The 144179-nt window shown below is 39.2% G+C and overlaps 1 protein-coding gene and 1 long non-coding RNA gene across 2 annotated transcripts; one reads left to right on the forward strand and one right to left on the reverse strand.

Annotated features, from left to right (window-relative positions):
* Positions 1-14533: 14533 nt before the first annotated feature.
* On the reverse strand, positions 14534-76586 carry slow (slowdown). Its single transcript, XM_065238183.1, has 7 exons — positions 75552-76586; positions 21902-22012; positions 21402-21502; positions 15209-15430; positions 15037-15128; positions 14787-14897; positions 14534-14708 (listed from the first exon to the last, which is right to left on the reverse strand). The coding sequence occupies exons 1-7, from the start codon at positions 76082-76084 to the stop codon at positions 14661-14663; spliced, it is 1218 nt and encodes a 405-aa protein (XP_065094255.1). The 5' UTR covers positions 76085-76586; the 3' UTR covers positions 14534-14660.
* A 6363-nt stretch (positions 76587-82949) lies between these two features.
* Positions 82950-83503, forward strand: LOC135714813 (uncharacterized). Its single transcript, XR_010518894.1, has 3 exons — positions 82950-83043; positions 83122-83232; positions 83296-83503. It is a non-coding gene; the product is annotated as an uncharacterized LOC135714813 (long non-coding RNA).
* Positions 83504-144179: the final 60676 nt, after the last annotated feature.

A 144179-nucleotide genomic window follows, 5' to 3' on the forward strand; every position in this document is an offset into this window, starting at 1 on the left:
GATCGACAATGTTTAGTTTGCCCGACAAAACGGTCCGGCTGTCCCCAACTTCACCCGCTCTAGTCTCATAGATCTCATCACACCCGAACGAAAAACATCTCAAAATCTACCCTAAGAATACGGCAAGGCAAGCAAAGTTCTCCTTCAAAGCTTTCAGTTATTATCACTGGAAGTTTCCGCTATTCACGCTAGAATACGACACCGTCACGAAAGGGGATTTTGCCTTCATACAGAAATGCACAAGACTATAGAAATCTTTCAGGGAACTAATAACCATGAATCATTATCAGTGAATAGGGAATCTAATAAGGGATATATTCAAAATACATATAGTTTTTCATTTACCTAAATTCATTTTTTATTATTTTGAATTCTATTTGGTTTTCCCTATCTACTGCGCGTGTCTAACTCTGTTCGGTCATTGTCAACAAAAAATAAAGCGCTTGCAAATGTTGCAAATGGCCCGCAGCACTATGGCCGAAAACGCGAAATTTCACGACAAAAATCTATATCTCGAAAACTATGCACTCTAGTGGTTTGATGTCTTCGGAAGAGTTTGTCTACAAGATAAGATCTTCCTTTTAGCATAGGTGGTTACTAGGGTGGTCCTCTTTTTTCAAAATAAAAAATCATAACTTTTTATTTATATGTTTTAGGAGAATACTTGCTTCCACAAAGTCAAAGATAATTTAATGTCAAGCAACTTTGCCAAGGACATCAAAATTCTATCTCATCAACACATAATTCTACGAACGTTTTTCTAAATTCAGATAGGGTGGTTCTGAAAAAAAAACAGTTTTTTTGCTCTAACTTTTTCTTTCTGTTTTATATTGAGAGCCACCTTCAAAGAACTTCAAGATCATGAGAAGACGCCTCTTTTGAGAAGAGGTGGGAATTGATAGTTGTTATTTTACGAAAGTTATTCCTGTTTTAGTGTAAAAAAAGTCAATTTTTCCTGGACACTTTCCTCCAAAAGGAGCAAATATGAGCCTGCCTACACAACCTATAGAATATTATCTGTACCCTTTTGTACCCTTGATGAGAAAAACATGATTGGAACTAGAGATAACATTGGTTAAAAAAAAAGCCAAAAGCAACCCTACCGGGCTAAATAATTACAAAAAAAAAAAAAACACTTTTAAATACTTAAATTCACAAAAAGAATTCACAATTATCTATAATCTCTTATTCTCTAATAAAGAATAAAAATCCAGAGTAAAGTTACAGTAATGCATACATTTAAATGTGAGAATTTATTAACATTTTACAGTTATATCACAGACAAACAGACATAACATATTGAATATTCCTCACTGTAAAACATCGTCGCTAAAACATTACCGCCATCTGTTGAGTACACTGTGGTGGGCACTACACTGAACAGATGGCGGTAGTGTGTAAACGTCAAACGCAAGGGAATTGACTATGCGCGCCACAGGGTGTGGTACTACCAACTACGATACTTTTAAATTGTCCGTTAAATGCTTGTTCGATGAACAACTTGCGAGTGTTATGTCTGTTTGTCTGTGGTTATATCATACAGTTATTGTGTGCATATATTTCAACTTAGTCGTACGTCTTGTCTTCGTTGTCCATATATCCTTCAAACCAATGAAACCCCAATTCTTGCAAGCAGTTAGATAAATCTTTCCTTGGGTTGTTCTTTCTTTTGTGAGCTGCTAGAATTGGGTCGGAAGAATCCATCGCCCGATAAAATACATCTGCCATATTGGCAGCTCTTGAGACTTTCCGTGCGTGAAATAGTCGATCGTTTCTATAATATTTGTTTCTTGCTTCAGAACCTTGTTCTCCCATAAATCCAGATGATAGGGGTAGAGTTGCCATGATGCTGGTGGAGTGCACTAAAATTTTGTGAAGTGTAGCTGGCATGGGATACCACTCGTACATTTCAATATACATCTGGTATGTTGCATTGCACAATTGGTCGAAGTCCTCCAGGTTTACCTTATCTAGACTGTTTATAATCAGCAAGATCGCGGATAGGTTCCTAATTAAGTTCTCGTCTAGACCGAGTGCCAATGCAAGTTTATGCCTCCGGCATAATCCTCCTGTTGTTGTCGATCCAGCTCCACCTTGCTTAGGAATATCAACGTGTGCTTTGAACTCTTGGAGTAGAATCTTTTGAACATCCGCTTTTCGTTGTTTAAAGTAATCCTTTTCATCAGGTTTCCTTACTTGCCAAACACGAATTCCTATTCTGTATGAAATGTGCAGCAAACAATTGAAAATATTAATTGTCGCGTGCAACGGCTGGCAACCAAAGTGGAGTGCCTTGTCGGATGTTGGAAAATCTAGCCTATTTTTCTTATTAAACTGGCTTGGTTTTGCATGGCAAATAGGACAAGATTGAGACGATTTCGTATCTGTCAGTATGTTCAATATCTTTCCGTCAATCATCGTTTCGTAAAATTTACATTCAATTTTAATGTTTTTATCGTTATTAGAGAACTCAAAGATCTCCAAATTGTCAATTTGTTCTTTCACATCTTTATCAATTCTTAGTACGTATTCCGCTTGTTCTTTTGCATACTCCAGCATAAGTGGTCTTACTGATCGCACCGATTGTGGTGCATCGTTTTCCCATAAGACCTTTCTACATATACTTTTCATTTGCAAAGGAGTCATGGTTACGGTAAACAAGGAATGATCGTCTACCATTTCTCCTTTGTCATCGGCTTGGTTATATACAGACTGTCCCGTGGTTCCGTCCATCCCGTAAGAAAAAATCATGATAGCTATAAACAAAAATGATGCTCAACTGTTGAAATGAGAGTAACCTATGTTTACCTTCATCTGCTAGCTCAATCAATGAATTGTGATGCACAATCCTACTGATCGTATGCTTAGCAAGTGCACTCATCGTTGTAGAAGCTTTGGTTGAAGTGATTTTCATCTCGTTGTTATCAGGACGACATTCATCCTTCGTTTTCATGACCTTAACGATAAAAAAGGAACTCCACAGCTTTTTCAAACATTTATAAGATTGAGTAATTTAAAGTTCAACTATACCTGATCATAGCTAGGGAAAATGTTCAAGTTCTTTTCCTTCGTGTCCCTCCTTAGTCTTATGTAAGTAGCTTTACTCATTGATTCGTCCAACAATAAACTCAAAGCTTGAATTGGTGTGAATGGTTTCGGAATATCTGTGTCAAGGCGTTCCAGAAGATTTTCAAGATTTTCGAAGTTAGCTATAATTTTCTTAATTATCTTGCACAAAAACGTGTTCCCATTTTTCCTTGCTGCGTTGCTGACCGATTCCAGAAGAATTAGCTCACAATTATCAAATTCTGTGGCTTGACGGCGAGAAATTTTACGCTTTCTCTCCAAGCAAAGCTCATTCAAACGCTTTTTCGGACGACCTGTGGATTAATGCATTATGCTATGTATTTACCAACTATAATTAAATAATTTAAAATTTGTGAACCTCGACTAGCCACATTTAAGGGCAATGCGGTATCGATTGTTGACAAAATCTGGCTTTGAGTTTGAGCATTGGGTGACAATGAAATGTTTCCTAAAATTTCCTTAGGAAGTTTGAACGGTTTATCAAAATATTTCTGATTAGATTTGAAAACTCGTGTTGCGTTTCGTTTGTGCTTAGTGTACAATTTCTTGAAATAATTGCATGTATCCTTCACCATTAGAGCAATTTTATCCCTCGTATCTTTCTCCACGATATTATGCATTTTGAAGACTTCTTGACATACAATATTACGTTTATCAATAGTGTTTCCGGACGCATTTTTCCACAGGTTAAATAATTTGCGCTTATCCATACTTTAAAATAAACCTCATTTGTAATTTTCAAAAATTAACGACAAACATACTTTATTTGACCAAGCGCTTACCTGGAATACTTCCGGAAATTTATCTTTTTAAAGTTTCAACTGATTTACGTATATACTTGCTGCCACAAACTTAAATCCCGTCTTGACGCGTATGGAAACAAATGCCATGACACAGTCAGCACTACGATGAAGTACAATGCTGCCAACATAAAAGGAAAAAAAAAAACACTCTGTCCAAGTTGGCTTTGAATAATAGTTGTCAGAGAGATAAAAACAGCAAGAGACCTTTTAGACGTTTAATCGTCTTTCTCTATCTAGCACACATCGATGAATGGGCGGTTTGTTTTTCCACTCATCTGTTTCCGTCTTGATCGCATTCGTTTGATTTAAATGGTGCAGTAGTGTGCACAGATTAAACATCAAAAAGCTCCATGAATGAGGCATTTATTACAATAATAGATTGTTTGGTTGATTTTGAATGATTATTGAATTCTAGCAATGAACGTTTACAGCGTGTTTACTGGTTTATATTTAACTGTACGTTTGATATTTACAACACTGTACGTTGTATATCCAAACGAAATGTCGAATATTTGAATTTATTAAACTATCAAGAGCAAATTTTCATTGGGTCGCAAGCAACAATGTAAACAAAAACGAGATTTCCATGCGATAGGATAGCTAGAGCGTTCATTAATGTGGGTTTAAATTTTCATAGCGATGTTTTGATAATAAACATTAAAATTTGCACATTGAAAAATCAACTTATGCCGCACAACCCTACAACAATACTACTTTGCAACATAGGGCGAGTTTGCCTGTTGTCGGTTTGAGACGTAAGCAACATTAGATTTTTTATGTTTAGCGAATCGACGAAACGAACATGACGTAAGCAACATGATAGCTTAAAAATTACCGAAACCCTCTCAACGTAAGTAACATGTCAGTTTATAATACAGCGTAATGCTTGGATGAAAGTAACGTGCAACCTATCATAATGACTTATGAAATGGTCGTATACACGTTTGATGAAGCAAAACGTCGAAAAAAAAAAGTTAGAGTAAAAAAACTGTTTTTTTCAGAACCACCCTATCTGAGTTTAGAAAAACGTTCCTAGAATTATGTATTGAAGAGATAGAATTTTGATGTCTTTGGCAAAGTTGCTTGACATTAAATTATCTTTGACTTTGTGCAAGCAAGTATTCTCCTAAAACATATAAATTAAAAGTTATGGTTTTTTATTTTGAAAAAAGAGGACCACCCTAGTCACCACCTACACCAAAAGAAAGATCTTATCTGGTAGATAAACTCTTCTGAAGACATCAAACCCCTAGAGTGCATATTTTTCGAGATATCGATTTTTGTCGTGGAATTTTGCGTTTTCGACGATAGTGCGCAGGCAAGTCGATGACACCAACGTAAATTGGGGCGATCATCGAGGACGACAATTCTCGCGTCACTTTTCAAATTGACCAATCTACATTGATCGATTGTCTTCATCGACTCTCTCTTTCGTTAATAACCCGGCTCCAAAAACATGTTCAGCTGTTCTTATCATCCAATACGCTTAACAATACATTTTTTTAACAGACTATGTAGAAAAATTAGCCCGAAATATGAATGCAGCCAAGCAAGCGCGTAGCCAGGTTTCGAGCTAGGGAAGGGCGAAAAAAAAAATTTACTATGGAAATTTGGCCAAATGCCATATCACCGAACGCCATTTCACCGAAAGCCTTTGTGTTGCTGAGTTTAGGGGAGGGCAGTTGCCCCACCCCCTCCCCCCTCTGGCTACGCCTATGCAGCTAATTTATTAACGAAAGAGAGAGTCGATGAAAAGAATTTATCAATGTGTAGTTGAAAGTCTAGTACTACACTATGTTTGTTTTGATTCGCTATGAAAGCTTCATAGATAAAATGAGGGGTTCGGGGATTTTCCAATGTTTCGAGGGGTGTATCGATTATCTTGGGACCGAAGATAGTACCAGCAGCATAGAGGTACCCGACCAACCATTTCGTTAATTTTCTTTAATTTTCTATACATCGATCTTCAAAGCCATTAATAAGAAAAATCGATAGCGATCGTCACCATTTCATGAATAATTGTAAAGATGCTAAAAGTCTAATCGTGAATCGTTTATAAAGATCTTTCTCAAAATATTGCTACCAATCGTTACCAATGTTAAAATATCGATTGTGTTGCCAGATCAAAATATCGATTTCTGTTGTAAAATCAAAATATCGATACACAACTGCTGATTTTATTTACGATTTTTTTTAATCTGCATAATTTCTAGTTTCGATCCCATGCCATCTGGGGTGTACTGATTTCGTTGTTGGTTGCTAATCCTCGGCTCCACGGCTGCTGTTGATGAGTGTCGGTTCCGATAGCTCTGCCGACATGAAATTGGGGTTTCACCAACCCTTATGGCTCCATAGGGATGACGCATTCATAATAAGGCTTCTCCTCTGCAGTTTGAGTATGGTCTCCTAATTATCCCGTTGGATAGGGTTCCGGGGCCTTTCTTGTTTATTGCACTAAGTACACGTGTCGTACGGTTAAATACACATTACGCGAAACACATTTATTTACGATTAGACCAACATTTATTTTACTACTACTTAACTCTAGTCATACACACTATTTTTATTTTGCTGGAAACCAGCAAAGTTTTGCTGGATTTTGCCGAGCTGTAAAATCAGCAATTCTTCCAGCAAAATATTGTTGCTGAACGACCAGCAAAATTACCCGACGTAAAAGTGACAGCTGTTTACTGAAACATCAGCAATATTTACTGGATATCCAGCAAACCCGAGAAGCAATGATTTTGCTGAAAGATCAGTAATTTGTTGTAATACGATTGAATTGGAATTGCATTTAAAAATTAAATAAAACACAATCTAATTTGGTATTATATTACGCACTTTAAATTTCGCATAAATATTACATTTAGACGATAACTATTGTTCATAATTTAAAAAAAGGTAAATATTTTCCTTCGATCCATCGTACACTGGACTATACTCATTGACTATCTATGTAATCCGGCAATTGTTGCAGCTACATTAAAGCAGAGAATAGAAATATTACAAACAAGATTTTAAATTAAATGTAGAGTTCACAATAAATTTGCAATTATTCTCATTGTTTTTACCTGTAATTAATGATAGCTGGCACAGTTGTAATTGCAAAACAGAATACGCGGGAAAGTGAAGGGTGATAGTTTGAAAGCTCACACACGTTACTGAGCATCCAGCAAAATATTGCAAATTACTGAACATACAGCAGAACATTGTTTTGCTGGAAGCTGTTCAGCAATTTGTTTTGCTGGAATTTGATTTCAAAATTGAGTGTGACACACTCAAATTCCAGAATTTCACTCGAATCTTTAAGCTGTCAGTATCATTTTAACTCAAAATTTTCCAATCTTTCCGAAAAAAATACTTTTGAAACTGGAAAACACGGAGTACATCCGAAAAGGGCCAAAACTTATTAAGTTATCAAAAAAAAAAACAATATTAAATCAGTAATATCTTCTAAACGGTGCATCTTAGAAAAATGTTACCGAAGTACTTTTTGTTTGCAAATTTAATGTACTTTCATAAAATTAGGGTGACAAACTTTTTTGACTTTTCTTAATAGCTTTTTTGAAAATTGTATTTTTTTAAAAAACAATTGTTTTCATCGTAACCTATTTTTCTCCAGAACAACCTACTGTGCACTAGATAGCATTTTCAGTCAGCTATAACATAAGGATAATAAAAAAATTATTGACATGTCACTTTAAAGGGAAAATTTATATTTTAGTTCAAAACACAAATACCAAACTTTTTTTTTTACCGTGCATATTTTTTCCATATAACACCAACAATTGTCTAAAACTTCGCCTAAGACACCAAACCAATCGGACAAACCGTTTCCGAGATACAATTTTTTGAAGATATCATGTGCATTTTTCATAGGCCCTTCTCATAAGTAAGGCTAGATTCAAAATGGTGAACCAAGTATGCAAAACGGCGTTTTTCTTCCCCAAAAACTTGTATGCAAGGTTTCATGCAAATCAAAAAAGATGAAAATTACTCGTTGCTTTAATGATATGGAACCGCTCATTTGTAAAGAATACTAAAGTCCAGGTGACATATTGAAATTAAAAGAAATTTAGTATGGCACCTTTAAAGATTACTATCATATAACCGATGAAGAAATAATCTTAAATGTAAGTATCGATCAATAAAGATTTTTAAATGTCTACATCGAAATCATAGAAAATTTAAAGTAAGAATTGCCGACATTAATCTTTATTTCTGTATAAAGAACTTTGAAGAAGTTTCACGAACGGTTGGTCGGGATCGATCAATTTTATGTGCCATCCATGGACCTTACTGACTACCATAACCATTGCCAATAAAGTTCTCAAACCATAAGTAAAAAGGTTCCAATATAGTTTTCTTTCCGAAAATGTATGGAGAAAACAAGAATTTTGAATGGTAATGGTTCCCCAAGCAACACAATTTGTCATAAACGGGTTTACATAACTTATTTATGACAAAATCAACGGTAAACATTTACGTCTAGTCACTTATATACAACTTATTTATACCGAAAAAAGCGCAAGAGGTGATATATATGGCTGAGTGTGCAATATGTAATTTGGGGATTTTGGTAAGTGATTTGCCGGTTATCTGTGTGGGTAAGTGTGCTCGTGTATTTCATTGCAAGTGCACTACACTCACGCGGACTCAGGCAAAACTTATCACAGATAATGCAAATGTTCTATTCAAGTGTAGTAATTGTCTGTCAGATCAGAGTTGTGACGAGCAGAATGTATCGGTTTCGGATACCAAAATGCTGGGGGAAGCAATGAAGCAATTGTCTTCTGTTGCTGACTCTATCACTGGTATACGAAACAACGTTGCTGCTCAGATAGACAACGCGTTGAGAATTGGCATGGAAAAAATGCAACAAAATATGAACGATTCTTTAAGTTGCTTTGAAAAATTAATTAGTGAGAAATGGAATACGATGACTAGTTCATGTTTTGAAATTAGTACGGAAAAAAATTTAGCTGCAACGAATGGTGCATCTAGGACGGTTCATTCTGAATCGGACCGAAATCCCAGACGCAAAAAACGTAAATTTCAAAATAGTGACGATTCGACTGATGATGTTTTTCAAGAAAATGCGAGTTTTGCGGATGTTGTAAAAAGATCTAGTCATGCAAGTAAAAGTAAAAATATTAGTAACAGTAATAGTAAAATTAACAGTAACAGTAACATTAACAGTAACAGTAACAAACAGAGTAATCGTAAGACTCGTCCGGTCATTGTGATCAAACCAAAAGAGTCCAAACAAGCTTGCGAAGATACTCGTAAGTTTTTGAAAACTCAGTTGGATCCAAAAACACACAAAATCAGTAATTTTAGGAATGGTAAAGATGGCTCTATTATTGTTGAGTGTGCAACAGGAGCTAATCTTAATGATGTAAAAACTGGTATTGAAAGCAATCTGGGTGAACAATATAGTGCTGTTGTTCCCACTTCGGTGCCAAGATTGAAAATAGTGGGCATGAGCGATCAGTTTTCCTCCGATGTCTTCATTGACTACTTAAAAAGTCAAAATGAAGACATCGCTATAAATGATGTTAAAGTAGTGAACATGTTTGAAAATCCACGCTTCACTTATAACAAGTTTAGTGTTGTAATTGAAGTCGATGTCGATACGTATAAATGTTTGTTATGTGCGAAAAAAGTAAATGTAGGGTTTGATCGGTGCTCGATAGTTCCCGCGATTAATGTGTTGAGATGCTTCAAATGTGGAGAATTTGGGCACAAGAGCATGGATTGCAAAAATTGCGATAGATGCTCTAGGTGCAGCCAACAAATTGAAATGTATTAATTGTTTGAAAACGAATAAAGAACGAAAAATGAACTTGGACGTCAACCATGCCGCATTTAGCTCGGAATGTTTGCTTTATAAAAGACTTTTTGATCAGAAGAAAAGCAGCTTGCGTTTCAATAAATAGCAGCCAAGTTCCAGGAATGTGAATCAATTCGATTTTTTATACTTGAATATTGCGGGGTTGTCAACAAACTACGTAGCATTACGTAAGATTGTTGAGGAAAAACGTCCTCTTTTAGTTTTCTTATCTGAAACTCATATTGTAGAAACTGAAGCTTTTGATCAGTATAGTATTCCGGGATATATTGTTGCTGCTTGTTTATCACATTCTAGACACACTGGCGGTGTTGCTATTTATGTCAAAGAATCAGTTCAATTCAACCTTCGTACCAACGAAGTTATTGATGGCAACTGGTTCTTGGGCATTACAGTTGTACGTGGCATGAAGATGGGTAATTATGGTGTTTTGTATCATTCTCCCAGTTCTAGTGACCAGCGTTTTGTTGAAGTTTTAGAGAACTGGTTTGAGACATTCCTTGATTCTAGTAAATTAAATATATTGGCTGGTGATTTTAATATTAATTGGCGTGATAACCATAATTCGAATCATTTGAAGCGTTTAGCTGAGTTTTTTTAATTTAAAGCAAACGGTAAATGAGTATACGCGTATTTCCAGGCACAGTAGAACTTTAATTGACCACGTTTATTCTAATTTTGATTCCATTTGTTCAGTTACGGATACTGATTTGAAAATAACCGCTCATGAGACTTTAGTGATTAATGTCTTAGACCATGTTAACGATAACGATAATTTTGTAAAATTGAAATGCTGGAGGAAATATTCGAAGCAAGCTGTTTCGAATCTTGTTGAGAGAAGCCTGGATTTTCCATTCGCGGCCGGTAACTTAGATGAATCTACAGCTGTTCTTAATAACGCTTTGAAAACGTGTACCAATCAACTAGTTGAGCAAAAGTTTGTTTCTTTGAAAAACTCGAACAGCTGGTACAATTTGGATCTTTTGCGTCTTAAACAGAAAAGGGGCAAATGGTACAAAAAGTTTTGTAGATCTAATAATGACAATCATTGGACTAGGTACACAATCGCGCGTAATAAGTATTCACAATCGATAAAGAAAACTCGTTGTGAATATGTTCAAAGGAAGATTGATCAGCATCAAAACAACAGCAAAGAGTTATGGAAAATTTTGAAATCTTTATTAAAACCTAGTAATTGCAAACCGCGGTCCATAACTTTTAATGGCACGTTCGAGCAGTCGGAACAAGTAATTGCAGCTAAGTTTAATTGTTATTTTGTAGACAGTGTTTCATTGATTAATCAATCCATTGAACTGACGAAAAAAAAAACAGCCAGTTAATAGTAGTTGTAGATTTGAAGTTTTTCACCCAATTACATTAGATGAACTTAGAGTCATTTGTTTTTCATTAGGAAAATCGGCTGGAGTAGATAATGTTAATGCTAGAGTTATTCAAGATTGCTTTCATGTCATTGGCCACATCTTGCTGGACCTTATTAATGAATCATTACAAACTGGACATGTGCCACAAATTTGGAAGGAATCCTTAGTGGTCCCTATTCAAAAAGTTGCTGGAACGATTAAAGCCGAAGAGTTTCGTCCCATCAACATGTTGCACACATTAGAGAAAATTTTAGAACTTGTTGTTAAAGGTCAGCTGTTGGAGTATTTAAATAGTAATAGTTTGTTGATACCAGAACAATCGGGATATCGGGAAGGTCATTCTTGTGAAACCGCGTTGAATTTGGTATTAGCGAAGTGGAAAAATAACTTGGAGTGTAAAGATACGATTGTTGCTGTTTTTTTGGATCTTAAACGCGCTTTTGAAACAATTTCTAGGCCCTTATTGTTAAGATCAATCAAGCGCTTTGGAATTACGAGTACTGCATATAAATGGTTTGAAAGCTATTTGTCTGACAGAACTCAACGGACTGTTTTTAATGATTCTGTTTCCAGTCCCGTGGGGAATAACCTTGGAGTGCCCCAGGGAAGTGTATTAGGGCCCCTGTTATTTATTATGTATATTAATGACTTGCGACGTGTTTTACGATTTTTCGACATTAATCTTTTTGCAGATGATACTGTGTTATTCATTGCAGCTAAGGATTTAGATGATGTCGTTTTACACTTGAATGAAGATTTGCGTTCTCTAAGTAGATGGTTGAAGAATAAGCAGTTAAAATTGAATACAAGTAAAACTAAATTTATGGTAATTTCGCGGAATCGAGTAAATGAGAACGTCTCTGTTGTAATTGATGATGAGACTATTGATCGCGTTCGGGAGATTAAATATCTTGGCGTGATTATTGATGACACACTTAAGTTCAACTCTCACATTGACAATGTCATCAAGAAAATTGCCAAGAAGTATGGAATTCTATGTCGACTGAAAAACGATTTAACTATTTTTGCTGTTTTATTATTGCCAGTAAAATACAGCTATACAAATCAATCATCTCTCCTCATCTTGACTTTTGCCTTTCCATTTTATTTCTGGCCAATGCAACACAAATATCGAGATTACAGCGCTTGCAGAATAAAATAATGCGTTTGATTTTGAGATGTAATAGATTCACTTCCTCAACTTTGATGTTAGACGCCTTACAATGGTTGTCGGTGAAGCAAAGAATTGTATATTTGACTATGGTGTTCATTTTTAAAGTAGTTAACGGTTTGCTGCCTCGATATTTGTGTGATCGAATTGAAAGAGGAAGTGACTTTCATAGATATAATACTAGAAACGCGGTTGAAATAAGAACACCACATTTCTTGACTTGTGCTTCACAAAATTCATTATATTATAAAGGAATAAATGTTTTCAATTCGATGCCTAGACATATCAAACGTTTAGCAACACTTACAGAATTTAAAAGACACTGCATTTCACACGTTAAAACTGTCTTTTGAACAGTTATCCAGTGATTTTTTTATGAATTGACAAATTATGTATCTTGACGAAGTTATCTCTAACGGATTATTTTATATCGATAGCTGTCATAACGACTTTTTAATAATTATTGTAGCACTGCACAAACTATTTCTTTTCGGCACGAGGGTGATGATGGATTTTCAATATTTGATTTTATAGTAGATTAATAAAAAAAAAAAAGTAGTCTACAAAGGTTTGAGCCTCGCGCGCGTATTACGGATATAGAGGACTGAATTTAACATTTGATAAAAAAAAATGCAATTTTGAAGCTTATTTGAAAGATACCTTGAGTTAGTATTAAGTTTTCTGGCAAATGTTAGGGGTTCGTGAGCATTCCTGACATTGCTGAAAATTATGACAGCATCAGATTGCGGGGTTGCTAGTGTAATAGGATGCTTTGTTGATTGTTCATTAACTCTTGATTGCTTGTAATACTTATGAATATTTTAGGTGGACAAAAAGGCGAACTAAGAGGTATGCTTTTCCACATTTATATCGCTGTGAAGCAACTGTAAACTTTAGAGGGAATCTATATCTGTAACTGAAACCAGTTCGATTTTGTTTGCCAACCTGGTTAAAATGTCATATTCAATTATCTTAAAGATAAATCGTCCAGCTCAAACCTTTGTAGGGGTAAGAGGTGGGACCATCATCATCATCATCAACATATGCTTGACTTGCGCATCTTATTTATGACTATAACGCAACCTACTGTTTTGGACATGTTGTAAATTAATTTCATCCTTCCTACGAATGGAATTTGTTTATCATCAATTTACACAACTTATTCTTCGGAGGAATTTTAACGTGGGAATAAACTGCCTAAACTGAGATTCCGTACTGCAAACATTTATGCGGTTGCAAATTTATGGTAAATCTATACATTCTACTTCTAAAAAACTCATTGGCTCTTAGAAAAAGCCTAATATAATAAATTGAATTGCATAAAATATACTGGATAAAATTCCCCAACTTTGCAAAAAAAAAAAACAGAAACAAATAGAATATCAACTTTTTTTTTAAATTATCTTGCTTTTCTCTTTCACAAAATGTACATGTGATGTTGAAAGTACAAATTAAATGTTTTTTTCATTCTATACATTGCTTTATTGGTCAGCCATATTGTAGTGCAGTTTGTAGTATGCATTGAGAAATTTCATAATTGTTATCAAAACACGAACAACAAGAACATAACTTGAATCGTATATTGAAGTTATAATTAGGTATGGCAACTCTCAATTGCCTATTTATAACACTTTTATAACTGATAGTTTTTGATGAAAACTTGCTAGCCTTATATACAACATGTTTTCACATGTCATTTTTGGAAACATGAGTACATCTGAAATATAAGTTATTAATAACATGTTATAAATAAGTTATATCTCAGATGGATTCATGTGTCTAATAATGACATATGAAAACATGTTGTAAATAAGTCTTGCCAGTTTTCACCAAATACAATCAGTTATAAATGTGTTATAAACTGGTATTTGACACATGCAATATCGAATTATAACTTCAAGATAACAAGTTCTGGTCAGAAAGGTTGAATACTACACAAACAACAATACAACGAGTCTAAAACAGGAGGTTTTAAAACAATTAATATATAACTTATTTACAACTGGTTTTTTTTTTATTTTTCATGCAAGATGCTGCAAGTGTTACTTGGGTCTTAACAACCCATTATTTGTAAGGTTCACTTCCAGCAAACCATAATACATACGGTTAAAACTTTATCACACAAAAGTTCATGTAAAGTTCCATAACCATTTCAGTAAAAAATTAGCAGGAATTATAAACAATTTTTAACCATGGTTCGCGTTTATGCTAGCAGTACTCTGTATATGTATATATATGCCTTACCTTATTTAAAAAAAAAACTGCCGGTAATTTACAATAAATACATCCTACGTCAAAGAGAGATTCGGACTCGCTTATCAATCTACGGGTGGTGTGGTGGCAACATCTCCACTTGTGCACTGTCCTCAGTTGATCCGGTTCCCATAGTCTACCGTAGGAAATAGCCTTTGTGTCTGTGGTGACAGAGCAAAACGAAAATCGCAATCAGATCAGATACCATCGCTTCGTGCGAAACTCTATTCAATACAAACCAATCGAGAAACTTGCGCCCTCAGCGACGAAACCGCATCCATAGCGTACTGGACCTTCTTGTTCAGCTCGTGGGTCTCCGATATCGATCGGCGATCCTCGTTGAAGATTATCTGCGGACGGAAAATGAAGACAGGAGAAAACCAGACCGTGGTTAGTGATAAAATTACACCGTTTGCGCTAATTTGCATGGTTGTAAAGCTGGATATCTCCGCATGATTAGGGCTTCATGGTTTCCAGATGCATACTAACCTTCTCCAGTTTGTTTAATCGCGTATCAAGGCTATCGTAATCGACGTCGTTTTCCATATCTCTGGCTTCGAATGCTACATCGTTCGTCGTCTCTGTGAGCGAGTGAGGGAGAGGCGATGAAATTGATTATTGATCGTTAAATTTTGTCGGGATTCCGGCGTTTAGATCGTACCAATTTTCTTGCAGCTGTGACGATCCGCCTGGAGTAGAAAACCATCTCGGCAGGTGCAGTAGTAGGACCCTTCCGTGTTGTAGCACGTTTGGTCACATGGTTTGTGTTGTTTGCACTCGTTGATGTCCAGCTCGCACTGCGGCCCGGTGAATCCGGTCGAACAGGTACAGGTGTCCGGGGCTGTGCAGCGGCCCCCGTTTCGGCATTGGACGCGGCAAATGGCTAAATTGTAAGGAGAGAAGAAGGATAGAAAGGGGATATTAGGGTAACTGATGATGGTTGGACCTATTTAGGCCGGTTTCACACGACGTCAACATTCATGTCGTATTTTTTTTATGAATTCAACATGTAATTATGAAAAATGCGTGATTAGGGGAAGGATCTACCTGTCTTGTTTCTAATATTAATATAAAAAGTTAACTATTATGAACAAATGATTTTATAAAACGTTTTTATTCAGCAAAGAATTATGATGTTGGTTGGACCTATACTGATCTTGGTTGGACCTAAAAAATGATGATGGTTGGACCTATTTTTGCACATGCTTTAGCCCATATTTGTTCAAAAAATTTGTTTGGAGCTTATTGGTATCATGAAAAAACCCTTTTTATACAGTTTTTTTTTATGAATTTGCTATTTAAAAAATAAACCAAAAAATTTGAGTTTAACTTCGTTTTTAAAAAAAGTTCACTTTCCACGCATTAGCTATTCATCATGGCTCATTTTCTCGGAAATCATTGACCCGATTTGGAAATTTTTTAACGTCAAACTATAGGTATTGTGGTCCCATTGAAAGCTATTAAATATTTTTGGAATCGGTGAACTGGTTTCGGATATATGGCCGGAAAAAGTTCCAGGGTATATGGAACATAGACCTAATTTTGACATGGAAGGAATAAAACTTATCATGCGACACTTCACATTACTTCCAAATTCGATAACAAGATCAATAACAAAATTTAGAGCCTTGGACCACATTGGCCACTTCCAGACATGTTCTGGGTGCCCCCGGGGAATTTAGGGGTTTAAAATGACAGAATATCAGAACTTGATTCCGGTTTTATAGTTTTTTTTTCTCCTAGGAGTTTTTTTTTTGAAAATAAGTTTCAGTTAGCAATTTTTAGTTTTTTTTAACTAGTTCGTTTATTTACTAGGCTCAGTCGTGTGTGACACTTTGCGGAGTCAAAATCAGTAATGTTTGATTTAAATTTTAAATAGCAGTATTTCTAGGTTAGTATTGGGTACCAATTACTCGTGGCGGGCTCGAGGTTAATGGGTAACAATTTCAATTGGAAGGATCTAGGTAGGAAACTGGTTTCTGAAGCTTCCTTAAGATACTACTCTCGGACGGTTGACCAAATCCTGGCTGGGCAGGGGCAAGTAGCACAGGAACTGGAGGATAATAAGACTGGGACACAATGGTTGGAAATTGTTTGGAAAGGAGGGGATGGTCACATCAAACTCTAACATCAGACAAACAAAGGAATTCGTAGATCGCTTGCATGTAGGGAAGATGACGTGTTCCCAATACATCTCTTACTTCATGGAAGGGTTGTCTACCTCGGGCCACTAGGGTATCCAATAGCCGTGCTCTGGAGGCGTTATTACCCGGGCAATACCAAACTGCGTGATCGATGTCATCATAACCGGTTCTGCACCTACACATATTGCTGTCAACGAGGTTTATTCTATAGAGATGTGCGTCTAGCGAGTAGTTGTTGGACATAAGTCTTGACATCACTCGAATGAATCCCCGACTTACATCCAGACCTTTGAACCACGCTCTCGAAGAAACATTTGGAATAATGGAATGTAACCACCGCCCAAGAGAATTATTTGTCCAATCGTTTTGCCAACTTAAAAGAGAACTCTGACGTACTAATGGGAAAAATTCATCATGTGAAATTCTTCTATCATAAATCTCGCCTTGTTGTGCAGCCACCTTTGCGAGAGAGTCTGCCTTCTCATTGCCTGGGATTGAGCAATGTGAGGGGACCCATACAAAGGTAATCATATGTGATCTTTCGACCAGCAAACTCATCTGCTCCCTTACCTTTGAAAGGAAATAAGATGAGTGCCTACCTTGTTTCATCGACCGAATAGCCTCAATCGAACTGAGACTATCCGAGAAGATGAAGTAATGGTCTATGGGCATATCGGAAATCATCCCCAATGCGAAGTTGATTGCTGCTAGCTCAGTAACATAAACGGAACAAGGTTCCTGAAGTTTCCGAAAGGCGGTTGAGTATTCATTGAAGACGCCGAAGCAAGTGGATCCATCAATACGCGATCCATCAGTGAAAAATCTTCTATTGCAATTGACTTGTTGGTACTTTTCAGCAAAAATGTGGGGAATTGAGATAGGTCGAAGTTGATCTGGAACTCCTTGAATAGCCTGTTTCATGGAGAGATCATAGTCCATGGGGGAACTGTAGTTAGTAAAGCATACACGAGAGGGGTTATAGCAAGGAAGGCTTATATCCGATGACATATAATTAAGATAGATTCGCACGAATCTAGACTGGATGCTCAATTCGAGCATTTCTTCGAAGTTTTCAATCACAAGGTTGTTACTGACACTACATTTAATCAATATTCTTAATGAGAGCTCCCAGAAACGGTTCTGCAGGGGTTTTACGCCCGCTAGGACCTCTAGGCTCATATTGTGTGTTGAATGCATACAGCCAAGGGCAATACGTAAACAACGATATTGAATACGTTCCAATTTGATTGGGTGGCTTTTTCTTGCCGAGAGGAAGAGGTCTTCCGGGTGAGCACCCCACCATTTCTCGGAAATTGATCGTAGAAAGTTGATCCTTTGTTGACACTTTTGTTTCAAATACGCAATGTGGGTACCCCAAGTGCATTTTGAATCAAACCAGACTCCAAGGTATTTGAAGATTAAAGATTGGGTAATGTCTCTGCCCAAAATATTTAGACGCAGTTGGGCTGGAAACCGCTTCCTTGTAAACACTACCAATTCAGTTTTGTGCGGTGAAAACTCGATCCCTAAATTTCTTGCCCAGAGAGACAGATTATTTAGGGAATTTTGCAATGGTCTTTGCAAGATTTCTGCACGTGGACCTCTCATGGAAACCACGGCATCATCTGCAAGCTGTCTAAGCGTGCATTGATTATCTAAGCAGTTATCAATATCTTTGACATAGAAATTATAAAGTAAGGGACTTAAACATAAACCTTGGGGTAAGCCCATGTAGCTAATTCTAGAAGTTGTCAGTTGACCTAGATTCAAGGTCATTTGTTTTTCTGACAGCAAATTATACAAAAAAATATTCAAAATACCGTGTAATCCACTACTGTGCAAATTGTCTGACAGTATGTCTATGGAAACCGAATCAAATGCGCCCTTAATATCCAAAAAGACTGAAGCCAATTGCTCCTAATTTTTAGTTTGTTAACATTTTATTTCAAGTTCATTCACACACAGAAGGTGCATGAGAAGTGCTTAATGTAAATTCATATTAACAGATTCTTTCGGCGCTTTCGTGGTAGTTCGGAAATCGATGGTTACCCTTTCAGCCAACCTGACGATGGAATTCCTCCTTTAAATTTAAGCCCAACTAGTGACGCAAGGTCTTTAGCAGCTTCCAAGATCTTTTGGGACTGCCAGAAGCAGCACACATACAAACCCAATCCCCTAGCTGGTTCTCCAAATCAACACTCAACACTATTTCCCTTCCATATTTCTTGCAGTGGCTTCACTTAATTTTTTGCGTGAAGTGTCGTTTTCGGAATATTGTACATTTTCTGTGCCTGATACGAGGTAAGTGTTTTATTTCTTACTAAAAGAACAGCCTCTTGAAGATTTTCGACCGTTTAACTCTTTTCTTTAGCCATTTTTTTCAATCGAAGAAACTGATCACTCGGCCAAAACGAAGTCGAATTTCAAATCAGCTGCGCATGAAGGATGCAGACAAACCGAAGCGCACCTAGCGGCCGTCTTAGGAAACACATAGGTCCAACCATCATCATGCGTAGGTTCAACCATGATCATATTTACCTATTCGAATTTCGTCAATTATTCAAACATTTTAGTGAAACCAATGGATAAATGTTTACACCTTAAGGGGGTATTCCCGATCTTTTTTTTTCAAAAATCAAATTTTTTTTTCACGTTTTTTTTTGTACTTTAGACTATATACTTTCATCCCCCCAAGCCGTTTTCCGATCAGCGAATTCGGTGTCCAGGCATAGCTGACTAATGGTAAGAACCCCCAAATGGTTTTAACTAAAGTCAAAACTTTAAACGCGTTTTTCTCGAAACCACATTTTTTTTATCGGGCGAAGATTTTTCTCAGAAACTATAAGAGATATTGACTTGAATCTTTGCGCATTTTGTTCCTTATTAAATTTTTTGGAGCTTCTCCCACTTTCAGCCAAAAATATTAACATTTAACATTGTTTGAAGCACCTTAAAGCTGCAAAAAATCGCCTGTTTTTTCATATGGCCGCCATTTTGTTAATTTGCAAGATTTTTTGCTGCCAACGGGAGAAGCTCCAGAGAATCTTATGCAGATTATTAATTTCATCACGAAACTGTTTCAGATGAAGCCGTTCCAGAGAAAAGTCTTCGCCCGTCCAGGCGTTTGCGGCGAACAGGGGTCTGTTTGCCGCCATTTTGTGACGTCAATAATGTCTTTTTTTATGTCGAAAAAAATTTATTTGTAAACTTTAATGTTCAATAAACAAGAATCCCAAAGAGTTAGGCGCATTACTATTCATTTTCCTTGAAAAAAAATTAATTGAAAAACAGGCTGAAAAAAGGCAAAAGATTGGGAATACCCCCTTAAAGCAGTGTTTTACTGCATGAAAATAAAAATAAATATAAAAAATATTCCTTTTTTGTATGTTTGAAAGTAAGGCATGATGACGAGCTAATGCGTGGAAAGTGAACTGTTTTGAAAACACATTGAAACTCAATTGTTTTGAAGTTTTTTCAATAAAACATCCATGCAAATTGAAGAAAGAGATTTTTATGACAGTAAAGTGATCTTTGAAAATAAAAAATTAGCGAAGATTGACTAAACTAGCGATTGAAAAAATAGGTCCAACCATCATCAGTTTTTGGATAGGTCCAACCAGAATCAATTACCCTACACGAAACCGTGAATGCCAAGGCGAATTATTGACAATAATATTGGTGGTTTAAAGTGATGAGCAAACCACAGACAAACAGACGTAACTCTTTGAAAAACTTGTTCTTGAAAACATAGTATCTCAAAACATATAACCTCAGTAACGACATCTCTCTGGCTTCTCGCGGAAAACAAGCTTGCTCGCTAACTCGTAAACAATATTGCATAAAAGTTCTATAAAATATATAGAAACGTCAAAGTGATCCGATGCTAGCGCTGCGGCGAGTAGTTCGCGGAACTGATAATATTCAAATCAACCGTTAAATGCATGAACGAAGATACACAATGAAGAGTTACGTCTGTTTGTCTGTGAGCAAACGTTACCCGAGTAGAATAAAATATCTAACCAATAGCACATTTTGAAATAAAAAATAGAAAATCTACAGATCTCTTTTTGCTATTGGTTTGATGAGGTAAAATATCAAAAATAATATCAGAAAATCTATGGGCAAATAACTGAGTAATAGCAAAGTAAGCTATTGGAATATCTCATGAATAACAGAGTTTTCGAGCTTCACAATAACCGACCAATATCATATTGAGCTATTACAGAAACATAAAAAACCTAAAAAAAACCCTACAGTACAAGGATTTGCGGAGTCCTGAATCTCAAAATCTCGCATACAACTCATGAAAAAAGTTCCAAGTCCCAGAAAGTTGATTTTTAACAACAACAAAAAAAGGTTTTTGATATAACACCAGATCTCGACGTTTCATGCATTTTAACAGCCATCGCATTTTCATGTACCCTCGGGGGATTTACGAGAGTGAAAAAGGTAAAACTGACCGCTTTGCGCCACGCCTAAATCAAGTCAGATTTAGCTCAAATTTTGCCTGGGGTCGTTTTTGGAGGCAATAAACATTTTGTAGGGGGGTATCTTTATGAAATATGACATTGTGATGACCATTTTCATTGGAAATTTCTAATTCTTCCGCCTTTTCTGGCAAAGTGAACGATTGGCAACATTAGTTATAAAACATCTTTGAATATTAGGTGTAATGATGTCTAACCAAGATTTAACCCTTCCATTACTTACGCTTATGGCACCCTTCGGTAATGGTGCTGGTAGTTTCCCAACCGGGACAGCATGCGTACATCTCCCGCTTGACCTGGTGGTAGGTCGGCTCGTAGTTGGTACTGCACAACCGCGTTGCGACATGAAGTGGACCATGAAAGAAATAAGGCAATAGAGTCTGCAATTAGCGTCGCCGATATCTCTCTAAATACCATTAGCAACGCCACCGCAAGTTGCTGTTAATCTTGATTGATTCCATCAACCGTTGACATGTGAAATATATATATCTAGCGTTCAGAATCATAAGGGCGTATTTACTGCTATGATCGATGTTTTCTTTTGTTTGCTGTTGCTTTTACTATAGCAATTGGTGCAACACAGTTTTGGAATAATTTTGAAAAGTAGTTCAAATTGAATCGATCATCACAGTTAGGCCCTTATGGTTCTGATTGCTAAACATAACTATCGCAAGCAAGGGTAGGGAAGGGAGATAATGCTGGAATTCGTGATTGATACCCTACCGTACGCCGGTGCACAGCTTCTGGTCCGGGCAGGGCTGGACAAAGTGTTTCACGGTCGCTTTTCTGTAGATTGGCACATGGACGGTTCGCTTCTCGGTGCACACGTTTTTGCTGCAATTTGAAAAATGAAGGAAGCAGATTAGTGATCTCGACCACACCGGGACTTACAATTATCATTCATGTGGAAAAATGGAAAAGACAAATGCCTCTGCGTTGCATTTCCGGGTAGCAGTTAATCATATTTGAAGGTCAAGATTTGCATCGGTTCAAGATGCATGTAAGTAGACTGGTTTGAAGTCTTCTAATATCACTTCAGAACTCATTAGATCTCTGGACCAGTCTACTTCGTACGTCTAGCTACTCGTCAATGACGGATCGTGTTTGACCAAATATGTCGCAAGTCATAATTCAACGCTGCGCTCGAATTTGAAACTACTACCGAGCCGTGAGATGCCTAATAAAACCAAATGCCTGCTCAGAAGCCAATAAATTACACCTCACGATCACGGTAAGGACTCATAAAGCTGCAATGTTCTGTGCACACAAACCTAGTGGCTTATTGTCTCAGTTTAGTTTAATGCAGCAAAGCGACAGAACTCACTATAGCTTCAGAAAGAATCGTGAATCGATCCTGAATGGAGAGAAGGCTAATTTGCATAAAGACCGCTCCGCAAACGTAAAGCGCCAATTGGGCTGGCATGATCGTAAACTAATAGCTTCAGGGTTGACGATTTCATTCCATTCAGTAGTCATACAATGCAATTGGCGTAACTATTAACTCTATATTTGCCAGACGTCTGCAGGGACGACGACGAATGCAACTCTGTTCCATACATGAGAGGTGCATGCCGGCAGTCCGATGTCATATTTGTCAGGAATTTACTACATATGTATTTAGATGCAAGTGGCAGAGCCAATGCTTAACAAGTCGGATTATTGTTTGAAGGCTGTTGAATTTCTTTATTTAAAATGAAGTCATTAATTGGAATTTGATTTCAGTCGGGTGATTATTGAGTACATTAAAAGTGATGAATATTATTCATTATTCATTAATCATTTCCTAGGGTATTGTTTGTCAATCGTGCTCTTTGTAGGATAGTTGAAATGCAATTTGTTCGAGTTGACAGTTGTGCTACGATTCGGCCATTGTTGGATAATCTATAGCAGGCAGTCAAATACTGTGTGTTATTCAAATTAAATAATATATTTACTGCCCATAAAAACAAATATATGGAGCGGCTCGAAAACTTTGGTGACGAAGCTGGTATTGCAATTTTCAGTGTACCACATGGCAACACTACTACCATAGAGGTAACTCTAAGACCAGAAGGTCCCGAAGAAACGTGCTCAACTTTTTGGCTCAGCTCTGGTACTCTCTTCGGTCCCAAGCTAATCGATGCACCCCTCGAAACATAGGAAAATCCACGAACCCCTCATTTTATCTGTCAAACTTTCATAGCGAATCAAAACAAACATAGTGTAGTACTAGAATTTTGACTAGAATGGGATACGTTAATCGATTTGCTTGCGACCAATAGGCTAGTCAAGTAGTTGGCGTGACTGAACCGAGATTTCCAGCCTCGGTCACGACTACACGAATCTCGGCTGATCTGCTTCCAATACTGCTGCTGTTAGTTACAAGAATGACTTCAACGAGCTTAGGTAGCTCCGTATTTTCCCCTCGTTTTCCCAGCACTCTTGCTGTGTCAGAATTTCCCCTCACTAAGCATGAGATTTTGATCGCATCTCTCTACACGCTAAATGAAAAGTATCCATTACATGAGTATCTTGTACTCATTTTTTGAAGTTATTCAAAATGTCAATATGTTAGAAAACCGGAAAGCGGGTACTTTTTTCCCATTTTTGAACATATCTACTGCAATTTTAATTGCAATGGGTAAAAATGTACAAGACACAGAGTGTTTTATGCATTGATTACGCTACGATACGACGGAGTTTGAAATTGTGTTCCAACCGAGCCGACCGATGTTGATTGACGTGAAAATGTTTATTTAACAACAATGCTGCGGCTGCGAGTTTTATTGTTTCCCTCACTTTCCATAACAAATCTGAAGAACAGCACAGCATTCCCGGACATGATCTGACACCAATTGTTACGAGGTAAGAATTGTATGTGCAATAACGATGAAAATTGTATGTGTTCTAAATATGTGTTCCGTTTCAGGTTAGCGATGATTTTCAAAGAGGAAGAAGTGCAGTTCACAGAAGGGTCCGAACCTGTCCGAACCATTTCAATGAGCAGCAAACCTCGTAGACCGATTCCCAGTGGATGCAATTGATTATTTTTGTGATATTGTGCTAATAGTTATGTCCAATAGAGAGTATGAATTGTTTTTTTTTTATAGGATTTCAGGTTTTCTCAAAAGAATACATTGGTTTGAAGACAGGTTTTCCCATGAAGCAAAAAGCGAATCAATAAAATGGGTACTTTCCATACATTTCGGAAATAGCAAGAAGGGTACAAAATACCCATTTTAGGCGTATTAGTTTATACTCATTAATGAGGAAAACCGGTTTTACTTATTTCATGAGTTAAGCCACTTTTCTTGAAAATGAGTAAAATTTTACTGATTAATGGGTACTTTGGAGATAGCGGGGCTACAAAATGGTGAGTTGACAACCTGGAAGGAGCGGAATACCTAGCCCTGGTTCTCACATGTTCCTACTTCACGCCTCCTCGAGTCATATGATAACAAAAGACTACCAGCTGAAACATGGACACAGCTGGGTGGCGTAGCCTGGGCAATGTTGCCAGTCCGGCAATAGCAAAGGGAAGAGGTGCGACGCGAACACTGGCGCGGTAACCATAGTACGGTGATAGAGGAAATGCTTCACCAAACCTGAGCGTCTGTTCACCATGCAGGTGCGGCTCAAAACGGCGTCTGTTCTCCATGTTGGGAGCGGCTGATCACCGTCCTAGTGCCAGTGTGGGACTCTAAACAGAGCTGTGCACGATGGTCCCCCGGCGAGACAGGGGGTTGGGGCAGGCCCAACAAGCCGCCCTGAAAAAAAAAACAAAGTTGCAAATACCGAAGAAAGAAATACGGATCGGAACAATCGGCACAGACCTACGCGACGAAATAAGGACTACGATTGGAAACTCGGAACATGGAACTGCAAATCGCTCGGCTTTCCGGGTTGCGATAGGTTAATCTATGACGAACCTGCGGACCCTTCGCAGACTACGAGGCTGGCGAACTGTGGCCATGGATCGAGTAGAGTGGAGACGACTTCTTCGGACAGCAGAGGACAACAAGGCCTTAGCCTAATTGGTAAGTAAGTTGGAGATAGCGTGTTTTATTACTTCTGTCACGCTCCACGCTCATTTAGTTTTACTCAAATTAAGTGTTTCATTACTTGACTCACCTCTCAAGTTTTTTTTTATTTATTTTATTATTATTATTCCATACAAACTCTATCTACCACAGTAGTGAGCCAATTTTAAATCGTTAGTTTCTACAGGATTGTACTAGCATTTTCACCAAATGTACTAGAATATTTTGGTTCTATCTCTTTCACTCTACTCAAAACTGAAATACATAAAAAATTACAAAATGATACACTCTTTGCACACTGTCAAAGATCATTGCACACAAAATCAACTTTGTTCAAATCAAAACAAAAATACTAACCCATCTGGTGGCTGATGGTACAAGCTTCTAAGAAAATTCAATTACAGCAAACCTCGCAGCAAACCACATTATTTTAATTGATTTCTTCGCCAGTTAGTCGTCTGTCACGTAGTCGTTTGTGCTAGTAGCGACTAGCAGTGATGCAGAGAAGGACAACGACTTCACAAATATGCACGACAATTGGACAGAAGGGTATCTTTATTTCACTCTATTTCTTCACCAAATCCAAATGCCCGGACTTTCTTCTTAATTCCACCCATAAGGCTTTGTACAACGGTTGAATCGACATTTTTTCTGCTTTTAACTATGATTTCAACATTTCCTGCTCCATAGTGACAGCTTTAGGTTGCTTCCGGAGTTCGTGCTTAATTATAGACCTGTATCTTTCGATCGGCAGCAACTCCGCTGTTTTTGGGGGATTGAGATCCTTCGGCACAAAATTGACCCCATTCGTCTTGTACCACTCCAGAACGTCCTTGGAGTAGTGACAAGAGGCCAAAAAATACTAGGAACGATCATGGTGGGGTTATACATGGTGATACAGCTTTGTCACTATATAGGCGAGGAGGTCGTGGGGGGGGGGGGGAAAAATGGCGGTTTTAGAGCAAATTGGGGTCGCTGTCCCATACAAAAATCCAACATGGCTGAATCATTCATGAACTTGACACATTAGAACACCTATATGCAGTCACCTTTGGAACGATGTGTGATTTGAGAAACGGAAGCAGTCATTTCTTCAGGCATTTACGGAAGTAGTTGTTACGAAAGGCTTGCTCCGTTTCCCACACAAAGAAATCTGCCAAATCATGAATTTCTTGGGGAACTTCGACACTTGCTGTATCCTGAGGGAATCTGAAACTCGTCTTTCGCAGTCACATACTGGTTTCGCGGAATTTGTTTGAAGTCCGCTTTTACGTATGCTTCATCGTCCATGAGACAACAGTGTGGTTTTGTCAACATTTGTGTGCAGTGATGCAAAATATCATGACACTCACGTGACACTCGTCTTCGCACCAGCCGACTATCGCTTACAGATCGTTTTGTCACGCAGTGAGAGTTAGAGCCATGGCAAACAACAATCACCAGTAATGGTTTCTGCTCAAAAGCAAAACGCTACACTCGCTGCTGATGATGAAAAGCACATCGAAAACAGTGATGACTTCTGCAGTACGATCATGAGAAAAAGCGAAACGACAGAAGAAAATGAAAACAATGCTTACGCATTCCAAGTTCGTCTCGGCAGGCACGACTGTGTGAGTTACAAACAAAGCAGGCAACATGAAACGGAAACTGTTGGGCTCACTCACCAACACACTTAAATAAGCAAACAAAGCAGCAACTGCTTCAAAACGAGCACAGACGAGTGTCATAATTGTCGGGAATGACCAGATCGATGATGGATCACAACAGAAGACGACATTCACCAGTTGCTTTTTACTTCTTTCGTCAACTTGATGGATGGTCATGGAGAGAGTTTCGACGAGCACATTGATAGGAATATATAAAGCGTTACTACCATCAGCTGTTTGGCGATCGTGATTGTGATAGGTCGCAACTCTGTTTGTGTGTACAGTAGGGTGCTTCATTCTGAAAAAAGTGATGAATTTCTGATGGGCCACCCTCCAGTTCGATTCATAGCCCCAAAATATGAACCTGTGCAAAAATTGGTAAAGATTGATGAAGGTTTAGAGGTCGCGCCAATGATTTGAAATTTGTATGGGAATTACTATGGAAGAATTTAAAAAATCGCTTATATCGCTATAACTTTGCTTCTACTTGTCCAAATGTCGAAAAATTTAGTATGTTATTGCTATGGCAATAAACAAAAAGCCTACAGTTGCTACGCTCAGTTTTGCAGCGTATCAAGAATTATAAAAATGTGAAAAAATGGCAAAATAGGGTAAATTGACAGATGAATATGTACAAGGCAACAACGCCAATTTCATCGCAACAACAACAGGCTTGTTGATCATTGTCATGACAACCACATATTTTTTTTTTTCAACGTTTGGACAACTACAACCAAAGTTAGAGCAATGTAAACGAAAATCAATAATTTCCCATACTAATTCACCAAAATCTCCATACAAAATCCAAATCATTGGCGCGACCTCTAAACCTTCATCAATCTTTACCATTTTTTGCACAGGTTCATATTTTGGGGCTATGAATCGAACTGGAGGGTGGCCTATCAAAAATTCATCACTTTTTTCAAAATGAAACACCCTAGTGTACAGCTTATGTGCCCGAGTTCGGTCCTATCATAGAGGTAACTCTAAGACCAGAAGGTCCCGAAGAAACGAGCTCAACTTTTTGGCTCAGCTCCGGTACTATCTTCGGTCCCAAGCTAATCGATGCACCCCTCAAAACATAGGGAAATCCACTAATCCCTCATTTTATCTGTCAAACTTTCATAGTGAATCAACACAAACATAGGGTAGTACTGGAATTTATACTATAATGGGGTACGTTAGTCGATTTGCTTGGGACCAGAGCTGGAAAGCACCTCAGAGCGTTAGCAAAGCAACTGTGTGCATGCATCTCACAACACTCGACAAAGAGTGTGTGGTTCTCCCATTTGCTTCGCACACTCTTTTCCAACTAACCTGTGAGAAAGCGATCCACACAATGAGCGGTACACTCCGTGCGGCGCAGGGAGCGAATATAATACAACAAGCGCTAATGTCTTCTTTGAGTTCTTTGCAGACTTTGCTTACCATGGCTGCATGCATAGGAGATGAAGAAGGGCATAACGAAGAATAATTTTGTCTTTTTGCTTGGTTTCCCATTTTCAACCCTTTGCGTCGGAGCCATCAGAGAGATGGCTACACATTGAGCTTTCGTTATTTCTGAGTGTGTGTCTCTTCTCCACTGCTTTACACTTGCGCAGGGTGAAAGACAAGCAAACTTTGTGTTTGCTTGATTCCCACTTTGTTTATTTCAGAAAATCAGTACATTGCGCGCATTGAGTGATCAGATGACAGCCCTGCTTGGGACCAATAGGGTAGTGAAGTAGTGAGCCAATTTAAAATCGTTAGTTTCCTATTGATTGTTGGTCCTATTCTGTCGTTCATTGCGGTTTGGTGCTTTCTGAACCTTGAATGAAGTCCTGCTCGTTTCTCGGCTTTCTGCACGAAACTTTTTGACTGGTGCAGTTTTTTCGTGACATCCCGAACGGAATAGTTGGGTTTGCGTTTGAAGGCAGCAACCACTCGCTTGTGATCTTCATCGTAGTACGGAACACTTTTTCTTGCACTAACTTGCTTCCGATCGACAGTTAATCGTTTTCCGAAACGTTTTATGACAAGAGAAACAGTAGATTTTCAACATCTTTCCCATGGCTCGGTGTGAAAGATGTGGATTGTTGATGTGAGTGTGCAAAATTTACTCGAACAAAATTTACACAATGAAACTCACGCAGTGTCAACAATAAACGCTGAGGCCTTCTCACGTAAAATTTAATTAAAATTATCTAAAAGCGTAAAATGTAACAGCTTTTTGAAAGTGATGCAATTTAACTGAGGACACCCTTTAGTACATTCATACTACAGAGTTATAACCACAAACGAAATGACGGTGTATAAGGACAATGCTACCCTATGCTACCGAAGGCTGTTTGACATTGTGGAAAACTCAGGTACGCGAATCAATTTTGGCCTTGTGTACACACAAAAAAAAAAAAGTCGACAAATTTCTAATCAAAAGTTGCCTGGTCACTGTTTTTAAAAGTTGAAACTTTCAAAATAAATTGTTCTGCTGTCAAAAGAAAAGATCGACTGGGTTGAAATTAAAAGTGGATTTTTTAAATTAAAATCATGCTTTTGGGCTTGAAAGTTTGGTATGAATGAAATAAGAGAGGTCATTTTTAGTTTAATATAATAAAAATTCAGTTAAAAAATAAGCAATTTTAATATTATAACACATAATTTTCATTTTAAATTCTATAAAATATTAGGATCATTTTTTTTTATTCCTAATGTTTTTATTATAATTTAATTAATATATATTTATTGATATCCCAGTTACTCGTAATCTTTATGGAAGTACTGCAGGTCCAAGAGAAGGTTTTATAAACTACGATATTTCTCGCAGGTTTTATATACTCCGATATTCCTTCGATGTACCGTTTCATGTTTGCCAAAAGCTGAGCGCCGGATACTTCTAATAACATTCCTTTGTCAGTTGTTGCAATTTTCGCTCAGGAGGATACATCGGATCGGCTAGAGGAATGCTTTCCCGGTGAAACCACCGTCAATGGCATCCGTAGTGGCTTCTGTGGTGTCAACATCGAAGATGATGCAAAGTGCTTCGTACTTTCCAGAAACGAGTCAAAATCTGCAACAAGATAAGACCACCTTTAAATAATTCACCTTTAAAACCTAACCCCAAAGTAACTTACCTAGTATTCAACTCCAGTTGCACATTCCGAAATAAGCTACCTACTCGTGGCCAAACCTGATTCCAGCACTTCCATATGCTCGCACTGCACTCCACTGAACATGCGAATACATATGTATTTTAATATTTTAAACTACATTTCAGTGCCAACATTTCAAAGGGGCGTAATTGCTTTTGTAAACAATGGCTTTAGCCGTCAATTTCTCGTGAATGAAATCTCACCTCTCCAAAATAACAATGCTAGGTGGTAGAGGAAACATTCTTCTACCTGTTGGTGTCATTATTTTTCATGAGTAAGCTTATATTCGCGAGAAATCGACGGCTAAAGCCATTGTTTACAAATGCAATTACGCCTCTTTGAAATGTTGGCACTGATTTAAGTAAATCAAACTGGTAGATTTTTTTTCCGGGTTTTTTGTTTTTTTTTTTTCACTTGTGATGACTGTGATGCACGAAAAAACGAAACAACCCAACATATTTAGTCAATGGTATTTTTGACAGTAACAATTTTAATTTTGAAAATATGTCTTATTAAAATGACAAGTATAAAGTGAAAGACAAACTTTTAAAATAACAATATTGCTTTCATGTTAAATATTGTCGTAGTTGAAACTACGAAAGTTGGGAGACTTTTAATTTGAAAATGCGTGCTAGCCTCGGGGCTAGCTGTTAGCTTGCAAAATCTACCGAGTATGGCCGGGTCCTGTTTGGCGTCCAACAACGATGTCTTCTCGGTCACGGATGACTGTGGCTTCGGTTAGAAGCACGGACTGATGAAATCTGTAGCAACAATTGCCGCCGATAAGCGTGAGTCATTGACAGCTCAACCATAGAGGTAACTCTAAGACCAGAAGGTCGCGAAGAAACGTGCTCAACTTTTTGGCTCAACTCTGGTACTATCTTCGGTCCCAAGCTAATCGATTCACCCCTCGAAACATAGGAAAATCCACTAACCCCTCATTTTATCTGTCAAACTTTCATAGCGAATCAAAACAAACATTGTGTAGTACTAGAATTTGACTAGAATTTAATCGATTTGCTTGGGACCAATAGGCTAGTCAAGTAGAGTGCCAATTCAAAACCGATAGTTTCGTATTGATTGTTGGCTCAACATCGTTTACTTGTAAGCAAATGTTAACCTGAAGTGTTCACCCCTAATCATTTTGGTCTATGGTCTTGGTCATTATACAAAAGAAGTGCAGATAACAACGAAAACAACATAATGATATCAACAATCAATACGAAGCTAACGATTTTAAATTGGCTCACCACTTTAGTAGCCTATTGGTCCCAAGCAAACGATTAACGTATACGTATATAACGTATATAACGTATACGTATACCCTATTCTAGTCGAAGTTCTAGTACTACGCAATGTTTGTTTTGATTCGCTATGAAAGTTTGACAGATAAAATGAGGGGTTATTGGTTTTTCCTATGTTTCGAGGGGTGAATCGATTAGCTTGGGACCGAAGAAAGTACCAGAGCTGAGCCAAAAAGTTGAGCACGTTATTTCGGGACTTACTGGTCTTAGAGTTACCTCTATGATGATATGCTGTTTGACAATAGGCTCTCCCTTTCAATTGTCGTTAGAGAAAAAGAGATAACAGGCGATAACCAATAGCATCAACTACTTTAAACTAGTACATATGAGTAGATAGTGTTGCCGTGAGGTACACTCGAAAATTTCAAATGTAAGTGCGTCAAATCAAATTTCGAGCCGCTCCGTCTGTCACTTCGTTTGTGGTTATAACAACCTGTGATTTTAAATTGGTTCACTACTTGACTAGCCTATTGGTCCCAAGTACATCTATAAGCGTACCCCTAGTCAAAATTCTAGTACTGCATTATGTTTGTTTTGATTCGCTATGAAAGTTTGACAGATAAAATGAGTGGTTCGTATATTTTCCTATGTTTCGAGGGGTGCATCGATTAGCTTGGGACCGTAGATAGTACCAGAACTGAGCAAAAAAGTTGAGCACATTTCTTCGGGTCCTTCTGGTCTTAGAGTTACCTCTATGTTATAACTCTGTAGTCTGAAAGTACAAAATATCATTACGAACAAAAAAAAATATAGCGGAGCGAGTGGAAGCAACTCTGCTCGTAGGTAGCTGAACCAAATTAACCTCTGGTTTCAAACCGGCCAGACGATCTCGCGTCCAAACTTCCTGTCTAGAAAAACACGTCTCCAATCAGACGTTCCGATCCGCTGTTCAATCCATCCAATTGGATCAGAATTCTTCCGGTCGAAATAGGTCTCTCGTTCCTCCATCCCTCAACCTCCACCATCAATTTGCCATAGGCAAATTTATAGCCATGTTTTTATCTTCATATTTTTCGCCCGTCAATCGATCAGAGTAGTTGAGCAAACACCTATTTATAGCTCGAATCAGTTTGGCGATTGTCACCTACGAATCTTGGCATTGAATCGGGACGGTTTTACGATTGCACCATAGGGAATTGATTTCTATAAATTTACCGAATCAAAAACTAATTATAGTTTGCGTGTCGAGCTACCGTTGGAAGTGGCACTTGTCTTTCATTGAGAGTGTAATTTTGGCGGTGATTTCGGTTTAGGATGCTTTAGCACTGATAGGTGAATCTATCGATTTAAACCGTTTCCCAATGGCTTTTCTCGTTCGCTTCCTCACATCAGAATGGGTGAAGAGGAAGAGTTTTGAATGAGGAAAACAGAGTTCGGAAAATTGAGCAGAAACTGAAAATGAAAGCCTTGTTTTACACGAGATGTTTCTGCCAGACCAGAATGATATTTCATTTATTTTTACGCGAGGATCGACATGTCTGACAGATATCTGTGACATTGAGATTATCTGTGACATTAACAATATGGCAAGGGTCTATAGAGTTCCCAATCGATCAATGGATATGGATAATTGTCTTATGACTTGAATCATATTCAATGATAACTGGTGAAGATCGTGGTAAAATTGAAAGTTTCAAACACAATCTTGTAAATATTTCGGCCGGGGAAAAACCGGCTCAGCACCCTATCAATCTAGTTTTCCGTCATCGTCGGAGGAAAAAAGCGAGTAGAAAAAAAATCACACAAGAGAGCGTCGCTCCCCAGATTTATCAAGTGCTTGATTTTTCGCGAAATCTGCTCTCGTGCACGCGTGGACCACGGGATGTGGCGAGTGTGTATGTTTTGGGACTCTAATTCAGTGTCGTGACACGGCGCGATTCGATTCGATCGATCCGGTTTTCCATTGCCCATTTCCGCTCCGGGTTTTCAGTCGTCAAATTTCGCGTGACTCAATTGTGCGGTCCAGCTCCACGAATGCATTCCGCTTGACGCTCTGTGGCAATGCTGAAGAAGTGCGCTGCTGCTCGGTCTATAGAATTAATTGGAAGATGACTTCTCGGTCGGGCGAGATGGTTATTTATAATTAGGATCAAAGTGGATAACAACAAAATTGAAACATTGTTCGTTGATGGGAGAGTGGCGATTCGAGGCGATGCGGCTTGGGTGAGATTTAAAAAGTAAATTATGTTGAACAAATGAGATGCGCGACCGGTCGTTGTCGTCTTCGTCATCGTCGTCGTCGGTGTTAATGAAAGTCGTTACGGATTATGGTTATGATCGCGAAACGTGATTAACGCCAGTCAATGCGGGAGATGAGAGAAGAGTATTATGGCAATTTGTGAATGCAACGAATGGGAAAAATCAAGTTTGAAAACAAGATCCCGATGATCCATCCTGGAGAGCGACCGTTGAGTGGTGCATTGCATTATTAAGATGAGAGTTAATTGATATCGTTAAAATAAAGTGCCAATGTGTGAATCATGATCATGCTTCGAATGTGTCTGGATAAAGGCAAAATGCCTTCCCGTATGAGTCACTACTGATAGGAGCGTAAATGTGTGGAGTAACAGCTTTATGGACGAATTGGATGCCAACACGGGAAAATGCCGCATCGTCCGTGTGACAAACAATAAATTAGATTGCTGACGAGCGACGAAAATATGTGCTATTTCAATCGGAGACGAATCTATATGGCTCTGCTGCTGCCCGGTGCCAATAATGATCATCATCCCGCCGAAATGTGAAAAGCGAGAATATGTGTGGCGGTGGGTGCTGCAAATGATGCAGTGAATTGGCGAACGGTAGTAGCCGTTATGTGTCTGTGCGAGTGTAATTAATTGTGATTGGTGATAGTTCGCGTTGATTTCATATGTCAATGGCATTCAACTCATCATAGGTTGGTTGTGCAGAAGAATTGTGACAGATTTTTATAATTGGTGTAGGTTGTTAATACTAATTTCACTAAAGATAGCATCAAGAGGCAGTGCTATTTGGTAAGTGACGTTTCGATATTTTGTCTACTTTTGATAGTTTACATAATTCACATACAGTAATTAATGATCATTACCAAAAAGTTTGGCGCCATTTGCACATTGCAATTGCATAATAAACCGTGTATAATTTATTTCGTTTACGACTCACTTTATAGCAGTGCCATTCTGGCATGTTGTTCTGTATAATTTTATGACAGATAAATTACATGCAACATGAAAAACACCTTCTTAATTCTGTGATGAACTAGCCACCGGCTAAAAATCGCATTAATAAAAATAAGTAAAACAAACTTCTACTACTACTAAAATGTTTGTTTATTTACTTATTGTCTTGTGATTTACAATTATTATACATTAATTTAATTGATTTAGCCCGAAAGCTCTTCATCTTTAGTGATTATGTCTGTAACAAGTTACTGTTTGATTTTAGTTTTACATTGTAATAGTTTACATTTTGCTTTTAATGAAGGCATATTTGTTGATTTTAATTAGAAAATTTGATATTCTACATACTTAACCTAGCTGCCTAACCTTACGTGACAGATCCCTAATGATATGTTGATCGGATCGCATGCAGCAATCTCTGAACCTTTTGATGGTAGCAGTTCTCCGTAACGCCAAGTTCTGAAGACCAGCCAGGCGGTGGACCTCAGAATTTCTAGTACGCAGTGGACTGTTGAGGATCATCATCAGGATCTTGTTCTAGAAATTTTGTAGTTTGAGGTGATGAGAATGTGCGCAACTCTCCCAGATTGGTAACCCGTACTCTATGACGGGAAGGATTACGTGCTTGTAGACAGCAAGCTTGTTTTTCAGGAATAGGAAGGATCTTCTATTGATTAGCGGGTACAACGACCTTATCAAGATGTTGCATTTTGTTTTTGTTTTGTCAACATGCTCCCTGAAAATCAGTTTACTGTCGAGTGTTAGTCCGAGGTAGACCACTTCACCAGGCAGATTTTGTTATTCTTAGACGGAAACAAGTCTGTGAGAATTTGAGTGTGGAAAAATTATGACCTGGGTCTTCGCCACGTTGATACGGATCTTCCAACTGCTGAAATACTCAGACAGGACATCCAAGCCTCTCTGGAGGTTGGTAGTCAGAGCTCCTATGACCCTACCCTTGTAGACGATGGATGTGTCGTCTGCGAACAGAGACAACGATCCACCATCAGGGAGAGCCGGAATATCAGAGCTGAATAGATTTAACAGGATGGGCCCAAGGATACTTCCTTGGGGCACACCTGCACCGATGTTAAAGGCATCCGAAGTGATGCCATTCAGAGAGACCTGGAAAGTCCTGTCCGATAGATAATTTTGTATGATCTTCGTGAGGAACATGGGAAGACCGTATCGATAAACAAGCTTCTTAATACCGTCAACTCTCCATATCAGGATATAGAACAGGAAAGGCCTACTAGACCTTCTGAAGGGACCAAGATAACCATCGAATTATAGAAAAACGTGGTCACATGTCGGCCAGCTGTGTTGATTTGAAGTTTTATGATTTGAGGGGCGTAAGGTAGCCTAGTCACGAAAGGCACTGTATTACCAAGCCGATTTCCGGTCCGATCGAGGAAATCATTCGGGTCGTAAATTATCACTGCTTCCCTGGGCATAGAGTATCATTGTGCTTGCCACATAATATATAAAGAAAGCTCTCAATTAATAACTGTGGAAGTGCTTCAAAGAACACAAAGTAAAAATCAACACACATTATAAGTGCGATTATCAGTGCGGAAGTGCTAATAAAAGTGCGCTTTTACGTTTCATCGTTTTGGTGTTTTCGGCAATATTACCACCGACAAACCGACATGAATGACCATAGCAAAAACAATAAGATAGATTTATTTAAATACATCAACCATGTTTTGGACAAAGCATCAAGAATTTGCGTCACGCTCACCGGAAAGATTCATAAAAATTCCATTGGTATCCAAAAGACAAATCCTGAGAACTTTCGGCGTATGGGCTTTGCTTTTGTAAACAAACACGTCAATCACCGATTGCTCGCGAAGAAACGCTCAATCTCGCAAACAAACTATACCAAATGATAGAGGAATCATTCCTCTACACACTTAAACTTACATTTTTATCTCGGTAAATCGTGGTACCGAAAACCTCTCGTAAAGCGTGATTTTTACCAAATTATCGTCAAAATAATTGTTTTTACTGATTTTTGTTAACAATTATTTTCATTATTTCGGTATTGTAAATAGTTTACTGACTTTCGGCGATTTAAATTGGTGAGAGAGACGAAAAAATAAGCAACTACCGATATCGGTTAAAGAATTCGCCGAACTTCAGCAATTGTACTTCCCTTTCCAGGAAAACAATTTAAAGTGGAGTTGGCTATTTTTCAGTTTTTCTAGTGACGTGCAAGCGTGCGTTTGCGTTGTGCTTGTGCTTATTAGGAAATAGTCACGGAATTTTGTGAAAATGGAAGATATTATGCTTCAAATCGAGGCTGAAGCAGAGCCTGTGAGGAGTAAACTTATACAAATTCTTCGTAAGTATTAACTTATTTCTTTTTTAGAGTTATATGGACTTGGCAGATGCGATACTCTGCCATTTTTGTAAGCAGCTTGTACGTCGATGGCTTACAACGCCATGTCAATGTGCACATGAAAGAAAACCAAAACCAACATTCAATTGCACTTTTTCAATGTGCAAAATGACATATGCTCATTTTACTTCTCTGAACCGGCATATTTTACATGAGCATCCACCATTATTTGGTGAAGTTAGAGCTACAATGGATGCAGGGTGTCTACTCAATCTAAGGAATCAAATTCCCTGAGTTTTCCAGGTTTTTCCAGGTCGGATGGAAAAAATTCCAAGTGCATAAAATTATACACATTATTATTTTATCTATTTATCCATCTAGAATCCCTTTTATGTACTTATTGATTTATGTTATTTTAGATTGTTCAAACTTGGGCGTTGGTACTTATAAGTCGGCACAGCAAAAAAGTTATTGAATACTACAGCAGAACAGATGCACATAGGTTGTTTAGTATTAATTTGTACAATTTATGTTTAGTAAATGCACCAAACGTGGAGGTACGTTAAATAGTACAATATACTTCTATCGCGGCTTAGGGAGACTCTATAAGCCACCATAGGACCACTTTGCACTAAAGTACCTCCACTATTGGTGCATTTATCCTACACATAATTTGCGAAAAGAAATTATATCCATGGGTGTAATATTGTATTTGGTTTTTGCAATCACATTAGTTATTCGTACAGTAGCATGCATTACGTCAATCAATATTACATTCTTTTTTGGTATTTGTGTAGTATTTTTTTAACTCAAGAATATAAATAAAAGTAAGAAACCTGTCTATACTATTCCGATAAAACGATATATCAAAATTTGATAACAATATGCTTTCAAAAACAAAATATCATTTTGATAATATGTTTGAGTTCAATTCTGTTTGGAAGATCAAGACAGAATAAATCATGGTTTCAAATGTCTAAAATCTCTTAAGCTCCGTTTAGACTATCTGATTTTGGTCTGATGGTCTGATTTTGACCGCTGCCATAATGAAAAATCTGCTCGAATTTACTTTCAACACACTTTGTCGAACCCCCCTGTTTGCTGGTGTTCACACTGCTTGCACATGTCAAAAGAACTGTCAATTTAGATTTTTTTTTTTTTTTTCGTAGTGATCCAGTGGCAGCACTTGCTTAAACTCTACACTGGACCCCTTTTATTGATAAATTTTGCTTCTATGAGCCTCTATTTTAAATCAACACACAGACGTTCCTAGGCTATGGTGCCCGTTTGGTCACTGTTGTTTTTGTGCTGATCCAAATATTTTTGATAATATAATTACGCATTTTTTTTTTAAGGTTGATTTTTGTCCCAGTCTTGTCTTCTGTCGTCACTTATTTTGTCATTTTGTCTTGTGTATTAACCCCGACTTGTCTTGTTTATTGTGTCAACTTGTGTCTATTGTCCTTCCCCATCTGTTACTCTGTCATGACTAATTTCATTGATATATAAAAATAGTAATATCAACTACAGGATAATATGGTTGTTTCTCGATTACTTTTTCAAAGGGAAGTATCAGCTCCTGCAAACAATGCATCCGATCGTCGATCCGGCGCAACCGGCAGCTCGCACACGCTTATCAACACCACCAGCAGGTAGAGGAAAATTTCCCCTATCTGATGATAGTGCCAGCCCGCGTGGGCGAGCCACCAGTTAAGCCAAATCAACGACCAAACGCACCGCCTACAAAAGCCAATACGCTCCCTTGAAAAAGTTATCGAGATTTCTACTAATTAATGAATTATTGACAATTACCTCTCATGATCCTTGGCTCTGATTTTAACTTACCACTTTTTGATTATTTATCAAATACCTCTCCCAGAATATATAACTCCCCGATGCCTTGTTGGTTTCTGGTCTCATTTGGATTGGTCCTGCATTTGTTTGACATCCTGTTCGAAGTAATTCTTTGAGTTCCAGCTTGTACGTGTCTCACGTCATATGATTCGCCATTCATAAAGATAATGGATTAAAAGGGAGTAAAACATACATAAAGGTAGATTAGTATTAGTTGTACTTGATCCAAACAATAGAAAGAAGCATAGATGACTTAGTAGAAAAATAAAACTAATATATAACTAAAAGTGCAATTGATAAGTGTTAGTTCCGGGATCATTTTAGTGTTAGTAGTTATGTTAGTTTTGATCCGTATTCAGCCCTGCCGGCCCCTCCAGCACTATTTACAGCAATTGTGATAAGATTATGCGACACTGCTACTACTACTATGTTAGATGTATGACTTGTCAATTTTTGCAACGCAATGTCTTTCAATAAATCACTCAATCAATTTGATGTTTGAAAATTTGCTCAAAAAGGCTTTGTTGACACATCATACCTTACCGAAAACTAAAACACAACAATCCTAATTCTTATTTCAAACCTAAAACCTATATTTAACACATCTTTCCTAAAACTTCACTTGTTCGTAATCGCCTGGTTGAAGATATGACTTTCGCTATTGACATTGTCTGTAATTAACAAATACACTAAATAGGAAGATTTATTATACAACTTCATAGGCTAGTCGCCTCCCTAAGCGGACCCCCCGAGATAGGACTCTTATGTTAATTAACTTTCTGAATTCTATAATTGAAGTTTATTTAATAAATAACTGAAATCTCTAATCTACCTACACAATCATAAACCATGCTTTTAAACTTCAATTTAACGTGTTTCAAGTACTTCTGACTTTTACATATATTAATTATATCTTTGTTCGTCCCAGATGACACCTTCAAGTGACTCAAATGCTTCACTTTGAAGTTAGTTTCCAAGCTAATTTTAAATTGTATATTGTATAGGGTAAATGTTCCAACTACGCTCTCACGCTTCCACTATGTGGCACCACAAAAATACATATGGGTATGTCACAATAGAAGCACACCACAGTGGAAATCCCGAGCCATAGTTCAAACACTTATCCCAAATCAAAATGAAGCACATATAAGATTAGTTACAATACCATGTACAAAAATGATGTTTAACATTGTTTCCTGAGTAATAATTCAATGAAACAACAATGAAAGCTTGTCACGCAAATAGAAGGAGCACTGTTGGGCACTTTCTGAAATATTTCAATAGTATAATTCCCTTGCAAACCCAAATAAATCTATCGTAAAAAATAAATTAAAATAAGAGTGATTTGCGGCAAAACCCGCCAGTATCACACCCAACGTCAGTGCCTATACGTAAGCGTACTACGAGGCGGCTCTCAATAAAAGGAGTAACAAGTGTGATACTATCACTGCTAGACTAGATCTTTGGTTCTCTCATGCAGTGGTTTATCAGAGAGGAGAAGCTCAGTAATCTCCATTGCCTGCCCATGACGCCATTCTATCGCGGCATGAGCCAGCAACGCCGACCATAAACCCACCGTCTCCAACATTCCACTAGCATGAAATTAAGCCCGCCCACCAACAGCAAGGTGCAAAAACTAGCCAAGGGGAGGGAAAGAACTGTCAATTTAGATTTCAAAACAAAACTGTGTCAGGAATCAAAAGTAAATACTTCCATCATGAATTACTGGAAAATTGCTCTAGTTTCGGCAGACGTATTTGCTTTTATTATTTTAAATAAAATGAGCAAGAGAAGGTGAACTTTGTGGAGTAGGAAATGGTTGATCAGGAGGAACACCGGCAGGGATCTGGCTCATCCATCAAGAGCTGCGATATGAAGATGAAAATGGTTTTCAAAACTTCGCCAGGATGTCGATACCAACTTTATACAAGCTAGTGGGAAAAGTACTCACTAGATATACATGATTCCTTGAGTTTTGAAAATGTCTGTTAATAAGTTAATTCTGCAAGGTCTTCAAACCTTCTGACGTCCCTGAAGTTTTGTTTCTGTTCTCCGGTAAAATTTCTTTAAAGATCAACAATCTTTCCTGACAATCTGCAAATGTCTCGGTAGTTCTACAGATTTCTTTGAAGTTCTGTGTGTTCTTCAGAAGTTCTGCAGATTTTCCTAAAAATCTACAAAGTTCCTGAATACCCAAAGATTTAAGATCCTTGAAGATCAACAATTATCTCTGATGTTCATAAAATTTCTAATAATCTACAAACTTTTCGAAAGTTCTTTAATTTTCTCTGCAGATTTTCATGATTCAATGAATATCTGCAAATATATCTGAACATCTATACCGTGCCGATTCAAATTTCGGACACTTAAACTCGAATTTCGGACACTTTTAAAAGTTGATTATCTCGGTCGAATATGATCCACATGTCTTGTAAATTTTAAATTTTTTTGACTAGTGCCCTCCACGATCATCTAACATTATTACTTTGTTTCTAACTGGATGTAATATTTAATTAAAAATGAAAGTGTCCGAAATTTGAATCGTCCGAAATTTGAATCGGAACGGTACAATTTTCTAAAGAATTAAAAGATTATCTAGAAATTTTTGAGTTTTCCGGAAGTTTTAGGAAGTATTCTGAAGTTTTTCTAATTTTTCTGAAGCTGTGCAAATATATCTAAAGATCAGCGAACTTACCTGAAGTTCTGTAAATGTCTTTAAAAATCCAAGAACCGCAGTAAAATTCTGGAAATTTATTTAAACATCTGCTAATTTTTGAGTAGATTTACGATCTACCCTCTGAACTTTTCTGAAGTTCCTAAAATTTATTTCAAATTCTGTAAAGTTGTCTGAAGTACTGTATTTCTGCTCTAAAGATCTATAAACTGCCCAAAAGTGCAATAAATTTCACAGTAGATCTCCGAACTTTTCTAAAGTTCTTTAAATTTCTTTGTGGATTCTTGATCTAAGGATCGGCGAACTTTCCCAAAGATCTGTGAGTTTTGCTGAAGTTTTGCAATTTTTTTCTTAAAACGCACGAACTTTCTGACGTTCTACAGACTTCTCTGAAGTTCTATTTCCGACTTCCATGGAGTTCTGTAAAATATTGTACTTTGGTACTTCGCTGCGATTTGTTTTTGGAATTGAGGTGCTTTTCTGACATTTAACGAATTTTTCTGAAGATCTCACATTTGTGTGAAACTGTGAAACTTTCTGTCAAATTCCTGCAAATATCTTTAAAGTTCTGTAAAGTTGTCTTAAGCTCCGTAGCTCTATTCCCAAGATCTATGAAAAAAAACCTGAGGCTCAATAAATTTCTCAGTAGATCTGCAAACTTCTCTGATGTTTTGTAAATTTCTCTCGGGTTACCCTGAAGATTTGAAAATTTCCTTGAAGATTACCTAAAGTTGTCAAAATTTATCTGAAAAAAATTGAGCTTCTTTGAAGTTTTAAATGTCTCTCTCAAGATCTACAAATTTTCCTGAAATCGTGTAAATATTTGTTTAAATCGCCGAACTTCCCTGAAGTTCTGCAATTTTTACTGAAGATCCATTAACATTTCTGAGATTCTTGTAATTTTTTCAGAAGTCCTTTAATTTTTTTCAAAGTTCTGTAGCTTTGTTGTTTAGAGGATCTCCAAACTTCTGTGAAATACTTTATATTTCACTGTAAATTCTTGGACTTGTCTGAAGTTATGCGAATTTCCCTGACAATTTACCAGAGACGAACCAGCCAACGGCTGAAAGTCTCTATAATAAAGAAATCAATCAATCAATCAACCTGACAATTTACAAAATTTCGCTTATAGTTTTACAAATTGATTTGAAATTATTTTTGCTTGCTTGAAGTTTTGAAAATTTCTTTGAACATTTATCTGAAGATCTACGACCTTTCTTGTGATGTTGTCTTTATGAATTTCTGTTAATAACTTTTGAATTGTTTGTAGTTCTGTTCTCAAGATCTACGAACTACCCTGAAGCTCAATAAATTTCGCAGTAGTCTCCGACCCTCTCTGAAGCTCAAAAAAAATTCTATGCAGGCTCTCAGACCTGCTGTCTCGCATGCTTATTCTTATACAATACATGCTTCGTATGCTTCCTTTTGACGGTTGCCAGTCTCTCTTTTTCGGCTGTTTCCTTTTTACGACGATTTTGATCCTGCACATACAAATCAGCGATGAGCGAGCGTGACAAGACTCTCCGAATGAACTTGTCTCGTTCGCTTACGTTGTCTTAGCTGTCAGATGCTTGTCAAGTTCAGTTTCCTTAAGAGGGGGTTAAACTTTGATTTTTCAAAAAAAAAAAATAATGCATTTTTTTTGGCCTAAAATGTTCCTTGGGATGTAAACTTTAATTTAGAAAAGACTCCAAGTCCGCCAGAATATTCCTTACCGCTTTACGAAGCGATTTCCTAAAACATGTACGGGCGCGCTGAGAGAGCATTTTTATCTTTAAACGCGTTTATCTCGAAACGGGGTTTTTCAAACTGGCGTGGGAAATAACTCTAACCAGTTATCATCAAATTTGGATATCGCCTAGGTTTTCTTGTTCAAAATTAAATTGTGCTTAGAAATACGTATCCACATTTCGATTTTGAATCCACGATTTTGTAAGCATTTTTAGGGTGAACAAAAAATGGACTTTTTTTTCTTAAGGCCACAACTTTTGAAAAAATTAATTTAAAAAAAATCGGAATACGTATTTCTAACCCAAATTTCATTACTAATCAGGATTTTTGTTCGATTTATGTTCCAGGATCATATGGAAAGGAGTATTTTCCCACGCCGTTTTCCGACTTCCGCGCGAGGATGCCCGCGCGACCTGGTGCACCGGCCACGGGGATACGCCAATCGAGTTCAAAAAAAATACAAATTGTAGTTCGAAGGATGACTAATAAATGGGTTATAACATATTTGCCCTTCCTGAGTGTTTTATTGCTTAAAAAATTAACGAAAATGCCTTACTTTTTGGACGTTCAAAGTGTACTACCTCCTTAAGAAACGTTTCGAGAAACTGAACGAAAAACTTCTTTTGAATTACGAATGAAGTGATAATTGGAAAATTCCCTGAGTGGAACCAAAATTCCCTGAAATATTCCAGGTTTTTCCAGAAAAAAATAAAATTCCCTGTATATTCCCGGTTTTCCAGGTTTTTCCAGGTAGTAGACACCCTGTGGATGTCACTCCATATTTTGAGATCCTTTCTAATATCCCTCCAATAAAAAAGTGAGGTTAAGTTCTCTTTCGGGAGCAACCTGACCGAAGTTCCTTGGCAGAGGAAGCGACTGCCGAATACGTTCCATTTAGACGAAACAGGAATCAAAACCTCAACCAAACACCTATTACTCTGGAGGAAATTAAGAAAGCCGCTGGAGTGGGGATTTGCCGATTTCTAGGAGACGTAGGGCTTCCACAATCCAAATCTGTAGAAATCATTGAGCTTTGTGACAACGGTATTGACATAATCAAAAAAAATGCGGTAGACTTTTTGAACGAGTTTTATTTTTCTGGTATTTTCTCAAAAGTCACGACGTTCCCCAAAAGAACTAAATTTTTGAAGAAAATTGCAGTTTCAGGTGATACTCTAAGGAAGCCTATCGCGAAGATGTCCGTCATGTGCAAGGAAAGCATCAAAAAATTCGAGTGGCTGAAACATTTGCCTACATTCCACTTATAGAAACGATCAAACTTATCTTTAGAAACCCGTCGAATCGAAAACTTCTGGAGGAATCTGAAAATGAACTGAAATCGATTGGCACAACGAGTGAATACAGCTCCTTTTGTACTGGATAAGCCTATCAAGACAGTTTTTTCACAAGCACCCCAACCCTGACCCCAACGTTATCCGATTGAGTATAACAGGCATAACCTTTGATAACGGCACAAATGCATTTGTAAACAAACTTTCTAAGGCCCTTTACACGCGAACCAAAGTATGCCCACGCAAACCAATACCACATACGGAAAGGTGATAGTTGCCCCTATCCGATGATGTTGTTGGTTTGCGTGGGCGTACTTTGGTTCTCGTGTAAAGGGCCTTAGTAAGTTTGTTTACAAATGCTTTTGCGCCGTTATCAAATGTTATGCCTGATATACCAGGATGATGTGGAACTAGGAAATGCGTTGAGCAGTAGAACCGGTATTTACAAAGTATCATGCTTTTCTTTCTAAATCCAGAACTTCCCTGACTAGTTTAACAGTTCTCCCCAGGGGTGCCTGCTTATATTATGTCACGCTCTAGGGGGGTGGGGGGGTCTAAGATTTTGTGACAAGCAATGCATTAGGTATAGGAAAAACGTCATTAATGGGGGGGGGGGGGTAAATTTCTACTAGATTTAGCGTGACTTAATTAATGCTTGGGCCCCAAGAGTATTTTCTCGTTAATATATTGTACCTCGGTAGATGCTAAAAAGCATGGTTACAATAAAATATTGCAACCACCAGCTTGAAACTGGTGTTACGGTGTTTGTTGGTGACACCTTAGCAGTACACAATGTGATCAATTTACTGGGACCAGGAGCCAATTTTGTCTGCTGGATTTGTACCATTTCAAGGCCAATGTTCAAGGAAGATACACATTCCCAACATTCGATTAGAACCAAAGCTTGGTATGCAACCAAGATGCAGCTGGTTCTGAATTTGTGAATAGGAAAAATAAACCATCGTCAATATTAATTAAAAATTCTGCGGATCAATTCTGCAAAATGGAAAGCGTTTTACCGAAATTCGGCTATGTTAATTCAGGATATATCGGTAATCGTGTATCGAAATTATCGTTAAAATTTGACAGTTGTTAGAATGTATGTGTTGCTAATTTCTCAGTAAACTGAACTTTTACCGACATTTTTAACGAAATCTCAGCTGTTAGATTCTCGGCAAAAAAATTGACGTCCTCGGTGAAATAAATTAACTGTGTACCTGTTTGTGCTGTTAATTTTTTACATTGAGCGGTAATTAGCGAAAAATCGGTGATTGACGTGTTTGTTTACAAAAGCACACCCAAATCTCCGGAAATATTGGATTTATTCCTGATTAAGGTAGGGTAGAGCGCTACTTCGTCGTAATCGCCCATTTCCGTTCTATCGATCAGAAAACATCAATCATATCAATGATTTCACCGTGCACAAATCAATAATAAGTGTGTTTCGATGCGGTAGTTCATTAGCTATAACATAAATCCTGTTAGAGCGCATTGTATGAATATTTACGTTCATTGTTCTCAAAACAAAAGAAGCGCTCCTAGCGAATCCCCTTTTTCTACGTTTATCCGTAGGACGAAGAAAATCTAATGGCGTTTCAATGCATTAGGACGGAATTGAAACTCGTAGAACGAATTTAGAATCAAGAAGCAGTATTAGATTATAGACAATATCTCAACAATTTGTGACTCTTTTTTGAATCTAGCGGTACGTATGGAAAGGTGAATAAAGTCTTCGTTCCTTTATTTAACGTCGGTCTCTGTTCCGCAATCTAGTGCCAATCACCGACGGACATCGATTGTCATCCATTTACGGCAATCGAATGTGCACAGGAAGGCAGCTTCCACACCTGCGTAGGATATCGCACCCATTCAAACACACATGGGCCGGGACCAACGGCTTTACTTCCCTTCCGAAGGAAGACGTGACCAGAGATTTTTATGCCTCAGAAAAATCGCACCGAACTCGGCTGGGATTGAACTCAGACCCATCGGGGTGTTAGAAAGCAGTCACGCTTACCACTACACCACCGGCGCTGGCTAATTTAGAAGTCATCTTTGACAGAAATGTTCCATTTTTTGTTTAAACTCGTTCAGAAAAGAGAGGATTGTGCTTAGTGCGACGGAAATTAGATCATAAGCCCTATTCAATCAGAGAGTCCTCCAACCTTCCTAAAGCCGACTTTGTACTACAATAATGACCCAATTTTGTCAGCTTCAGTTTTGAGCAGGTAAAAAGCGAATTTTTGAATCTAGAATCTCTGATTTGTATGAAACTTTGCGAAACTGTTTATTATGGGAAATGATTCACAATTTTTGATATAATTCGGCCATTTTTGATTTTGTAAAAAGTGGCGTCCTTGGAAGTTTTCTAAACTTTGTAGCATGGAAACGGCATTTCTGATAAAAATGACGTCTGAGAAAAAGTTGTAGAGAAACATAATCTTTTCCTATGGAGAATATAAAAAGAAATTAATTTGCTTTGTGCATCGGTCGAGAGAAGACGTATTGTGTCATAGCTGTGCGTTTTGTGTTATTTTTTTTCGCACTACGTGACCTTTATCATATGTTTATATGGTTTTTTGTTTGGTGCGCGTGGTGTGAACAATGGGATGCGCTGTGGCATATTTTCTTTTACAGTGCATCTTGCTGAGCTGTTGTGCACCTGGTGCAAAAGTGAAATTGAAAAGTTAGGACCGAGAATGTGTTGATTTATGTGAAAGAAGAGAGTGACAACAAGCGAAAGGCGCGGCGGGTAAAAGAAGCGCGATGGTGTAGTCTAATTGAATTAACTAGGGCTTAGATCTAATTTTGTGCCTACTAAAATGGAATGTTTTCGCTGCAGATAACTTCAAAATGTATTTAACTTTCCTTACGTACCGTAGAGATTTGATGAAGAGAACTAATTGTGAAATATTGTTAAAATTATATAACTGCTTCTAAACCCCAAAGTCGGCCTATGGATTATAAATTCGACCTAACGCATTAAAACGCCATTGAATCGCCATTGAATTCACTTCGGCCTATCGGAAGTAGATAAAATTTGATTCGTTCAGAGCGCTTCTTTTGATTTTGAGAATAACGGGTGTAAAAATTCATATCACACGTTTTTATTGACTTCGTTTGATAGGTTTTGAGCTAAAGAATCGTACCAAATGCATAATTGACTTGTTAACGCCGAAATCATGGATTTATCTGATGTTTTCTACTCGCTGTGCTGTGCTGTTTTCTCATTCCCTTTTTGCTTCCTGGTTTGACCTCGATCACGTATTATGTTTTGTTTAGAAATTACTAGAGGAAAATATGCGTGAACTGCGCTCACGGATGTATTGATTTAGTGAGCACGTTCCAGTTGAAGATTGTTCTTCACAATGGATAAGTTTTCAGGTTTTTTGATAGTAGGCCCATGCATTATCTGTCAAAAAACCCGGAAACTTATGCAGCCTTTAATCTAGCGTAGTTTAGCACCAAACGGTGCGGATGAAGGTGTTAGTTTGCGACAAATAGACGTTTGAATCATTGCTTAAAAGAGCAGATACGTCTTTTTGAAACTTCATACTTGAATATTTTCACATATTTCATAGACTTTTACATAGGTTCCTTTATCAACACTCACATAAGAAGTACAGCGTAATATTCCAATTTTGCAACTACAAACTTTTGGCATCACTTAAAGATAAAACATTTTTCACTGTGCACACCACTCAACAAGAATCCCACAGCCATTGATCTATCTTTCACCTCATGTCAAATCGTTCTATTTGCAGCGAAGCACTTGATGGGGTGTGGAGAATTTGCATGCATAATACGGCACAAATGTTTTACATACAGCACTACATGAACACCCGTTCGATTTTATACCATCCTCACCACATGTACGCCTCTATCTCCCTCCCCCTACAACACCGTTCATCAGTCAGTGTTGATATTCATAGCTTTATTGATGCATTATATGTATATCTTCCTCGCCCATCTAAAACCATTATACACCAGAAGAAAACGGCGTAGGTCAAGCTCACTCTGCACGCAAACAAATCATCCGTCATGATGTCCAAAGCTGGATCGTGTATCGACTATTAAGTGCCCTACCACAATGCTGCTGCTGCTGCTGCCTTTATTGAAGTACTCGCCAAGATCAAGTTCTTAAAATAATCCTTACGCGAACCGTACCAGCTCAAGTACTTCCTTCCACTTAGCTAAACTCCCCACACGCTGCACTGCACTCCAGCCAGACGTAAAGATCGGATTACACGTTGGCAGAATGATGTGATAACGTGCCAATGATGAATGGTTTGTTTTCAGTTTCATTTTTCTTCTTCCATAGCTGGCTAACGGAAGCTACCGACCGACCGGTTGCACCAACCATAAATCATGTTGCCTTTTTCGCTTTCGGTGTCGGAATCAACATAAACTCGAGCAGTAAAAATCCCGCAGAGTTTGCACAGCGTGTTTTCCGCGCAGCAGCTTTCTTTCTCTAATAACTTTAATTAAGATATCATATGATCCTAATGATGCCATCGGAGGTCGAATTTAAACGTGACCAAACCACGCGTGTTCGCTGGTCCGCGAAATTTGGTGCTGGTGGTGGGTCGCCGTTCCAAAATAAGAGACGATCCGGCGGAACGCGGCTTGCAGTTTTGCATCACAGACGTTTCAATTTGGCACATGTTTTCGGGAGACAGCTGGACAAGCGCGATTGCTTGTACATTGCTTGTATATGGGTTATAGGTATAGCTACTTAGACGAGACGTGGGAAGGCACACGATTTGACGAAAATGTTTTCGTGATTTACAGCGCACCTGATGGTCGTCGTCAACGGTTACATGCACTCCGGAAGAGTTTTCTGATGACGGTGTGTAGATCTCAATTAAAATATAGTTAGTTTTGGCATTGGTTCGTTGCAATGCTCATAATTCGTAAACTGGAATGCAAGAGCACGCTTCTTCATGCTGGATTATTACGGTCCAAATGGAACTTATACCTCGGTTTGAATGCGTCATTAGGCTGAATTGGGAAAAGTGCAGAGAGACTGAACATGTACATTGTTTTAGATACTTATCGTGAAGCTTAAGAGACCTGAGGGCAGTGGTAGCATGAGTACTGGTTTTTAACATTGTTTTTCCATAACATTTGATACTTTCGCAATTACCATAGCGAAGACACACAAAAGCAAGCGGAAAAAATGTCGTGACATTTATAAACTGTTTTATGCCAGCGACAGAATATTTTCGAACAAAGAAGCAGACAAGACCAGCGACATAAATTTATGTGCTAGCGGTGCCGGTGGTGTAGTGGTAAGCGTGATTGCCTCTCACCCCAAAAGGCCTGGGTTCAATCCCAGTCGACGCCGCCGCCGACGGGATTTACTTAAGGCATAAAATCTCTGAGGAAAGCAAATCCGTTGGTCCACGGTCCATGAGTTGATGGGTCGATAGGTAGGGTCCAGGTGTGGGTGATGCCTCAAAACAAGATTGACGGCAATCAAATAAAGAAAAGAAAAATGTGTAGAATGTTGCTGATTTCAGGCATTTATTTGATTTGTGTTGCATGGAATTAAAATATAGCCGGCGCCGGTGGTGTAGTGGTAAGCGTGACTGCTTTCTAACCCAATGGGTCTGGGTTCAATCCCAGCCGAGGTCGGTGGGATTTTTCTGAGGCATAAAAATCTCTGGTCACGTCTTCCTTCGGAAGGGAAGTAAAACCGTTGGTCTCGGCCCATTTGGTTTGAATGGGTGCGATATCCTACGCAGGTGTGGAAGCTGCCTTCCTGCACATTCGATTGCCGGCAATGGATGGCCATCGATGTCCGTCGGTGATTGGGACTAGCTTGCGGAACAGAGACCGACGTTAAATAAAGGAAATAAGAAGGAATTAAAATATATGAATAAATACTAATCACTCATAAGCATAGAAAAGCGGCGCCGGTGGTGTAGTGGTAAGCGTGGTTACCTCTCACCCCAGCAGGCCTGGGTTCTATCCCAGTCACTGGCGTGCACAGGATGGGGCAAGGTTTAAATAAGATTTTTATTTCCACATTTACAAAGTTATGATAAAAAATATCTAGATTTCTTGATAACTTGATTTGAAGGTAAAATTGAAACCCTTTCATTGCGTCAATTCCTTTGAGATGGTGCCTGAAAATTGCTCCACAAAGGTGCATGAAGGGAAAAAGTTCAATGAAATTTTTTGGTCAAAAAATTGCACCACATTGGTGAATACCAAAAAATTCTGGTGTAATTTTTTTTTTCAATGTTGATCATGGAGGGTTTAAAGAAAAGGGTAAATTTAAGGTTAAAAAAATTAGGCTTCGTGGTTGTAAATCGAAGAAAAAGCTTTTTATTGAATATTTCTGGTGTAACAATATCATCAAGGTGGTGCAAGGAGGGACTAATCAAAATGAATAACTCTGGTTCTAAAATTGAATCGCGCTAAAAATTTGGAGGTGCACAATTTAATTGAAAATTTCTGGTGGAAAGTTCCCAACACTGTGGCGAATGTAAAAGCAGGGTTTATTAATTTTTCTGGTGCATATTTTGCATCGTTCTGATGAATGCAAGCTTCATTGAAAATTTATGGTGGAAAATTTGCACCATTCTGCATGAAGAGGCAAAGCCTGAAAATTGCACCACAAAGGTGCATGGTGAAACAAAATTCACTGACAATTTTTGGTGCACCGTTCTGAATGGAGGAGCATGTTCTATTGAAAATCTCTGGCGCAAAATTTGCATCGCTCTGATAAATGAAATGAATAAAAAATTTCTGGTGGAAAACTTGCACTAGTCTGGTAAATAAAGGCACAAGCTTTATTCAAAATTAAGCTATATTGAAAATTTGTGGTGGACCGTTCTGGTAAACGAATGGGCAAGCTTTTCAAACAAATTTTGGTCTTAAATTTGGATCCTGCTGCTGAATAGAGAAACAAATTTTAATAATAATTTCTCGTGTAAAGTTACCATTTTGATGATTGGAGGGAAGCTACTTTACTAAAAATTTATGATGAAAAATCTAGAAATAGGGGTAAGCTTTATTTGGTGGAAAACCTGCAACATTTTGATAATAGAAGAAGTAATCTATATTGAAAATGTCTGGTAGAAAACGAAAAAAGGAAATCTGCACCAATCAGAACAATGCAATGTTTATTGAACATAAACGGTGGAAAATTTGCATCGTTCTGGTCAATTGAAATTGTCTGGTGTAAAATTACCTGGAGGCAAGTTTGTATTGAAAATTTCTGGTGTAAGATTTGCAACATTTTGCTGCATGGATGGGCAAGCTGAATTGAAAATTCCTGATCTAAAAATTGCACAGTTCTGGTGAAGCGTTATTGAACATTTCTGGTAGAAAAACTACAACGTTGTATGGTGTATGGTGTATGGATGGACAAATTAAACTTGATTTCCGAGAAGAACCTAAAGGGTATTGAATTCTGAGGACAATTCCAAAAGAAAAACATTCTGCGAATAATTTCTAGTGAATCCTGCAGATAGTTCCAAGATAATTTCGAAAAGAATACCGAGAGAATCAAATTTTGAATGAAATTCCAAAAGGATGTTGAGGAAAATTTCAAGAGAATTCCGAGGATAATTTCAAGCTAATTCTGGGAAGAATTTATGGAGAATACAGAGCAAATTCTTCTGAAACTTTAGGGGAATTTCAGTTCAGCACTGCTGCAGTACAAGCCAAGTGCAAGGACGAAAACAGCAATATACTTTTATGAAGAGCTTTGAGTGTGTTGGTTTATTTTCTTTTGACAGATACGCGTATTTCGTCTACTACTTGCAGACTTCATCAGTGCGAAGTACTTAACACCACTGATCAAGATTGGATTGATCAAGAGCAATATACTGCTTGTTCACTAACTAAATAAAATTAGCTAAATTGAACAGTAGGGTATCAGTGGTGGGTGGACATCACCATCTCCCACGCACTTTGGAGTACTCTCCATCCCAAGATTAAATGCACAATAGAAAAAAAAACAATTGCCCCTCCTTCACAAGATTCCTGTGCACGCTAGTGATCCCAGTCGGTGCCACCGGGATGTTCTGAGGCATAACATCTCTGATCACGAAGGGAAGTAAAGCCGTTGGTACCCGGTTCATGAGTTGATGGGTCGATGGGTAGGGTCCAGGTGTGGGAACTGCCTCCCTGGCGTCGGTAGCATTGGTGCTCAGCACGGAAAACAAGATCGACGGAAAACAAATCAAGGATAAAAAAATATAAGCATAGAGGTTATAATTATGCGTAAATAAGGGAGTTGATAATTTACTGTCATACGCAAGTTTGCAACCAAAATGTAATTGTTATAAACTTTTTGACAAATATTTTTTCTATTTTCTATCTACGGCGTTCTCTTGAAATGTAAATATACACGACCGCCCGTGTGCTGGCTGTTTTGTTTCGCTCTGGACGATGGTTTTGCTTATGAGTGGTTAGGTTAGTATTGATTATTATCTCTTAATTCCATACAATAAACGTCAAATAAATGTAGTAATTGGCCAGAAATCAGCAAAATTTTACAGACATTAATTTATGTCTTGTCTGTTTCTTTGTGTGAATATCTTCTGTCGCTGGAGCTTTAACAGTTCAGAAATGTCACACTCAAAAAATTCTACACGTCATCATCATGTGTCTCAGTTGCTATCCATCTCTCAAACCGATCAGTCGCTTTATCACCAGACACTATATTCGAGATTCTTTTGTGCGGCGTGCGAGCGTGTGCTTTTTACTTTACTATGAAAGAGTTACAAGAAAACTGTGTCATATTAGACACATCGATCCTTCCCAAGCGACCGTGTATTTCGGTCATAAAAACATTCTTGGACAATGAGCTGCAGCTCGATATGTCGCTTGTGACAAGTATCCAGCCTCACAACGTAAAGAACGTTGTGTACCTGGGTATGCGAGACAAGGACGCGGCCGACAACATTGCTTCAGCCCATCATTTGAAGCATTGTATTGAAAGTGAGGGGACAAAGTTTCCATTACCCATCTACGTCGAGAGCAGTGCTGTTGACGTACGGATTCACGATCTCCCGTCGGATATGGATAATGTGGTTATCGTTAACCATATGCGCCAGTATGGAGAGATAATTGCAATCAGAAGTGAAGTTTGGAAAAGCTACTTTCCAGGCTTCATTAATGGAGTTCGCGTCGTAAGGATGAAGCTTAATCATCCGATTCCCTCTTACATTACTGTGGACGACGAAGTGACTTTGGTGTCATATAAAAACCAAGTCAAAACTTGCCGTAACTGTGACCGAAAATCTCACCCGAAACAACGTTGCTCCGAAGTGGCAACAGCGGTAGCAGCAGCAAAAAAACAGAATTCACAATCGGAGATGGGGAAAAATAACACCAGCAGCGATAAACATCACAGCAACAGTAACATCAACAACAACATGAAGACCAACGGCAATAGCAAGCTTGCGGACGCAGCTAAAGATAAGCAGTGGCCTTCTCTTCCTAAACCGGCAACTGATGCAGATCTACACATAAACAATAGAGCAGTGATGAACAAGCGACAAAGGTCCGTTGAATCGGAAACAACAAGCAACCATACGAAAAAAGTTAACACGAACGAACCAACTTCCAGTGATAGTGATTGCAGCCTGACCACCGTGAGTTACATTTGTCCCTACACGCAGCGACCATACACGACCTTCGTTTGAGTGGATTGAAGATGAACAGCAGAAACGTGCTTTTATCGAGGATTACAAGCAGAAAGTGGATGCTTTGTACCTAGCGCAGCAAAATGAACGAGACAAAAATATTTGAATTGTTTTTTTTATGATACTTGGCTCCGTTGAGTCTTTTTAGACAAATGAGCCTTACAAATAAACAGATTGAAAAAAAAAAAAAAATCATCATGTGTCTCACACTTAATTTTGCGCTTATTGTGAAACACATCCATTTCATGTGTGAATCTTATGCTATGAATCATGCCTGAACGCTATGGATTTGAATTGTGACACACTTGGATTCTATGTGCCTCATATGGTGGTATCAATAGCTTTGCACATCATAGTTCAATACTCTATAATATTCTACTTTATCGACTTCTACTTTGCCGACTCTAACAATGAATCGTCAAATATATAAACAAAACTGCCAGAGGCCAGAGCTTTCACATATCTTTTTAATGGGTCTGATTTGGGATTCGATTATCTGTTGAGGTGTGCTGCTGCCGGAGTCTTCGTTCGATCCCACTATGCCAAGGTTGTTCTCATATATGGGGCGGGTTGATAGGATAAAGTCACAACTCTTGTTTTCGATGTTTACCTTTCTGAGCAAGCAATTCACATCGCATTGAAATGCAAAACACTTTAAATCCATCTGTTTTGAACAGTAGTATGATTCAATGTGCAATACACTTGAACTGATAGTGAAAGATTTTCAACATTTCCAAGTTTGAAACACTAGAAAATAACGTATATAACACATTGAACCAAGGTGAAATACACTTAAAGTAAATGTGATTGTGCATTTAAAAAATCAAGTGTTTAAACATTTCGATCAAACGTGTGGAATTTTTTGAGTGCACGACTTTTTGCCGCTTTCCAGTTTGTTTTTGTGTGTCTTCATCATGGTCACTACGAAAATTATCAAATGGTATGAAAAAACGTTTAAAACCAGTACTCGTCACCACTGGGTACAAAAGGTCGAATGATGAGAAGGAAGTCAAAAGGTCGAATGGGCAAAAGGTCGAATTATGCGAAGGTGGACAAAAGGTCTAATGATGAGAGGGGAGACAAAAGGTTGAATGGAAAAAGTTCGAATGGACAAAAGGTCGAATAGTTCAAAGAGAGACAACTTATTTTAATGCACACCGGGAATACATTATTATAATGCACACCGATATCACCGACAAACCGACATGAATAACCAAAGAAATTACCATGAAATTTCTGCTCAAAGCACACTACTGACACCTTTCTTCGTGTTCGCGGAAAACGTTTATCTAAGCCCCGAATACGCGTGCAAAATTTATGATTTGGTTCGTGTCTGATCTATTCTGGATAAATGAATATTTATCTAAATAAAAATTTATCGGTTTTGACAGATCGGATCGCTGCACATTTAAATCTGCCGTTAGAGATTTTTAAGCAAAAGTTATTTTCAAGTTTCATGTCGGTTTGTCGGTGCCGATATCTTAAGAAAATAGAAGAATATAATATTTCTTACAAACAAGCACAGTCCTTTCGAACAATAATGTTGTTATGGTCTATGACCCCTAATAAACGGGTACCATACACTAACAATATACTATATGGTATGACAATACCACATAAAGTTAGGATGATATCCCGAACTGGTGGTTAGGCGCTTCTTATGGTTATTGTCTATGCAGGTGGGTATTAAGCAGACTTGTCAAAACACCGCGCACCGTGCAAAAATATTGCTCACCGTTCGAAGCGATCACAGTTGGTTTCGGTACCTCTTCCCGGCTCGCCACCGATGCGAAGAATATACCGTACTGAAGATCCTTTCTGTTTTGATGCTGTTCTTAAATTGTTCAGTGCGCACCGTTTGGCAAATAACAGATACCGTGCCTCTCTACACTGTTGCAAATAGCCTTAAAACTTTCATAAGACATGACTTATGAACCTGGATAATGTTGATTTCATTTGACACTTATGACTTCCATAGGCACGGCTAATGAATGATTATCGTATAACATTAAGTGGTTCTTATACGCCTTTAGCCTATCCCATTTAACAAGCGATGATACACTGAGGTAAATAGACCTAAGAATTTCATTAGGCACGACTTATGAAGAACATATATGAATTTCATAAGCGTGACTTATAAATCATTTTCGGGTAACATGAGGTATCTCTTATAAACGCCTTTAACCATTTCATTTTCCTAAGCGTTGAAAGACGAGTGGCCAACACACGGACCCCTCACCCCAACGTCCATTTTCCGGTTCCAGTCTTCTCTGATTTATTATTTTTGTCGACTTTATTTTTGATAAGGCCAATCAATGAAATTTACACTCATTTCTTATGGCTAAAATTCATAAGTGTTTCTTATGGAATTCTTACGTTCTTTTACCTGCGTATAGACGTGAGCGCAAATTACGGACTCAATAATCTTAACACTAAAGGTTCGAATCCACCCAAGTTACCTTAAGCATTAGTACAAAGCCTTAAATCTGCTTTACTTCAGAATTACTAGTGCTTATAAGCCCATATACAGCATTGAAAATGCTACGAAGCCTTTAATCAACTATTCTAATGCTATTAATCTTTATTCAGTACTGCTTATGCTAAATGCACTTAATCAGCATTATAAGAGCATTAGCGGTGCTTGTTAATATTTTGACAGGAAAATCACGTGGTCAGTATTTGCAACCGGTGAACACTCGTGTTTATTTCAGTTACCATGGGGACGTAATTTGTGATTAGCCCCGGTCCCTTTCAAATCGTATCATTATTTGTGTACGGCCCTTATATTTGAAATGACATTTCACATTCATCTAGTGGTGGCCAATTTTCATTCGAATAATCGATTAATCGATTAACGAACCGAAAAGTAAAATATTTGTAATCGGTTATATCATGCCGATATAAGCATTAACATCTCCAGAGGATCATCACCGATCGTTTCAAACATGTGCTGCACTCTCATTGGTGGAAAAATGGCAGCACAGCGAACAAAAAAAAATCGATTAGTTGTTAATCGAGTAATTAAAAAATGGGACATCTCTGATTTTGGTGTGATTGTTTTGATAAAAATGAGCGCAAAATTTCATATCTACCGAGGGGGCAGCAAAACCACAAAATTACCTTGAAAGGGACCGTGAAAGAGGACACTAAAATAGAAAGTTTTTCTTCCGACAGTTTCATCTTATTATTCATCTTTGGTATTTGTGTGTTGTTGTTGATAGTGAGTCTCTTCACACGCGATTTATTTTACCACTTCGTATTTTCTCAGGCTCGTAACTCTCGAGCTACGTAATGTACGAAGTTTAAACTAATACTAAGTGGGAAGTGAGCATATCAGTATTTTTTTTAGAATTGGACAACTTCTGTATTGTAAGATTAGAGCCCCGGAAATCCTGAAGTGAATAACTTCCACCAATCGTGTGTTTAAATAAGCCAATTTTCAAAACAATTATTATCATCATCTACGGATACTAGGGGATACAGTAGGGGATAGGAGAGCTACAGTCAAGGGGATACAGGCACATAATTGTTATTCCAGAAGGTCCCGGTTCGAGTCTCACTACACGAAAAAAATTCAAATTTTGTGTAACGACCGCAGTATGACGTGATTCATCAATTACATTGGAAGAATCATATGGTGCCGTGACCAGGATACCGGTCATCTGGAACGAGATCTCCAATTACAACGTCGGAAGGACGAACCATCATCAGCCTAAAGCAGTGCTCGATCAAGACCTAGACGCAACCGTATCACCGTCATCGAAGTCAACAAGATGGTATTCCTAATTCCTCATCCTACAACACTTTACCCTGATTGAATCACAGCAGTTATGGCTCACTGGCAAAGTGATCATTTTTGGAGCTTTGTCCTCCAAGCTCGATTCAATCAGATCCTAATCCCGGGAACTCAGGCTTTGCACTTGGCATAGTCAGGCCAGGGTTGTCTAAAATGACACAACCGCCACAACGAGTCTCCCAGCGCCAGGATCAGCATATACGTTAGTCCCATGTCGACTATTCCTATTCCGAATATGTTCCCTTACCTGCGGTTAATCATATCGAACGAAGCACTAGGAGGATGCCATTGCGATCCAACATCAAACTCGATGAGAGCCAGCCACCACTATCAGAGAAGCTAAGGACAAGCGGCCATGGAACCGGCATACATTCAAACAAGCACCATATCTATCAAACCAAGAATAGAAGCAGCAGCATGAACGACCATTAGAACAGAATGAACAGAAGGACGCTCAACTCATCAGTCACCATCGCGCATGCAGTTGAGACACTATTGTTTTTAAAATCATGTAGCTATGGATTAGTTTTTCATACGTTCGACTTACTAGTCACTAGGAATATTTTCACAAAACTACAAATCGCAACAGGTTTAGCTTTAATCATTTCATTACGATTTAACTAAAAAAAAAAAATCTTTGTATTTTTTGGGGGCCGGGATATTGACGAGTGCACGGATGAATTTGAGTTCACTCACTCGACAAAAAGTGACACAACAGCGGGGCCCTGTTTACTAAAAATGAACATATCGACAGTGAGCATGCATAAGGGCCTATACGCGATGATCGATTCTCTTCATCGATTTTCTCTTTGCATTGCTACAGCTAAGCGAAACAATTTTGTAGAATTTATTCAATGTAGAGTTGTAACAGGTTGCATTGGCTATCAAAAGCAACAGCAAACGCACCGACAAACGTTAAATCTAGCGAGTTATTAACAAAAGAGAAAATCGATGAAGAGAATCGATCATCGCGTATACGCCCTTATGAATGCTCACTGTCGATATATGTGTTCATTTTTAGTAAACAGGGCCCCGCTGTTGTGTCACTTTTTGTCGAGTGAGTGAACTCAAATCCATCCGTGCACTCGTCAATTGTGATTCACAACACTTTTGTTGTCGATTCCATGGAAATGTCATATGAAGGGCAAATCCTATAAAGCATCAAAATAGCCATGACGAAATGTAGCAGTGAAATATTTTACCACTTTGTTCCACTGAAAAGAATTGAATCTGTATTTTGTTTCCACTTTGTTTCAAATCACAAATGACGATGGTTTAATTATTATCTATTATATGAAACTGTATAAAAGGCCAAAGATTTTAAATAAAATATTCAGTAAATCAAAATACTCCGAGTAGGCACGCTGCCTCTCGGAGGCAAGAAAAATCATTAGTTTTGATTGGATTCGCAATTCGAGTTCACTGTACCACCGCCGAGCAATTGGAGTCATCCTCGTTAACCGAAATAAACACAACGTAGGGCCTCATCATTGGAAGAATCATATGGTAATGTATTTAAATTTAATGTAATTGTTAAGAATTGACAGAATTTCCCCTACATAACTACCTTGGGTTGATCAATGTTGAGTTATTTTGCTGTGATCAATGTACACTAAATTTGACATCGACATCGACTACAATAGGAACTGACACTATTTCGTCACACATTTTTTGTTGATTTGCAGCTCAGTATAGTACACAAAAACGCCAGGCATGTTGTGGGATAAAACAATTGCCAAAAAAATACATTATTTTTTTTCAATAGCTCCATCATTGGTTTTAAATTAGGTTTTTGAAGCAGAGAAGAAAATGAAGATTGCATCAAATATATTATATTGACAATATAATCCACTCTTTCGCTTAGCTGGCGAACCGATTTTTTAGCGATGAAAGCGCCTCTGTGGCCAAAAAGGCTACTAATGTATTTGTTTATCTTTACGAGGGATAAACTAAATGAAATTTTTTATAATATTTTAAATGTATGGATTTTAGCAAATTATTTCATTTGATGACAACAGTGATACGTAGGACAATTTTTGATGTAATATGCTAAATGTAATTTATGAAAATAATTCGACTTTTATGTTTGTAATAAGTACTATATTCGCGCCCCTCTATTGTAATTGGATGATTACTGCTGACCTTTTTCAACGGTAGATGGTGCGTGAAGCAGTAATGTGTGGAAAAGGCATGAATGGATCATATTGTTAATATGATATATTTGATTGCATTTTATGATAACGTTGATAAAGTTGTTTTACCTGTCAGAAGACGGTACTTTAAATACTGAACAAAATGTTGGTTCATATGTCAACGAAGTAGGTAAGGAAGGGGTATAACGACCATAAGGGGTTGAAGCACCTCTTTGTTCTCCAATTTGGAGGACAACCCTACGTAAAATTACCATGCATCATCATTAAGTACTTTACAGCATGTTCGTAGAATGATTGTAACATAGAATACTGTGACTTTTCTCAAATTAAACGTTTGGTTTCCAATAAGTAGGTGCTTAGTACAACATTAATTGAAAATTAAGGGATTCAGCTATTGAATTTCAAAGTCAGAGCAAAAGCTTGTATACAGGTTCTCCACCTGTTTAACGTTTTGATAGTAAGCATCATAGTAAAGGTACACCGGTGCAAGTTGCAACAGTATGTTTATCTCTTTGGAAGTGAATATTCACTGTAATTATGTTTGAGAGGCATTGTGTACTACCAACAATCAATACGAAACTAACGATTTTAAATTGGCTCACTACTTGACTAGCCTATTGGTCCCAAGCAAACGATAAACGTACCCTATTCTAGTCGAATTTCTAGTACTACCCAATGTTTGTTTTGATTCGCTATGAAAGTTTGACAGATAAAATGAGGGGTTATTGGTTTTACCTATGTTTCGAGGGGTGAATCGATTAGCTTGGGACCGAAGAGAGTACCAGAGCTGAGCCAAAAAGTTGAGCACGTTATTTTGGGACCTTCTAGTCTTAGAGTTACCTCTATGGTACTACCGCAAACTATATTAGAAATAATCTCAATTATCATTCACTTCCGCTAAGAGCTACATCTACCTTTTCAACTTCCCCACGCGTTTCTACCAAAAATATTGCGGTTTTGTGAATGGTGTAAATGATAATACATTTGACTATGTAGTGATATGGACAAAAATTTGAAACATAGGATATTCCATAAAAGTTCAAGTGGAAGAAAATGTTATTGTTATCTGCTCGAATGAAATGGTTGATGGGTCATATCATATCATGTTTAAAATGGTGTATCCTACCTCTCAAACTTTTCATGGAAACATATTTTTGTTTTTTTTTCCTTCTAGAACCTCAATTTAATAGGATTTATTTATGATAGGCCAAAAAGGCACCTCATTTTCTTAAAATCAGTGGTATTCTGCATGCTTTGCAAAAACTCCAATATGAAAAATCATGGATTTTTTTATCTATATCAAATAAGCTTGTCTAGAGCAGTTTCTATAAAAAATATTTCATTTTTTTCCAATTTTCTCACGAACGATTGCATCAATTCCATCCAAACTTTGCCAACTGAAGCAAGCTGAAAGCAAATTCTGGTCAAAAATGCTGACAAACCAGGCATATGCAGAAAATGTAATAAATCCAACCTTACATTGAATGTAAGATAAATTTGTTTTACAATTTGCAATAATTTTGTAATTATTATTGAATTGTGCAACATAAAAAAATCGTAGTCCTGCGTCAATAATGCGGTCGTGCTTTGGACACAATCCATAAGATGTTTTTTAATCGAATCCTGTTTTGTCCTGTATAGGACATAATTTCTGGAACTGTCTTTATAAACATTTAGGTATCAAGTAGGCTAAAAAAAACATCTCGCCACACTGCACAGTGGTCTAAAAGTGCCAATACGTGCGTTTTTAGTTTATGCGAAAACGGTCAATTTAAGCCATATAGTGTCTTCGGAAAAGTTTGTGCAATTAAAAAGCCCTTCTTTTGAGCTTAGCCATTTAATGATTAATTCACCTAGCAGGAAGATGAAGAATTTACTTTTCTTGTTTGTCGAGATAGCAAAATGGTGTCTTGAGCAAAGTTTTAGACAATATTAAAACAAACATTTTTGCTCAAGACGTCAACCCTCTATATCTTTTGTTTACAGAGATATGTTATTTTTTTGGTAAGAGCCCTCAGAAAATCAATTTTTGCAAATAACTTTTCAGGAAGCAATTTTTTGACATTAGTGCGTTCTACACTAATGTTTGTTTTTTTTTTTTTTTTTTAAATACGCCATTTTGTCTTGGGCAGCAATTTCCTATCTTCAATATGTCTTGAGATATTCAAGGTTTTGATCCAAAATTAGTACTATTTCCAAGGTCAATAGCTCAAATTTGGGCAAAATTGGGCAAACCAGGTTGATTAAATTTGAAAGTATACTTAAAATGCTGCCCAATGCATACTTAATCATTAGTCTTCTTTAGTATTCTTTGCTGATCTGCTTATTACCAAACTATAGGGTCACGACTTCCCGTTTAATTGTGCTACTGTTGTTTTTTTATGAACATTAAAAACAACATTCAACCTCAAATGATTACTACCTTTATCTGAATATAGTTATATTTCATCAACCGTTTCATATAATATCAAAGAAAAAAATATTTATCGTTACCCATTTCCTCGTCACTTTCAGAATTGTCGCTTACTTCTGTTTCACCATCGGTTCATGCACCGGTAGATGGACTAGAAGCTACGCAACCCAATTTTTATTTCTAGGCTCCTAGCGGTTCTCCTCCAAATATTAATCAACTCACGTTTGTCAATAGTTTCTAAATATTTAAAATAAAACACATATTTTCAAACGTTTCAAATAGTGATCAAAACAAATTGAACATACCGGAAGCAACCAAAAAAGATATTTCAGTGCTAATTATCGTAATTAGATACAACCGCTCAAGTTCGAAAGCTGACACACTGCTACAGACACCGGGACTCAAATAATGGGAGGAACAAGGACCAATGTTCGTTCAGTTAACCGGTTACTACAACAAACACCGAGAATCACATTATGGGAAGAACAAGGGCCACTGTTCGTTCAATCAATCGGTCACTACTACCGACCAGTCAGTGTTGGCAAAATCAGAAATCAGTTGATATTTTTCCGCTCTCATGCGCTCGCAATATCACGCGTGGTATTGGAACAAAATATCATGCTTGATATTGATTTTACAAGCTCCTTTGATATTGCGAGACTATTCACAACGTGAAAAAATCAAGCTGAGAGTTGACTCGACACAAAAATGATTCCATTGCACATCATTTTCTCTGAAAGAGAAAGCATAGTTTGCTATCTCTTTTTAATCTTCACCGATGGCAGACGCGAAGGGATTGCTGCAAGCCATTATGCACTGTAACTGGAAAGTACCCATTAATGGGTGAAAAAGTGCCCATTTCGCGGTAAAGTAGGTAAACTCATAAAATGGGTAAATCGTCTTTACCCACTTATGGGTAAAGAGTTTATACGTCAAATCAGGTACTTTTTACCCATTTCCATAATGCATTGTTTTCCGTAACTGGGTAAAAAAGTACCCATTTTTTTAAATGTATTTATGGGACTCAAATTTGTGGAATGAAACAAATATGCTTTTAACAACGTTATAAGCTAAGAAATCATTCAAATCATATAGTATTTCTTACCTTGAAGCTTTTTGAAGATATCACCACTCTTTAAACTATTCATATATATCACATTTTGAAATTTTCAAAACGTAACAAAGGCACTCGACAATGTAAACCAAGTATATCAGCAACGCTATGGTGCAACAAAGATATTTTTCACCCAATAATGGGTAAATATGTACCCATTTTTGATCCCTGAACAGGTTTCGGAAATGGGTGAAAAATTACCCACTATTTGACATTTTCATTTACGCATTTTTTGACAGGTCTATACACTACCACAAAATGGGTACTTTTTCACCCATTAATGGGTACTCGCCAGTTACAGTGTGGAAGTTTCGGTTGCATTCGGGAGTAAAGCAAAAATCATTAAACTCAATTTCACCACAGTTTGGTGAGATTTGCAGTTGGTGAGTTTTGTTAGCTTGATATTCCGAGCTGCGATATCACAGCTTGCAAAATCAACCGCAGTTGTTTGCTTGTTGATTTTTGTCTACGAAAATCAAGCGTGATCTTGGGCGTTGGTGAGATTTGATTTTTTGATATTTTCCCAACACTGCTAACGACACTGTGAATCACCTGCCGGGGGGAACAGAGACCAATCGTAGTTCAGTCATTTTTTGAGCACTACAATAGCTGCCACGAGAAACAAGAACTACTGTTTATTCAGTCAACCAATCGCTACAATAGACACTACGAATCACTTTCTTGTCCTGTCAACCGCTCACTACAATTTAGAATTTGGAATCAAAACATTTACCACACGCGGCTTTGCAACGCCTACTTCGATTTAACCGAATTCGAATTTTCTTCCTTCAACACCAATAGTAAGTGACGTATGAAGGAGCCTATGGTGCTTATTACGAATGTCACTTCACGGTGAAAACTTGTCACTTGTCGTCACGGTGAAGTGATGCCCATTTGATTTGTATGGTAATCACGGTATGGTATTCTGAGTATCACTTCCCTATCACCGTGTAGTGACACCCGTAATGAGGCCCTATATGTATAAATGCATGAAAACGATTATCTGTAAACGGTTTTCTATAGTTTGGTAATAAGCAGATCAGCAGAGAATACTAAAGAAGACTATTGATTTGGTATGCATTGAGCAGCATTTTAAGTATACTTTCAAATGTAATAAACCTGGTTTGCCCAATTTTGCCCGACTTCGAGCTATTGGCCTTGGAAATAGTGCTAATTTTGGATCAAAACCTTGAATATCTCAAGAAATATTGAAGATAGGAACTTGCTTCCTAAGACAAAATGGGGTATTAAAAAAAAACAAACAGTAGTGTAGAATATACTAATGGCAAAAAATTACTTCTTGAAAACTTATTTGCAAAAATTGATTTTCTGAGGGCTCATTACCAAAAAATGACATATCTTTGTAAACAAAAGAGATAGAGGGTTGACGTCTTCAGCAAAAGTGTTTGTTTTAATATTGTCTAAAACTTTGCTCAAGACACCATTTTGCTATCTCGACAAACAAGAAAAGTAAATTTTTCATCTCCCGGTGGATTAATCATTAAATGGCTGATCTCAAAAGAAGGGGCTCTTTAATTGCACAATTTTTTTCTAAGACACTATATGGCTTCAATGGACCGTTTTAGACCACTGTGCACTGCTGAGGAATAAATAAATCAAAAGCATGGTAATAAAAGCTTGACGGCATTCTAACATTCAAGGGCAGCAGAAGAATAAAGGAAAGTCAGCCATGACAAAGCGTAATTATTAACAATTTCCATCCACGATCGAAATCGCACCTCACCCTGCTAAATGGTCCTACTTAGCAGCTATTAAGGCCCAGGAAGTGATAATTCCTGCATCGTAAATTATCGGCCCAATGATTTTGCGATGCGAGATGAAATCAATCAAGGCACTTGGGGGGCTCCACCCCAAAAACAGACACAATCATGAATCCATCGAGCGGAGCATTGCACCTCTCCCATCCTTCCAAACTGGATTGTTAGAAGATTACAATTTGCTGATTCTTTTGAACCGCGAATGCCGAATTTGGATTGGCGAGGCATGTTTGGATTAACATAACAATAAAACAAGTTTCCGATTTGGGTAGTCGCTACTTGAACGACAAAGAAGACGTCCACATGATGGTGATGCTGGGCCGTGCCATGGCAAATTGAGCACGCCAGTGTTTGACTGCTCAAGGTAAACAAGCCTCGTGCTCGTTGAAAGTGAACACTGTCAGTGCTTATAAATGGAGCATCGTTGACGTCGAAGCACCGTGAGTATTAATTCCTACTTGATTCACAGGTAGCGCGTGATATCATCAGCGCCAACATCAGAACTGCATTGAGATAGCTTATCTGAACTTTTACAACCACCAAATGATATATTTACTCCGTTGCTACTGACTCCACCGTTCTGTAAACCAAGCAACAATTGTGATTCAGTTAAATCACATAACAAACAGAGTACACACCAGGAAGCTCTGCGTGCATTTACCAAACATGGGGTTCCACTTTTCCTAGGTTCTATCAATATTGAACATCCCTTCAAAGTAAAAGTGGCATCTCTGGCGGACAACATGTGCGTTCTTACCGTAGAGTACCGACAGACATCCAACAAATCACCCGGTCACTCATCGCGTAAAAGTATAGCTAACAACTAGGAAGATCGTCTAGACTAGATCAACGTCGTCGGTCCTGGCTGCAAAAGGAAGCAAGTAACAAGATCTCCGCTACTTTGCGTTCCGCGGTTGACTAAAAATAGCCGGTAGCCCGACATCTTCCATAATGGAAAAACAAACTTTTAGTAGTTTTTTTTTTCTGCATGTTTACATTCCGTAGGGAGCGTGTTATTTCAACTTGATTGATAATCTTCGCAGGAGTACTAAACTGGATGGGTAGGTACCTACATAACTCGACGAGAATCTTGTTTCAAGCACATGTGGGGCATCCGATTCACCCATCATCGAGGCGATAGAGTGCAATTTTCGCTTCGAAATAGCAGTTATTACCATTGTTTGTAATGGTAAGTACCTACATGTGAGACGGCAGTAAGCTGATTGGATACATCACGCGAAAACTAGCGAAAACAAAGGAAACTTCCCTCATGCATGCAATAAAAGTAAGGCACATCAACGGGACCGTTTACATTTATGTTGTTTGAACAAGAAACAAGTTCCACCAAACTATGAGAAGAGTGATCTCCCATTGAGGGAGGACGCAATAAATGACTGCCCCGGGGAGAACCGCCCGTTTTGGCGGCAGGGAACAAAACGAATGCAAAAAGATGTGCACTATTGAATGGCTTTCGAATGGGATAAAGCAAAACGTCCCGATCGACGAAGATCACCAGCCGCCACCGAGGACGGTGTGGGTGGAAGAATCGAGTGTAGAGCAGGAATTATACACAGTGCTCGCCTCTGCAAGCGATGAACTGGGAAAATAAAGATAAGATTGTTGAATACAATATTGCAGTTTAAATAGCACCAATTGTCAATAATTGCAGTGTTCATTTTGCTTGACAAACAATGTTGAACGTTACATGTGTGTGAGAGAGAGACTGGGTGTTGCAATATTTGAATAACTGTCATTTCAATTGATCGCTGGTGGCGAGGGTGGCACTCGCCATACAAAAGTGTGTGGATGTAAACTGCATCCCTTTTCATGAATTTCAAATAAAATATTCATAAGGGAGGTCTTCAGCGACGGTCTGGCAAAAAGGTAATGAAGATCATGTGTCAAATTAAATATATAAATGATCACACATACCTTTTATGCATTCTTATATAGGACCTATGCGGTTTGTCTTATGGAATTTCATTTAATTCAGTATCTCATGTAATATTTGATCTGCAGTCGATATTTTACTGTCAACATACAAATTTAGATATTCTTTTTATTTGGATATTAATGAGACACGACTCAAAAATGAAAATCTCACCATTTTAGCATGAAAACTTTCGAGGTACGTGGAAGTAATATCGGTCTACTGTACTCAAATTGAGTCTATAAATGGATGGAGCTTAGTCCTATCGAAGATGAGCCACGATCAACAAAGGTTCGGCATGTGAACTTGAACTCGCGTTTCTTTTTCACTCCTTAAATAGGTGTAATCCTCGATCATTCGTATGTACTAGCTAACTGAGCTTACTTGATAATAGTGGTTTCAATGTGGAAATTGACGACATTTTCGATGGGTAGCTATATAAAACCGAAAACAACAAATCAAGAAGACTGGCAACTCTTCCATTTTCTCATACGAACGTCATGAGACAGGTACATTCGCGTCATCTGCCGCTCAAAGGTAAATGCTTCGAACGAATTTGATAGCAAAGATTACATTCTCAGAAGAAGGGTTTGTGTATTTGATCATTTTTCTATGCGTTGCTTCTACCTTCACTCAAGTGCAGTGCCATTGTATCTGTCGCTTGGATTCTGGCAAAGTTGCCAGTCTTCTTGATTTGTTGTCTTCGATAAAACGTAATATTTTTGTGGCTGAAATAAAACTATTTTTTCGACAGTCAAACTAAAGAGGTGGCAAAAGTAAAGCATAAAGACAAATTTAACTGTTTTCCGCTATCCTTTTGGATAGCTTGGTTAAAAGCTTCAAACGTGTTGAGCAGTGCTGAGACTGGTCATTGTCATTGACAAACTTTCGCGCGATATTGACGAAATTGTTTTTCACATAGGCACTGTCGGACTTGATCCTCAAAAGGAAAACTTCGTCAAAATCTCATTCATTTATTCGTCAATGACATTCACTTGGTACCAAAAGTGTAATTTCGAGCATTCTGTGTCACATTATTGTTATCCAAATAGCTCAGGACGTAGATGCTTGTTCGCTTTAACGGCTCCATGTAATTGTTTTCCTCAAGTCATTTAATTTTGTTTCAAATTTAGTCAATAATAAAATCTCCATTAGTTCGTCACTGACAGCATTGTCATTGAAAATTGACATGGTTTGCCTTGACGATGACTATTAGCTCAAATGAGTGACCAAAGCAGAATTGTCAATATCACCGTGTATTGTCGAGATTTTGCAGCACTGGTGTTGAGTATAGCTGGACCGCTATAAAAATTTATCCGGTTTACCTAATTGGACTAGATTTCAGACTAAAATGCAGGATGAACTTCCGGTATATCAGGAGCACTTTGAGATTTGGGCGTTATTGCTTTTGTAAACAAAAATGTCAATCGCTGATTTCTAGTGAATAAAAGAACAATCTCGTGAACAAACTGTACCAAATGATAGAGGAACCATTTATCTACCCGGTTGTGTTGATAGTTTTTCAGATTGAGCTTTAATTGACGAGAAATCGTCAAATGAAGTGTTTGTTTACAAAAGCAATTACGCCCTAATCTCGAAGTTCTCCGGATATTTTTAGAGTTCAACGGTGACTGGATTGTCAGCTCGATTATCGACTGCATCAATTTGTATTTAAAATGTTTTAACACTTTATTTTCTACTTTCTTTATTTTTTTTCCTTCGTTAAACGGTCTCTGTTCCGCAATCTAGTGCCAATCACCGACGGGCATCGATTGCCATCCATTGACGACATGGCCTTCTGCAAATAGTTATTATTTATTGCTTCACAGTTTCAACCGTTTCAACAGCATTGGCTATCAGTGAAGATTGTCAATTTCTTACACCAAATGATATATTTTCACTGAATTCTCGCATAACTTTTCAAAAGGTCACGAGTAACAAATGTAAATCGAGTTAATCGATACAAACTATTGGTGTTCTATCATTGTATGTGATGCTAAAACACTCATTCAAAATTACTTTCATTTTTTCAAAGATAATCATAGATCAACATTTACCCAATGTACAGTTTGGAATGCTGGGTTCTTGATTGTTACTTCGGATATTTGGTGTGCCTAACATGATTGGTGGTCATATTCAGAAGGCTAAATTAAAGGTACCAGGGTAACAGTAATTTTGCCGGTGTTAGGTACTCTATTCTAAAGTCTGTGAAAAGGAATCTAGTATCATGCGAAACAAAGCGTGCAATGTAACACTAATTCACTATGTCATGGAGAAAAATCATCCAATGTAATATGTGCGCAGTACAGCATGACTGGTCAAAACGTCCTATGTATTTTGACGTAGGACTACGTCTGTGATTCCTACATGGGAGTACACTTTGTGAAACCCGGAAATGAAACATGTAACGAAATTATGAAAGATTTTGAACGTTAATAACTCAGCTGCCTCTGGGCCAATTTAAATAGTTTTATGACCAATCGATCAGGAATATTTCTACGCATCTATAAGAATACTTCCGATTGTTGATTTTCAACAAGAAACTATCGATAAAAATGGTAAATGTCAAGCATTTTCCAAAATCGTCGTACATGCATATGCTGCTTCCCCAACACAGTCATCAGAGAATTGTTTCTAGACGAAACATGTCGATATAACATTGCTGCTTTCTCAACACTGTCATCAGAGAGTCGTTAGTAGACGAAACAAGACGAAGTGGCATTCGCCTCCGATCTTCGGACGTGTGCGAATAGGGAGGATGCAATTGCGTAACATTTTGCACACTCATCGCCATATTCAGAGCCACACGCCCTCAACAGTCACACAAAATGCTCTCCAGAGTTGTAATCTTTTAACCAAACTTGGAAGCACCCCGCAAGTGATTTTGATCGATTCTCTTCATTGACTATCTGTTTCGTTAATAACTCGACGGCAAACACATTCATTGATACGTTTGTTGTTCTGGATGATAGAAGCGCATAGCAGAAATAGTGCGAAGTCATGGTCATCAAAAGAAGAAATCGATGAAGAGAATTGACTTTCACCTCTCTGCTTCTAAGCCCCTTACTTAATTCAGTCGTCGTCATAGCAATGCAAACTAGCATCGCACCGCTTTTGGTTCTTGGGTTACAGTTGCTGATTGCAATTCTGCTGTTCGACATTTTTTTAAGGACCACCAAAAAACATGAAATTACACTATTTTCCAGGGATGCCTAGAAGTCCAATTATTCGATTAACGATTAATCGTAAAGATTTTTTCAGCTGTTCGATTAACTATTTATCGAATTTTCAATTATTCAAGCATCCCTTCTTTTTTCTACTCGTTTGATTTAGCGCAGTAGAGAAAATAAATAAAAGTACCAATTTATCTGAACAGGCAAAGAGAAGAACCATGACGTGAAACAGGATCATAAATTCGCCGAAAAAAGTGTTAAGCGTCTTTCTGCTAAAGGCTAAGATTTACCAACTTGTTGGGAGAAGGAGTTTAACGAGAAAAACGTAAAAGGGGAGGAGCTTTAGCTGGATGGACACCGATATTCTGCGGCCTTCCAACCTGTCGCAGGCACCAGTTCAACCCCTATGCAGCAGCAGACGGACCGAGACTCTGCCTACACCTCATCATCATCTTCCAAAGTTTTAAGTCTGTATTACTATCGGCTCTTTTCAGGGCCACCAAGATTTTCCAAAATAGTTAAATTTCTGAACATTTCCCAACTGAAATTCATACCAAAAGGTTCTTTTCAGGGCAATCATAGTCATACTAAAGAGTATAAACAGAGAGAACCCCGCTAAAATTCCTATTCCTACATGAAACACAAGCTCCTGCTGCAGTGAACAAATAACATTTATTATATAGGAGCACGTAGTCGTACATCAAATTACAAAAGTGGTAATGTCAAGCATTGTCCAATGTACAAAGAAAAAGTGATAATTTATCACTGTTTTTATGAAATAAACGTTCTTCCCAAACCCAGTCGTCATAATCGAGTACCACTTGGTTGCACATCATTCTACTTTAACCTGAAAAGATATAAAAGAGCGCTGCTGTCTAGCCTTAACTCATTTTCGCTTCGGATGACGTGGCGAGAAGGCAGCAGAATCAGCAATAGCAGCAGTAGGAAAATGATGGCAGGTTAGGTAGTCCACTCTTCTACCCAACAAGCAACAATGACTGGTAGTTATTAAGAAGGAAAACGTCTTGGTAAAGAAGGCACCAAGCGTCATCGCAAGGTTCTTCGTGATAACCGCCTTCCGTCGTCTAGCTCGCCGTGGCGGTGTCAAACGTATATCCGGTCTGCTCTACGAGGAAACCGAGGTGTTCTCAAGATGCTCCTGGAAAATGTGATCCGTGATGCAGTCACCTACTCTGAACACGCCAAGCGTAAGCGCCATGGATGTCGTCTACACTTTGAGGCGATAGGGACGCACTCTGTACGGTTTTGGAGGTTAAATCATCACCAACTTTGCAAAACAAAACGGCTCTTTTCAGGACCACCAAGCTTATTATAGTAAAGAGTTGGAATAGAATTTATCTGTGCCTGTTTGTCCATATTCAGAACCACATGCCCCCAACGACCACACAAAATGCTCTCCAGAGTTATAATCTTGTAACCAAACTTGGAAGCAGGGGTGCAAGTGATTTTGATCGATTCTTTTCATCTTTCGTTAATAACTCGTTAATTGCCCTTTGCTTTCAAGGTATTGACATTGGCAAACTACGCATAAGGAGAGTATCGCTACTTGATAGCAAACTACTCATGATGGGAGGTGTCTGTGTAGCTTACCGGGGTGTGAAAAAGAAAGGCAATCAAAATTTCATTTTGTGATTGTTTCCCAAACACAGACATCATATTGAAGCACCACCGTGATTATGCATTGTAGCATTCTCTCTAAATTTCAATTCGTGCAGTAAGTGCTTCAGTGTTTATACTCCACATTGAATAGAGTCAATATTCGAAGTGGAACAAGTGTTTATTGAGAAATTCTGTAAAAATCTTCAAAATGCCTCAACACATGGCTGCTAAATATCTCCGCGAATATCGGAAGCGTGCGAGAGACCAGGAGACAGGAAAACCTGCGAAACAGACGCGGATCGTTGCTGAACGCGTTCAAATGTATCGAGCCAACGGTTATCATTATAGGATTTATTCTATAACCGCCCAATATCAAAAATTTGAATAATGAATTGTTCATTTTGGAGTTAAGTTTCTAAACCATTTATTTTGTTATTAATATATTAGTGAATGGAGCATCAAAAACAATCTCGTAGTTCTACGTCAACAATGCGGTCGTGCTTTGGACACAACCCTTAACTTTTTTCCTATATTGTAGCACGACATTCACTGAATTTTCACCGTTATTATTCACTGACTACGGTAAAAATAATGTTGTTAAAATGTATTGTTTCAAATCAGTTTAAAAAATAATCAGTTGATCTTCCAGTTTGTTTTTCTCAATATGGAGGTCTATTTGGAAATTTACGCGAGAATTGGCAATAACTGTCAACCAGACTACAAGCAATTTTAGCTTAGCTTAGCTTAGACTGATTGCACCTATCAATGGTTGCTACTCCGTGATTGATCAGAATCAGTGAAATTGTACAATTAATCAACTGAATGGGGCTGGGAGTGATCGTCCATTCTCATTGTACAAGTTTCAGTGACTTCATATTTTGTAGATCAATAACGGCGCCGGCCGCGTCCTTGCAATCAGGTGGGAGTAGGGAAGGAATATTAGAGTGACCTTTGTTGTTTGTGGGCCGTGTTTACCTCTGCACCCCAACAAAAGACACAGGAAAGGAGATTTTGTTAGGAAGTTGGGTTCGTTGGATCAATAATCACCTTGATAAGTGATGCGACCATGGTTTAAATTAATCAGTGTTATCATGCATTATACTTGGATTTGCCTGAAGCCTAAACAAAATGGTTGATCATTATAATATAAATCTGAAGACGTTCCATCATCGAAAAGCTGAAAATAAACTTAGAGCATAAGCAAAATTGACCGCCCGTGACAGCCAACACAAAAGAGTTGAAAACCTATTCAAACAAATCAAATCAACAGACAAAACCAGGGTGAAAGCTGTAAGAGTGAATCATTACAGTATAAATCTAATGCTGTTCCGTTATCAAAGAGCTGGAAGAAAACTTAAATAATTTAAATCAATAGATCCTGTCTGAATGAAGGCTGAAAAAAGGGAACAATTATACAGCAATTACCCCATTTTGTCAGCTAGCAAAGTATGTGTATCTTAAACATCCAGATATGAAATCACAATTATGTGGAGTTACTGAAAAATAACAGTCTGATGCGTGGAGAGGATGACAGGATCGAGTCATAACTGTAATGTGAATATTAGGTAGATTTATCATCATCAAACTATTCTTGAATTAACCTGGAAGAATGTTTGTGAATCATTGTTATACAGATAAATTAAATTGAACTTAATGATTCAAACTCCAGCCTGTAGAAAAGCTGAAAAAAGGGAATCTTTACAATGTGGATCCTACGATATTCCACTATCGATGGGCTGAAAGTATTCAGTCTTGATCAATAGATTTAGCTATTTGAACCAAAGCCGGAAACGAAAGAAAAAAAATATACGAATCCCTTCCATCGTAGTAAAGATGTACCACGCCATATAATACATATGTTCACTACCCTTCAGCATCGAATCGCCAAAACAAAGGACCACAACACCCGCACTGAACACTGCAACACGAAAAAGTTCGCCATCACCAAACACTGAAAGCTCCAGTAACACCCAAAATAGTTCAGCGGAGGAACAACTTATCTGGATGCCGCAGCCAGTCAACCAGACTAGAAGCAATTTTAAATAAAGAAGAATTTTCTTTATTTTTGGAAGTTTGTGGAAGAACACTTCAATCTTGAATTTCTGTGCACGGAATCTTGGAAATTTGTCTATGTTTGAATTTACTAAATTATTCCTAAATAACTAATCTTTGGATATCTTTGCAAATTTGTAAAGGATTTGCTTAGGATCGTCTGCAGAATTACTTCTACTTTCAGGATTTTCCTCAATAATTTTATGATTCTGTACGGTATTGTATAGAAATTGTCTCCATAACAGCCTTGGAATTATGTGCAGAACACTTAGGAAACTCCCGAAAATCACTTTTAATTTATCTTCGCATTCTTGATCATTCCTGCGAGAATATTCATAAACCGCGTCACGATGAACGACGTTGAGCCAATAGAGTTGTGTTTGTTCATTGTCGACTGAAACTGAGAAGCTAGAGCAGCGAGTGTGTAGAACGTTTGCGATTTGAATACTTGAATACAGCCAAGGAAGTTTCTGTACTTCTGCATCGACTTCCAGATGATTGACTGATTTTAAAGCAAAATCGTTCATTAAAATTGGCACGCAATCCAGCACACCGAGAGAGCCACCAAGAAACAGGATTTTTAATTAAAATAGAATCACTGCTACACCACCACTGAACATGTTAACCTCAGTCCCCGAATCGTTAAAATCATCCCAATAATAATAATTAAATAGCAGTTATTTATTTTTCTTATAAATTTACTGACTCATTCATCAAAGTACTAAAATAAAAATATTTAAAAACTTCTCAAAATAATGCAATGAACTAAATTCTTTTACATACAATTTTTGACATTTCAGAAATTCTGAGATTTACGGAGTTTTCAGTTAAATCAAAAATTCGCCGACTCCGGTAATCTAAACTCTGTCTGTATGTCAATAAATTATTGCCATTGTATCCATGTAGCCAAAATTTGCTTGACGGACATAAATGAATTGCCCCATTCTTTCTCAACATTGAGTCCCTAACACGTTTTATGATTATAATTGATTTTCACAAAATTGGCAAGAGCCTTCAAACGAAAGTAGGTAATTAAGTGCAAAATAAAAATGGGATCAATTGGTTTTCCTTCCGAGAACTCTCAAACTTAAAGCAATTTATCTAGGAATTTGCCTTCTCTACCCGGAGGGCAACTAATGACCGCCCCACGTTCATGCAATCCTCCAGACAATCCACCTCTTCATGGCATTGAGTCTCATCTCCAACATCACTGCATGCCAAGTTCTGCAACAACATTTCGCTCCTACCTGTAACCAACAGGTTCAACACTCCCCCAAGCTTCAAGCATTCCAAACTCAGCAATGCAATGGGCTTTAAACTTCTGGGAATCTCACATCACCGCACCGCGATGGATGAAGGAACTTAAAAAAAAACCTGCTTGACCACACGGACGGATTCGCGCAGTGTCAAAACAAAAACATTCGGAAAGCCGACAACCATGCGTCATGTCAGTGTTGTGGGCTCCTGGTGTCTGTCTGATGCTGTCTGATGTGTGAATAATCAATTACAAAGAATCGAAAAAGGATCATTACCCGGTGATGTTCCTTTGGTGATGGTTGTTGCTCTTCAGCATTCGCTTCACGTGTCGGACCCCACCGGTGTTGCCAGTTTGATTGGTCCGTGGAGCTCTGGACGGGCCGGCCGTGGATCTCCACCGGGAGCCACCGGGATTATCCAGCCGACGGTTGCTATGCGCTGAAATCGGAGTTCTTGGCTGTAGATGTTGATTATGGGGATGCTGCTGTCCGTGAACAGGGTTGCCAGCATGTTGCTGATGGTGATAATTATTCGTTGGTGGTGGTTGATAGTAATTGTTTCCGTTGCCCGTGCCCGCAATTAGCGAGTAACTAGAGGAATTTCTGTGGCCTAAGGACACCGACTCCAGCTTGTGCTGCTGGTTTTGATGGTGATGATGATGACGGTGAAGTTGTTGTTTTGTTGGATGTTGCTGATTCACATTTTCACTGTAATCACTGTTGGAATGCTGGTACGCTTGACAAGCAATTGCACTAATCACCACAATCATCATTGCCACTAAGCACAACTTATTCTGCAATTTTCCCATTTTTATCCCGCTCTGCTCTGCTGGCTACGTTCGACGCTCTGAGATCTGCAATTGCACACTTACTTATTGCACAAAAGCCGCGGCCACGGTCAGGATTTTCAAGATCGTCTGAGATCAGCACTGAGTGAATGAAATTCAACTAGCTTATAATTATTTCTAAACACTTTGCAATCAGCACTCAATTAAATACGAAAAGCAAAACCTCTTCTATCGATATTGGCAATCTCTTCTCTATTGCTCCGCGAAAATACGCTGTACCGAGGAATTTTGTTGCTGCTGCTGATCGCGCCAAGACCTGCAATTTACTCCGACGAAACTCACGGAAGACGTCGATTTTCGCAAAAAAGTAACTTTTTCGCTTTTTTCTATTGGCAGGGTTATTAAGTGCCGCGAGCTCACCGTTGTTGTGTCGATCTTTTTTTCGAAACAAGAGCTTCAAGAGACCCTACAGGAGATTTGCTGCGCGCACGCGGTCACTTATCCGACCAGACCGAGAGTCTCTGCCATACTAAAGCCCCGTTTGGTCGTAATCTGAGAATGTAATAATGAAGGCGGTGTGCAATTTTGCTGTTTTCAAGCCTCATACCTTGTTGTTTCCTTTTTCTTTACTGCTGGTGCTGAGGTTTGTTCTCTCTCACCGTAAGCGTCCCTCGACGACGCGGACGCGAAGCCGGTCAAACTACGGAGTCACTCCATGCTTGAATGGCTCTCCGAGTGCGTGCGCGGTCACAAGCCAAAGGGAGGATGAGATGCTGCGCGCGACGGAGAGCATTTTGGATGGATTTTCTGTTGCCTTGTTTATCCTCGCGTGTTCACGCGTACGATCCGAATGGAGTGATATGCGTGGAGAATCTACGAGAGTGACCCGAGTGGTGGGATTGATCAGAATGGAAGCTACATTACTATTAAATACCAACTGGTACTCTTCACTTCCCTCGCCGATTTCTCGCTACAGCAACAACCCCATAGAGGAGTCAATTCCCCATCTACTGGTTGCGACAAATAAACGATGGTAGCGTAAAGTGTGAGTTATCGAGGCGAGGAATACTTGTATTTGAATGTCGTTTTCTCTACTCATCCAGGCGAATTTCACGGGAATAAGATTTGAGATTTTCAATGCGATGATAAACAAACGATGCAACCGTATCAACTCAGCAGTGTAAAGGGTCCTGTGATAAAACTCATGATCTCCTGCTCAGTAAGCAAAAACGGTCACCACTAGACCACGACGCTCCTCGCTAGCTTCTGTATCTTACACCTGTCAGGGAAGGACTCTCATCCAGATATTTTGGCACCACCATTCTGAACGTGTTCGAGAATGCCTGCACCGCCGCTTTCAATGCTACGTTATGGATTCCATCCGGACCGGAAGCTTTCTTCACTTTCTATCCATTGCAGAGATGCCAGATTTTATTTTCAGAAGTCTGCGAAAAATGTCTGTGAATTTCAGAAATGTCTGTAATTGGGCTACATAAAATTAGCAGAAGTTTTGCGTGTGACGAAGGGGAGAGGTGGGGGGGGGGTCATGAAATAGATGCGAAATTTGAAATGTCTGTAAAAGTCATGTTCGAGCAAAAATGACCTGCTTTTAACGAATTGGACCTTATTGGAATTGGGAATGCATCCATTTACGCCGTATACGTTAAAAACAATTAATAAAAAGATACATTACGATTACACGACAAATGAGGTCAACTCAAAGTTGAGATTAGTTCACTCATATTCTTGAAAACGTAGCTAACTCATAGACTGAGTAAAACTTCCCGAGCTTTTATACGAATTTGTTTTCTAATATGAGCAACATCTCGATGTACATATGAACTTAGTACACGGAAAAAAGTTTTCATGTAGTTTCCATAGGGAATGCACATAATATTTTTCCATTATCAAATCCAATTATATTTTTCTCAACGGCATGAGGACAATTTCGGATCCCAATCATAAAGCAGTGAGAAATTCATCTTCAGTTGCACACTATACTTTCCAGATCCATGCTTGAAAGCTCGGTGCTGTAAATAATTCGGGTTCCAGTATGCACGATGCACGATGCACGAGATGATGCATGAAGTTTATACCACTCATATATCTATCATTATTCATAAAAAAATCTATTCACACCAATTCTTTTTTTTTTTTGCTTTTTTCTAATGAAATATAAAAGTAAACAATATTGAAAAAGGACTTCATCAATACTATATCGAATTCAATGATTCTTATGTTTCAAAGTTCATAAAAAGTATATGTCAGCCTTATACTTTTCATTTAAGCACGATTCATTGCATCCATAAGACTTATACATATGTTTAATTGCTTATCCTTATACTTTTTATGAGCGGATGGCAATGGCAAAAATCTATGTGGTTTGCTTAATACATTCAATATGAATAATTCTTTTCGTGCAGACAAATGGTAAGTTACAAATTCGCTGTTGTCGTTGTCGAAGGCGCCGTCGCAGTCGCTGTCGTAATCGCCGTCGTAGTCGTAGGCAGTACTTGGCAGTACTGTTAGTATATTTAAAATTAACCACCAACCGCTGAAAATATGAATTATCGCGTATTTCTGTTGTTCATTACATGCCAAGTGAAATTCGAGAACGTAATTTCATTTGAATAGCTTGTTTAACCAGGTCTCTTCACGTCGGTCATAGCTTGTTATGATTGCCTGAACCATGCGTAAAGAGAAAATTGAAACATTTAACGTCGCGTGAAAGTGGATCTTAATGAAGGCCTCTTTCGTAGCTTAAGGATTTCAAAGATCGTCAGTTGCAGTGGCTTGATTACTGAGCAGAAAAACGTGGTCCTTGGTCCTTTCATATTAAAAATGTATGGTATGATCGCTTGTCTATCGTGTATTTTGTAAAACTTTTCGTTGTCGTCGGTTCCGGGTTTGAATAGTTATAAAAACTTGAGTAACGCTATAATGTGATATGAGGGGCTCGGTGGCCTTAGAACAACCGGTTTTGCTTACTGAGCAGAACATCATGAGTCTAATCTCAAGCCCATCCACATTCAAGATTCGTCAATCGTTTTATTTGTTAACATGACTACATGGTAATAACAGCAACTCGATGATTAAAAAGGAGCTCGTCTGCCTAGTGGCAAACGGTTTTGCTTACTGAGCAGAAGACCGTGGGTTCAATCCCAAGCTCCTTCGCGTTATATGATTGTTAGGACATCAATTCAGCTTATCGTTTACCAAAACGAACCCTGCTGCAAACCCAACCCTATTACCCAATATCCCAGTGATTCCTCGTTGAAGTGCAGAGGAGTTCTCGGCTTCCATTAAAGCGAGTGTCACGTCAACACATTCCTACCTCTTCCTTTCTTGACCTGTATTCGGGCGCGGTCGGCGCTGGTATTGCCTAGTTTGAGATCTCCAGTTTTAACACATTGAGGATGATTGCTAGTCCCAAGCATCGTCTATTGGTTCTCTGTGTAATTACAGCTGGTCTGGCAATCACAGAGTAGCAACCGTGGGCGGTCAATCATGCTCATGCTCATGCTCATGCTATCAAATCCAATTATATTTTTCTGAATTTCACATAACATTCATGTGATCACATGAGTTCTATATGATAAATCACTTTTCATTTCACATTTCATTTAACATATAAGGTTCATGTGATTTTGTTGGTGCAATTCCCAATTATGATGTCACATGAAAGTTATGTGAAATTCTAATTAATATTTTCAATTGGATATGTGATTTATTCTTTGAGTGTGTGCTTCTAAAATGAGTAAATTTTTCGTAGATTTGTGTCATATTCTAAACAGATTTATGAGACTCGGACAAATTTACTCATTCTACAAGTAAACTACGTTTTCTAGAGTTTGAGTAATTTAAACTTAAATTTGAGTCGATCTTATATGCCATGTAGTGTGGAAATCCGTTAGTTACCTAGTACTGGTCCTTTTGCACGCCAGCAGCGGGGGAACGAGCACATTTTAGTGAGAGATTCAACTTTTCACCACCTAAATATAGAGAAATCGACAATCAAAAGAGCAATTTATAAGCTTATTAATACGATTCTAAACACTTCGTGCTCAAAAAGTGTTGATGAATCAGGATCAGGGTTGCTGAAACGCAACATATTCATTACATTTTGCAAAATAATTACAGCACCTGCTTTTGTGATTGTTGCATGTTCAAACTCTGGAAGCAACGATATTTGCCCGGAGATTTGGCAACAGCATTGATGGCCAAACGTGACTAAACCCAAGACCAAACCGATAGTGCCATCGATGCTAATCTTCACCGGATATCTGAGATTGGGGAAGTCTGTTGAGGTAGTGATGGAAATCAGTAATGACTTTGGAGATATCGGAGAATTCCCATTCGTGACATATGCGTTTCCGTACTTCCTATAATGTGTGTAATGCGCTATACTATTACCTCAAAACTTCACAAGCACAGCTGCCATGCCACATACAACAATGAAACTGAAACTTCACAGCAGACGGAGGGAGTTACAACTTCATGAGTGATGTCACAACTGTGTACGAAATTTGTGCTCAAGAACACTTGAAATGATAGGGCATCTCCGCCATCATCAGGTAATCTGTAGACTCTTCAAGGAATCACCATAAATGATTTTTGAACCTACGATTTTCGAACAGATTTATCAACCAGCAGTACTAAAAGGTGGATCAGCAAACTGGATTAGGATTAGTGGATTATCTTGCAAACTGAAGCACACCTACGCAAATAAATTCCACCATCGAATAGGAGAGAATTTTCCCTAGTTCGATTTGCGAGAAAAGATCATTACAAGATTTGATTACAAAAGCTGATCCGACTTTTGGGATTGTTGGTTGAGATTTCACGACGATCCTTTCTTTTAAACAAACGGGTGTCATCGTTACCTGTCATGATACTTATAGAGATGTGACCCGATATAAGAGATATGAACGATAAAAATCAATATTATTTGTTTTTAGATGAATCCGATAAAATGGAATTCTCCGACTATAAATCAATAAATCAAACTTTAGAGTAATTTTCGACAAATTTGGAATAAATCTTGGACTTTCGTCCCCCTCGATTTCATTCACTTTTTCAGTGACAGTCAGGCATGGAAAATCATTTGCATTCATTTCACATATTCATTTACATTCATTTGCCTCTAACTTTTTTCGTCAACAGCATTCCGCAAAATGATGCATAGAACTTTTGTAGATTTTGTTATTAGCTACAAGTTATGTTCATAACTCAAATCTGTATCTCTTATGCATCACGAACTAGAGCGGGCAGAACTTGTTACTGTTTTTCAGTGAATGTAAAATACATTCACTGAAAAACAGTAGTGGCTTATGTTCGCTCTGCTTCGTCATGCATATGAGATACGGATTTAACTTGTTACCAAAAGTTGTAGCTTATAACAAAACCTTCAAAAGTTCCATACATAATTTTGTGGAATGCTGTTAAAGAAAAAAGTTAGAGGCAAATGAATGTAAATGAATGCACGAAATGAATGCAAATGATTTTCCATGCCTGGTGACAGTGTCTATAGACAGTCTAGTTATAGACCGGCCAACATGAGTTGACGTATCCAAACAAACCGTCTTATCATATGGAAAATGTTCGCAGCACATTGACAGGTCTATAAATATGAGTGTCTATAACAGTGACAGCTCGTTCGTGTGGTAGATTTGAAAACGTGCGAATTTCTAATGATTAAAGATGTAAAACAGTGTAACAAAATAAATTTTAAAATTTTCCCTTGATTACAAAAGTCTGTAAATATCTGTGAAAAAAACTAAAAAAGTCTGTAAATGTCTGTAACGAACAAAATGTCTGTGAAAAAAATAAAAGTCTGTAAATTCACAGACATGTCTGAAAATCTGGCATCTTTGATCCATTGGTACGAGTTCCTCGTTGGTGACTTCGACGTTATGTTCCTCTCCATCTCCGTACGGTGTAGGTGGCCGTAGATCGTTGGGTCGTGATTCGGGAAAAGTCCTTACACGATGACACATTTCAGCTGGCATCGTTGCACCTCTGAGCTTCGCCATCACGACATGGTATGCGTCACTCTAGGGGTTGGCATCAGCGTCTAGACACAGCTCTTTAAAACAGTTTGACTTGCTCTGCTTTATCTCTAGTTTAAGTGTGGCCCTCCTCTACGTTCCTCTCTACGTCTGCTTCTGTTCTTGCTGTCTGAACACGTCTTCTGGCTCTAAGAGCAACCGTACCAATGAGTAAATAAGGCACATTTACCAGCCTCTACCATAACGCTACTTGCGTACCGGGGGTTGCTATTCAGGTGGGGGAAACAGCAATCCGCACCTTGGGAAGTAGTGAGTTCATAAATTTAGTAACCCGGTAGCAACGCATCAGACGGTTGCTATTTTGAATAAACGTCAAAAGTTTGTTTTGCCGGTGTGGAAAACGGTAACTTAAATTATGACTCTGATAGCAACGACCGGTGTGGAGAGGAGTGATTAAGCCAAAATGGAAACGATGTGCGTAAGTAAAATAGTGCCGCAAATGGCAACGACTGGTACGGTTGCTCTAAGACAGCTAGCGCGGAGTGTGTTAAGTCCACCAGGCACCAGGACGCTGTTTATTATTTGGCTCCAGTTTCCACGGCATGGTCGTGTCACATTCTCTCACTAAAGTTTCTGTCAGTTCGTCTCGGATCGCCTGATGGTGTATATCCGTCACACACTCCATTTCATGTACACTCAAAAATATAACTAAACATTGATAGATTACAATTTATTCATTTTATGGTTATGCTACATTTATACATTGCTTCGATTAAAATTTCTCTTTAAAATTATACCAACTCCGAATAACAGTGTAAAATTCGTTCAGTGTATTGACTTTTCTGACGTTGCGTTGCCGTTCCCGTTTTTCCCGAGGAGCTCCAGGCTATACTGTACTAGTTGAAGTAAGAAGAGTGTCCACGGGGTGATCGTCATGCATCTTGCCGGCGGATAATTGCCGAATTTGAACAGGTAATTACGAGTGCTCGGATAGTTTGCTGATGTCCGTTTGATTATAGAATGGCCTAACACTTTTTCTGTTCTTTGCAGATCTTACCAATTGGTTTCCGGAAGGCAACTAGCATGTCGTGTTGGATAAGATTTGGAAGTGTGACGACTCAGAACCATTCCGAGAGCCGGTAGATACCCTTCTGCATCCAGGTAAAGTCAAATTAGCGCAGAAACAGATCTTCGATGAGTTACGAATTACAATTATAATTTTAGATAACCAACAACGATGATGATAATGAGGCGGGTCTATCGAGACGGCTAGCCCGAAATGGAACAACTAGGAGGATTTCAGATCGGGGTTTCGTCCAATAATAACGAAATCGCAATCGCAAAAGCTGATCAGGAAGGCCACGACCAAGGCCATCATTGTCCTGACTGGAACGACTTGTGTCGGAGGGCTAATCATGTTCCCCGAATTCATATCAGCCGATGCGGATCTTTACTGTTTATCTTTCAGTTGTTGAAATATAGCTTCGACTCCAACTCCAACAGAAATAAATATATTTTACATATTTGTATTGCATTTATTCACCAAACCAACAACAATCAAATAAAACTGACAGCAAGGGAAGCAACAATAAAAGCTAACACGAATAAATAAACGCTATGCATCAAAAGAATACATGCCCTTTATACATCCGCAGGTATAAACAATTTTTATACTAAGTTAGTAATCTCTCTCTCTTTATACCGATCTATGCGTCAGGCGTCAGGAGAGTTGCGATTTAGCGTAACTTTTATACTATTTAGATTTGAAATTATTTTGAGTGTATGTCACCAGCGACGAACTGCAGAAAGTGACGTCGATAATGGATTCCCAGCCATCTATGGGAAAAGTGCTGCTGGTGCCTTCGTTGGATAGCCTAACTTCCAGCTTTGCCAGAACTTCTAGCAGACTGAGCCCTCTTGCGTTTGAACATCTGCTTCCCTACTTCACTCCCCAAGCATTGAAGTGTCTTCCGATGACTAGCGGTTCACGTCTAATCTGCTCTTCGATAAGTCCATCCAGCATCTCGTGGAGCTGATCTTCTCTCTGGAAGGTGCGTGTATGCAGTTATGAAGATTCCATTAATTTTGGCGATCACGAAATCTTCGTATGAGCTCGTAACCACTTCTTATGTGGCATCTGCCAATAATTTGTGTAGCAGCCATCCCAGTTCTATATGCCACCCAGTTACCGTTATCGGGAGGGACTCGATACGGTTCCGCATTGATTGAAACTTCGTACTTTGTTTCTGTTGTCGACTGACAACAGTTATTGTGCAGTGTCGCAATGATTGAGGTTTATTTGGGTTACCTCCATTACTGTTGGCCTGGCATCACCGTTTTGTATGTTAGGCATTGGAAGCCTCCCGTCGTAGGTTCGTTTCTGTCCTCTTTTTTGCAGAGCATGTACCTCGGTAGCTTCGTGCAGCATCTTGCCATCTGACCCTTCTCTCTGCATTTTCTTCACAGATCAGTTCTGTCGGGGCCATTGCAGTTCTTCGACTGGGGACCGCCGTTTGTATGCCGCTGAACATCTTCCAGATCACAGTGCACCTTCAATGCACGTCTCAGCTCCTCTTCTGTAGTGATTTTGTCCAGTTTCCTACAATCGACCACTGTTTCCTGGGATACAGTCGCCTCTTCGCCAAGAAACTTTTCGTCGAGCTCTTGATCGAAGGATCATTCTTCAGCTCAAATAGCATCTCGGCTTTCTGGGTGCGCCTGGTTTTCACCACCTTCTCTCCTAGCTCCTTCAACTCCGGATCTTCTCGAACCTTCAGGAGGAGTCTGGCGTACGTCGTTTTGTCCTTTGATTTGACGATCAGAACATCGCCCTTACTTCGCTCCCTATGATACATGGGTTTCTCATCCTTCTGCTCTTCTTTCTTGTTCACTTCCCTTTCATTCCGTTTTATCGCGATGGTACGCCATACTTCCTCCTTGTTGCCTTCCTTGTCGTTCTTGATTTTTTTGCAACGTCTCTTCCTCTCCTGGTGTTTCCCTTTTCCTCTTCTCCGAGCGTGAATTTCGGGGTCCCTTCGGCGTTATCCTGTGCTTCAGTTGTTGCTGCCGGCAGTCTCGGCTCTAGTCCTCAGCGCATCCTGTTCACGTTCGGCAGCAATCATGGCGGTTTTGATACCCGTCACCATTTTCTTTATTGCCTTGTGGACTTTGATCTTATCCTTGACGAAGTCATGGCGTATAGTTATCCTCCTCCTGACCTCCATTATTTTGGTCTTCCCAAGCTGCAGTCCTTCTTGGGGTGTGCTACTGTTGGATTTCGGTGTGAACATCTGGCTTTGAATAAGACCTAGCTCTCCTTGGAGTCCTTGCTGTTCATATTGGGGCTTACTGCTGCTGGTGGAACTCGCTGTGGCCATCAGGTTTAACACTGGTGATCTCTGCAACATCCCGCACCTTGCGAACACGTTCACTCCTCTGTTTTCACTGTATCGCGTCTTGCCACCGTCCTTCATATTTGTTTGCACGGCGAATGAGAACTACTCAAATTTGAGTTTAGTTCACTCAGAATCGCCAAAAGTGCAGGACCTCAGCGATGAGTTAATTTGCCGCATGTTTTCCCAGGTTTTTCCAGGATTTTCCAGGGGAAAATTCCCAAATTTGAAAAAGTAAAGATTGGATTCACTCAGTCTATTGGTACTACTCCGAGACTGAATAAAATTTTCGTCAATTTCCTCATTTTCCGGCAGATTTTTTAGGTTTTCCACAGGAAACCATGGGACAAATTTTACTCATCGCTGAGTTCCTGCACTTTTGGCGATTATGAGTGAACTAAACTCAAATTTGAGTCGTTCTCATTTGCTGTGTGGATTTTCCATTTTCTTCTTTTTTTGTTTTTGTCTCCGTTTTTCTCCATTCTGCTGGGTCCCCTCTCCGGGCCGCTATCTCCACTTGTTGTACGTAGTGGCCTATCGTTATCCCATAGTCATCTATGCAGGCAGGGAGACCATGCTAGGATTGTCACGGTCCTTCATAGGGGCCGTGTTCAGAGCCAGTTCGGCGTAAGTCAGGAATGTTACATCTGAGCCTACTACTCATCAACCTCCAATTGGTGACGAGTTTTGAAGGTATCCGGAGGCCTGCCCAGGTTTTACCGGCACGGGGACAGCTGCACCATTAGCCCACTCGTTATTTCAAGAATCAGTCACCCTTCTTTACCCAGGGAGCAGAATTGCACGACTGTCGGCCCTGTAGCGTGGTATCCAATCCACTGTGCCGTGTCGTGTTCATTATGCCATGTCATGTCCTGTATGCAGCAATTAGCGGTGCCTGTGGTGTAGTGGTAAGCGTGATTGCCTCGCACCCCAAAGGACCTGGTTTCAATCCCAGTCGGCGCCACCAGGATTTTCTGAGGCATCAAATCTCTGATCAAGGGAAGCATTTAAAGCCGTTGGTCTCCGCTCCATGAGTTGATGGATCAGATAGTGTCCAGGTGTGGGAGCTGCCTCCCTGGCGTCAGTAGCATTGGTACTCAGTCCGGAAAACAAATTATAGAAAAAAATGTCGTTTAGTCTTATGAAATTATTAAATAAATGAATAAAACTGTCTTATCCGCAATATGAGTCATATTTCTTCACAGAACTTGTTTAGGGAACATTTAATATATTTTATTGATCCTCTTGTTTATGAAGAAAAATTTAAATTTTAATTGTTCAATTATACTTAGTCATGGTGCCTTCACTTTTTTTTTATTGAAAATTTGAACGTAAATATTCATCTGCCTGTTTTATGGGCCAATTATTGGTATTTTATGGTGCATTTTATTGTTTCTATTGGTGCTGCCGTTTCTGATGGCGGTAATGTGTTAAGTTGTGTGCGTTGGAAAGGTTTTTGTTACTCCTGTTGTCGTCCCAAGTGTCTGCTCATATTTGCTGATGCTGATGTGTGGGCTGGTGGGTCTGAAAGGCTCGGGTATTTGAAATTGGTTTAACAGTTATCCATAAAGATGGAATCGCCAAGTTGATGTAGGAGATGGGATTACCATAAGGGACGGACTTTATACCTTGTGCTAATGGAGGGAAATCATTCTTCATGGAACGGAATGGCGGCTGGCTTCATTCTAAGGGGCTGTTCATAAACTACGTACTCTATTACCACAACCATCAGCTGCGACTTTTCAGACAAAGCTACGAAAAGTTCTAAAGTTTCCTTATGTATCACAATTAAAATAATTAAACCACTAGTTTATATTCAATTTACTTTGAAGATAAAATTTAAAGTTGGCGGTGCCGATTGTATTGAGTATTGTGTTGAGTAGTAAGTAAGCGTGACTGCTTATCACTCCACTAGGTCAGGGTTCAATCCCAATCGAGGGGATAATATCTCTGGTCACGTCTTCCTTCGGAAGGGAAGGAAAGTAAAGCCACCGACGAACCGACATGCCACTGGAACATTTCGTTTATCCCCAATTCGATTTGTCAAATGAGTGATGCGGTTCAGTCAAACGGGCGATCAGATCGGTCAAACGAGGTGAAACGCAAACCAAGTCAATATAAATTTTACGTATGTTCGTGTCCTTGCTGATGATATGACGCGATCGGATGAGTAAAGGGCGGTAGTGTTTAACGTAATTTAAATATGGCATCTTGTGCAAGAATTTCAATGCAGCTTCTATGAGCTGCCACGTCGCTTCGTCGGTTGTAAAGCCGTTGATCCCAGCCCATGAGTTGATTCACCTTCCTGATGTGGGCAATTGGCACTCGCTTGCGGAACAGATAGCGGCCGGGAAGAAATATTAATGTAAAATAAAAATCAAGCTTATTTAGATACTACATTAATTGATACATACTAAAATGTATCGATCAATTTAGTTCCCTGACATCCTCTTTGATTCAGTCCAAAATTAGCAAGAATCTTCATTGCTATCGCTTTAAATAATCCTTATTCTCAAATGCCAAAACCAAAAAGAACCGAAAGCTCCCAGAAGCGTGGATTTAAAATAAAAGATATCCTCACTGGTAGCCGAAACAGAAGTCAGAAAACTACCAAATCACATTTGCATACCGTGCCCATATATCATCGTATCGAATTGATTTGCCATTCCGCAGTAAGTCCACCCAAATCAGTCGCTGGTTTTTCAAGCAAATCGAATGTGTACCTTCACAACGGAATTAAGCTTCTTAAAAGCAACTGACCGCACTCGAGGTTGTCCCGCTCTCACTGTTCTCATCGTTGTCACCATAATCATCCAAATGGAACAAGAAGTTACGATCGCCCCGTTTACGTGCTGCTATCTAGTAAAATTCATTCAAGCCTGAGTCTGAATATTCAGCAGTGCGGTTCGTTCGAGACATTCAATTTGGTTTAATCCGTTCGTTCGGTTATTGAAGGCGATCGATATAAATTTTCTGCATTGAGAAGCAGCAAATGGCTCTGGTTGCTGTTGTACCTCCGGTTTTTACTTGATGACGATTGAGTTGCTACAGTCTCATGAATTAAAGAAATTGAACAAGCCAGCATCTGTAATAAATTTCCCTGAATGCTTCATGTGGAATTCGAGCTCAGCTGTTTGCGAACGCGGTCAGATTCACTCCGTGGGAATTTTAACGCTGTACCCAAGTAATGAGTTACGTTGCAAGGTTTCTATAAAACAACATTCATTTAAAGCTGGTCAAAACCTCATTAAGACTTAAATCTGTCTAGTTGGCCCATCCTGGAGAAGGCTTTGAAGGATATATTTTCGAGGTACTTCAAGATTAATTTGTTGCAAAAAGATTATATGGCGAAAGCATTGAGAACCATTTCAAACCCGTATTTTAATTTCAATAAAAGTTATTTCACATACATAAAAACCAACATTGTGCCATTTGCCTTACGCGCTTGCTTATTTCACTGAATAAAACATTAATCGAGTTGCAAAGGAATTCATAAGTAAACCATGGCCCACTTAGTAATGGAACAAACTCTTTTCCTTATTACATTGCTCCTAGTGGAGGTTTTTGGAAGCATTTGACGTATATTTGTTGAACAACAACAATAACAATAATAGTATATTTTAAGTTCATAAAACGCTCTTGTTTTGGAGACAGTCAGCATGCAAGAGGAGCATAGAAAAAAAATCATGTACAGTCTCCTGGAAAATCCATTGTGGTCTGCGTCCAAGCTGGCTATTGAATATTCCTGGAAACACCTTATGGAGCGTGCTTGAAACGTACAGTGCAATTGTCAACAGTCAGCTGCATGGAAAGGTCGTGAGCTTCATCAGAAGCAACCCAGGTATGTCCGATCGCGATTTGAGTGCAAAGTATGATGCCGTCCATAATACAGTAGCTAGAATCAGTGCTGCAAAATCTCGACAATACACGGTGAAATTGACAATTCTGCTTTGGTCACTCATTTGAGCTAACAGTCATAGTCAAGGCAAACCATGTCAGTTGTCAATCAATATGGCGCGAAAGTCTATCAATGACAATGACAAATCTCAGCACTGGCTAGAACCCGTGCTCGAAAGCTGTATGACAACCTGCTGACTAAGTCCTGGAGTGCATACTTATGGATGATGAAACCTATGTAAAGGTCAATTTTAGACAGCTTCCAGAACCGACATTTGACAAGGCGAAGGCTCGAGGAGGTGTCTCTGGCAGATTTAAATTTGATTTTGCTGATAAATTTGCACGCTAATATATGATCTGGCAGGGAATTGCAGCTGCTCCCAAAAGACAAAGGTTTTCGTCACTGAGATAAATGATGAACTCGGATGTTTACAAAACCGAATATCTCCAGAAGCGAATCCTTCATCCAGTCACATGATGGTCCGGTGACATTTTGGCCGGATCTTGCTAGTTGTTACTACAACCGGGAAGCACAAAAATGGTACAATGACAACGGAGTCCAGTTTGTTCCGAAAACCTTCAATCCGCCTTTTATGTTCATGTATTCTACTGTTAACAGACTTAACTAAAAGATATACTTTCGGACTAGGAGAAATGTTGAACTAGTAGGTTGGGCGTTTGAACGTAAACTGTTCGATCGTTTATTTCTCTGATCGCTGGTTAGCAATGTTCACGGAAAACATCGCACGAAGATGACCGATGTTTGACATGTGTGCGTACGCATAGAAGGTGCACGCTAAAGCTAAACACCACAATTCTTCCCCTTTTAGAGAACTTATCCTAATACTTCAGAGCTTGACCTTCGCCAACTATAATATTCACATTATTTCGAAAGGGCAATAACATTCAACTTTAAAACCAAAAATTTACATCATAGTGAATTCGAAAATGTAATTCATCAGAATTTATAACGAAAATCTTCATCTATCTTCATTTTTCTTCTTCGTTTTGACCTTCGTGGTTGTTCGATCGCCGAGCTACTTAGTTTTCTTTTTCTCCCTTCGGAAACTCGTTTTGGCACTGTATCTCCTTCGGTTTCATGACCTTCGTCCGTCCCGGCTCCATTAATAGTGGTAGTGCTATCTGGTTCGTAGTCGTGGTTCGTATTCCGTTGTTGTACTACTATGTTGGGCCGTTGCCATCCTGAAGCCTCCTTGCTAACCTTCATTTGGCTGCGATGCGCCATTACGCTCACGCTTCCAGCACGTATCTGGAAAATATTGTGAGAATACCTTTTAATGAAGGTTGCCTTAATCCATCTTGCATGATGGTGTGGGTTATTATTCTTGTACCATATTTCTTCACCAGCCATCAGGTTATCTATAGCATCCTTAGAATGCTTCGGGATTGTCCCGCCCAGCTTTGGTTGGACTATTTCATCTTCTGGCTGTGGTACAGATAGTTGCTTTTTGTAATGTTTCTTCGGATTTACTAAATCTAAAATTGTCTTTGGCATATAGGAAAATATCCTTTCAGACGGAAAATGGCCATCAATTGTCAAATTGTTGTTTCTAAAATTAAATAGAAACAGGTTAATCTGGTCTTCCAGATCTAACTCCGCAACTTCTGGTTCTAATAGAAACCTCTTCAAGACCTCTTTAACTGTTCTGACCAATCTTTCTGCTTGTCCATTGCTTGAGGGATTGTAAGGTGGACTTTTCTTCACCTTGATACCTTGTCGTTCAAGAAAAGTTACAAAACCATTGGAGTTAAAAGGAGGACCATTGTCCGAAACTAAAACGTCTGGCAACCCAAACCGAGCAAAAAATGCCACCAGTTTTTTAACACTAGGTTACAATTAGTTCCTTGTTTCATCCATTCGACTTCAATCCATTTGGAGAAGCTATCAACGATCAATAGGTAGGTTCGATGTTCGTAAAAGAAAAAGTCTATATGAATTCTACTAAAAGGTTTTGCGGTTGGTATCCAATTGGATGTCTCTTTAGATTTTAGGGAAGTAGCCATACTGTTGCAAGCATCACAATCTGCAACGTGTTTTTCTATGTCTGTATTAATTCCAAACCAATAAACCATTCGTCTTGCCAAACGCTTCATCTTTACGATACCAAAGTGGTTGTTGTGTAAAATTTTAAGCACCTGTTTTTGGTGTATTTTTGGTATAATTACTCTATCCTTATAGAGCAGACAATCATCTACCAGCTCTAAATCTTGTTGGTTCGCAAAAACATCAACAAAACGTCTGTCCACTCTTTCAGGCCAACCGTTGTGCAAAAACCCTATGATTTTTTTTTAAAATTCATCGTCTTTAGTTCCTTCCGCAATCATTATTGAGTCAAGGGGAATATTTTTACTAAAATTTATGCTTTGTATAACCTCCGTATCTAGTTCTACAGGAACTTCCTGCTGTAATGGAAATCTCGAGCAAAAATCCGCATTGCCCAATTTATTTGATGGTCTGTATATTATTTCAAAGTCATAAATCGCCAGATCGAGAATGAATCGCTGAAGCCTCGTAACATAAATTGAGTTCTTATGGCTGTCCATAAAGATATTTATGAAATTTTTTAATCGTACACACTAGTGCTAGAGCTTCCAAATGCAGAATTGGATACTTTCTCTGTGCCGGATTTAATGAAAATGATGTAAAGCTAATCGGTTTCTCCACATTATCTATCACATGTGCTATTAATCCGCCAAGGCCATAGCTTGAAGCGTCCGAAATAACAACTATCGGCTTCTTGGGATCATAAAATTCTAAAAAAATTGTGTTGATTAGCAATCTTTTGCTCTCTTCAAACGCCTTTTGGCAATTTTCGTCCCAGACATACACAGCAAAAAAATAATTTTAATATCACGTCAAAGTGGATGCACTACAATCATGTCGAAAATATGGTGTAATATTACTTGCTAAAAAGGACAAAATTATCATTAATACAATGCATGAACTGACATTACGCTGCTTTTACTGCATTTGTTTATTTATGTGGTCATAAAAATTACATGAAATTTTCGACATGATTGTAGGGCATCCACTTTGATGTGATATCAAAATTATTTTTTTGCTGTGTACTTAACATTGTTCTTGAGCAAATTATACAAATGAAACAAACTTGAGGATAGCCGCGGTATAAATTTATGATAGTAATTTATCAACCCCAAAAAGGATTTCAATTCCGACTCGTTTTTCGGGGCACTTGCTCTTTCAATGGTTGAAATTTTATCTGGGCAAGGCATCAGCCCCTTTTCGCTAATTATGTGCCCCAAATAAGTCAGCTCTGTTACAAAAAACTTGCATTTGTCGAAATTAACTTTTATGTTAGCATTAGCTAACCGCTCTAATACCAATAAAATTTTATTTTTGCGCTCTTCGAGGGTTTTTCCGGCAATTAAAACGTCATCTAAATAGCATGAAACATTAACGATTCCCTCCAATACCTTGTCCATTACCTGCTGAAAAATAGCAGCACTTGAGGAAGCTCCTTGCGGAAGTCTGTTGTAAGTGTACAACCCTTTCATGGTATTAATAACCACGAATTCCTTGGACCTTTCTGTCAGTTCTAACTGAGTGTAAGCACCTTCCAAATCAAGGGCGCAGAAAACCTTACAGTCCGCTAAATTTGCAAAAATGTCTTGTGCGGTAGGTAATGGATAAGTATTGGGAACTAATGATTTGTTAATTGACACTTTACAGTCAATTACTTAGCGAATATCATTATTTTTTTTTCATTACTATAATAATTGGCGATGCCCATTCACTTGTGTCAATTGGTGTAATAACTTTTTCATTTTCCAACTTGTCCAAATAATCAGCTACTTTATCTCTTAACCTGTATGGGACATCATACGTTTTCTTAAAAATAGGGGTCTCGTCTTTCATAACCAATTCAGCTTTAAATCCACTAATAGGCACAGAGAAATCCTTTTTAAAAACATTATTGTACCTCTTTTTCAACTCATCAACAGCATTATCACTGGGCTCATTTTGTAAATTATTAATCATCAGAGAATTTGTGAAAAATTCCCTCCAATTTGGGTAAAAAACGTCTAGCCAAGTTCGGCCCAATAAAGGATAGAACTCATTTTCGCAATCAAGCACCAAAAGCTGCATCATTTCCGTTTTGCCATTAAATTTCACTGAGACTGTTGCCTCTCCTTCAATTTTTAACTTAGCTCCATTAACAACAATAAGTTGCTTGCTATAAACCTTCAAACGATTGTCAAATTTAGATAAATATTGTTTTTTACTTATAATAGAAACGGAAGAACCACAATCCACCTCCATTTCGAGGCCTTTGCCTTCAATGTTAACTTGTATCATACAAGGATTACTAATCTTATTGATGGACGACACCAACATATATTCCAAATCACCTGTGTCACTGTCCTCATCATCCGAGTCCGTTGTTCGCATCCTGCTGAGAAGTTCGTGGATATGTCTGTCTGATGATGGACCAGGCCTATACGATTCTACCAAATTTATTGAATCACGGTGTAAGTTTTTTAGCTTAAAACATTTTTTTTTATATGGCCTTTAACACCACAAAAATTGCAAACCATTTGCGAATAATCAGGTCGTTGTCTTTGTCCATAAGTATCCTCTCGTCTTCCTCCTTGGTATGGGTTGCTCTTCCTCGGTCCGGGATGTTGGTGCCCACCTCTGGTTACCTGCCACGTTTTTTCGTATGGTTTGAACCCTAAACGGCTCTTCACCGGAGCTCTGCTGTTTCCAGCACCTTCATTATAGTTATCCGCCTGATATCTGTTCGCCAAACTATAAACCTTGTTCAGTTTCCCTAAAGCAGAACCATATTCGGCTCTAGGCTGATTCCCTACTGCAGCAATCATGTTTGGAGAATCCCTTTTAGGGTTCTCAGCAGTGTCAGCATTTGCCTTAGCGACCTCCCAAGTAGCAATAATTTTTTCAGCCGTCGTCAATTTCAATTTTTCTTCGCTAAGTAGCCTTTGCCTCAAATGTTTATCTCGCAGGCCCGCAATTAAACGATCGAGCACTGCGACTTCCTTAAAATTCTCAAAACCACAGAATTCTGCTTGTAACTTTAATGATAGAATGAAGTCCTCAGTGGTTTCATCCGGCTGCTGCACCCTAGTACTGAATTTGTATCGCTGAACTAAGTCTGGTTCAGTTTTATCTAAGCGATTTTTCAACTTAGCAATCAAATCCTCAAAAGGAACTTCTTCAAAATTCCCTGCAGGGTACAACAATTTGATCTCTTCAAAAATTGTTGGCCCACTGAGGGTTATGAAGTACGCCATTTTATCGTCGTCCTTCACACCATTCACCCGGAAAAAATATTTTAGACGGGTGAACCAATCATTAAATGAATTGCCTCTCCGGTATGGTTCCATAGAAAAAGCCATATTGGCGCTCATATTAAAATCCTATTTCCAAGGAAAATGGATACCAACAAATGATTTTAATTAGAAGACAAGAAGGCAATCCTTAGTAAATGAAAGTTAAATTTTATAATCCAGAGCAAAATGGCAAAAAAAACTAATCAAAATGGCAGCAGCACACACCACAATTTAAATTCAATAAAACAACCGGTATTTAAACAAAGAAGACCAAAATACAATAAAATCCAATTAACAAAAGGAAATTCAATTATCGCTTTATGAATATTTTCACACAAAGAAAATAGTGAAACAAAAACTCACCTAGCTAATTTGTCTCTGTACCGACCTTCAGTCGCCCTTGGTTTCAGCAGATATCGGAAACGATCCAAAAACCGATCCTGGGTTGATTTCTTGCGGAACGCTCCAGCAGCTTTTACTGCTTCTCGACCGGTACTACCGGGACTTTACAGCCTGCAGAAGTACCTTCGAGAACTCCAAAAATGTGAACCAGTGATAAAAACACTATAATATTATTTATCACCACTGTCTTCGGTCAGCTGGTAATGTTAATGTAAAAAATAACGACCAGAAAGCGAAAATCCTCTTCTGTTTGATGTGCTGCTGTACCTCGACCAGTGAAGCGCGTCGAAACTGATGGCTGACAGGAGAATTTGTCCGTCGGGGAATAAATTTACCGACCACTAAACATTCGCACTTTATCACTATTCGCGATTTTCACCGTCGTCGCCACTTTTATGTTCATGTATTCTACTGTTAACAGACTTAACTAAAAGATATACTTTCGGACTAGGAGAAATGTTGAACTAGTAGGTTGGGCGTTTGAACGTAAACTGTTCGATCGTTTATTTCTCTGATCGCTGGTTAGCAATGTTCACGGAAAACATCGCACGAAGATGACCGATGTTTGACATGTGTGCGTACGCATAGAAGGTGCACGCTAAAGCTAAACACCACACCGCCCAATTGTCCCCAGTTCAGGCCCATTGAAAACTACTGGGTAATTATGAAGAGGAAACTGAAGGTAAAAGGTACAATCATCAAAACGGCAGCTCAGATGAAAAATTTGTGGAATAAAATCGCCAAAACATTGGACGAGATCGTTGTGAGCCGCTTGATGGGTCGTATTAAGGGAAAAGTTCGAGAATTCCTTCGAAACCGCGACGAATAATTCGTTTAGTATATTTGTCTTAAAATTTAAGAAATAGTATGCACTTGAGTGAAAACCATTTTCAAATTCCGTTAATTCAAATCCGAAATAGACCCAAACGATGGTTTTCCATTACTTAGGCCGTTCGCAATGCTGTTGTATTTAATAAGGACTGTTTCAATTTGAAACTAGAATAGAAGCGCACCTCTCGCTCGACTATTCTGTTTTATTTCTGAGCGAGTTTGAAACACGAATGGAACTCTGTTTCAAATTTCTTTCGATGTATTTAAGGATGTTTCGAAGAGCTTCACAAACAAAAAACGGAGAACTTCATAGAGAACAGTAAAGTTTATGGAACTTGATGATTAGAAACATATTTTAGAACGGTGCGTTTCGCTGATCGTGTTGCAGTTTTATTTTTGACAATTTCAAATTATAGAATTGTCGAGTAGTTTAAAACAGTTTTGAAACTCAGCATTGCGAACGGCTTTAGTGGGCCATGCTTTTTCAACCGATCCTGGCAAATTCATTGCAACTAAACAAACTGATCGAAAATGAAACTGTAAAAAATCCTCATTTCCTAATCAGTGAAATATTTACCAAACATATCAAAACGTTGATTTTACTAATAATTTTTAATGTAAGAAATGAAATATATTTAATTTTTATATTATTCACTGTGGTTAGCCGATATAAATGGATACTTTTCGTGATCTTTACTGCTGCTCATAGATGAATTGATGAGAATAAAACTATTTCCTAGGTAAAATATCTTGAAAAACGAAGATTATAATAAAAACTAATAGGGCATTTGCGAAACGCAGCTTTGTTTGGATGAAATCGCTAACAATCTCAAAACTTTTTAATGCGGATTTTATGAAGATTATTTTGCGGACAGAATTATTTTTCATCTGATTTTTTTTTTGATCATATTCCGTTTAGCTTTATGACGACATTATTGGTGGTAGGCTGGAAAAAGTTAAACATCAAAATTTGATTATCTTTCGATTGTTTTATTGTGCGATCACTGTAACGAGGTTCTGCTACAGCGTTGGATCAACGAGTTGTGTGTGACATCCTCGATAAGGGTGATTTTCTTCCATAGAGATTAGGGACGTTTAACGCACGTACCAGAGGGTAAGTCACTCTGCCACCTTGGGATAAACCCACAAAAACACTCTTCCGCCACATGGAAAGCTATTTTTTTCACCAATTCTGGCACCACTGCCAATAATGTTTACGGTTGTTGATAAATTGTTGTTGTTTTTTTCTTGCAAAGGAGAGAGAACAGTCGGTTTGTTGGATTGCACCGGACCTCGAAAAAGAAAATCACTCGGGATACGGAAGTGACACGTACACCGTGTTCCGCGACCCGGAATATTAATGACTGGATACGATTGGGCCTAAGACAGCACATTGATGATGGCCAGGATTAAGGTTGAAAACGATAGCTAGGTACTGGTATGTAGGCAGTTGGCAATGCAGCGTTTCGGTATTCGTTGAAATCCGATGGGCCTGGGCACTTTCATGCGTTCGAATGGGAGTTCTTGTCTTTTGCGCAATGTAATCAATCTCAACTGTGGAGGAGGAATGGATGGATGATCCTTGGGAACGAGTGAACTTGTGCTGTCTGTTGCTTGTCCGTAGTGAAAATGAGAACGTCTCCACCAGGATTACGTTTAACTATATAAATTACAATTTCAAAAAGTTGAAATGTCTGTCTAGATCCGTCAGAATGATCCGATGAATTGGTATGTTGGGAGTGTCACAGCAATAGTAAGTTGCTTAGAATTCTAGATCACTACCGAGTTCATTTCACCTCGCCTCTGTGGTCGTGCTCCTTGTAGTGGTTAATGGTAGTGTTCCGTTTATGCTATGTTGCCGTTTAGAGCTGAATTTTGAACATCTTGATGAATTGAAGTAGCTGTTTTAGTTGTAGTGTAATGTAGCTTTCCACATTTTCCTCCAATATCTTCGGTACATGTACTTTGTTGTTTTAAGCAAATAACAGCGAAGGAGTTGCTGGTGGATCCGTCATTTTCAGCGTTTTGTTATGGTCGAGGATATGGTTGCCAGTAAGCATATTTTTTCGGTTGAAGTTTTGACACCTCGGTCGACACGCAGAAACACCCAGAAACACACATGAAACACAATAAGCACAGACACAATGTGGCAGAGTGACCTACCCCCTGGCACGCACACTAGCGGGTGCATCGGTGTGTAATGTTGTTTATAATTTTCCTCTGGCTAACCTAAAAAATGCATGAAATTAAATCTTTTAAAATGAGATTGTTATGTATTTTCCTTGGATTTTCACTATCACGCTCTCACATATAGCACCAATACAACCGGATGTGATAATTGGAAGCAGTCACTCAATAAATGTGTCAACTAAGGGGTCAGTCTCAGCCCCGTAACGTGGGTAGATCACCTTTTCGTGGTACGTTACGGGATGTAAGATCTACCACTGATTCCTAGTCCTGACTACTTCTAACTAGGGGAACAGGATTTTTCTGTAATCCAAGGAACACATCTTAGTCCTTGTTACTTTTAATGCCTTGTTGATAGTGACAAGACTCGGCTTTGTCTACCATGAATGATCTTGAAACAAGGAAAAAATGAGTTAGTTAGTCTTCATCTATGTGATTCCTAATTTTCTATTCGTTGTTCTCTAGTTTGAAGTGGTTAAGACTAGGGTTCTGATGAATGTCATTATCGGTGTCATTCCTTAATTTTGTTGCTAAGGAATCCAATTTTGACTGACAATGGGGCGCGCCTTTGGAGGGTGTTTCAACACTCCGAAGGGTATAAATAGTGGAACCTTCAAATTAGAGTCGGATCCTTGCGATACATGCAAGAATGACAACTGTTAAAAAAAAGGGTTTCATTCACTCGGCACAGCTGCTTTTGTATTAACGCTGTTTACAGTGTGCCGTAGTGTGCCGGTGCTGTGCCGAACGAGTATATTTGTGCCCTAATATGTGCTTTATGTATTTGAAGCGTATGAGTGGTAAAAAAATTGATTGGGTATATCTGGCAACAGTCTTTGAATGATGCCGCATGACAGCTGTTATATACAAAGTATACACATTCGCTTCACCCAAGAAAATTAAAATATTCGTTTTTTTTACAATCACTTGTTGTATGTTTAACCAGATTTATCTACAAATTTCTTCAGCTATCTGGAGCATTCAAATTGGTTCCCATATTTCTGACTAAATATTCGGAATCTGCACTAGAGCCAACCGGTGGAAACTAACGATTTTAAATTGGCTCACTACTTGACTAGCCTATTGGTCCCAAGCAAATCGAATAACGTACCCGGTTCTAGTCGAAACTACACTATGTTTGTTTTGATTCGCTATGAAAGTTTGACAGATAAAATGAGGGGCTCGTGGATTTTCCTATGTTTCTAGGGGTGTATCGATTAGCTTGGGACCGAAGATAGTACAAGAGCTGAGACAAAAATTTAAGCACGTTTCTTCGGTACCTACTAGTCTTAGAGTTACCTCTATGCTAGAGCCTTGACCGGTGCACATTTTCCAATTGGAAGCTGTTGCAGAAGAATTATCTCTCCATATTAAAACGAAAAAAAAAATACTGTTTCTTTGTTGCTGCTGTTTTAGATTGAGCTCAAAGGTAAGGGCAAAGGTGAAGCTGAGATTAGCTTCAAATTGAATAACCGCAAGTGTATCAGCTGCAACTTATCTAACCGCTGGATCGTCTTCGCACTTTTTTCGATCATCCCTGCACGAAGGCATCAACCATGCACGGTAACCGCAAAATACCCAATAATGACTACAAAGTAAGCACTTTCGAGGGAAACTGGGACTACCAATTAAATGATACGTGGAGATACGAAGAGAAAGTCGAAGAAGAGAATCTGTCAATGTTACTTAGGACCTAATGCAGTGTTCAGCTTGACATTCTCTCACTACCGGATGGTCCGTGGACGGTCTTCTTTACCGTGTATGATGACTTCGGTGGTGCCACACTTCAACTGCCAACGGATGAATGCGTTCATTGTACTTCGAGCCGTACATGAACACACGAGCAATGGGAGCTTTATCGGTGCGAGTCAGCATCTTTCTATTTCTATAGCCAGCACCCGGCGGGACAACCAGCATCTCCAACCGCTCCGTGTTGGGTGATTTTGAGGGTGACCAATATAAAATTCCTCACCAAAGTTGTCCACTTGTGCCGGCGAGAACTTGCACAAGTTTGGGACGGAAGGGTCGGTGTACAGGGCAGTGCTGCAAAATCTCGACAATACACGGTGATATTCAAAATTCTGCTTTGGTCATTCATTTGAGCTAACAGTCATTATCCAGGCAAACCATGTCAATTATCAGTGATGAACATGTGCAGATTTTTTATTAGCATGATTTGTAATGAAATTAACTGACTTGAGCAAAACAATTACATGGAACCGTTAAAGTGAACAAGGGGGCCTCATTGCCTAGTCAGTAAAGGCACGGTATTACCAAGCCGGAGGTCGAGGGAATGTTTCGGGTTGGAAATTTTCTCGACTTCCCTGGGCATAGAGTATCATTGTGCTTGCCACACAATATACAAATTCATGCATTGGTATTGGCATCGAAAGCTCTCAATTAAAAACTGTGGAAGTGCATTTAGAACACTAAGTTAAGAGCACGCAATAAGCTAATATGCACTAAGCGAGGAAATTGAAATGCGAAGAAGAAGAAGAAGTTAAATTGAACAAGCATCTTCGTCCTGGATACCAATAATGTGACACAGAATGCACGAAATAACACTTTCAGTTTCTAGGTGAATCTTTGTCATTGACGAAAAAATGAATGAGATTTTGACGAAGGTTTTTTTGAGGCTCAAATCTGTCAATGACTATGTGAAAAATCAATGTTGTCAATATTGCGCGAAGGTCTGTCAATGACAATGACAAATCTCAGCTCTGGTACAGGGATGACTTGGGAAGACTCAGCAACATGGCTTTTTGGATTTGACGAGGTTGTGCTGATCGAAGAATCGCTGAAGGAACAGGTGACCGGTTCGACGGCGGTTGTACCTGTCAGTTGACATCTATAACGCAGCGACGCAGCAGAAGCAGAATGACAAGCAACTTCCACGTCATCAGCCTTCCACCATCGTATCAGCCCACGTGAGCGTGTGCAGCCTTGACTCGTCCTCTTTCGTCGCAGTGCAGTTGAATAGGTAGGTTGTGCGTGCTCTCCAAAAGGGTTGGGTGATTCCGGCGGGATACGGTCGAAACCTCACAGTACCTATGGTAAAGAACGATAGATTGTACTATGCGAATGCTAGGGATTTGCGGGCGATCGCGTAACAGGAAGCTGGATGTGCTTTCGTTCAATCACACGGAGGCAAAAACTTAAAATTTTTATAAGACTCGACTTATGAAAGACACATATGAATTTCATAAGTGCGACGTATGAATGATTTTCGTATAACATGAGGTAGCTCTTATAGGTCTTCACATATTTTATTTTCCCAAGCGTTAAAAGACGAGTGGCCAACACACGGGCCCGTAATCTTATCGTCCAGGGTTCGGTTCCAGTCTGATCCATTTTATTATTATTTTGTCAAAGTTATTTTTCATAAGGCAAATCAATGAAATTCTTACCGATATCTCGTAGCTAAAATTAATAAGTGATTCTTATGGAATTCTTGCGTTCTTTTGCCTCAGTATACGGATACAAATCTCCTTATACTTCTTGGCGAATTACGATTATTATTTATATTCACAAGTCAACTAATAGCAGAAGCCATGCAAGAAAGTAATGAAGATCATGTGGCAAACAAACTGTATTAATGGCCATTCGTATAGTTTATGCGTTCACATAGGATGTATCTTTGGATGTATGTTATTCTCCAAATAGAAAGTATTAAGCTGATCATAAGAAAAATAAAATTATAATGAAACACACGAATAAAATTGCAGTGCAGTGAGTTGGAGAGGATAAAGCATGCCGGTGGTTGGGTTGAGTATAATAGAGTGAATGGGTATTTGGCCCGAGTGTACCCCATTAGGCATAAATACGTTAGGCATATGGATGTTTGGCATAATGGACGTTAGGCATAAAGTCTTTAGGCATAATGGACGTTAGACATAATATATGTTAGGCATAATGGACGTTAGGCATAAAATACCTTGCTGCTGTTCAACTCTAGTAACCTGTTTCAAGCATGGTAAACAATGCTTAAATTAGGCTAAGCGTTGAATAAAAGATGATACAACTTATACAAACAAAGTTTATTTAATAACCACAGTTTGGAATCCATTATTTATCATATCATAAGTGACGTAGCTAGATATTTACTTAGATTCAAGACTAGTAGCGATAGCGGTTAATCTGGCGATAAAAACTTAGCATAGTTTTGAACTATATCTTGAAATCAATCGCATCTAGAAATAAAAAAAAATCAAACATTTTTTTGTAATATATTCTTAAAAACATATAGCAATTGTCAAAAAAGAAAAGGTTTTCCTCAAAGAACAGCTCATGAAATAAAGAATGGTGAATTCTGTGGTTTTTCATTCAATAACAAAAAAAAAAAAAAAACATACCTGCTGTTTCCAGGATTTACTCCCATACTTTTCGATACGATGATTCTGTTTTTGTTGTCTTTTGAATGAAAGTTAGCGGAACCGTCTGCTTATGTGAGGGAGCGGTACTTCCATGAACAGTGACGAGTTGCCGAAACAAACAAGGAACTGTGGCAAACGTACCATCTGCAAGCCTGTCCAAGACGTCGCAAGTTTTAAGACTCTTTCATTATTGTCACCGATGTCAGCAATCGATAGACGGTCCCCATTATCGTCCGTCTGGAAGAGGAAGAAGAATCAAGGACAGTCCGATGGTACGAGTGGACGCGACGATGTTACCGCGACGAACGCCAGCGACATCGGTGATTTCGGCGATGCCGTCAAAACCGAGAATTCTGCCGGCCCGAGTGCGGTAAAAGTCAAGCTTCCTCCACTGGTGGTGAACCAAGTACCACTCAACACGCTGATTGGCGATTTCTCATCGCTGGGCGTTGCAGCTGAGATTATACCTAACGTCTATTATGCCTAACGCCCATTATGCCTGACGTCAATTATGCCTATCGTCCATTATGCCTATCGTCCGTATGCCTAACGACCGTATGCCTAACGTCGTGTACCCATTTGGCCCTGGCTATGGCATTGGCGAACGGCGACAAATTACCGGAGGAACAAGTTGTGACGCCATATCCGGACGTGGAGTGGCTATGGCTTGCAATAGGCCGTGGCGGAATGCGGAACGTGCTTCCAGGGTCCGCAGAAGATAACAAAAAAAAAATATAACTAAAAATACTCCATACAAGTTTGTTAACATACACGTAAATGACAGTTGTTGATAGTACTCTAGGCTGTGCTCCCATTTTATTTGAATTATAATCTGATAAATGTGCCCTAGCTGTGCCAAATCTGTTTCGGCACATTGTGCTGAGTGACTAACCCCTTGGTGTCTATTTAACTTCAAAAAGGTGGAAGCTCAATTTTCCCTTCTCCAGGATGATGTGATGAAGTTTATGTGTGCTTGCTTGGAATTTTTGGAACAGTTAACTCTTACGCCGAATGAAATCGCTGCTATGGTTCGGAAGGCAGTTTACGCAGTCCCAGTTTGACACTGTTCCATGTTATTCAGATCATCATCGTAAGGCACTTTCTGGAGAAGGCTGGTCTGTTTTTAATCAGAATGTTACACAAACGCCATCGATAATATTCTTTCTATTTCCATGAATTTAAACGTCTAATCTGACAGCTTCTAGTGCTTCATGAACCACATTTACTTAACTCTTCTCAGTCAGCTGCTCTCTTGTTATTGACCGATTCAGTCGGAGTTGCCGGACCTCCCTGGATGTTCTGGAAATGGATTTCTTTTCCCTTCAGTTGGCCATCATTAGAACTATTCATCCTGCTTCGACTATCCTTCGGAACTTCCTTGGTCTTTTGCGTATGAAAGCCCCACCCAACTTATTTTATCGCTGTCTCTATACGGATTCATCTTTTTAGTTTAATTTGTAAACAGTGGAGGTTTACGCTTTATTGACACCAAAATAGCAACAATATATGCTTTTTGTTCCCATTTGATACCGAATGGTTTTATACTTGCTTTTATATTGATATAATATAGATATATAAAGTGATAGAGTGCTGCATTATATTCATTTTAAAACCAGACAATTTCTGGCTTTATCTTTGGACTTTAAAAGGTTTTTCAAAACTGCATAATGCATAATGCTGAACTACTAATCAAGAATGTTTTGCACTATTAAATGCTCAAACTAAAAAGATTGCTTATTGCCGTCATAAAACCATAACAAATCAGAGTGAAAGTCAAAAGGCGGTTGAATTGTAACTTGGGTGATCATCCAGTTGCCGTGCAATTGCTAATTAGATGACTGCGATAAGCCGCCAACGAGCGCGCGGTAGGATCAAGTTTCTGATTTCTCGAAACAAGGATATGCTCCACACGCAGTTTGCAGCCCGTTATCAGCACGCTGTCAAAGGCACTCAGCACCCACCGTACCAGCTTGTATTTAATTAAACCTGATGAGAATAGCACATTCCGAGAGCCGACTGGGTAGCCGGAAGAAATGAAACAAAAATAGCTATCGTTCCCCACCTCTAGCGACCGGCATCACAGTGGGAGGAAATACGAATAAGTGGGACATGGCCATTTGCGACGAAACTATTGATGTCTTCTAAAATGTTTCTTCAATTTGTGAGTACTTTATTTGAGTGGTGAACATTTTTGCTTAAGGGGGGTATACACTAAAATAACAAAACAAAAAAGAACTTTTTTTATGTCTTGTTAAAATCGATGAAAATCTATGGAAGCATTCCCCCTTATTCTGCGAGTCACGTGACTCTCTGTCACCGGTGAGGTGACAATTGTCACCTCACCGGTGAGAGAGAGTCACGTGACTCGCAGAATAAGGGGGATTATATATAATCACATTAAGAAACTTTGTCGAACACGACAATTTTCTATCTCTCAACTGAAGATATAGGGTGAAAATGAAGTAAAGGGTGTCCCATATCAAATTGCATCATGGAAAAAATTGCTATAGAAAATTACCTAGTTGACCGATCCTTTTCAAACTTTCAGACAATAAAATATAACCCATTAGTTAGCTTTTGGCAAATTTATTTCATTCAACTTCAATACCATAACCGTACACTCGCACCTGACGCTTAGCTCCACGCATTAGGTGCTGTACAACATCTGGCTGCAGCTTCTTCTGTACGGAAATCCACTTTTTCTTCATGTCTTTCTCAGATTTGACCTCCTTGGGATGCTTCTGTAGTGCCTGCTACATAATACCCCAGTATTTTTCGATGTGCCTTAGTTCCGGTGCGTTGGGGGGGGGGGGGGGGGGGGTTTCATGTCCTCGTTGGCTTCGTACCACTCCAGGACAACATTTGAATAGTGTCACGAAGCTAGTTGCAGCCAGAAGATCGTAGGGCCCTCGTGTTGCTCGAACAGAAGAAGACGCTTCTGTAGACACTCCTTGAGGTTGATCTCCCCGTTTACAGTCCCGGTAGTCACGAATGTCACACTCCGTTTGCTACATGAGCAGATCGCTTGCCATATCATGTATTTATGGGTAAACTTTGAATGTTCTGCTTCCTTACTTCCTTCGGGACATCAAACTTGTGCTGGGCAGTAGCTCCAAAAGCTGCCGGAAGACCGCCTAGACGTAAGTCTCATCATCCATGATGGGACAATGAGGCTTCGTCAGCATCTGGGTGTACAGTTTCCGGGCCCGTGAATTTCCCACCGTATTTTGCCGTTCGTCACGATTTGGAGCCTTCTGCACTTTGTACGTATGCAGTCGCTCCCGGTCCTTGGCTATCTGAACGAAAGACTTGGACAGATTCAACTTTTTGGCCACATCCCTGACCGAAGCATTGGAATTCCGCTTAAAACGCTTTCACGACACGCTTTTTTAATATCTTTATTAAGCAGACTTCCAGCTCTGGACTGATTCGTCTCCAAGACATGCATGTGATCCTGATCACTAATAGAACATCCATTCTGACCGCATTTCTCCTTCCGTTCGATGCTCAGAGTTTCGTAGTAACGTTTCCGCACGATTTCGAGTTGTTTTTCGACGTCCCGATGAGAGAGTTGAGAATTTCTCATGTGCTTGCGCACACTACACCCTTTCTCAAAAATTGAAGTAACATTCTAGAGGACATCAAAATGCTACACTCAATTTTTTCGTCACAAATGGTCATGTCCCATATTTTTTTGGATTTCGTCCCACTGTGTGGCAGGGCTAAAACACACATAAGGCTGCAACGACGACCGGGCGCAACCATGACGATGACGATGACCAACCGACGACGGACGTTCGAGACCGGGGTTGGTTATGTTCCCTTCTATGGAAATAATTCGATTGAAAATAATTTGATAACAACCATCGGCTCCTGATCAGCTAGGTAGCCTTTGGTGCCGTCCCCATCCACTTGCCTCTCAATGGCTGCTAGTGTTGGTCTGAGCTGAGCTGGCATCCAAGTGTAGAATCAATAGCTTATATGGAACTGGTTTTCGGCTCTCATGGCTGCTCCTCTCTAGTAAGGTTCGAGCGCGTAGCAACTATTGAGTTGGCCCCTCTGGTCTGGCTCTTTTACGAGAGGGCATTAAGGCATAAAATCATTCTCAATTAAATCGATATTTGATCGGTGAGTCCATTTTTGGTCTTCTTCGGAGTACTTGAGTCAAGCATGGCATCGAGGAAGTGTTTTCTTCAGTTGAACTCTTGTTAGGGATATTAAGTCGTCATCAATCAAGCGGTTGACCTTGAAGCTAACGGGGCAGGTTCGGTGATCGATTGTTATTGAATTTGAGAACTATCAAATCAACGTGACTCACTGAGTTTAGTGCATATAGAGATATTGAGTGAAGGCGACATCTGACTCAAGCAGGTGCTCAGGAAGCACACCCCATTACTGCGATGCCAGTAGCGCAGCGTAAAACGGTGGTGTATAATCAGATCATTTGGCACAGTCACCCAACACTCAGAGTAGCAACGTTAGTCGCTACCAGATCGCAAGTGTTGCAAATTAGTGTTATTAAACAATCGGGGCGCCGCCACCGTGGTCGTATCTACAGTTGCTGTAAAACTGTCTCTCCCGGCACACCGATAGACAAGCTCAGATAACGCACTTGCCATTCGGTTTTTGCTGTTTGCACTTGGTGTAGTGCATTGATAAGCTTGTACGAGGACAGTGCCGGTTGAAAGAGTTTGTGACTCAAATTGGTCCACGGGCAACTTTTTTGACTCATCATCAATTTGATTGGATTTGAGTGCCTATCATGAAACCCAACATGAACCGTAGCTGGGTTAACTGTTGATTTCGATCTGTTCATTATAAATTTATGGTTTCTTAGTTATGATTTTTTTTTTATTCTAATGATCCAGATCTATAACTAGTAATTTATTTAGTTTAGAATGTGATGGGGGAAAGCCAATTTAACTGGCGTGAAAACCCCATATCTTATTACAATACAGTACAAACATTGCAAAAGAGCACATCCGTGAACATACCATAAAGTAAACATGGCAACAAATACCAACTGTAGTCAATCATAAAAATTTATAGTTCAATCAGGTTCATTGGACATCCATTTGTTTGTAGGTCCTTGATCGATTGAAGGTTTGAGAAATAATTCCTGATTAACCTGCTATCTTGCGATTCTATCTGCAAATTAACTTTACAGAGCAGAGGATTCTTGTTCACTATCCACTATCTTAAAACTATAGTAAAAAAAAAAACATTTTATCTTCCGCTATCCAATCAGCCTCCTCCATCAACACGGGATTCGTTTACAGTTGTTTCATTGTATGGCAGTATCACCAACAGGAGGCAGAGCGATTCCATTGCAGCAATGGAAGCAAAACGTGGTCAACACTCACAACTCATTACCAAACGATTGTTTTCCAAAGTCGACGACGCATCGACCGAAAGAACTGCTGATGAAAAGCGATGAAGAGGACCACACAATGGTTGCTGCCGAGTAAATAGACGATCGCGTGACACACATCTAGAGTAGCCTGCTTCTGCCGACAGCCGAGGGAACACTGCAATTCTATCAAAGAGGCATAATTTGATCTATTGAATAATTCAAGATCTACGGAATAAAACATGATCAACAAAAAGTTTTCAGAAAATATCCAAATAAATGTATGCAGGTCTTTGATCAATTACAAGTCTGTGAAAAGATTGCTGATGAACATGCAGTCCTAGAAATGTTCTGAGAAACATGGTTTGAATTATTGACCAGATAAATCTTCAGAATAATACCAGGTCATTGTCTTGATAAAATATCCAAAGCACTTTACGCTGGTCTTTGAAAAGATGATGATTTTTGGAATAATTTCTAACTATCCTGCTATTTTGCGAAAATATCTCAGAGACATCATTTCTAGATGAACATTTCAAAAGGTCCTATCTGCATTCACCGATTCGACAATCTCTTTCGTTAATAACTTGTAAATTTCTGCGTTACAATACGCACACGTTATTAACGCTAGTTTTTTTTTTTAACTTTATTTAAGAGATTTTTATATTAACGCTAGTAAATTTAAGTGCAATATCGCATAAATCTGTGATTTTAAGCAACAGTTCAAATTCAGTTTTTTTCTCTACTGTGTGTAGAGAACTTTAATCCATCGAAATTTTTGGAATATTTCTTAATCATCCTTCTATCTTCAGAGAATATCTAAGAAATATGAATTAATTTATTGAACAATTGGAGATCTCCAGCATAAGACCAGATCAACGAGAAGTGTTGACAATTTTTTTCCGTGCTGAGCACCAATGCTACTGACGCTAAGGAGGCAGCACCCACACCTGGACCCTACCTATCAACCCATCAACTCATGAACCGGGGACCAACGGCTTTACTTCTCTTCCGAAGGAAGACGTGATCAAAGATGTTATGCTCCAGATAATCCCGGTGGCGCCGACTGGGATTTAACCTAGGCCTGCTGGGGTGAGAAGTAGTCACGCTTATCACTACACCACCGGCCCCGCTGTCTTGACAAAATATCCAAAGATCTTTAACTGAAGTTCTTCGAAATAATTCCCGATCAAAAAAGACTTTTTGCAGCTTTTTGAACAATTGAAAGTTTTAGGAATTATTCTGGATTAACCTGCTTTCCGAAAAAAATATCATACAAAATAATACTTGATAAGCTAGCAGTCTTCACTCGGAAAAAAATCCGTTCCCGAAAACATCCGCCTTTAGACATAGCGTGGCTACGAGTTCTGCCAGATTCGGTGTGACGAGCATGGTCAACGTTGGCTGAGTGGCGGTGTGAGGAAGCGGTTTCATTGACACGTGAAACCACTATAGTTCCTCCCTGGCGTCTTCATTCATAGGCTTACATTGGCAGAGCCCAGGGGCAAGGTCGGAGTGATTCTGTCGAGAGGGGAACGTCTCCTTGGCGGTTAGGGAGGATTCCCGAGACAAATTTCTTCCAGCCGATTATTTTTGGTCTCGCTTCATGGATGCCAGTTCCTTTACTTTTAGACCTAGTGGCCTCTAGGGACTGCTAAGCCGGATCACGTGCACGTGGGTTGATATTGTCAACTGACAAAATGGCGGGTTCTACTAAAACAATAACACAAAAGGTCCTGAATTGAGCTGTGGTGCAGCAAATCATCACACTCGAATTCAATATTACCACATACTACTTATTGTTTGACTATTTTAAGCACTTTAACTTTTCGACACCTTTAACACGTCAACGCCTCGATAGTTATGAGGAATTACGGGTCGTTCGTGGGCTATCTGACCTCTGTCCCTTGGCTTTTCCATCCCTCCATCCTATATCCCAAAACATCCTTTCTTCATTTTCCCGCCTGCATGTCCTTGTAATGGTTGCACCCACTGTGCTGTTATACAATTTAAAGTTTAAACAATTCCTTACTAACAAATTGACAATATTTTAATATATAATATTTTAATAATCCTACTAACCAACGCCAAATAACTTGTAAAAACGTGACAGTACGTTAAACAATTATACACAAAATCTTATAAATCTTGTAACAAACGGTTACAGATAGTTGGATACCTGATCATTTTCATGTCTTGAAAAAAAAAAAGTATAAGGAAGCTTGACGTAGGAGCGCTAGTAGACGGAACAAATGTGAAGATCATTTAGTTCTTTTAATTGATCGATCATATATTATCTTAACTCACTCCGTTTTTGAAATTACTAGTAGTTTTATTAAAAGAGAAAGTTGATGAAGAGAATAGATCAAAATCACTTGCATCCCTGATTCCAAGTTTGGTTACAAAATAACAACTCTGGATAGCATTTTGTGTGGTCGTTGGGGGCCTGTGGTTCTAAATATGGACAAACAGGCACAGATAAATTCTATTCCAACTCTTTACTGTAATAAGCTTTTTGGACCTGAAAAGGGCAGCTTTGTTGCCAAAACGGTGATGATTTAACCTCTGAAACCGTAAAGGGGGCGTCTTTCAAGTAACATTGCAAGTTTTATCAAGGCTTTAAAGCGTTTTACAAGTCCAATTCATGGTCTACAGAACCCTCATCAAACCAAAATTGTTACTTGGGCTGTCGCTTCAAAGCGTAGACGACATCCATGGCCGCCTACGCTTGGCGTGTTCAGAGAAGGTGACAGCATGACGGATCACACTTGCCAGGAACACCTTCAGCACACCTCGTGTTTTCTCGTAGATCAGACAGGAGATACGTTTGATACCGCCACGGCGAACCATACGACGGATAGCGGTTATCCGAAGAACCTTGTGATGACGCTTGGCGTCTTCTTTACCAAAACCTTTTCCTCTTTTGCCACAACGAGTCATTGTTGCTTGTTGGGTAGAAGAGTGGACTACCTAGCCTGCCACCATCTTCCTACTGCTGCTATTGATGCTTCTGCTGCCTGCTTACCACGCCGCCCGAAGCAAAAATGAGTTCAGGCTATACAGCAGCGCTCTTTTATATCTTTTCAGGTTATAGCAGAATGATGTGCAAACAAGTGGTACTCGACTATGACGACTGGGTTTGGGAAGAACTTTTTTTTTTCATGAAAACAGTGATAAAATTATCCCTTTTTATTTGTACATTGTATAATGCTTGACGTTATCATTTTTCAACAGTTGATTTTTGAAAATCATCTGTCGAAAGCATTGCTATTGATGCGTAGAAATATTTGTGATCGATTGGTTATAAAATTATTAAAATTGGTCCAGGAGCAGCTGAGTTATTATTGTTCAAAATCTTCCATAATTTTGTTACAGGTTCCATTTTCATTTTTCACAAAGTGTACCCCCATATAGAAATCACAGACGTAGTCCTACGTCAAAATATCTGGAGGAATTTACGGAGAACTCTGATCACCTGAATCTTTGGAATGTTTTCTGAGTAACCTGGTCTCATGAACAGTACATATCGTCAGCGGATTTAAGGAAGTGCCGCTCGGTTTGGCGAAGCGCTTCAAGTAATCCTTCATAATCAGCGTGGTGAAAGTCAAGTACAAGTTCGTCCGGGAAACGCTCAAATTCAGTGGGCTGTGAGAGACTCATAGTTACTTCAAAATTGGGATGATCAAGAATAGAGAGTGGTTCTACAGCTTCTTTAATCTGACATCGAGAGAGCGTTGATTCATTCACCAAAGCGAAAGCCAAGATTCGCATGTTCTGATTAGTTAAATAGTTAACTTGAGACAGGAGATAGACCATGCAGATTGAAGGCATCTAGTAACGAGGTGCTAGCAACAGCGATGTGAGACTGCAATGCATCTACGGAAGGGCGATCGTTGCTTGGTGTGTTCCAGACAAGTCCCGATTGATTATAATCGCCAAGCAAAAGAGCATGATCGTTATTCCCAAAGTGTTACTGTTACAGTGCACAAAAGAATGTCCCAACGCTTTGTGGTACAACAAGGAAGTGGGACAACAATATGGACTCTCGAAGAAACTGATTAAAAATAATTAGTTTTGTTAAATAAAATCCTTGAAATGACTCAAAGTTTTTCTTTGAAATATAAATTAAGGCGAAATAAGTTGAAATATTAAAAATTTTCGACAAAGCAATTTTAATTTAACTTAAGAATCAAAAGTTCTGAAAATTTCCCTTAGTTTTGATTTACAATCAGTGTTCATTGCAAGTTGTGTTTGTTTACAGTTTTTTCTTGTTTAATTTAATTAAAAGTTTGTCTTTGAAAACATTTAAGTCGATAACTGCTGAGCACATATTATTTTTTAAGGATGTGGTCAATTTCTTTTAAGCTATATTATGATTTTAATTTGAATGAGTTTTATAGAAAAAATTGTAAATTTTCGTTCGAACAAGGCGCCAATTACAAAATGCATTCTATCATTTCTAAAACTGTTCCGAACCTAGTAATATGAATTAAATAATTAACAAATACTCAAACATTTAACCATCAATGTCACTCGATTGCAGCATCTCTGACTCACTTACTTATACGGCTGGCAGCATTAATTATGAGTTTTTAGCCCAAAGACCAAGCATATAAATAACTGATTGGCTACACTCCTTTACCTGTTTTTTTTTATGTTTCTCTTGCAAGTGTGGTACGACAAAATGATTAACATCTACAAGCACTGGATATTGGCTCTGGAAAAACTACACTGAGATGATTATTATCATTGCAAAAAATCATACTCTGATCCAGAACCAAAAAACAAATGAAAGCTGTTTAGCCTCGTAGAATTAGTAAAAATTATGTGAGACGTAGCAGCGAAGTTGGCGTTCGAAACAGCTGAGTGGATTAATACCATGAACATCGTAAATAAAACTGTCATTCGATAGTTTACTGTTTCCTACTTTTGTTTATTACCGTAGTTAAGATTTGCCGTCTCTGGACCTTGGTATTCATCTTGGTGCTCAATGTCAAACCCATGAATCACTGTCCCATCGATTCTCCAGCTGGACCCACATTTATCAGCGCCCCAACACAACCGACCACTCGCTACTTAATTCGTGTCAAGCCGTAGTAATATTCGCATCATTACTTTTATTTTATCACTACAGAAGAATCCCTCCGACAGTTCATTGTCTCCTGCCAAGAGGGGAGTGTACCTACGTCTACCGCACAAAGTGCATACCAGTACAAACCACGGGAAGAAAGTACATCTTCAACAAGTTGCACCCCGTACCGAGCAAGAGAGCGAGAGATCCGAGGGGCATTGGTACATATCTCATCTATCCGGAAGTGCAATCCGACAGCGTGTATCGTGTTTTGCCTTAAAAAGAACGAATCCAGCCAAGCGAAGAAAAATCTCATCTTTCTTTCGGTTCATTCTGCAACTAACTACCTATCTATACCTAAATGCAGTAAGTCGAATGTAAATGTTAGACCGCTCCGCGCGCGCGCCTATATCTGAGATCTGATGGTGTTTACATCGCTTGACACTTCCTCGAGACACGATCCGGCCGTTCATATTCCCACCCGACCATCATCATCATCGCCTCTCGCGTTAGTAAACATTCAGAAACACACTCGCCGCACGATGCCACTATTAAAGTAACCGTTTGTATTTATTTACAAATAAATTAGAGAAACGCGGAACAGGCGGTTAATAAATACGATGCAGAGGACGTTTCATTCTGGGGAGGTAAAGTGCACCAGCTTAGCTTAGACTGTTTACCACCGCGTGCGTTGTTAAGGTGCGTTTTTTCGCTTGTGATGACATTATGTCGATTGGATTTGAATTAAGCCATAATATTATGATTGTATAGAAGTAGGAAGAAAATATGCATCTCTAATGGAATAGAGTTTATCAAATAGGGTAAATTTAGGTTTCGGCAATACTTTTACATGTTAACGTCAGGGGGTAATCGAAGACCTTGAGCACTCATTTTTTGCATGAGGATTCAGCATGTTTCAACATATTCTTGACTAGCATTGAGCGCTGAAGGGTTTTTGTTTAAACCCCTGAAGATAATAGGTAAAGGTTATGCCAAAGCTGTCGTATTATTTATTTATTCATTTAATTTGTTTTTCTTCATCGAACTTAACGTGTCTAAATGAAGCCTAATGGGGAAAAGCCTAGAAAAGGTGTAAAAACCCCATATCTTTTCGAAATACATGAATCACAATAATACAATACAATTACTTAGATTTCTTAGATTTCGAATTCAGCCAAGATTCCTGGAGAGTCGATATCACCAATAAGTACTTTCGCTGCGAACACGGCCTGACTAATCGTCCGCCTATGTTCTAGTGTTTCAAGACCCAGGAGTTGACAACGATCTTCGTACGGCGGAAGGTTCACAGGGTCATTCCAAGGAAGGTGACGAAAGGCATACCGAACAAATTTGCTTTGAACGGATTCAATCCTCGCTATGCAAACTGCTTGATACGGGCACCATACTACCGAGCTGAATTCCAAGATCGATCGACCTAGAGAGCAGTATTGAGTTTTTAGACAGGCAGGATCGCGAAACTCGTCAGCGATCTTGAAAATGAACCCGAGTTGCCTGTTAGCTTTCGCAGCGATGCCCAAGTAATGAAGCTTGAATGTTAAGGCGCAGCAGTGATGGAAAAGTTCGGGAAAACTCACTATGACTTACGAAATTTTCCCTTGGTGAACTTCATGAAATATCGCGAACTTTTCCAACACTGAGGCGCAGTCCAGCGTGATTCCTAGGTCACGAACATTGTCCACACGTTGCAGAAGTTGGTGATTTATCGTATAGTTGAATGCAACTGGTTTCAGCTTGCGATGAAATGAGATAATATTACATTTTTGTACATTCAACGTGAGATAGTTTCTTGAGCACCACTCTTCGAAAGTATCGATTAGGTGCTAAAGCCGCAAGCAATCGGCGAAGCTACGAGCAATCACATAGATCTTCACATCATCCGCGTAGAACGATCGGCAACCAGTTGGGAGGATCAGTCCGGCCTCTTTAACAAAAATCGAAAATAGCAATGGTCCCAAGTTGCTACCTTGAGGAACACCGGAGCTGTTTGTAAAATAGTCCGATTGCTCTGATCCGATTCTAACACAAAGTTCCCGATTGGTCAGATAGGACTTGAACCAACGAGTTAAACCCGAGGATACACCGAGTTTTTCAAGTTTAGCTAGCAGTATGGAGTGGTCAACCCGGTCGAATGCAGCCTTAAGATCTGTATATACAACGTACACCTGCGCTCCAGCTTCCATACTCCGAAGACATAAAGAAATGAACGGAGCTAGATTTGTTGAAACTGATCTCTTGGGATAAAAACCGTGTTGGTCAGGAGAAATGTAGTTTCTGCAGCTAGAGAATAATGCGTCGTTGATGATGATTTCGAAAACTTTAGAGTAGGCACTGAGTGATGTGATCCCTCGGTAATTTTCGACGTTTCTCTTGTCTCCTTTTTTGTAGATCGGAAACATGAATGACGATTTCCAACGCGTAGGGAACTCCCCCTGCTGTAATGAAATATTGAACAGCTTCGAAAGCGGTGTTGTAAGCTCTGAACAGCATCGCTTCAGGATGCTTGTGGGGATCCCATCAGAGCCAGCTGCATTAGAAAATTTCAGCTTCTTGATGGCGGATTCGACGAGGTCTACTGTAACCGAGGTAATCGAAAAATTGAAAGCATCACTGGGAGTGTCCCTCACCGCTTCAGCAACGTGGGACAACGAAGCTGTAGTGTCATTGAAAATGCTTTTGAAATGTACTGCCAGAAGATTACATTTTTCAAGGGAATTGCTGGCGATTCTATCACCCAGGTGACTTTCGACTGGTAGCCCCTCCTCGTTTCGTTTGGTATTCACGAATGACCAGAACTGCTTTGGATTAAGCCGTAAATTAGCCTGCACACGCCTCTTGTAAAGAATGCGGTTATTTGTGCGATATTCGTTGCTCGCTGTTGAAATTAATCGTTTTGTGAATGGGTTACGAGTACGACAGTATTTACGGAGGGCCTTCGATCTCAGACGCTTCTAATTCCGTAGTCGAGCATTGGACCATGCGGGTTTGGGAGAGGGTCTCCTCAATGGGACAGAATAAGTTACCCGTTATTATGATTATTTACTTGATAAAAAAAGTCTATTTCGGTTCACTGCAATTGTTTGAACTACCAGTAATATAACGTTTCGAAAATTTGCTAGTTTTTTTTGCGATCTCAGATATTTGAAAATATTTTACTAGGTATATCAGATTGTGGGAAAATTAAGAATCCTAGAATGCAAGATTGACAACAGCGGTGCCGGTGGTGTAGTGGTAAGCGTGATTGCTTCTCACCCCAAAAGGCCTGAGTTTTCAATCCCAGTCGGCGCCACCGGGATTTTTTGAGGCATAGAATTCTCTGATCACGTCTTCGGAAGGGAAGTAAAGCCGGTCTATGAGTTGATGGGTCGATAGGTAGGGTGTAGGAGTGGGAGCTGCCTCCCTGGCGTCGGTAGCATTGGTACTCAGTACGGAAAACAAGATCGACGGAAAACAAATCAAGGGAAAAAATATTGAAAACCAATGTTTTGAGTTACCATAAAACGGGGTGAAGTTGATCTATACCGTTCAATTTTCGTTTTGAAACAATCCATTTATGTGATATTGATTTAATATAATTTGATCAGTATTTCATTAAGTACATTCAAAGTGTTTTTATGTTACTTCATACGTGAAGTTTACGATTTTCATAGTTGGCTGGAAATGCTATCTAAAATGTAGCTTTAATGTGATAATTTATTAGCTAGAGAAAAACTTTCCCGAACAAATGATGCATTCTAGCGCTCTAAATGTACCATTTTGTGGAAATGATAAAATATGCAACTTTTACCCGTTCCTCAAAACTCGATCATATTCAGTATTTGTTCTGGTGCTGTGTTCGGCAAACTTAATTAATTTTCTTTATTTTTTATTGCTGAATCCGAATCTGAAACTCGGAATCCGGAAGCAAACGATTTAGTATAATCAAATTGATTTCATTGGAAAAACAAATCATCTTCTGGATATTCCTGCTTATAAACACTAAAGACCCAGTTAATGATTAAGGAGAAACAGGAGCTTACAAAATATTCTGTCCTTAATAAAGCTAAATAATAATAATAATAAATATCCTGTTGCCAGTGTGACAAAATATACACACGGCAGACAAAAAAACTTTAGACACAAGATTTAAAGAACATTTAGCAGAAGTGACAAAAGCTACTAAGGACACGGAAAAATGTATTCACTACCATTTCAAATCCAAAGGTGCTGAACATGTACTTACTGACACACATCAATTGACAAAGTAGGACATAACAATTATACAAAATATTACGAATTATAATTATTGAATCAATTTTTATAAGTGTGTAGGATCACACCTAGGTCCCGTACAATTTTACATTTTTCTACTTTTTGGTTGCCTAAAATATTTCAAAAAGAGGTGTTTCTATTTTTCTGCTAAATACAATTGCGTTGCATTTTGTTTTTACATTGAGTTGGAGTAGACTTTTACTACACCAAGTGTTGAATTAAGGCCTGTACTCGAAAAAATGCACCAGACAAAAGTGTTCGCCAAAAATTTATTTTAAGTCGGATTTTCTTGAAACTTTCAGAGAATGAACTAATACATATGGATTATGTTTCGGCATAATTACTTTATTCAATTTTTTTCCATCGCTGAAAGCCCGCGCCTTTCCCTTAAGACCCCTTAAGAGCAAGTATTTTTTGGCGAATTTGTCCACTTTCTTCTTCCTTATGTCTTCCGGAACATCAAACCGTGATTTGGCAACGTAGAACTCCAGCCCCGGTATCTGCTTTGCGTCTGCCTTGATGCAGGTTTCGTCATCCATAACCACACATTGGTTTCATTTACCACTCTCGATACAGCTTCCTTGCGCGGGATTTGGCCACCGTGTTTTGTTGATCACGCCGGTTCGGTGCCTTCCGGACCTTGAATACATGAAGCCCAGCTCGTTTCATGGTTTGCTGAACGAACCAGGCGGAATACATTGCCTTCAGAGCCGCGTCGCGAATCGAAAGGTTCGGACTACGCTTGAAATAATCCAACGCCTTCCGGGCCTTCACAGGGTCAGCTGTCTTCGATTTTCTTCCAATTCCAGCCCGCCGCTCGGTCGTCTGGGACTCCTTAAACGATTTTACCGCCCGAGACACAGTTGTATGGGTGATTCCCAGTTGTCTTCCGATCCATCTCATGGTCGCAGTCGGATTTTCCATGACGGCGCGCAAAATTCTCCGGCGATTTTCTTCTTGTTTCGATGACATCTCAATAACCACTGAACCGATTGTTATGAAATTGTGCACATGTAATCAATTCAGTCCAAACTAGTTATACCCATATTTTCATCAATTTTTAGCCACGGATAAAAAAGTTACATACGGATAAAAATGGTACCTTTTTTTAGAGTACAAGCCTTAGTTGATTTCATTCTCGAATTCTTCTGTGTCCTCCTAAAGTTACTTATTTCCATGAAGAGCTTCATGTCGTCTGCATATATAAGAACTTTTATTTTTTGAAGTATGTAGGAAATGTCTCTTACATACAAAAAAAAAGAATTGGGCCTAAACGAGAACCCTAGGGCACCCTAGAGGTGACCGAATCAGGTTCTGAAAGATTATTTTGAGCCAATTCATAAGTCTAGGTTCGATTCCTCTTTTTTGAAATTTCAAGAGTATTAATGGTATCAGAGTTGGTGCTATCTAACATGAAGCTTTAGTGTGATAATTTATTAGCTAGATGGTTGAATGGTCTTTAGAAGAGGGTAGGTAGATAGTTCCGTTAGAGTGCGGCAGAATGAAAATTGAATAGAAGTTGAAAATGAGCGAAGGGCCATTAATGCGACAGTAGAAGTCAAAGGCATATTTTTTTGCCTAACCTTATGCCTCAGAAAAATCCCACCGACTTCGGCTGGGATTGAACCCAGACCCCCATTGGGGTGAGAAATCAGTTACGGTTACCACTACACCACCTGCACCGGCTAACCCTACCATCAGCAAAGGGAGTTTCTGGTTGCCTTATTTGTTGTTTTGTTTTGATTTTGTGTTCCGCTTCGGATCGTTTTTCTCCATTCCATCTGTTAAATGACGTTTGAGCAATTCTTAATTTGCACGGCGTGCAGATTAGTGGTCCGATTAAAAACGGTCAGTTTACCGGGAGTCCATAGTGATATTTTTTGAAACTTTCGCCTTTTTTTTTTGTATTATCATGTGCAATGGTTGGCGAAAAACATGTCTTTAAAAATTTAAAAATACATAAAAAATATATTACATTGACGGTGAATCAAAAATCATCACGGCACATAGTGGCCAAACCTCCAAAAATATGTTATTATTTATGTTAGGTAACTTCTTAACTTAAGGAATTTCGTTATTATTGATAAGATTTCGACGACTCTTTGGACACTTTGGACTCCGGAGGACGCTTCGGTCGAATAAAATGCTTGACTATCTACTATCTACAAGACGCTGATTAGACCGGTGGTCCTCTACGGTCACGAGACCTGGACTATGCTCGTGGAGGACAAAGATAGGGGAAATGGATGTAATGTCGGCCTAAATGCCACTTATTTGGGCCCATACATAAATTCAGTAATCGACTAAATTTTCAATAGCGACCAAAAATATCCATAAGTACCGTCTCAATGACGCGTTCATCTAGATAAAATTGATAAATAGAAGATTTTTAGCGATGGGCTCGATCTTAGATCCATGGGCCAATATTAGAGTAATTTCCCCTATTACTCCCACTTCATCATTTCTGAAGCGATTTCGATGAAACAGCTTCCAATCTATCGGGAATTGATTCCAGTTTTGGATGTTCTATGGTCAGCTAGGGAAAGGTCTGAAGAGGGTGGTTAGTTCCGAAATGCCATTAAGGGGTTACGCCACCCTAGAATACAGAAAAATGCACCAACTTCATTATTTTTTTTTTTTTGTCATTAAATAAAGTCACATACTAGAACTCCAGACGAAACTAGAACAGAACTACTATTCATACTGGCAACAACGCTCTGATGAGACAACGAAACCCTACCCCAAGCTCCTCCCCTGATCCTATCCTTCAACAATGTACCCCTCTAACCTCGAGTAAGCCGCGAGTAATCGGCCCAACTCCTACTAGTCATAGAATTAAGTGAATTTTGTTACAAACAGTGAGCAATGAATTATCGGCTCCGTAAAGCTAACGCGATTGAGCCTTCCAAATAAACGAAATGGATAAAAAAAGTCACATACTAAATTAACTTATATGGGCTTATAGTACACATAATTAGCGGTGCTTACAGTATTTTTTCATAAGGGGAAACCATGTGTGGCAGTTGGCAGCACTGCGAGTTCCTGGCACTGCTTCCCGTGTAGTGTTACGCGGCCCACACTTTCTTCGTCGTAAATATGAACCTAGAACAAAAACGAGTGGTTTTTCTTATTTTATATAAGAATACCTAGAGAAGTACATACGGAGATGAAATTTTTTTGAATTTTACGCAAATGGGACTTGTTTTTGCAAAAAATCAGTTTTTTCGCCTGAAATTTGTTTCTAAAATTGTTTACCACAATTGCATTTTTTGATCAATTGAAAAGTTCGTATGTACTTGTCTAGATAATTAATCAGAGAATGCAATCGTCAAAGTCTAGATCAATTTGAGTCAAAATTGCAGATGCTATCGTGTGGGCCGCGGAGAGAAATGTTGTATCGAAAAAAAAAACGCGGTTGAAGTTTGAGGTACAGATTCAGGTGCGTGATGCAAAGTTTTGTAATTTCGCTTATAACTTTCGGAATTTTAATTTGTTCGACATGAAACCAATTGTCCCTTATTCTTGACACTTCAGAGTACCTTTTTATGTAAAAAATCGATTTTTTGAAAATCCTAGAGTGGCGTAACCCCTTAATGCGGCAGTACTACTGTGTTACCTGACTTACAACGAATATACGTTGTATACGAGTACCCCGAATACAACGTATGACTGGTCTAATTTTACATAGCATTTGCAATGTAAAATTAGACGAATTATACGTTGTTTTCGGGGTACTCGTACAACGTCTTCTTCTTCTTGTTCGCATTTCAAGCTTATTGCTTAGCGCATATTAGCTTATTGCGTGCTCTCAACTTAGTGTTCTAAATGCACTTCCACAGTTATTAATTGAGAGCTTTCGATGCCAATACCAATGCATGAATTTGTATATTGTGTGGCAAGCACAATGATACTCTATGCCCAGGGAAGTCGAGAAAATTTCCAACCCGAAAAATTCCCTCGACCGGACCGGGAATCGAACCCGCCGCCTTCGGCTTGATAATACCGTGCCTTTACTGACTAGGCTATGAGGCCGTACAACGTATATTCGTAATAAGTCAGGTATGTCAAATAAACACTTATTTACCTAGCTCATACAATTTATGAGCAGATTTGAAGTATTCCTTAAGGTTCAATTTACTTTGATGCATTTTCGAAAAATTCAAAAGCAGTTTTTTTCGACGCATTCTTTCAGATTGCTAAAAGCTCGCGTCATTTTGTGTAGAATAGCAAAAGGAATCGAATAGTGCGAGCATTTTGCAATCTGGACTAATGCGTCGAAAAAACCTGCTCTTGAATTTTTCGAAAAAGCATCAAAGTAAATTGAACCTTAAAAACCGTCGGCGGCGGCGTTGTGGCAGCGGCGGCGGTTTTCCGGTGCTGCACATAGGACTATCCCACAGTTATCAATTGAGAGCTTTATATGCCAACAAATCCCAAGAAGTTGATTGTGTGGCAAGCACAACTCTATGCCCAGGGAAGTCGAGCGATTTTTCAACCCGAAAGATTTCTTAGATCGGACCGGGGATTGAATCCGCCTCCACCGGTTTCGAAATACGTTACTGAAGGCTATCTGAAGTCCCCAACTGTTGTGATTGTTTGTTTGCATTGCAGACTGCATTTTCATGCAATTGAACGAAATTGGTCAATGAAAGAAACTGTTTTAGCTAGGAAAAGCCAGCGGCACCGGTGGTGTAGTGGTAAGCGTGATTACTTCTCACTCCAGCAGGCCTGGGTTCAATCCCAGTCAGTGCCGCCGGGATGTTCTGAGGCATAACATCTCTGATCACGCCTTCCTTCGGAAGGGAAGTAATGCCGTTGGTCCCCGGTTCATGAATTGATGGGTCGATATGTAGGGTCCAAGTGTGGGAGCTGCCTCCCTGACGTCCGTAGCAGTGGTGCTCAGCCCGGAAAACAAGATAGACGGAAAACAAATCAAGGAAATACCACTCACGCTGAAGATCACGAGTTCAAATGCCAACCTGCCAACCCGGGATAGCTACGAGTGGCCTAGATAAAAAGTGACCATAATAATAAAGAAACACAGCTATGTATCACAAATTGTATATGTACGTTGATAAGTCAGAAATTGCAGAACGCAGAAGCTGTTAATTTTTTGTTTAAAGTGTTTTCTCCGTTGCATTGTTTGCTAAAAATAGACGTCCTTTCATATTATATTACGGTTATCTGCATCCTGCACAGCTGGCTCCACCATGCGACGTTCACACAGGTATATGCAATAATGTAAAAAATGATACCCGTTCATATGTGAATTGTTTCCCAGCGTAAGAACGGGCTAAAAGCTGCACTTTTCCAACCATTAAAATCCTGCAGTCAGTAGGGTGGTTCCCTGAGCTGATTTTTTTTTTATTGTCATTACAAAGTAGTTTTTCGGTCAGTACGTTAACGCTTGTGGTTTCGTTCTCCCTTGCATGCGTTCAATATAATTTTCACGCCCCTTTTCCATTGGAACCACATCACAGCACTTTATTTCTACATGACTGCATTTACAACTTTCTCCCTTTATCACCGACCATTTAAAAGTTCATGGAACAGAAGAAGTGATTTCCACCTACCCACTCTGCTTTCCACCTGAACAAAAGCCCCCAACGCTGAATAGCGGTGCATGCAACCGATGATGTGATACTCATTATTATCTCTATTCTTCTTCCCGAAGGACACTTGCATGTCCTTCGCCATACATACATACATACATACATACAGGTGTACAGATGGTTCCACACCAGTTCTGCTTTAAATCACATGGAAAAAAGCATTTCCAATGTATATCTTCTACCAACAGCGAACAACGCTCCGGGAAATGCCATCCTTACCACACGTTTGTTGTTGTTGTTGTTGGTGGTGGTGGTGGTAGTGGTTGCTGAAGACATGTTCTGGTGTGGCATCATAGTGGCTGCATAGTCGCTGTCGATGCGGTGCCATTAACCAGGTCAACAAGTGCGTCATAGTTTTGTGGGAGGGATCCCACATCCTCCGATGCGGATGATGTTGGGGGTGTGCTCAGTGTGGAAAGCAGCACTGCAGTGGCGTTGAAAGTTTTGCTCGGGATGAGTTTGCGTCACTGTCGAAATAAATTTTAAAGTTTTCTTAAGGAGAGATTTTCCATTCACCGATAAACGTGAAACTTCGCAAGGAGTTATAATTATAATCGCTCAAATACTCCTATCGCAATGTGAGTAACTACGCCATTGAACCATCGTCGGTTTGTTTGTATACGTAACGTGTGTAGCTTGTTCTATGTCGATAACTGAAAGCATCCAAAGGACATTCTGTTTTGCAATCGAGAGGGCGGACAAGCAAAGTACCCTTTATGCAGACAAAAGCAGCCAAGCAAGCATGCCATCAAATCAGTGACGTCATTCCGGCCCGGGAAAACCGGGGAAAACTTGAAGAGCGCAATTCTACTCACGCCTCCATCTCTTCGATCCGTTACTAGTAACAAACACTGGAAGGAGAGTGAGTTCCACGGTGGTTTTCCCTCAAATTCTCAATCATACTGAAATCGACCGATGCAGGAGCATACAGTTACAGTTTTGCAGGTGAATCTCGTTTTCCACGTGATTGCGGGTTAACTATGATAACACCTGGCTGTCACAAAAACTTACCTCAGTCAGAGAGAATGATCTTCACCTTGCCGGAATGAACGATTCAAATTCAATCGCTCGCACAGCAGAAGTCATTACCTTTTGTTCCTTTGATCGTCGTTACACGCAGCACAGTAGTTCTACCGGTGTAGTAAATCACGCGATAAACAACGACCGCCTTGATTCGAGTTCATCTCGAAGCAATAAAATTTTATTTTATTGAGTCGTTCGTTTTTTCTTTCTTTTGTCTTATTTTAGGGAGGCCGCACCATCGGCTCTTTGTGTGCCAAGTGTGGAGGGTATTGGAGTTCAGTCACGCAATGTTATGGCAGTAACAGAATTTTGTTTTATTCGAGTGGTCACGTTGCATCGGTTTAGTCGTAGAGAGTTGACATCGATGCTACGGGCGTGTTCTTGAAACAAGTATATCAATTTAAAATATGCTTTACAATTTCACGAAGATATAGAGGGTTGAACTCTTCAGCAATATTGTTTTAAATTAGTACACTTTGCCGAACACACCAATCTTCTGCATTGAGCTTGAGCTTTAATAACCACACATTTTGATTGACAAAGATAGCAAAATTTCGCAATGAACCAAATGAATGTAGCTTAGGTTTAACTGAACATACTCACTGTACTGTCAAAAATGGCGCTGGTCTCACCCTTGTGGTAATTGAGGAAGGAACGGAATGCTAATAGAGAACGGATTTACGGTTGTCACGGGAGGGATTTTATTCGTATGAAATGTGAATAATATCCAGTTCTAACATGGTAGATGATGTGATGGTTTGTTTGCATCGCAACACTAACAATTCTATTATACGACTAACCCTAACATTGAACTAATGATCCTCTGCACAGTAAGCAAAACGGTTACTACGAGGCCACCGAGCCCCTATTATCGTTTGAAAGTAGAAGAGTCTGTGGCTAGAGGCACGAACGGAATCTTGACGTAGGACCGCTGTATTTGTTTTTGGGTTGATTCTTTTAAAACTCTGCAATTTTAACTCTTTTTTTTTTTTTAAATGGTGGCCTTAAAAAGGCCGATTGTTATTGTATCTGTTATCCCTCAAATGGATTGTTGTAGTGTTAGAAAGAATGATTAAGCACTATTGCTGTCGACCGGACAATATCGCTGTTGCTCGCTGTTGATAAGATTGTTCTTTTTATTACTTTTCAGATAAATGTTTCATCAGGCTACATTCAAAATGGAATCGATATCAATAGTAAGAGCATAAGCGTAAATTATAATTTCAAAGTTTGTTAATTTCTTGCTCGAAGAGCTGTTTGGTTGTAAAAAAGGCCGGTCAACTGTTCATCAACAGACTCGATTAACAAATATTCTCAGACGAAACAAGTCTGTCTCTAAAACATCTGCTATGGCATTGTTGGATGTTGAAAAAGCATTCGATAATGTCTGGTAGGATGATCTCGTATAATAACTACAAGGATATGGTCTTCCAATATTCTTCGTGAAGATCACCCAACATTATCTCTCTGGTGCTTTCAACATTGGCGCGGGCGTTCTACAAGGAAGTATCCCATCCTGTTCAATCTGTTTACCTCCGACAATCCGGCTGCCCCAGATAGTGGAACATTGCCTCAGTTTCCTCTTACTGTCAAATTTCAGAGAAGCTTTGATGTTCTGTTGTTTCTTTATTGAGGATACTTGTAGCGCAGGGCTGGTTGATCTCCGGGAACCACAGAAGGGGGTTACCCAAGTTACAAAGTATTTTATACAGAGGTTTGGATGCCTGTCTGAGTAGTTCAGCAACTGAAAGATCCGTATCAACGTGGCGAAGACCCAGATAATTATTTGTCCACATTCCCAATCACCTAGACTTGTTCCTTATGTGAATAATTAGATCTGCTTAAACGGCTCAGTGGCGCAATGGTCGATAGGGGTTGTGTACCTCGGACTAACACAAGACAGCCCAAGTAACCAAAAGTTCTGATAAAAGGCTATTTATGGCTTAAGCACCTTGGTTGAAGGTGGTCTATAGAATTCTAAGCCGCCTCATTTTTAAGTCGTTATAAGAACTTGAAAGTTCCGGTACCATAATTGAAGAGCATTCTAAGCAGCCTCTGGCAGAACTTGAACGGAACTTTTAGAAAATAAATTAAAAAAGGTTTTTGTCCTCTACACCAATTCTATATTTAGTTCGCACTTTTATGAAAGTTATTTCTGAAGGCAGGTATTAATGTGTATTGATTTATCAGCATTAGTAGTAGTAATGGAGCTGATGGAAGAATCAAACCCAATCCTTCTTATTGAGATTCTCAGCACGAACCACTACTTCATCTGAAATACATATATTAAAGTGAGCTGTTGTCCCGCCTATTGTTGGAGTTTTCTGAGCCAGCTGACTGACTTGAATACGAAACACAGCACCTTGATGAATTTAAATTGATGTTTACCCGCATGGTTAGCAATGGCGCAGTGGTTAGCAATCGTAGATCACATGCCGAATACACGGGTTCGAATCCAGGAAATTAATTTTTAATTTTTTTTTTTTATTTTTGGATAGAATGTTGCATAAATATAAGAATTATGATTTATTCGGGCCACTAATTATTTCATATTTACGTACATTAAATTTTGTTACAAAAAAAAGATGTGTGCGGATTGCTTCATGAGGCTTGAAAGTTCTTTCGGAACTTTATTTGAACTTTATGGAACTTGAAAGTTCTGTTGGAACTTTATTTGAACTTTATGGAACTTGAAAGTTCTGTTGGAACTTTATTTGAACTTTATGGAACTTGGAAGTGTTTAATACGGAACTTTCGGTTACTTGGGAGCAAGCTTAATTTCAAGGAGAACATTGACAAAACTGTCTATAAACAACAAATCCTACCTGTTATTGAAAATGGATGCCAATCTGGGAGAGTTGTTCAAAATTCCATCACCTAAAACTGCACCGGATCCGGCAAACTGGGATTCAGAAATATCAGATTAACAGATCAGCAGTGATCTATCATGTTAAATTATGTTAGCTTTGGAAAACATATTTATATCTAAAAATGGTGTAGATCAGCATGAAATAACAGGTAAAATAGCAAAACCAATAATATAGTAATTGCTTAGTTTGATATTGAAACGGAATCGCAGGTGCAATTTTCCGTTATTATTTTGTGATATTTTACCTCTCATGTCATACTCATCCATATCGTTTTCTGGTATCACGTTCATAATTTTTTATAACAGATATTTTCTTCTACTATCGTAGGGTATTTTTTTTTTCAAATAAATGAAAACACGCTCCCAAATTAACCAATAAATCAAATTCGTGTGGTTTTTATTCCTACAGCTAAAATAAAGGATAAAAAGAACCCAAAATTCTTTACCCTATTAGCCTTTAGTCATGTATGTTCAGTATTTATAGAGAAATTGATTTATTATTATATTAAGTCAAAGTACTTAGATTCGATCCCATTAAATAAACAGCAATGTGCACGCCAACACGGAAAATCAACAATAACAGCACTTCATACACTAGTGACAAAAATTAAAAAAAAAGCCTTTGAAGCCGAAGAGATTATGTTAGCTGCGTTTCTAGATATTGAAGGAGCATTTGACAATGCATATCATAATTCAATGAGGAACGTTATGATAAAACGTAATTTTGATAAAACTATCATAGATTGGATTTTTGAAATGTTACAAAAACGAGAAATAACATGCAGTCATGGTAGTTCAACGGTCACGGTAAGGACCGTGAAGGGCTGCCCACAAGGAGGGGTTCTTTCACCTTTGCTGTGGTCACTGGGAGCCGACGAACTACTATTACATTTTGAAGCGCAAGGATTTGAAATAATTGGTTTTGCCAATGACATAGTAATCATTAATCGTGGTAAATATAAATACGTTATCAGCAAGGTTGCAAATACTCATTTCAGCTAAAATAATGTTTTTTTTTATTATGAAATAATTAGATGCTATTGATCATATTTTGAATAGGTAAGATACAAGAACAGAATGCAAAGAATGTGTTTGACATATTAAACCTGTTTATTTCACTTCATGAGAGTCACAATCAGCGATTTTTCACACACTCACTCACTCACTCAGCGATCAGCAACTCTCTGATTGTGACTCATAGAAAGCAAAATTTAAAGGTTTTATAACGCATACTTTGTAACCTCTTCTTGTAAGTTACAAGTAAAACATGCCATCATACCATCTTTTGGTTTTATTATTCCGAAAAACATTATTTTAGCTGAAATGAGTATTTGCAACCTTGGTTATCAGAGATAGGTTACAATATTCTCTTAATTTAACGATGGCGCGGTGTAAAGATAAGGGGTTGCCCATAAACCCTCATAGACTACTATTATACCATTTACACATAACAGGAAAATAAAAATACCAGATTTGCATTTGGAGGATATTAAATTAGCCCTTTCTCAAAAGGTTAAGCACAGTCATTCTCTGCTTGATCGTCAAGCAGTATAGTTCGGTCTTTGCTCGCTTTGTCGAGTTGTTCGATAAATCTATAGTTTGTTACAAACGTTTGCAGATATACTGCACGTCGCGTCGTCAGTAGTGTCGGTCGCATCGCGTGATGGGAAGACAGCGCTCTCGGAGCCGACTTCGTGAACAAGCGGAGAAGAAGAACAGTGGTGAGGGTAGCTCGGTGCCTACCTCAAATAGGTACGCTACTCTGCCCACCGATGTTGGAAATACCAACCCAGTCCCTGTGAAGCGGACGAAAAAGAGGAAGAAGAACCAAGGTCAGTCCGATGGTACGAGCGGACGCGACGATGTTACCGCGACGAACGCCAGCGACATCGGTGATTTCGGCGACGCCGTCGAAACCGAGAATTCTGCCGGCCCGAGTGCGGCGAAAATCAAGCTTCCTCCACTGGTGGTGAAGGTAGTGCCACTCAAGACGCTCATTGGCGATTTCGCATCGCTGGGCATCGCAGCTGAGTACAAGATCAGCAGGATCGGCACTAAGGTGATGCTCCGGACGAAAGCGGAATACGAAATCGCAGTCAAATTCCTGAAGGATTCCAATGCGGAATACTTCACGCACGACATCCCCGGTGAAAAGCCCTTCAAGGTAGTCATCAGGGGTCTACCGGATGTTGATCCCAAGGCGATCGAAGAAGAACTCAAGGACCGGTACAAGCTGGCCCCAATCGCTGTCTTTCGGATGACGAGGCGAGACGAAAACGTGAAGACGTACCCGGATTGTCTTTTCCTGGTGCACTTCCAGAAGGGAACGGTGACGCTGAATGCGCTGCAGGCTATCCGCTCAATCTACTCCATAATCGTACGATGGGAGCCATACCGTGGAGGCCATCGCGATGTGACCCAGTGCCAACGATGTCTAAACTTTGGACACGGCACTCGCAACTGCAACATCAAGCCACGCTGTAGCAACTGCGCTCAAGAACACGCCACTTCCAACTGCCCTGCGGATGGAGCCGTGGCGTTAAAATGCGCCAACTGTGGTGGAGCTCATCAAGGTTCCGACAGACAGTGCTCCAAACGCGAGGACTTCAAACGCATCCGAAAACAGGCGGCAACTAACAACCAACCAGGACGCAAGAAGGACAAAGTCCCGGTATTTCGGACGGAGGATTTCCCGCCCCTTCGTGCTCCTCAGCAAAGGCAAGTGAATTCACGGGTGCATTCCGCTCAAGCAACTTCCGGTGATTCTGCTGGCCAAAGCTCTCCATCCCCCCCTGGATTCTGGAGACAACCAACAGCGCAAAACAACAACCCCGATCTGTTCTCAGCGGATGAACTGATGGAAATCTTCGTCAACATGTCCGGTGCTCTTCGTAAGTGCCGCAATAAGCCCGAACAGATCCAAGTGCTCGGTAAGTTCATCATCCAGTATGGCGTCTAAACCGCTAAGTATCGTCACCTGGAATGCTTGCTCTGTAAGAGCAAAAGAGATTGAGCTTGCCGACTTCCTCCGCAAGCACAGCATCGACGTGGGCCTTCTAACCGAGACCCATCTAAAGTCCGGTGACAGCTTCTGGTTGCCTGACCACAACATTATCCGGCTTGATCGCACCAGCTCCAGGGGGGGTGGTGTTGCGGTCGTCGTCAAGAAAGGAATAAAATACCACACTCTGTCCCATATCCGCACCACTATCATCGAGGCCCTTGGTGTGGAGGTGGAGTCGTCGACTGGATACGTCCAGTTCATCGCCGTCTACTGCCCTCGACAGTGTGCCGCCAGCAGTGGACTAGCGGCTAAATTCAAGAAGGACCTGTCCACCATCACCCGTACCGGTTCCCGCTTCGTAGTTGGAGGAGATCTGAATGCTCGCCATGAGGCCTGGCGGAACTACCAGCAGAACCAGAACGGTCGTCTCCTGTTCGACCACTCACAGCATGGGCTGTACTCCGTTTGGTTTTCGGATGAGCCAACATTTATCTCACCGGCGGGCAACCCATCGACACTAGACCTGTTCCTGACAAATATCGGCTTGTCCAAGCCGGTAGCCTTGAACGAACTCAGTTCCGACCACCAACCGGTGGTGTCTGAGCTGGGCTGCAACGTGGCTCCTGCTTCAAGCCTGCGCAAGGACTATCATCGCGTAAACTGGGCCCAGTTTGGACGCGTGGTAGACAGGCACATCATCGACAACCCGCCGCTTTACACCGTGGAGGACATCGACCGAGCGTTGGAGGGACTCCACCAAGCCATAACCGTGGCTGACGAGGCGTGCGTCCGACGAGTTCCTGTGAGGGGTAAGTTTATTGCTATTGATTCCCACACCCAACTCTTAATTCGCCTGAGAAATGTTCGTAGACGCCAGTTTCAGAGGACTGGAGATCAAGCGATGAAACGTGAAATGGCCGATCTGAACAAGGAGATTGCTTCCAGAATGGTCTCACTCCGGAACGAAAGCTTCGGGCGGCTTGTCCAGAATCTGGACGACCGCTCCAGACCATTCTGGAAAGTTGCCAAGGTCTTAAAGACGCACCCTAAACCCATTCCGCCACTAAAAGATGAAAATGATGACGATCGGCTCATAATCACCCCTCAGGAGAAAGCAAATGCGATTGGTGAGCATATTGCCAAATCGCACTTGCTTGGCTCCAACATCCAAAGTCCGCTCGAAGTTCAGGTTGAGCAATGCGTACTCAACTTTGATTCCTCCCCTTGTGCCATCCTTCCGGAGGATAGAATCACAGTGGAACAGATTTGCTCAGCGCTGAAATGCACCAAAAACATGAAGGCCCCCGGGTTTGACGGAATATTCAACCTAGTGTTGAAAAATCTCAGCATGAAGGTTCACTCTCTGCTGGCTGCTGTCTTCAACAGATGCTTGGAACTGCACTACTTTCCAAGCATCTGGAAGACAGCGAAAATCATACCTATCCGCAAACCCGGGAAGGACCCAACGCTAGCTTCAAGCTACAGACCAATCAGCCTCCTTTCAGCGCTGAGCAAATTGTTCGAGAAACTCATTCTCAATCGTTTGCTCAAGTTTGTTGAGGAAAATAACATTCTCCTTCCGGAACAGTTTGGGTTCAGAAAGGGGCACTCCACCAATCACCAGCTAGTGCGGGTGATGAATAACATCCGAAGTAACAAAGCTGTATCCAAGTCCACAGCCATGGCCTTGTTAGACGTTGAGAAAGCGTTTGATAATGTCTGGCACAATGGGCTTGTATACAAGCTCTGTAACTTCAACTTTCCATTACATCTGGTTAAAATCACCCGTAGCTACCTCCAGCAAAGGTCGTTTAAGGTATCGTTGAATGGTTGTCTTTCAGACACGTTTTCCATCCCTGCAGGAGTCCCGCAAGGCAGTCTGCTGGGCCCCTTGCTCTACAGCATTTACACTTCCGACATTCCTCCTCTTGGAGACGGTTGCGTGTTTTTCCTGTTCGCAGATGATACCGCAATAGCCGTCAAAGGAAGGATGCCTCGCGAAATAACGAACAAACTTCAACGATGCCTTAACGCCTTTGCTGATTATGCCACCACGTGGAAAATCAAAATCAATGCTTCCAAAACACAAACAATCATGTTCCTCCATCGACAATCACCCAAACTAAAACCGGCTCCCTCTTGTACTGTAATCATGGATGGCACAAGGGTTGAGTGGTCCGCCGAAGTAACCTATCTCGGGATGTTGTTTGACGAAAAGCTTCTATTCCGCTCGCATGTGGAGAAAACCGTAGTCAAGTGTTCCGCCTTGGTTAGGTGTCTGTATCCGCTGATTTGCCGCAGATCCCGCCTCTCAAGGGTGAACAAACTGGCCGTCTACAAACAAATCATAGCACCTGCGATCCTCTATGCAGCTCCGGTGTGGGAATCATGTGCACAGACTCACAGGAACAAAATTCAGGTAGCTCAGATTAGAGTGCTGAGGATGGTTCTTGATCGTCCTTTTGACACTAGAATAACAAATTTACACGAAGAGGCAGGCATTGCCAAAATAGATTCCAAAATTAACGAAATTAAGACTAAATTTACACAAAAATGTAATTTATCAGAACATGCTTTGATAAGCAATTTGTATATAGTAGGTTAGGTGTATATAGTAGTTGTAGGTTAGTTGTAGTTGTAAATAGTAGTTATAAGTAGTCTCCTTTTTCCAATTCAAATCAAACCAATCCCACCAAGGTGGTCATACTTTAAAATAGGCCTGATAGGACTAGGAACTGTAAATAATAATTAAAATCTCAAATGTACCAAAGTTGAAAAGACGCATCTGTGTCACTTAACAAATTCATACATGTAAACCACACAATCACAAGAAATAAAGATCATTTAAATGGCAAAAAAAAAAGGTTAAGCACCTGGGAGTAATTCTTGATAGCAAACTCAATTGGATCTACTACATTTGAATCAAATAATAAGTAAGGCTACAAATGCCCTATGGATAAGAAAAAAAAAATGGTTATAATTGAGGACTGAAACCTAAAATGATCGATTGGATCTATAAGGCTATAGTAAGACCCAGAATAACATATGCATTATTAGTTTGGTGGCCAAAAACAAGCATATTTAGCTAAAAAAAAACTCGAAAAGTTGCCTAAATTTGCTACAATTTCCATCACAGGAGCAAATCGTAGCACGCCCTCTAAAGCGCTAGATATAATGTTAAATCTTCTTCCCTTGCATATATTTGTGCAGTTAGAAGCCGAAAGAAACGCACTAAGCTTAAAAAGAACAAAACATTTTTTTGATAGGGACCTTAAGGGTCATCTCAGTATTTTGAAGAAATTTAAGATTTATTCTGTTTTTACTCATGAAGACTGGATGAATAGACCTAGAACCTAGTCTCACTGAATCGGAATCAGAGGGACCTAATATTCAACCAGGATCAGTAATTTTCTACACTGTTGGCTCAAAATTAAACAACGGAGTTGGCGCTGGGATAACGGGTCCTGGTGTCAACATATCAATATCTTCTTCTTCTTCTTCGCATTTCAAGCTTATTGCATATCGCATATTAGCTTATTGCGTGCTCTCAACATAGTGTTCTAGATGCACTTCGCAGTTATTAATTGAAAGCTTTCGATGCCTGTACCATTTTTGCATTGGTATAATTGTGTGGCAAGTTCAATCATACTTCTATGCCCGAGGAAGTCGAGAAATTTTCCAACCCGAAAAATTCCTAGACCGGACCGGGAATCGAACACAGCCACCTCCAGCATGGTCTTGCTTTGTATCTGCGCCTTTATCGACTGAGCTAAGGGAGGCCCTAAGCTTGGGTATGTGGCGTATTTCAAGCAGAAAGACAGGCAATTATTGAATGTTCTACGGTTTTTTACGTCGTAATTACAAACATATAAATATATATTTTCTCTGACAGTCAAGCTGCCCTAAAAGCATTGAGGTCAGTTACATGTTCTTCTAAACTGGTTTGGGAATGCATTCAATTACTACAGCAGGTGTCTAAAAATAGTACAGTTAACTTATTTTTGGTACCTTAGTCTCTCCAAAAAAGATCTATGTACTATCAGTGGTTTAGTCACGGGCAGCGTTGCCAGGTCACTTTCAGAAAAATCTGGACCAGTTAAAATATAAAATCTGGAAAAATCTGGAATGCTCCAAAAAATCCTATTTTTAACATAATGCTATTGAAATCAAAGTGATGTGCCAATCTCTCGTAAAACTCGGTCAGCATGAAGTCATCTGGAATTTATTAAAAGTACTAGAATGGTTAGGAATTACATGTTTAAATAAATTATATCAAGCAAATAACTTGTAAGCATTGCTAAATCCTTTAAAAGTTGAACACTATTGACACAGTGTGCCCAAAAATTTTAGATATCCATTTCGCAGCAGTTCAAACATTGAATTAAATGTGGGTAAAATACTGCGGAAAATATTTTTCGAATTGTTTTTTAAACTGTAACTGTTTTTAAAAGAATGAGAAGCAAAGAATTAAGCAAATTTGATGGGATGGATTTTTTTATCTCATAGTCGATGTAATCCTTACTATTTGATGCAGTACCAGAATATAAAGATTTTATTAGTTCTAAATAATTCTAATACTAGCCTAAGGTTGATCAGATTTTCAATTTAATTCTTGACATCATACAACACACAACACCCAAGCTTTCGCAGTGATTTTTTGCTCTTGATTCCGGTTTGGGGCTTTTTGCACCTTGTAAACATGTAACCCAGCACGTTTCATGGTTTTCTGCACAAATCCGACGGACACCTTGGACTTTTTAGCGATATCTCAAATTGACATGCTTGGACGGTTCTTAAACTGTTGCATTACTTTCCTGGTCATTTTACTGACCATTGGACCACTTTTACGACCACTCCTTTCCTTCCTTCGAACACTCAGATACGCCTTGAAGGTTCTTATCACACGAGACACAGTTGTATTTGCAATTCCAAGCTTTTTAGCGATCCATCGGTGGGACGCCTCTGAATTTTGATTATAAGTGCCCAAAATGTTTTCACGGACAATTTCTTGTTTCGACGACATGACTGGAACTACTGTATGAATAACTTTGAAACTTGACAGATGTAAACAATACACTATGAATAAGATTTACTCAAATTTTCAGGTTTTTTACTCATACGGTTCAAAAGTTACAGAAAATTTTCGGTATGCCATGTTTTATCGAATACATCCTTTATATTTCATTTAAATACTTGATTTGATAGCACCATCATGTCCCTCTGTATTGTTTTTAAAATAAGTTAGATGTACAAAACAAAAGTTTAAAATAAAGTTGCTATGATATAGAATTTTGGAGGAACAAAATAAAACACTACAAGAAGGTGATGTATTGAGGCATTTTCCAAAGCAAGTGGAATCTCTCTCCAGACCTATTGTTTTCAATGTTTTCAAAAGACATCTGCCCATTGACATTTTAGCCTTAATCCTATTCTTAAAAACTGGTCTACTTATATTAAAATCAAAAACATCACACACATCATTAAACAGTCTGCAACATCTATCGAGAGGATTGTTATAACCATAAGCAGTACGATGTCCGGGAGTCCACAGAAAGTAATAGTTGCGGAGACGGCGAGCTGGAGTGTGGAAATTGATGTTCCCGAGCAAAAAACTGCAGTCAATATGATTACTAATCATGTCAAATATGAACATCCTCTGGAGAAAGACTCGGCGATTTGTTAGAGTTAGTAGTCCAATAAGCGCATACTCGTATGGAGGTAAGCTTTCTGGATTTGTCCATGGCAGACGTCGTAATGCAAACTTTATAAACTGTTTCTGGATTCTCTCGATGCGCAGTACATGAACAGCATGATATGGAGCCCAAATTTGTACTCCATATTCAAGAACACTGCGGACCATATAGCAGTACAGCGCTTTGTGCAGTATTGCGGCGCAAAAATCCTAGCATGGAGTTGGCCTTTGCAACTGTCATGGATATGTGCTCGTTAAACCGTAGTTTGCTGTCCAAGATGAGCCCAACATCCTTAATGGCATTAACCCTTTCCGGCGGCGATTGATTCATAGAGTAATCACAAATGCTCGGATAGTGAGAGTGGGTAAGGGTAATCACTTTGCATTTGGCAGCATTGGCTTGCATTCCATTCATCTGACACCAGGATGACAATCACTCTATATCAGCTTGTAGTGCGCAACAATCCACGATCGATTTGATCACACGGTACAGCTTAAGATCATCCGCATTTAGCAACTTATAGGAACTTAGCATATCACACACGTCGTTAATAAACAGAACGAAAATGAGAGGTCCTAGGTGACTCCCTTGTGGAACCCCCGATGGTATATGGAATACCTCGGATCTGGAATCACGTACCTTAACGAAAGCCTTCCTGGATGATAAGTATGATTTCAACCAACAAACGATCCACGGTGGAATACCAAGGCGGTTTCGCTTCATAATGGCTAGGTCGTGAGGGACTTTGTCAAAAGCCTTAGAGAAGTCGATGTAAACGGAGTCCACTTGCTGACGCTTCTCGATGCTACCTATAAGAGTGTTCGTGTAAGTCATCAAGTTAGAGACTGTCGAGCGCTTTTTCATGAATCCATGCTGAAACTCTGAGATTATGGGTTGAACAGCTGGATACAACTTCTCATGCAGACGACTTTCGAGAACTTTGGCCAAGCAGTTCAGGTTCGAGATAGGTCAGTAATTATCCACTTTGTGCATGTTACCGGACTTGAAGATTGGTGTAATTGAGGCGAGCTTCCAGGCATCCGGAAAAACGCCATCCTTAAGCGATCGATTGAAAATAGACATAACGGGAGTGGCCAACGGTGCTGCACAGTTCTTGACGAAAGACGGTGGAATACGGTCCGCGCCTGGACCTTTCGATGGATCGACAGAGCAAAGGACTTTGATAATAGCGTCTTGACTGAAGATGAGCTGCTGCAGGAGAATGTCGTATCTTGGTAGCTGATCAATGTATTGCTGCGGTGGAGGAGTTTGATCGGGTTTGAAAACACCTCGGAATACGATCGAATACTCGCTGTCTTCTCGAGGTTAGTGCATGAATATTTTATGGATGTAGAAAGGGAGAAGGAGATTTGAGCTATGAGTTATGATATGTTCAAAAATTTCATTATTTTCAATTGAATTGATCTTTTGATGGCATTTCCGCTTCAGATACTCAATGTGGAATCTCCATTTGCATTTAGAATCGAACCAGTCCCAAGATATTTGAAAGACATGTATTGAGTGATCGGTTTAGCCACAATTTGAAGCTTGGAATGTTTTTGAAAATTGACAAAAATCGTTGAACAAAAACGTTTGGATAAATTTTTGAAATTTTTTATAATAGTTTTGACACTAGCTAGTAAGCTAATTTAGTTTTCTCGTTTTATAAAGTAGAAGCACCCATGTTGTGTAGTAACTGATACCATTTAATTGTAGTTTAAAGCATTCCGAATAGTGAAACGATGTGAAATCTCTTATATTTGCATCAAAATAATTGATTTTAAACATCTGGCTCCAGCGCCAGTTTTAACATCAGATGTTCCTTCATTGATCGTAGGAGTGCTCCAGTTTTGGCCGTGATGATTATTTGAACGGAGCATTCTTCTATTGCTTACCGCAGTAATGAAATCACGCAATTTTTGAAACAAATTTTATACTTAACTCATAAATTCATAGGATGTACCAGTAAATACCATTCCACTATGGAGAACCACTCGAAAGTAGAAAAAAAAAATTTATAACCTAAAAATTTGACTATTGTCTGTCAATCAAGTCAGATTGACGCCTTTTAAAAATACTTATTTATAATATTATTATATCAAGGATATCTTAATAATACTTATTAAGATATTCTTAAGCTGATGAAAAAAAATATAAGATACCCGATGCCATATGAAAGGTACGATATTCATAATCTTATAGGTTAAGCAGTCAATTTTGTCTTTACATGAGATATAAGTAAATAGCACAAACCAAATAGATGCAGGGCTCGAGCTTAGATTTGGCTCTTGATTCATTTTTTTTTTGGTTGATGGACATGGCAGAAGTGAAATGTAGATTCGTCTTAAATTAGTTTCCCACTGCAGCATCTCTTGTTTTCTGTCCCTCCTCGAGTTTACAGATCAAGAAATGCGAAACCAAGAGTAGGTATATCTGGTAAAGGACAAACGGTGTGCCTTACAGAAGACGACTCCGACTGCCTCCATTCTGGTGAGTCGAATCCGATTGGTTTCGGTATCGTTTTCAATGCGGCCAATCTTCATGGAAGGACGAAGCACGAAGAACGGACTGTGCACCTGGTCTTGCAGTCTTAATGCAGATCAGTGTTGCCAAACACTTCTCAGTGGTTTGCACTTTTTATTCTGCTGGCAACAGGGGAAATGGTTATCTTGCCAGCCAGATCAGCGGCATGGACGGAAGTGCCAGTTACTGGCATTAATATGAGCAACCACTGATCCAGGACTCCCCCTTTATGGCTTTGTTCTTGCTGGCAGGCATGGGGATCGAAGTAGGTCGCGCTGGAAAGTAGACACGTTTTTAATCTTGCTGCTGATTTTCATTAGGTGATTTTAACCATTTTAATCATGTTAACAAACTTCCGATTGTTCAATTGCTCAAAATCTCATGGTAGGGATCAAAATAGATCAGACCATGGCGGGTGATAAGTGAAAAAGGAAGATCCAGAAGCGGTGATTGTTGAGAGCTGTCTTAGCTGGTGGGCAACGAATATCCCAGCATCCAGCAGGCTTTTAATGATACCGAGAAATGTCAGACTGTTGCATTTGATGCATCTTTTTCCGAGGGCTGGCAACGAGTAGCGGTTTTACAAAATCAAGATCCAAGAAACTTTTCTGAATTGTATTCGAGAGCTTCAAGGATTATTCGGGTGAGATCCTTCCTTTTTATTTATTTAGCTCGTAACATTATGTCCCATATACATTTCACTAATACAGTACTAAGAAAACAAATTGAAGAGCTCACTTAGCTTAGCGGCTGCTGCGTTCGCTTACTGTGCATAAGATCGTGGGTTTATTAGCAAATGCAAAAAAAAACAAACAATCATATGCTTTTGGTTGTATCGCCTGGTTGAGGCGTATCCTGATCTAATACCGTACCCCAACTCCGTAGTACTTATGAGGGTGTCACTAATTCGGTGGCCTCTCGTTGAGTAAGTACTACATCAACATTTACTTTCCTATCCCTAGTTACGATAAATATAGACACACAAAAGGAAAAGTTTGCGAGTCATTGTGAGTTCTAGTGAACTTTACATGTAGATTAATCAGAGACAGTTGATACACATTTTCTTTTCAGAAAGCGAGTAATGGCGCTATAACGCTCGCTAAGACAAGAGTTAGTGCTCATGTTCCAACCACTCGAGGAAAATGGAGCATCATTTAACTTTTTTAGATTAGATGCTCCCAATGACCAATCATTTATAACAACGGAACGTACGGTACGAGATGTCCACGTTTCATCAATTTATTGGATTCGGAAGCATCGTGTTTAAATCTTTGATTTAAACAGGCCCGATGTTTCTGAATCATCTTGCCCCTTAAATGCCTACTGTGCCTGGTCGTTTTGATATATTTTGCGCATCTCTGATGTATAAAATATATAAAATAGACAAGAAAAAGGATGGAGGTATATCTATCATTTTCCAAGATGCTTTCATGAACTGGCTGTGTTGGTGTTAAATTAGATTAGATTAGATTGTTCTTGCTGGCAGGCATGGCAAATCACTTACATTCATTTGCCTCTAACTTTTTTCATCAACAGAATTTTATAGGTTTCGATAATAACTACAACTTTTATCATTAATACAAATCTGTACCTCTTATGCATGATGAACCAGAGTGCTTCTGTTTATCTATTCCAACCGATAGAATTGTCCAAAACTGTTCAAAAACACTTTTACAATGCTCCAAACTTCTCAGGTGAGTGTAACTCTTTTTCTTCGGCAACCTTTCGCTTTGATCTGTTTGTTAATCTGCTGTTCTATTATCAGCAACTCGAAATCAGCAGCATATTGTAGTGTGTGTGTGTTTGATTCATTTCAAGGAAAATTGTAAAAATGCGTTTGCTCAGCCATAAAACCCTTATCAGATTGAAGCTGAAAGTCGACGAAATCTTTTGAAAACATTCAGCGAAGTGAGAAAATTCAGAGTATATTCAAGATTATCGTTTTAAAATTTCATTTCCTCCTCTGACGAGTTTGGAATAGTTGTTTACATCCTTATCAGTGACGTAATTCCTTGATTTACGAGAACATGCCGGGGAGAACCGCTCTCCCGTTACCAAAGGACTCAATTCTCCCGTTATCAACCCCGTTCCGAGAGCACTCACGCTCCAAGCGGCGAATGTCCTTCGTGCTCTCGTCCATCAGTGAAATATCCTTACCCGGAGCGTGCTGTGTGCTAACCGAAAACTTTTTCCATCAATGCTCCTTTAGTCCTTCGTGAGAGTCCACCGTGAGCGAAAGCTGCTGGAAAATCAACCCCGCCGCCGCCGTAGGCAGAACCCGCGTTGGTTGACAGAGTGTGGTGTGGAGGTTCGCTTTTTGTTCATTTCTGGTGTCCATTTCTGTAATTTCCGTAGTAGGAGCAAATTGTTTCGGTGAAAAGTTTACGTTTTTCGAAAAAGAGTGAGGCTTAAATCGAAGGAAAAGGTGATTTTCCCCTGTTGGAATAGCACAGGCAGGCGGTGAAAGGAAAGCTCGAAGACGGTGGTGCAGAGGAAGAAAAAAAAAGGAAGAAGAAAAATTTTGGTCGATTTTTCAACCCACCCGGGGCTGGAGGAGCAAGAAGCTCCTAACTGTGAATAGTGAAATAAGTGGGAAGAAGACGAAGAAAAACCGGAGAAGTCAAACAGAAAAGCAAGGATTACAGTGAGGATTGTTTCCTAGATTGGATCACGAGGAAAACGCAAATTTGTTACTGAAAGGATCGAGGCAATTTGGGGGAGAACAGTGCGCGCTGGTGGTCGACAGCTATAGTGGGCAGTGAGCGTGTAAGTGTGGTGGGGAAATTCTATTCACCAGCCAGCAAACCAGCAAACAAGCATCGAAGGATCCAAGGATACAGCAGTACACAGTGAGTGTGAAGGAATTTCCACCACCGAGCAGAGTGAACTCGGCTGTGGGGGTGGGTGCTGGGTTTTGTGTTTCTGTATTTCGAATTCGTAATGGCTGGCATTATTCTGGAAGGATTCGTTTTGACTCCGAAAATGGAATGCAAAGGTCGAACGGAAGAGAATTTGTGCGAAAAGCCCGCAGGTGTTGGCTTTTCACATCATCAACTTTCCGACGTGACGAATCCAACGGTGACGACTCACGGTATTATGTAAAAAACAGCTTAGGATCGAAGCCACTGAGTGGAGTGTCCTACGAAGCGACGGTACAAAATCAGCTAAATCCGCTATGTACGCCTCCAGAGCCTGACTGTGAATATAAAGAACTCGATTTGGGCTTTGACAGAGAGAGCATATTATAGATGAACAGGGCAGGCAAACGTCCCACCGCTCGCCATCTCTCCACCACTGCAGGAGTGAAAATGGTAATGGTGGGTGTGTCAGTGCTGCCAAGGTTGTTTGGATTCTGACGCGAAATGTTGCCGCAGAAAGTCGTCTGGGATGTATTCGGTTTTTATCAGCATTACGGAGCTACGTCGTCAATGATTTATCCTTTATTGTAAACGTTAATAGTCGAACACAATTCCAGCTATATTTATTTATGTTGCCGTCTCATTACTTGGGACGAGCTCTCCATTTTTCACAAGAATGCTACACACTCGCTTGTTAAGATTTTTTTTTTACAATCCACTCCACTGTCGTCTGGTGCCAAGAGTTACATCCCCGTTCCCCTTTAGCATCATTGCTATGCCATGGCGGCAGTGTTAGTATCACACAGTAGTGATTCAAAGGATTGCGCTGTAGGGGACGGCAGCCTAGAGCGTTGAATTTTAACACAAGCAACCAACAGAAAACTTGTGAGGAAGAATAAACTTCATAATAGGGACTAATAAGGCAACCAAACATGAAGTGGTGATATGCATATTTTGTTACGAAATAAGCCATATGATATTCCTGAATGACATTTAAGAGCACGTCCTGTTTCGTCGGGATGCATGTACGTGTTGAGTAGTGCATACAACCAATTTCAACAACAATTGAATGGCAACTGAAGTCGGTAGCAATCTCTTTTCGAATCTATTATGAAACATGCGTTAAGTTGTGTATACACAGTTATAAAAATTATGTGAATGTATGTGCTCTAAGACTGGTATATCTTCTTCTTCTAAGATCGTAAATTTTGAAACATAATTAAATAAAAAAAAACAGGGAAATTCGGAAGTGTAACATTTTGACAAATGTCATTTAGGCAGTTAGATATGCTTTGGATACCACTTGGAAACCGGTATTTAGTGTCCAACACTCAGGCATGTTCTAGGTGTCGATATATAGTGACCATAATATTTATTTATTTATTTATTATCTATAATTCCATCTGACTTCAAGTCTTAATGAAATATGAAATTTGAAATGTGGGATGGGGAAAAGCCTTTTTGAGATAGCACTGGAATATGCAGAATTTACTGAAGTTACCATTATTTTTCCTGAAGTACGCTAACTTCACTAAAATTGACAGAATATTTGCTATTTCACCAAGTTGTTGCAACATTCAAGTTACTCATTTATATATTTTCGGGAAATCCCTGAAATTTTGCAGTAATTCGATTCGAGATTTTTGGATCCCGGAAAATCTCGGGATTTTGTCCCGGGATTTCTCAGACAGGACCATCTAATTGGTACTTGCTTGGGGAATAGAGACATACAAAAAATTATCGAGAATAAAAAAATAGATATGATCAAAAATCCTTGATCTATAATCGTCTTCTAGCTTCTCACTAGGCTTCTTTAAGTTCAGAATTGATTCGCTCTGGTGTTACTTACAAATAAAGTTCTTCCAGTAATATCTCAGAATCAAGAGCAGATAGAAGTTTCCTATCTTGTGCAAAGTTGTTAAAATGGACGACAACCATTCACTAGTGAACATTTTAGGCTGAAATTGACTCACTAGGTGGCGCCGGAGTTCAAATTAAGTTCTCCTAGCGATAACTCAAGGTGAGATCAGATAGAAGTTTCAAATTTAGGGGTTTTTATTTTTTTATTTTTGCAGCCAACAATTTTAACATACTGCTGTAAGAAAAACCACATTGTAGTATATTTAATGCCCTTTTTTAAACCAGAAGTCATTAGCATAGAATACAGTACTAATGTTGAGTCAAACTATTTACTACTTTCTTAAAAACGATACTAGTAGGCAACACACGTCAATAACCTAGCATCTCGATGCCATGCACTTCATTAACGAATCAAATAGACTTTAAACCTTCGAAGATGAATTTTATTAAATTATTCTTAAAGATCATTGTGTGTAGGCAATCATTGTATTTGATTGATTGATTGATTGATAAGTCGTTCTAGCATCTTGTTTTTGTGTTTGCTTTATTACCAAGTTGTTGCAACATTGGAAATGCGAATATCTCGGGATTCAGGATTTTTATGATCAAGTCCCGGGATTTTGTCCTGAGATTTCTCGGACAGGACGCTCTAATTTGTACTCGCATGTGGAACAGAGTTCTATGAAAAATTATCGAGTGTTAAAAACAGACAGGGGAGAATGCTCTAATGTGCTCTATGGATCTAAGATTGGGCCCATCAATAAACATCTGCTATTTATCAATTTTATCTAGATGAACGCGTCATTGGGATGGTACTAATTACATTCCATCCATTTCTCCTATGTCCAAACATCCTAGATCAATAAACGTCTTCTTACTTTGCACTAGGCTTTTCATGATATATTTTAGAGGTGGGTGACACATCTAAATCTTAATTCTAGAAGCTCCACAAATCTCACACTAGCGAAAAAATCTTCGAAAAATCTTCTTGTATTTCTCGCATCTACTTACATAGCGCATCATCTTTTTGCAGGAAATCTTCAGAATCGTCATCAATCTTCTCTCTAACTAAACAGCGTGCTCGCAGCTAACCACAGCAAAACACAATTTTTCCTGCATCGTAGATAGAGTCGCCCTCGTATATTTAGCGGTTATAATTTCTTCAAATTTTTAACTATTTTCAAATGTTAATGACTCACCAACAAACTTGTATTGACTCACTCAAACTCATGACCATGAGCAGTGTTGGGAAAATATCAAAAAATCAAATCTCACCAACGCCCAAGCAAACAACTGCGGTTTATTTTGCAAGCTGTGATATCGCAGCTCGAAATATCAAGCTAACAAAACTCACCAACTGCAAATCTCACCAAACTGTGATTGAGTTTAATGATTTTTGATTTACACCCGAATGCAACCGAAACTTCCATAACGGCTTGCAGCAGTCCCTTCGCGTCTGCCATCGGTGAAGAGTAAAAAGAGATAGCAAACTATGCTTTCTCTTACCAAGAAAACGATGTGTAATGGAATCATTTTTGTGTCGAGTCAGCTCTCAGCTTG

This window comes from Ochlerotatus camptorhynchus, unplaced genomic scaffold (genome assembly GCF_037179485.1).
Source record: "Ochlerotatus camptorhynchus isolate MF236.1 unplaced genomic scaffold, CSIRO-AGI_Acam_v1.1 ptg000734l, whole genome shotgun sequence".
Taxonomy (NCBI): domain Eukaryota; kingdom Metazoa; phylum Arthropoda; class Insecta; order Diptera; family Culicidae; genus Ochlerotatus; species Ochlerotatus camptorhynchus.

Coding starts and splice junctions, on each gene's coding strand:
- slow (XM_065238183.1), bottom strand. CDS start 76,084: ATGGGAAAATTGCAGAATAAGTTGTGCTTAGTGGCAATGATGATTGTG. Junction 21,503..21,901: donor AAGCTGTGCACCGGCGTACG/GTAGGGTATCAA, acceptor GCGGTTGTGCAG/TACCAACTACGAGCCGACCT. Junction 15,431..21,401: donor TACCGAAGGGTGCCATAAGC/GTAAGTAATGGA, acceptor CTTACAATTTAG/CCATTTGCCGCGTCCAATGC.